General features: G+C 41.9%; 4 protein-coding genes and 1 long non-coding RNA gene across 14 annotated transcripts; 2 read left to right on the top strand and 3 right to left on the bottom strand.

Annotated features, from left to right (window-relative positions):
- Positions 1–5,072: 5,072 nt before the first annotated feature.
- NUDCD1 (NudC domain containing 1) lies at positions 5,073–39,938 on the bottom strand. 5 transcript variants are annotated; one of them, XM_061447862.1, is made up of 12 exons: positions 39,781–39,898; positions 37,634–37,725; positions 34,319–34,412; positions 30,749–30,903; positions 20,968–21,153; positions 18,602–18,785; positions 16,631–16,816; positions 13,928–14,141; positions 12,574–12,718; positions 10,244–10,369; positions 8,455–8,614; positions 5,073–5,374 (listed from the first exon to the last, which is right to left on the bottom strand). In XM_061447862.1, the coding sequence occupies exons 4-12, from the start codon at positions 30,839–30,841 to the stop codon at positions 5,082–5,084; spliced, it is 1,587 nt and encodes a 528-aa protein (XP_061303846.1). In that variant the 5' UTR covers positions 30,842–30,903; positions 34,319–34,412; positions 37,634–37,725; positions 39,781–39,898; the 3' UTR covers positions 5,073–5,081. The 5 variants fall into 5 exon arrangements, with proteins under 5 accessions (XP_061303846.1, XP_061303847.1, XP_061303845.1 ...); XM_061447863.1 differs by lacking the exon at positions 37,634–37,725 and having other exon boundaries at positions 39,781–39,914; XM_061447861.1 differs by lacking the exon at positions 37,634–37,725 and having other exon boundaries at positions 34,319–34,442; positions 39,781–39,894.
- Positions 39,939–40,323: 385 nt separating this feature from the next.
- Positions 40,324–47,233, top strand: ENY2 (ENY2 transcription and export complex 2 subunit). The gene is made up of 4 exons (XM_061447858.1): positions 40,324–40,528; positions 44,746–44,816; positions 46,697–46,771; positions 46,994–47,233. The coding sequence occupies exons 1-4, from the start codon at positions 40,461–40,463 to the stop codon at positions 47,068–47,070; spliced, it is 291 nt and encodes a 96-aa protein (XP_061303842.1). The 5' UTR covers positions 40,324–40,460; the 3' UTR covers positions 47,071–47,233.
- Positions 47,234–49,521: 2,288 nt separating this feature from the next.
- Positions 49,522–52,821, bottom strand: LOC133266308 (uncharacterized). The gene is made up of 3 exons (XR_009742319.1): positions 52,741–52,821; positions 50,645–50,732; positions 49,522–49,745 (listed from the first exon to the last, which is right to left on the bottom strand). It is a non-coding gene; the product is annotated as an uncharacterized LOC133266308 (long non-coding RNA).
- A 4,888-nt stretch (positions 52,822–57,709) lies between these two features.
- Positions 57,710–75,740, top strand: EBAG9 (estrogen receptor binding site associated antigen 9). Of its 3 annotated transcripts, none has more exons than XM_061447857.1 (8): positions 57,710–57,827; positions 63,341–63,516; positions 64,634–64,731; positions 67,927–68,051; positions 68,283–68,441; positions 70,418–70,525; positions 71,392–71,483; positions 75,209–75,740. In XM_061447857.1, the coding sequence occupies exons 4-8, from the start codon at positions 67,932–67,934 to the stop codon at positions 75,327–75,329; spliced, it is 600 nt and encodes a 199-aa protein (XP_061303841.1). In that variant the 5' UTR covers positions 57,710–57,827; positions 63,341–63,516; positions 64,634–64,731; positions 67,927–67,931; the 3' UTR covers positions 75,330–75,740. The 3 variants fall into 3 exon arrangements, with proteins under 3 accessions (XP_061303841.1, XP_061303838.1, XP_061303840.1); XM_061447854.1 differs by having other exon boundaries at positions 57,711–57,827; positions 67,973–68,051; XM_061447856.1 differs by lacking the exon at positions 63,341–63,516 and having other exon boundaries at positions 57,806–57,827; positions 67,973–68,051.
- Positions 75,741–82,309: 6,569 nt separating this feature from the next.
- Positions 82,310–130,241, bottom strand: SYBU (syntabulin). 4 transcript variants are annotated; one of them, XM_061447852.1, is made up of 7 exons: positions 130,082–130,241; positions 129,745–129,934; positions 116,341–116,538; positions 95,869–95,971; positions 85,340–85,543; positions 84,234–84,383; positions 82,310–83,579 (listed from the first exon to the last, which is right to left on the bottom strand). In XM_061447852.1, exons 1-7 carry the CDS (start codon positions 130,106–130,108, stop codon positions 82,475–82,477), a joined length of 1,977 nt encoding a protein of 658 aa, XP_061303836.1. In that variant the 5' UTR covers positions 130,109–130,241; the 3' UTR covers positions 82,310–82,474. The 4 variants fall into 4 exon arrangements, with proteins under 4 accessions (XP_061303836.1, XP_061303837.1, XP_061303834.1 ...); XM_061447853.1 differs by having other exon boundaries at positions 129,745–129,931; XM_061447850.1 differs by lacking the exon at positions 85,340–85,543.
- Between the last annotated feature and the right edge of the window lie 13,938 nt (positions 130,242–144,179).

The following is a 144,179-nucleotide window of genomic DNA, read 5'->3' as shown; positions in this document are numbered from 1 at the left end:
GACTCATGATCAGGTTAATGAGGTTAATGAAGAATCTATGCTTTGCTGTGTGTAAAAAATTACTCTCTGGAAATCACCCATCTTTCACAATACTTTAAGGCAGCATGAATGCATATAGGTGTGTGCATACGCAGGTGTAAATGAAAACACAAATGTGCACACACAACTCTTGCACATGCAGAATACAACCAATACATTAAGAAAAACTAGTGGATCATGTACATTCATCATAGCATAATAAAAGTGACTCTAAAATAATTTGATTTTTTTAAAGTTGAGTTTCTTGTATCGTTCTTGACAATTCCTTGCAAGTGCCAATTTAACACTGTAATGGTTTATAAAAGATATTTTGCCTAGATCAGTAAAGATTATGGCTAAATATTTTCCAGGTCTACATCTGAACATGTTAATTATATCTATCATCATATTTTAATCAATGCCCAGCTACCACATCATGATAAACAGCTTTGTTAAAAGAAAGTGATTTCTCAGAAGTAACTTAAACCTTTTTTAAAAGGGGAAGAAAAAAAAAGACTCCAGCAAATGCTTCTCCAAACAAAGTAACACTAAACCTTGAGTTTGAATTTATTGACCAAAAACCTTAGTTGATACTTGGTTCTTCTCCCTCAAATACTGCAGCTAATTGTTTTTTGACCTTATTGACCCTTATCCATACTAGAAATGCAAATGCATTGCATGGGGAGGAGGGAAAACAAATCTCACCAAATCTCCAGAGAGCTGTTATGAATGGCATATAGGACTGGTAGCACAAAACATGTTAACTTAAAATACAAATTGTTATTACATGCTACTGTGTGATTGACTGCAGGCTTCAAGTTCATCTAATCTGCATAACAAGAACAAAAACTATAAATTTACAGAAGGCAAGGAAATTCAGAAGTTATAGTGGTAATAACATCCATTACAGAAACAAAGCACAACAAACTGAAATATAAGCATCGACCTTATTTGTTACTTTCACAGGGTCTGCTCTTCCGTTAACGAGGAGCCACTTTTGACACAGGACATATGTACGGACCAAATCCTTCCTCTTTTCCTTCACTTGCCTGCAAAATGCACCCCTGGGTTGAGGGAGAAGGAAGCGCAAATCTCTCACCTTCTTCGATCTAGAAGGGTATGTCCACATCATTTGGATCTCGTACACGATGACGACACAGGATAAGAGGATGCAGTGTGCACTGCAACGCAGGAATACACCTGAATACTTAGCAACTCCCTGTTTACTACCTCTGTAAATTTTGATGTTGGCAGATCTGGGCCATGAAAAAGATTGCATGGGGGCTCTCAATGAAATGAACAGGGAGTGCAACAGTGCACCTTACAGTGCAGACTTCACCCTAACAGAAAGCTCCTCCATGTAACAACTATTATTTTAGAATCATAGATCAGTCAGGGTTTGAAAGGACCTTAAGATCATCTAGTTACAACCCCCCTGCAACGGGCAGGGACACCTCACACTAAACCATGTCACCCAAGGCTCTGTCCAACCTGGCCTTGAGCACCACTGGGGATGGAGCATTCACAACTTCCCTGGGCAACCCATTCCAGTGCCTCAACACCCTCACAGTCAAGAATTTCTTCCTTATATCCAATCTAAACTTCCCCTGTTTAAGTTTTAACCCGTTACCCATTGTCCTGTCACTACAGTCCCTAATGAAGAGTCCCTCCCCGGGCATCCCTATAGGACCCCTTCAGATACTGGAAGGCTGCTAGGAGGTCTCCACGCAGCCTTCTCTTCTCCAGGCTGAACAGCCCCAACTTCCTCAGCCTGTCTTCATATGGGAGGTGCTCCAGTCCCTTCATCATCCTCGTGGCCCTTCCTTGGACTTGTTCCAACAGTTCCATGTCCTTTTTATGTTGAGGACACCAGAACTGCACATAATACTCCCAGTGAGGTCTCACGAGAGTAGAGGGGCAGGATCACCTCCTTCAACCTGCTGGTCACGCTCCTTTTGATGCAGCCCAGGATATGGCTGGCTTTCTGGGCTGCAAGTGCACACTGAAGCCAGATCGTGTTCATTTTCTCATCAACCAGCACCCCCAAGTCTTTCTCTGCAGGGCTGCTCTGAATCTCTTCTCTGCCCAACCTGTAGCTGTGCCTGGGATTGCTACCACCCAGGTGTAGGACCTCGCACTTGTCATGGTTAAACTTCATGAGGTTGGCATCAGCCCACCTCACAAGTGTGTCAAGGTCCCTCTGGATGGCATTCCTTCCCTCCAGCATATCAACTGAACCACACAGCATGGTGTCATTGGCAAACTTGCTGAGGGCGCACCCAATCCCACTGTCCATGTCAGTGACAAAGATGTTGAACAGGACTGGTCCCAACACCGATCCCTGAGGGACACCACTCGTTACTGGTCTCCAGCTGGACACTGAGCCATTGACCACAACTCTTTGCGTGCTACCATCCAGCCAGTTCTTTATCCACTGAGTGGTCCATCCATCAAATTGATGTCTCTCCAATTTAGAGACAAGGATGTCGTGTGGGACAGTGTCGAATACTTTGCACAAATCCATTTTAAGGAATTCATTTTTATTTTTCAATTTTGTTTCAGTAGCATAGGAAGGATGCATATTTGAAATTAAGAGAAATCCTTTAAAATAATTAAAAAAAACCTTTATTAATAAAGCTAACATTTTTTCCATTTTTTTAAACTAGTAAAGAATACATGATACATTCCAAATACACAACCAAGGAAAACACTGAAAAAGGATATAAGAAATAAATAATGCAAATCTATAAAGGCCAAAAGTTTTCACAGAAATTCCGTAAATCAGACTGTGAATGGGACCTCTCAGGAAGTACTGGGTCTTAAAATGTAAGATTTCAAGAAATAAAAAACTGAAGTAAGGTTCTCAGAAAACCACCTCTTTTAAATAGCCACTTCCATACTTTGTATAAGCCTACATTAATATACTAAACAAATTAAGGCTTAAAATTAAGTGTACACAGAAATGGAAATGCTGATAGGAAATGCCTCCCTGTGGTTCGCAACCATTTAATTACGGTAACTTGCTGTGCAACATACATGCAAGGTTCCCCGAGGCAACAAATCTTTTAAATAATACAATAACCTTAACTCTCACAGAAAGCAAAATAGAAGAGAGACTATCCGACATTCCCTTTCCAACAACACCGTGATTGCAATAGATGACTTACATGGGATGAAGGGCTGAACTTCTTCCCCATGTTCAGTTGTTCTCAGGAGCAAACAATAACTCCCTTGAAACAGATACTCATTTAGTCATTCCATATCATAATTCCACCTCTGAAGAGGTAACAATTTTACTTGACTTTGTTTTCTCTTTTTGCAGGACACAGCAGAAGTTTCCAGATATCACCCACAGAAAGAAGATTTTGAGAAAGAACTGCTGAAATTCTTCATCTATACTGAAGCTGCCTGCAATAGACCTGAGGTGACAAAAATCCTCCTTTATTCCTGCATTCCCCAAATAACACATAGTGTTCTTAACTCTGTGTTCCCAATGATTAAATCTCAGGTTACTAAGTAATATTCATATAAATCTATAAGCACTTTATGTTGCAAAGTAATCATCTCTATAAAACTTTTTTTGATGGAGCTCTGCATGAACTCTACCACCTTGTTTGACATTACTGCCCAACAATGACAATGTAGATGCAAACCAGACACGGAACAGTAATACATTCACTGAGCCTTTTTAAAAAACGTTTTCAAGTCAGTTAAAAACAACAAAACCAAACAAACCAAAACAACAACCAAACACCAGAATGAGAAGGGAAGGTCTGCAAATCAAAGTCTGTTTTAACTTACGCAGGTAAGAGTAAGGAAAAACTTGTCAATATTGGATATACAATACTGCTACATGGAGGAGGAAAATCAAGTTCCTTGAAAAGCTCCTGCATTTGGAGGCATTTTTGCAAGCCAAAACTGCTTGTCTCCCTCTTCAATTCTCACTACATGATTTAATAATTTCACTGACACAAGTCTGGAGAATTTACAGGAGAGTCAAAACAATCACAACTAAGAAACTGCTAGTCCATAAAAAAGGAATGCTTATTTTCCTCGCAAGTAGATTCTTACAGAAGTCTGAAATAATACTGGAGGAGATGCACAGTTAGGCCACTTGTTACAACTGTGTCCGTCTCAGTAATCTGTGGCTGTCTCAGTACTTTGGTACCACAGATCACAACAGCTTTCCTGCCAGTACACAACATATGAGACATTCTTTGCTACGGGGTTGTAAGCTAAACATGAATAAAAGAATGCAAAACACCCCAGGGTGGAGCTGTCACAACTGACCCATTTTTGGTTTAACTGTATTGACAATGTCAATTTAAAATAAAACTAATACCACCCAATGGGTAATCACACTGACCCTTACTTTGCTTCAGGAAAAAGCTACTAAAAGCTATTCAGTGTCTCCTGAAATAGGAAGAAATTTCACTGCAAGCATTAAGTCCCAAGTCAATAACCTAGATCTGGATATGCAATGAAATGATTCCATTTGAATTAACTGCCTGTATAAGAAACATAATACTCCATTCATTCCATTCACATTTCACTTGATGCTACTGAATATTGAAATATTAAATAATTTTTTTTTTGCCAACAGCATTGGAATTTGGGATTTCTTTTCCTTACGATACACACTTCTTTGTACATTGTATGCCTGCAACTCAAGGCTTTATCCTTTTTATCTGACTTCTTTTTTCATAGGTAAACAGTGGCATTTAAAAACAGAAATGAATTCTCAAAACTCGCAAGTATGGGAAACAGTTGGAAAAAATAATGCATAAATCTATCCACCTATGCAGTAGCAGCTTCTGAAAACTGCTTTGAGAAAGCTGTTAGTGCAGAAGACATCTTCCCATAGATCTGAAAAAGCTTACTTCAGAGACAGCCAAGTTGAAAAACTTTCTATTTTACAGATAAATTTTAATGAAAAATTTTGATTCCCCTGTAAAATACCCCTTTTTAAGCTTCAGCAGATAGTTCTGAACTTCTCAGAGCATTTACCTTGCCAGCTCTTTAACAAATCGTTAACATAAACTGAAGCAGAATACACTGAATAATTATTTTCCAGAGTTCACCTTTATTAAAAACAAGGTTTTTGTTGTGAGAACAAATAATCTCTCACTTGTAGCTTGAAAGCCTAAGATAGGATCATTAGCTTCCAGGGTTGTTACTAGCTGCTTAGCAACCTGTCCAACTTGTCTTCCTTCCTTCCTGTTGTACAGAACTGTGGCCAGAGGAGTTGGCTGGCGATAGATGAAAACTCGTCGTAAGCACTCACAGAGAGCAGCGTAGGAATAATCTGGAGCACAAGCCATGAACTTCTTGTCTTGCTTTGATGCTTGGACGTAACCTGCATAGCCCAAAAAGAAGTAGAAAAGCTCAGTAATATATTAGTTTCACCAGCATTTTAACTGGCTAAGACAAAATCAAGCTTAGCTTAAAAAATAATCATGCAGTTAGAAACAAAAAAAGGAGAGAGAACTATGTTGTTATTTAATAAGCCAATAGGTTTTGGAGGTCTGCAGTGGCCAATTTAATACCAATACATCTTCCCAACAGGTGTTTCTAATGCATGTGTGTGTACAGCTAGATACTGCTCCCACATCTAGTTTCTCTCTGCCTCACAAGGTCTTCGATTTTCTCAGCAGAATCATAAATCATGGATACACAACGTGACCCAATATTACTAGCCTAAGCAGAATAACCCTCTTCTCTCCCCTCATCTCCCAGTTTATAATTACATTTACAGTTTAAGATTCCTGAGCCTACCTAATCTTGAACAGGCACTTGGAACTTCCTTCAACTTAGAACTGCGTGCTTTTCAACACAGTCACCTTTGTTAACGTTCACTAAGAAGAAAATCTTTCCTTGCCTCTGCCATTACAGAACTCAATTAGTAAACAGATGTATTTCAGACCAATTTCCTTTCACACTTTCATAAAGGGACTTGAGACACAGTCTTTGTAAAGCGGTCTACCTGATCACTTTAGATCAAGTAAGATATTCTTCCTGAAAGGTTATCTGCTTAACTTCCATTGAACAATGCATGGCAATGGTTATCACTGAAAGACAGCATCTCTGAGAACAGCACGCATGCCAAAGCTTACTTTTTTTTGGCTCTCCCTCTTCACTTACTATCAGAAGGTAAAGGTGAAAGTACTTGTACTGGAGCTGGCTGGGATGCGGCTAACTTTCTTCACAGCAGACCTCAAGATACTGTGTTTTGAATTTGTGACTAAAACCCAATTTTGATCCAACAGGATTTTTTGGCTGTTGCTGAGCAGTGCCTGCGCATTGTCACCATTGCTGTTTTTGAAGCTCTGCCTGCCCCCCAGTAGTCTGGGGATGCATAAGAAGTTGGGAGGGAACACAACCAGGACAGCTGACCCAAAGAGCTCAACCCAAGAGTTTCTTGCTTTTGCACTTCCTGCTCTCTCTTGTGTCCCACTGTGGGTAGAGAGGGGAATAGGAAGAGCAAGCAGCTCTGTGGTGCTTAGGTGTCCACCTGGGCTAACCCACAACAGGACCATCACACTTCAACATGCATTTCATGTCTTGAGGTTATTATGGTTGTTCTTTTGTTGTTGTTTGGTTTGGGGTTTTTTTGCTTGTTTTGTGGTTGGGTTGTTTGTTTTCTTTAATGTTAATCTGACTTCTAAATTTACAAATGCTTGCTACTGTCCTCAAAACACCATCTCTGTTCAAAGCCAGCTTGACAGTTTTCACCACAAAACAACTAGTAAATATATAGCTAGACTATCAATTGACATGATTGCTGTAGTGGGAAATATTAGGACAGCCAGAAAAACTTTCCAAGTGTAAGGTTCGTTAATTTAACTCATACATTTAAACACTGGCAATAACAGTAAGAGCAGGATTTAAGGTAGGATTGCAGGTAAAAGAAGCTTCTGAGCCAGGGGACTTGTATTTAAATGGAATTTGCCAGAAAAAAAAATGGTAAGCTCTCGATTTATGTTCATTAATAATACTTAAAATATTAATTTTTCACTCATCATCTTTGTATAGCTTGTTAAAGCTAATTCCAAAGGTTCAAGCAGAAGGAGGAGGAAAAAGGGCTACTACCATTGCTTTGGTCAATATAGTGATTATGGTAGGTTTTCAAAAACTAGCACTCACCTTCTAAGCTAGAAAATACTAATTTTTACTAATAGCTCTTTCAAACTACTTCTGAAATTGGCTGCAAAGAAACAAGCTGATGACCTACATCACCTCTGGCACTTAAAAGGTGAACTAGATTAGTACAGAAGTGTAAACTTCTATATAATACTGTAAAATGATAATACAATAAGGAGAAAAAGGTAGAGGGCAATGTTGTTTTTTGCCACCTTAGTTACAAAAAGCTCGAAGATACCATAATTTCCTTCCTGTCATTTTCAAAACAGTAGAAACACATTCTTAAAACAGTAAGATGGAGTCAGCCCAGAAACCTGAAACTAATAGTAGCTGGAAAAAAAAAAAAAAATCTTAATCCTTGTGATCGCTTTTTTCCCCCACCATAATGAAACCTGAAATGAGTAAACAAAGAACAAATTGTGAAATTACTCTGTCATTAGAGGATTTGTTAAGGTGCTTACAGTTTAATTTGATCTTAAGTTAAAATAAACAGTTAAAATCAATTATGTGTTATGGCAACCTCTGTGAGCTCTATAAAACAGCCAGTAACTTCCCTTTCATTTTGGACCCAGACTGAGTGTGGTGTGGTCAAACAAATGTATCTAGGGAAGGGAAGGAATAAATTGTCACACTCATTGCATTATTGAAGGGATAGGTATAGGGAACACTTAGAGAACATGAAGACTGTAAATGCCACAGCAGAAGTAAATTCTGGATCAGATTAATTTTCATGAAAACTGATTTATCTGTTTCTTACTCAATAGGTACAATACTGGTCTACATGGAGCATTCTATTTGATCAATTCCTACTTTTGCATCTGTATTTTGCAAAGTACTTTCTGCTTCTGACCTTTAGGATTCTGCCTCTAACAGTGGGTGAAAACAAATTCTTAGTCCTGAGTGCAAGAATACATCAGTAATTCTTCACAATCACATTTTCTGCTTTTCTGGCAGTCTGTAATTTCAGAAGATGCTAGGGGCTTCTTGAGCCACAGCTAGTACAGTTATACTCTTGACTGATCTTTCCTGTCACAATGACTTTTTTTTTTTTTTTTTACTTTGCAGTACCATGCTTGCATCCTGTATATGGTCTGAAAAGGCTTATTTTCCTCCCAAGGCATAAACATTTTATTTCTTATGTTCTAGTATTTTAAAATTAAGTTACTATGCTACTATCAACAGAATTATATTACCCTTCATTCAAATGTAAGTGAAATATCAACAGATGCCATACTAGGAGTACTGAGGCAGAAAAGTTTCAGATACAGGAGTGTGACACAGAGGTTTACTTCCTACCTAAAGCATTAAAAGTTGCAATGTGCTCCCACATGTTCTCTGGTTGGTCAGAGTGGGGCTGCCAGAGAAGAGCATCAACATCATGCCTCAGGCAGAAGCATGGCATTTCTTTAGGATCCGCAACAACTGAGAAAAGATACTGGTTGCTTCCAAGATTAATCTGAAACAAAACAAAGAAACACAAAACACTGACTAAAAGGATAAACAGCAGATTCTTTCCCACATACTGCCCAAGTAAGATGATCAGCAGCTTCATGTCTGCTACTTGACAAAATGTTTGAATACATTATGTGCATCCCACTGATCAACAGCTCAATACACTACAGGTAGCTAATATATTTCAAGCAGACACAATTAAGTTTCTTGGGATATTATTTAGGGAAACATTATGTCCACTACATAAACAAATGAGAATGTGTTCTGTGCAGAAATGGCTTCCTAGGATAGAGGATCTTGACTTCTACTGTTAGGAAAATATTCAAAGTAATCATGCCTGGTTTTCAGCAGTGCCACCAGGGAAAGAAATGCAGTAGTTTAAGCTAAGTTACTCAGAACTTTATTCAGACTGGTCTTGAAAACCTCAAGGATAGAGGCTGCACAATCTTACGAGACAACCCGATCCATCCTACAATTATAGTGTAAAAGCTTTTCCTTCTATCCAGTTTGAACCTCTTGTTCCTACTTCTGCTTGCTGCCTTTTGTCTTCTTACTCTGCATCACTGGACAGATAAAATCCATTTGAAGAGAGTTGCTTTAAAATGTCCTCCTACCAATTACAGATTTTATTTTATATGTTACCTATCACACTGTATCCACAAAACACACGACTTACTTAGCAGAGCATGCTAGCCTTTAAAATTAAACTTTATTTCTCAAGCAGCACAGATTCATGTGCAGGCATATATACACGTATATATACATACACACACACACAGGGAAATATACATATTTATCCATACTGCCAAAAGAAAAAAATACATATTTATAGTTTTTAAGGAAAAGAACAAACCAAGATCTGTAAGACACCAACGTCAGACTTCTTCCAGAGCTTTTCAGAGAAAACAGGAAATTCTGAGCCAATTCAAAATCTCATCCCTTAACTAACATATTTTCTGGACAAGACATTATCCTACACTTTGTGTGACACAAAGTAGTGATGAGCTGTAACACCAATGTTCATTACAAGCTTAGTAGAGACATCTTGAAAAAATCCCCCAACAACCTCAAGATGACAACTTAACCTGTGATGATTTCATAGCACTATTTCCTGATTTAGCCAATGGACCAGATGATCAAGTCATAACTTGCTTACAACCCAGATTAAGCCTCATATTGAAACATTTTTCCTACAATCTGTTATTTCCAGTGATTGACAAAGAAGTATTGCAAAATGATCTGTACTCTACCTCCGTAGTGAAAAGGGTCAACTTTCTATCAGGCTAGCTGCAAAGTTATTGAAAAAAATATAAGCTAAGTAATCTATAACTATTTTATGCCACTGAAAATGACCCCTTCCTTTTAATTATTCTGACATAACTTTGCTTTTTCGAATGGTTCACTTGTGAAAGTAAATATATTTTTAAACCAGAATAAAGACAGCCTTGTTTTTCCATTAAAATGACAGTGAAGAACACATTGCTTCATAATTTCTGTTGCTACTTTGATTTTACATTATGGAAGGAAACTGCGGTTTCAAGAGTTTCACAGGTTTTGTTCCAATAACAGAATTCAACTTGCTTATCATTAAAAAATGTTTTAAAGTATTTCTGTAATAATTTGCAGCACTTACTACATGAGTGATTTTCAAGGTATCACCATCAAATCTGCACAAGCTTGCACTATCTTCAAGAAAAGCATCACATTCTTCTAATTCTTGAGCATTACAAGGTGGGTTTTCCTTCTCAGGGTTTGGATTCTGAAACAAAAAGACAACAATACACACTGAAAATCCAAGCTACTGAATACATATATAAAAATATCCTTTCATAACAAAAAAGATCAACAGAACATGAAGAATTATTTGCATATACTTAAAGATCAAGCTACTACGTACTTAAACCAAATGAATGGAACAATTTTTGTTATGAAGGACAGCATGAGTAGTAGGTAATACAAAAATCAATTTCAGTTCAAGGAAAGTCATATATGCCACTAAAACATAGACAATGAATTCCCTTCTGTAAGTAGCAAAAGTATACAATCCTGAAAACCTACACAGGTTTATTAAGTTTACATCAGTGTAAGCTTCTTTCAGCTTGCCACTGGAAATGCTATTAAAAAAGTCATGTTGTAGGTACCTCTAAATACATACCTCTTTTTCACTTTGCTAATAATTATTTAAAATTAATACCTTTTTATGCATATTTTTAATGCACTCAAACCAAGAAAGAAGCACATGTATTTTTTCACATCCCACAAGTTGAAAAAAGGAAAACCCATGACTTTTACTACTAATTAAAGGGTAAGAACACAACTACATAGAGAAACAGCCTACTTCTGCTAATGACATATTGGATAATTTTCGAAACAACCACGTTTTCAAAACAACTAGGTTACCTTTGTGATCTATTTCAAGAACTAATTTCTTGATAACAGAAAGGGACCTTTATTTAACAGAAGGCAAAAATATACACTTCCTCATCAAGTATGAGTTCATGTTGCTTCTTGTCCAGGAAATAAGACCCCATCTAGACAACTAATATAAGCTGAAATCTGAAGCCTAACAGAATGTGTATGGGAAGATCAGAGATGGCACTGACTCAATTCATCTGACAGGGAGTTCTTGAGTTCCTATGCTCATTTCTTCCTCCACTTCAGCTGATTATTAACTTTTTATTTTAGTTCAGTTCACAAAGTGAGGGAGATCACCACAATTTTTTTTAATTGCTAAACAATTTAAATCCAAAGAAAACAAAGATGAAGATAATAAAGAAATGTCTTTAAATGGCAGAAACCAGAAAAAATTAAATGTCATATACAGCAGGCTAACACACAAGACTTAAAACAGGGAATCTGTCTCTTTGGAGGCTAGATTTCGGGGGTCAGCTCTCCTCTATCAACATTCTTGATGGCCCCTGGTTTCCTGTTTCACTGGGTAGCTTTTTAAAAAACCTTCCCAGGTAAATATCATTACCACAAGCAATTTGAGGTCCAAAAAGAATCTATGCTTTTATTATACGTGCGTAGCTAAAGTTGCAGAAAATATACAACATTTATGTAAATGAACCTATGACTATTTTTTTTTTACATGATCATTATTGCAAACAAGCTGAAAAGTTGTGACAAAAAAATAATTACCATCACTTTAAGCTCAGTATGAGTTACAAAGAAAACAAATGTGAAGTTCCCAGTTAAGTCTCTGGTCTAAAGACGTACTACAGTAGTATCTTACCCATAAATAGTGAGGGAGACAGAGAAATCAATTTAGAGCACTCAACAGAATTTATTTTAATAACACTTTTCAGCCTTATTAAAAAAAAGTAATAATCCAGAAGCAATATATCAAGGCCCACAGGGAGTCACACTTCACAAGTTTTAGATGAGATGCCATTTTCTATTTAAACCAAAAGTGAAAGTATCAAGCAAGCAGCAGTTAAAAATTACATTTTAATTTAAATCTCCCTGTATAACAATAATGCCAGAAAGTTCATGAATCATACTTCTGCCTTCATAAAGTTTTCCTTTCAAAAATGTCATCTGCCTTCACAGCCTGTAAGTCAACTACAGTATCCCTAGGAAGACAGTATAAAAGTGTTGCTAACCTATTGATAAACAAGAAACAGACATCCTTCAAAATCACTTAAATCAACCTTAAAAAAAGCTGCCACACTGTAAGTGATGGGAACAAAATTTATTTTCAATACTAAATCAATTCTCTCGTTTTGGTGCACAGACACTATCACGGAAGCTAAATTCAGTCCCCCATGAGCATACTGCTGTTCAAAGTATATTCACAACTCAAGTGCCATTACATTAACAACTTCAGTTAAAAATGAATGCAGTTAGGATTCTGAACAGTAACTGAACCAATAAGCTATGTTAATGAAGTGCAAATAACGATATCAAAAGACAACATGCAAATGTACAAGAATTACAAGTGTTTTATTTTCAACTCCTTACCATTACTTCAGAGGTAAGATGCATCAGGCTTTCAGATATTTCAGAGCATTGTGAAGAGTCCATAATGAATTCCCCTCTTGTGTCACCAACTATTAGCCCTGGCCACCGGGGTCCCTCATTTTTCTTAATTAGAGAAATTTCCAAACTAAAATGCAAATAGAAGACAAAGAGTACTAATGAAAACACTGCATCCAGTTCTCAGACTAATAATCAAAAAGCTCTAAATACAGATTTGAGCACTCCAAACTGAGTTAATAATGAAAATCATATAACAAAATCATTAGTATTCACTTTATAAAACAAACTATTCTAATGGAAAATATTCTAAAGGAAAACAGACCAAGGACACATGATTTCTAAAAGCCTAAGAATAAAGACACTGTATTCATGCAAGTGTCCCTAAGAGTTTTTGATGTAGATGTAGTTTTCCCTGAAGCAGTCTTATTAAAATATTTTAAATATTACAAGGAGATGTCCTGTAAAGAAATCTGTTCAAAGAGTGACAGTTTATTTGAAACCCAAGTACTACTTAACAGGGCTACTTAAGTATGAACCACCTTCATAAAACATCTAGGACAAAACCACTAGTATTTTACAGGCATCAAATACTACAATAATTTATTATCTACACTGCGTATCTAAAATCATGTCTCAGAAGATACAATTTATGTAACCTGCAAAACAAGCCAACAACAAACTTAGGAGAACCTGGTATGAATGTTAGGAATAACTAACTAAACAAACAGAAAACAAGAGACAGAGCCCAATGCATCAATACAGCAATTCCATTTAATTACTGCATCAGACCAACAGATGGATATAACAATAGAATGTTAGTTTTATTATATTCACTTCTAGATATACTCATAGGGCCTACAATGACAGTCTGTCACCTGACAGAAAAGGGAAACCTTCTAAGTTATTAATTACTACATTGCAGCAATAACTATTCAGTGAATGCTGAATCAAGTTTCTGAGGCAGTTGCACTGGTATTAGAAGCAGCATACTTCTACAGAAGATACCTGGAGGAAGTTTTATTCTTTTAATCAACAGATTTAAAGTGGTACTGCAGTACCAACATTAAGAATCAAATGCAATTTATTACATTGAAATGTGTATTTACTGTTTTCCATTAAAACAGAAGCCTGATATTCATGCATCGCTCACTTGACTAAGTAATAAAAAAAGAGAATTACTCAGCTGAGTTATTTTTCACTATGATACCTAATACTCAAGAACTGAAAAGTCATATTTTAGTATACAGTATTAGTATAAGCTATATACTAATATTAATCCCTCTAATTCTTTCGGACATTTGCTATCAATAGGAAGACTAAACCCCATATACAACACCTTTTGTTCTCTCTAATTATCCATGTGCAGCTTTCGTGGTCCACAGATGAATACAGTTTTCCTTCCATCAGGGGAGGCTGATCTTTCAGTATAACACATATGTTATCTGGGGAAAAGCGTACTTTTATGTCATCCTTACTGATGTCTTCAGGAATGTGCACTGTTATTGTAACATCATCTTCAGTCTGCTGCCAGTAATAGAGAGGGTCTGCAATTGGAAAGATGCAGAATAATACAAACTAGATTACAAATGCTGTCCTGGATTCCAGTGTGCAATACTAGAAGATACAAAATAGAAGTTTGTGAAGAGTGGAAATTAACTTTTACTCTGAACAACTGTCCTGGGTTCCGCTGTAGCAGTCATTTTTCTCCTTCTCAGTAGCTCGTGCAGTGCTGTGTTTTTGACTTTCAGCCTGGGAACAGCGCTGATAACACCGATTTTTTTAGCTGCTGCTCAGTAATGTTTATTCTGACCAAGGACCTTCTGAGTCTCATGCTCTGCCAGGGAGGAGGGGAAACCGGGAGGAAGCAGAGACAGGACACCTGACCCAAACTAACCAAAGAGGTATTCCATACCACAGCACATCATGCTCACTTTATAAACTGGGAGCAGTTACCCAGAAGGGTTAGATCACCGCTCAGGTTGGGCTGGGTATCGGTCGGTGAGTGGTGAGCAGTTGTATTCTCTTCCCTTGTCAGTTTGCTTATTATTATTATTATTGGTGGCAGCAGCAGTGGTTTGTGTTATACCTTAGTTACTGGACTGTTCTTATCTCTACCCATGGGAGTTACATTCTTTTGATTCTCCTCCCCGTCCCTCTGGGAGAGGGGGAAGGAAAGGGGGGGGAGTGAGAGAGCGGCTGCATGGCTGACTGAATTTAAACCATGACAACAACTTACATAAAATATATTCTTATTATAAAATGGAGAAACAGTTTTTAGCAATCGAATTAATTTCTGTCCCTTTTCAGGAGAGCATTTTATACTCATGTCTATACTCAAACATGCTGACATGCTATATAATAAGCTATAACTCTAATTTTATTGTAGCATTACAAAATTGATAATCAAAATGTACTCGAAATACATTGAAACATTAATGATTAATAATTTGAAGAGATACGAGGTGCAGGGGTACTGACAAGCTACCGCATACTCAGAAGTATATGCCATTCAAAAATGTGAACATTTTTTCTTACCTATTTTGCCAGAAGCTACACTGACTATTCAACAGAAATAACTTTAGAAAACCAAATGGTCTTCATCTGCCTCAGCTGATGAAATAAAGCTGCCTGCCCAAGAGGTAACAACTGACTTCTGCTCCTGAGCATAGAATCCGTCTGATGTAGCAGTTTAATTATCAAGATAGACAAGAAGAGGACTTTTAAGAGAAACATTTATACAATAGGAAAGCGATGACAGCATTAACTGGGTAATGCACAGTTGGTCACAGAAAACACAAGATGCATTCATTTTCTAAGAAGCAATCTTGTACATGTTACCTTCCTATTTAGAAGAAAATTAAAGTATGGATAGACCCTTTAGATGCTCTTAAGTTACCACAAGACAAGATTTCACTGATCAGCATCAGCAACTCTGACCTTGGAAGGATTCTTACACTGCTGCCCCTTACCACAAATTTCATGTTTGCAATGGATCAGCCACACTTCCTAGAAACAATTAGTATCTGAGATAAGACAACCTTCAAAATTCTAAACTTTGACACAGATTACATAAAATACTAAAAGTTTTGATTTATGAGACAACTGAATTGCACCTAAAAAGTAGCTCAGACTTCTCACCTCTCTTAAATAGGTATTAAAACTTTCCCCTGAACTAGGAGTTCAGGTTTCAGTACTTTCTGTACCATTAGATTTCTGTGCCACAAGAAATTTTCTACAGGTACTGCTGCAAGCAGTATTCCATATTACAGGTATCTGGGCTTTAGCAACACTGTATGTGCGCAGCACAGCTCATTTCACGCATGTGTAAGAGCCATACAGAGCTCTTTACTGTGTTTCTTTAATCACACCTACCACACAACTCAAGCCCTTAAAATCCTTAAAACACTGAACTAACTAATTCAGGTGACAACTGCAGAGACACTGCATTATGGTCCTCAGTGCACTGAAGAACTCCTTTGCCTCAAGATTTATACCTACAGACTATTCCTATTACATGTACAATGTCACAGTTGTCACACCGTGCAACATTTATACATTCCAGAAAATAGATCTTTTTATATTGTTTCCAAACAGATTTTTGCACCATGGACAAAGATTGTGCCAGTATCACTCACTTAGGATTGGCTCATTAACTAATAATGCCTCATATTCAGAAGCAAAATCAAATCTGAAATGACAGAGCTACATAAATATATATATTACAGAGCTCAGTGATAATTATGATAAACCAACTTTATTAATAAGGTTTTATTTCATTTTGCTTTGATCTTAAAGGAAAAAAAGCATGGATAATTTTTGTTGAAGTTTATTATTTTTTCCTGAACTGCTTTTTCACTGGAGAAATGAATCTTTTACAGGATTCTCATTCTTTAAAAAAGTTTGAGTTTTTCTTTTGTTTTGTTTCAGGTTTTCTGTTTGTTTGCTTAGCTTTTGGTTTTGTTGTTTTTTTTTTTAGGGGGGAAGGGAATCTAACCCAAGAGACAGAGCAGCCTATCACAATCTGCCAGGTAAGTCTTACCTTTCTTTTCCTTTGTTGCTTCTGCATCATCATTTTCTTCTGATTTGTTGTCTTCACCTTGCATAAATTTGAATGGTTTGTAGGAAACAATCATTAAACCATCCCCACTTGGCTCTATTGCTGCATAATGGGGGACTGATTTTCCTTGCAAAACTCTCCTTTTCAAGATTTCATATCTGTGATCACCTATAGAATAAATTAAAAAAATATCCTACTGGTAATATTTTTCTAGATGGCAAATTATTATACAAGAATCTCATTACACTGAAATATACCAACCAAACCTACCAATTAATTCACAGTACTGTAGTTTAAAAAGAAATTTCTCTTCTGTTTTCCAATGAGTTTGTTAAATATGTAGACCCTAAAATTAATCTAACTAATCTAAAAGAACAGAACATTGCCCCTTTTTCTTATGAGGTCTTTGTTAATCACAGCTAAAACCAGCAATTAACAAAACCACCCACAGCCTCTGCACAAACAAATTTTCCAAATACTCGTTTTGTTCCATTCTTCACTGTGAGGCCCTGACACAGGTTACCCAGAGAGGCTGTGGCTGCCTCATCCCTGGTAGTGTTCAAGGCCAGGCTGGACAAGGCCTTGAGCAACCTGCTCTGCTGGAAGGTGTCCCCACTTGTAGCAGGGTGTTGGAATTAGATGAGCTTTAAGGCCCCTTCCAACCCAAACCATTCGGTGATAATTTCTGAGCTGTTAGAACCGGAACAGCAGTGATACGCTAGTGATAACACTTTATTCATAATGGAAAACGCCCATGCCCATCTTTTTCAACTTTAGCAAAACACTGCCCTTTAAAAGGTCCCAGATATTAGCTACTGGCATCAAGGACCATGCCATTCCCTACTGTGCACCAAAGCTCATGAGTACTGATGACTCAAAACACCATGAAGAGGGCAGGTTCCAGCACAATGTTTGTTCTTTTTCCATTAGAATCCTACTACCCACAGAGTCCTCAGTAATTGATCAACTTCTGAATAATAACCAGATGGCACTAATGGATTTTTAGCAAAAAACAACTTCATTAAATTCTCACAAGTGATAAAATTATCCCTAGGAATTATTTAGTTTTTCATGTTTATGCTTCATCTCTTCATTAAAAAAAAAATATCACTGCACTTGTAAATACAATTTTACTTGAACTTGTAACTCACTAGGACAAGAACAGATTACGATGATAGAAATCATCTATGACACCAGCACTCAAAAGTATGTTCCTGTTTGACCTCAATGTTAAGCTTAAAAGAAACATGGAAGTCGTAGAATACAGATAATAATGGAAAAGCCAGATGCAACTTATGTCTTCTCAGCTGGTTATCTTGTTTACTAAGCAAGCAGGGTGGAGAGTAACAACCAAACTATAACATAATTCTGGTACTTAATGGTGCTAGGGCCCCCCTCCTTCTCCTAAGATGTTAGGGCACGGCAGGCGTATTAATTAAAGAGATTCAACCATCCAATTAGTTAGAGATCTATACAACCAGGAGACTCCAAGCAACAGAGTAACCTGCTTTAAAAGATTAACATATTACTTTGTCTTAGATATATGACGAAAGAGAACATGTCTTTGCTGTAGTGGGAAGTTAGCCACTCATTATACGAGCTGTTATTTGACCGAATTTAACTGTGTACTGAAACACGTCAAAATTGTTTGTGTCTCTTGCAGCACATGCTCACTTGTTAAAAGGCATCACAACCTCTCAACTTGACATTGTGTGACCAAACCTCTTGTGGAGCATTTTCAAACAACCTCCAACACTTCCAATTTTTTTTAAGTAAGTCTTTGTCACCTTTTGGGTAAGTTCACAGTAAATGATTTTTCCTGTAAAGAAGGTCAGAAGGAAGCTAAGCATTTAGCTTTTTGTTTTTTCTTAGACTTCTAAGACAAAAACTAAAAGCATGATTTATTATTTTTAAAAACATTAGTCGCCAGTAATATAAATGTAAAAGACTTACCCTCTTTGCTTATCTCTGCAATTGTAACCCATTCCAAGGTAATATGAAATCCACTTCCTTTTGTGTCCAATTCATCTTTTTCTACCCTAAGCAGCAGCACAGCTACTGAATGAGTATCAGATTTTACAAATGAAACACTGTGTGTGATAGTAAATGGATTTCCTAGTTCTTCATTAAACACAATCTAGAAGACAAAAGTGTAGTATAAAGTCAGTTAGTTAAAACTGGAAGTCTTGCTCTTTCTCAGAAAGCAGTGAAAGGCTCCAATGAACGTCAAACCAGTTAAACCTTGCTTCCCACAAACCACACTGGCAGAGAAATTATTACTGCTTATATTATAATATCATTAGATGGGCCATTAAACAAAGCATAAAGAAAACACCTACATTATGGCTGTTTACTACAATAAGTAGAGATACAACTGACAAACAGAACAGGATCCATAAACACAGCATATCAACCGGGGGAAACAGTCTCACATGAAAGATGTAGGCATGTCACCAAGGCCTTCACCCCTTCTCTAGGCACCCCAACATCCTGAAAATCTCTGTAGAACTTGACATGTGCAAACAAGAAGATAAAAAGGTCCAGTGCATTGGCTGCCAGTGTTTAACCATCAACCACTACTGAGGGGACAAGGGCTCTCTTTATTTAGCTACTATCTTTACAAATAGATTCAGTTTTCCTTCTCTATAAAGTTGAAAGGGAGTAAGAAACAAAAACCTATAATGAAATGAAGGAGTATAATATTCATGCACAGAAGAAGGTAGGGTTGTAAGTTTTTAATTTTTTATGTATACCATTTTAAAAAGTCCACCCAGTATTTGGATGGGACTAGGTGGGCAGAGTACAGAAATATGTCATATTGAAAGGTTAATAAACACCACTGTAAATATTAAAAAAATAATCACAGAAGAGGACTGCACATCTTGTAGTTTGAGAGATTCAGCAATTGGTATCTCCAGCTAGAAGTTTTAATTCTAGAAACGATGTATTTCAGCCTTTCTCAAAACCAGTACTTATTCATCAAAACCCCCAAGAACATAAAAATGAAATGAATCCAGGCAGCAAAGAAGAAGAAACAAAATATTGGCACATGAAACAAAAGAAAAAAATGACAAGGAATCAACCTAGTTGATTCTATGATTCTCTGAATTCAAACTGCAGTGGCTGAACAATTATAGGCTCAATCCAGCTGCTGTTACTGAAACCAGGTAAGGTCTGAGGATTTATGGGGTTGGGATGCTAACATCACTCTAAACCACTGGGTGCTATACGTACTCAAAAAGTTAATTTCAAGGCTGACAGAACCTCAGCATATGAATCTCATGTTTTTTTTAGCACTGGTAAGTCCAATGCCACTTATGTATGCACCAGCATTCTCATAGAACAGTATAAAAAACAGCTGGTATTTATTACCAACCATATACAGAACAGGATGACGAATTTTCTAGTTACTCAACTCTCAAAAGGTGTAGGAGAAGGAGCTAATCCATCATGCTGAAATCTTCCACTTCAGGACATATATCTGAGTTCCTGCCAGTATTAAAACCTCCTTGACTATTTCAGAAGCTGCCCTCTAACAGAGAAAATAGATGTGAAATGTGCCAGATTTATACCACATTCATCTTTCATGAATAAATAGGAACTAACCACAGACCAAGACAGTCACAGTAGCTCAGACAGAAATGTAACTTAAATTACATTTGCTGTGTTCAGGCAGAATAACCAATACCATTATCAGTGTAGGAAGATCACAAAATCACTTCAAGACCCTTTCAAATAATTAATTATGTAATGAATTTAATCATAAGAAATCAGATGCAATCTTAACAACTTGAAAAACAATTTTAAGTGAAAATATTCAGTACCAATAATCTTCCAGAGCTAAGTGCATAAACCAGAAATCTCCTAACTTAAAAATGAACATGGCTTTTAGCTTGGTTGATAATAATTTCAGCCTTTAAAAATATTGTATATTATTCCACAGGTCAGTTGAAATAGCAAACAATAAAAAATAGGGGGGGTAGAATCCTAAACAGGCATATAAACGGGTAAGGGAAAGAGGAAACAGCGTTTAGAAAAAGTTCCAACTAGACAAGCACTTAGCCACCTATGCAGAGACACTTTTAGTTAGATTTTTCATTCAGTCAAAACGTTCCCTTTCCAACACTTGCATTTTAGCTACTTTGTGCATAAAAAACTCATTCTGTCATTATTCACTGAACACAATCCTGTATCAGTGATAAAGTTATGATTTAAAGCTTAATTCTTCACATTACATACATACAATTCTCATTAGAAATGCAAGAGTAAGAATGATTTGGTAGATGTACAATTCTTAAATATGTTATTGCAAGACTTACCTCCCACTTTTCAGATGTACTGTTTCCACGCTTGCCTGATTTAATTAAATACAGTCTTCCTGTACCATCAGAAAGGGTAACCCATGTGGAAGATGAGAAGTGTATTGAGGCACAAAGGCGATTATCATAAGCTGTCAAATCTGTAGGCAGCCGGAAAACTTCTCTTGGTTTTTGTAGAGCAGTGTCCTGTAAGGGAACAGTCACCTGCTAAGATTTTATGAAGCATTTATCAATTTCAGTAACTGTTACAGTCAAATTAACAAATCTCAGTAACAACTCACCAGTTTCTTTGTGCAGTTGAGTATATTTGGAAAAACGGGGTAGCAAGCATCATTCCCATGTATGTGGGAAAAGTGGTGCGGTTTCATTATTGATTTCTATTTACTGAAAATACAAGTGTTCCATAGCTGATACTTCAGCATTCATTTTTTTTCTTTCCATTTTACAGCACTAGTTACTTAAAAAGGATTTTCACTACTTTTCCCCTAGCATTACATATAATCACCTACCTCAAATAATTCTAGTCCCAGTAAAAATGTGGAGACTTTAAAAGAAATAACAGCCACAGAACTGTATTCAAACTAGTTCATAAAAATTCACTTCTGAATTAAAAAGAATTTTAGCCTATTCTGTTATATATAATATCAGCAGAATATCAAGCTGATATATCATTTCTCAGCTTTCCTAGAGCAGCCATTTTATTAAGTCATTTTATTAACTGTGATTAGCTAACAAAGCTGTAATAACTCCTATCATATTTGCAAATAATTTTTCCATCACATTATGATTATCCTATGGAGTTAAATACAGTCAGCAGCCAGTCACAAGGGGTATTCTCCAGGGGGGCAGTACTGGGGACAGATCTGTTTAATATCTTTATTGATGATCTGGAAGAGGGGATCAAGTGCACTCTCATTAAGTTTGCAAACAACACCAAGTTGGGTGGAAGTGTTGATCTGCTGTAGGGCAGGAAGGCTCTGGAGATGGATCTGGTCAGGCTGGATCAATGGACTACGGCCAATGGTATGAGGTTCAACAATGCTCAGGGCCAGGTTCTGCACTGCGGTCACAACAATCCCATGCAATGCTACAGCCCTGGGGAAGAGTGGCTGCAAAGCTGTTTGGCACAAAAGGACCTGGGGGTGCTGACTGACAAAGCGAAACATGAGCCAGCTTGTGCCCAGGTGGCCAAGAAGGCCAACAGCATCCTGGCTTGTATCAGAAACAGCAGGGCCAGGGAAGCGATCACCCCCCTGTACTCAGCACTGGTGGGGCCACACCTGGAATACTGTGTTAAGTTTTGGGCCCCTCAATACAAGAGAGACATTGAGGTGCCAGAGCACATCCAAAGAAGGGCAATGAAGCTGGTGAAGGGTCTGGAGTAGAAGTCTAAAGCGGGAGCAACTGAGGGAACTGGGGTTGTTTAGCCTGGAGAAAAGGAGGTTCAGGGGAGACCTTCTCACTCTCTATGCGTAAGGAGATTGTAGCAAGGTGGGTGTCAGTCTTTTCACCCAAGTAACAAGCAATAGTACAAGAGGAAATGGCCTCAAGTTGCACTGGGGGAGTTTTAGATTAGATGTTAGGAAAAATTTCTTCACCAAAAAGGTTACTGAGCATTGGAACAGGCTGCCAAGGAAGTGGTGGAGTCATCATCCTTGGGGATATTTAAAAGACGTGTAGATGTGGTGCTTCGGGACATGGTTTAGTGGTGGACTTGGCAGTGCTGGGATAACAGCTGGACTCAACTTTAAAGGTCTTTTCCAACCTAAAAAATCCTGTGATTCTACTATGCATCAAGATAAATATATCATGCTCTATCAGTGGCACACTGCAATCTTATTTTTTAAGCTAAACTGCAAGCATGGATTGTTTTTGAGCATGAAGAGAGAGACTACAGCAAACATGACAAAAAATAATATATAACACTGATTTTCTTCTTTTCATAAAGGGAAAAAAGCCCCCAACAAAACATAAAGATAAATCCAGTATTTCCTGCAGTATAAACTTTACACAAATCAGGCTGATTGCATAATAGTGCAAAATTACTAATGTCATCTATATCACCAGTTCTCAGAAGTCCTGCTTTAGTTCTATGTTGCCTTCTTCATTGCCTGCTAATTCTAGCAGAAGAAACTGCTTTTGTGCTGTAAAATGGATTTCCAACTGTTGTCATTAAGTACAAAGGCATGTCTTCCAGGACATATTTTAGGGATTATACTTTATCTTCTGCCTTCACTCTCACATCCCTTCTTTGTCGCTTAAGGCTTTGTAACTCTCTGCTATTTGGCTTGCAGAATGCCAGCAATGCCACTGCCTGCAAAGGACTACAATTTACCTGCCTTTTGTGAGTTAAAGTAATCTCTGAATGTCCAAAAGGTTTGTTAGGAAAAAAACCCCGAACAAATATTTATGATTCATGAAGAACTCGGCACTGCAGTTTAAAAAATGGTCAGGACATGCTTTATCAGCAATTCAGCTTGATTTACCTATAAAGTAGATCAGGCTGCAGTATTAAGAGTACAAACAAAATATTCTTAAAGAAAAACACAAGATGCAGACTGCAGATTCAGCAACATCAGTCACATCTCTATAATCTTTCAAAAAGCTGAAATAGAACTTAATTGCTTGAAGTTTTTCAACTGAACTAAGCAGCTGCCAAATAAAATGGGCTCACAGTCTGTCACGAGAGGGGTCCGCCACAGATTCATTCCAAGCCCCATCCTGTTCAACATCCTCATAAATTACCTGGATGAAGAAATTGAAAGCACCCTCACCATATTTGCTGATGACAGCAAACTAGGTGATGGGGTGGACAGACATGTCTTGCACAGAGACACAGATAGCCCGGAAGAGTGGAGTAGCAAGAACATTGTGAAGATAGAGAAAGGCAAGGTGCTGCACCTAGTACAGAATAACTAAAGAGCCGAGAGCCAGCCAGGATCTGTGTGGCTGCAGAGCAGCCTTGCTAAAAGGGACTGGAGTGTACTGGTGGACAGCAAGCTGAACATGAGCAAGCAGTGCACTGGTGCAGCAACATGGGCAAAGTTGCTAAGCCACTGTCCAACATATTTGAAAGATCATGGCAGTCAGGTGAAGTTCCCAACAACTGGAAAAGGGAAATATAACCCCCATTTTAAAGAAGGGAAAAATGGATGACCCAGGAAATTACAAACGAGTCAGTCTCACCTCTGTGCCTGGGAAAATCTTGGAGCACATTCTCATGAAAGGCATGCTAAAGCATACGTAAAACAACAAGGTGCTTGGTGACAGCCAGCATGGCTTCACTAAGGGGAAATCCTGCCTGACCAATTTGGTGGCCTTCTATGATGGGGCTACAGAACTGATGGACAGGGGTAGAGCAGTTGATGTCATCTACCTGGATTTGTGCAAAGCGTTCAACACTGTCCCACACGACATCCTTGTCTCTAAATAGGAGAGACATCAATTTGATGGATGGACCACTCGGTGGATAAAGAACTGGCTGGATGGCCGCATGCAAAGAGTTGTGGTCAATGGCTCAATGTCCGGCTGGAGACCAGTAACGAATGGTGTCCCTCAGGGATCCACACTGGGACCGGTCTTGTTCAACATCTTTGTTGCCGACATGGACAGTGGGATTGAGTGCACCCTCAGTGAGTTTGCCGATGCCACAAGCTGTGTGGTTCAGTTGATATGCTGGAGGGAAGGAATGCCATCCAGAAGGACCCTGACACACTTGTGAGGTGGGCTGATGCCAACCTCATGAAGTTTAACCATGCCAAGTGCAAGATCCTACACTGGGTCAGAGCAATCCCAGGCACAGCTACAGGTTGGGCAGAGAACAGATTCAGAGCAGCCCTGCGGAGAAGGACTTGGGGGTGTTGGTTGATGAGAAAATGAACATGCGCCGGCAGTGTGCGCTCACAGCTCAGACAAGCCAACCATATCCTGGGCTGCACCAAAAGGAGCGTGACTAGCAGGTCGGAGGAGGTGATCCTGCCCCTCCACTCTGCTCTTGTGAGACCTCACTTGGAATACTGTGTGCAGTTCTGGTGTCCTCCACATAAAAAGGACAAGGAACTGTTGGAACAAGTCCAGAGAAGGGCCACGAGGATGATCAGGGGACTGGAGCACCTCCGTATGAAGACACGCTGAGAAAGTTGGGGCTGTTCAGCCTGGAAAAGAGAAGGCTGCGTGGAGACCTCATAGCAGCCTTCCAATATCTGAAGGGGGGCTATAATGATGCTGGGACTCTTCGCTAGGGACTGTAGTGACAGGACAATGGGTAATGGGTTAAAACTTAAACAGGGGAAGTTTAGATTAGATATAAGGAAGAAATTCTTTTCTGTTAGGGTGGTGAGGCACTGGAATGGGTTGCCCAGGGAGGTTGTGAATGCTCCATCCCTGGCAGCGCTCAAGGCCAGGTTGGACAAAACCTTGGGTGGCATGGTTTAGTGTGAGGTGTCCCTGCCCATGGCATGGGGGTTGTAACTAGATGATCTTAAGGTCCTTTCCAACCCTGACTATTCTATCATTCTAAATCGGGTCTGAAGCTGCATCTGCAGGGGCATTACTAGTAGAGACAGAGACATGATCATCCCACTCTGGTCAGTGCTTGTCAGGCCACACCTGGAGTACAGTGTCCAGTTCAGGTCCCCACAACTGAAAACGTACACAGAATGGAAAGGGTGCAAAGAAAGGCCATGAAGACAGTCAAAGGGCTGGAGAACCTGCCCTATGAGGCAAGACCAGAGGACTTAGGTATTGTCTCCCTGGAGGAGACTCAGGGGGTACCTCATGACAGTAGTCCAGTACTTAAACAGTGGCTACAAATAGGTCTGAGGCATTCCCTTCACAAGTCACAGAGAAGACAAGGGTTAATGGGTAAAAGTTGCACCAGGAGAGGTTTCAACTCAGCAGAATTTTTACAGTGAGAACCACCAATGACTGGAACAGCCTCTCCAAGTACATGGCAGAGTTCCCATCACTGGAGGCCTAAGGTACTAGATAATCTCATCCAGATTTCCCATGAAAGGTTGTAACCTATTCTCTTTTGTAGTCCCTTTGAACCTGGGCTGTTTAATGACACTAAAACGAATAGCGGATACTAACAACATAATTCAAACAAACAAAAAAATCCACTACCTTGCCCTTTATACTGATTCATAGACTTCAGAATCTGAGCTCAGGTCTCCAGAAACATCTTCCAGTAATAACAAACAAAACTAATTTCTGTTGTTTCTGTTCTGTATCTTAAAGAAACATGTCTCCTGATGTCATGGTCCTTTCCCCTCATCTTGCAGTTAATTTTATTTATATACACATATATAATAAATGAAACAAAATTAGCTTCAACAGGTTTCGGCAGATACTTTGCAGACTAGCATACCTCCATATATTTGGACAAATAAACAGTTATATCTGGAAAAAAAAGTGCCTGACTAGCCTTTACAGATCAACATTTCCCTTTTTAAATCTAATCTACCTTCTTAATAGACTATGTTGAGAACATAACTAATGGTCACAGAGCCAAACTGTTTTTAGCTTTATTTTACTGGGTTCATTTCCACTCACTTGATCTACAATTATTTTAAAGGCCCACAAACCAGAAAACTCTTGCTTAAAAATGAGGAAATTCTTTCCTTGTTACTAAAAATCAGCATTAGTGTCACTAAAATTGAAATATATTTAAGTTGAAATAGATCTCTAAAACAGAAAAACAGCATGTGAAGGAAAAATATTACAGGAACAGATTTGAAGGAAGATGTTTACAAACATGTAAAAAGAAGCACTAACAGAAGCATATTATTATACCGAAAACTGGGGTGGGGGAGACAAGAATTCATCTATTCTGTGCCACACAAAATGCACTTTCTTACTACAGTAAGGGTGGGCATGAGACTAAGAAATAGCAGTGAAAAAAATACCAGATTAAACCAGCAACTCATCACAGGCCCTGAAATTTCAGATGCAAATAATTACAGTACTTTCTAAGCATCTCCTGTCCTTCCATTTTCACTTGGTCAATGGACAGGTTGGGGGTGGGAAATCATCTCTACACATACCTACTTCCAGAAAAAGAAACTCGCTCATTCTGATTTATGAAATAAGGCAAAAATATACATATAAAACACCATCTTTAAAAGAGTTCTTTGCACTTCAGCACATATATGCTTTGCAAAAAGAGCACACTTGTGCTTGCAGAGCATGCCAGGACCTCATTTGTTGAGAATCCTGTATTTGAGCGGATTTCAAATCCTTCGTATTTTCCAGATGTTATTAAAATCATATGCATTTAAAACATGTTCAAGTGTAAGCAAGAGGAATTGGATTTGGCTAAGTACCATTTTAATAACCAAGAGCAAGAATGAGCAGATGACAAGCAGATAGCCTGCTTGCCGTTTGGGCCTACTTGAATTCATATTAGAGATTACTGTATACTCCAAAAAGGCACAAGGGCTGTTATGAAACCTGCAATGGAAAAGATGCAGATTTGATTTTTAATTACTGAAAACATTCAGGGTCACTCTGCAGATCTGGTTGAATCACTGTGCTCCTTGAACTATTCCACTAATTTATAACACATACAGGAAGGCAGAACGAAAGTACTGAACAAACACACCCCAACAAACCAAACAATCAAAAAATCCCCAACCCAACAACAAGCCCACAACACAAACAAACCAAACAAAAATCCCACAATTAAGGTTTCATCGAAAGGAAGTGTTCTCTACAATAACTGCTCCATTGTAACTAGCCATGACTTTGGTGCCTAGAGAAAGAAATAGTAACAAATTTCATGCATCTGATCATGGAAAGAAGCACCACCATCCCTCTTAACAATGATCTACAGGGCTATACTCTGTAGCATTAGAGAAGAACACACTTCTATCAGCTTTCAAGTGAATCTTAATAGTAAGCTTCAAATAGCTTTGTATGTAATTAAAAATCAAGCATCAACCATTTACTCTTCTAAAGCTCACATCAGATTTATCAGTACTAAACAGGAATGTCAAGACTCTTATCTCCTGAAATAAGTGAAAAATAATCTTCATTACACATTACAAAGTCACCCTCTCAATAAGCAAGAAAGAAAATGCTCTTTTCAAAATGTTTCTGATCACTAATTTCACTTCAGGCATTTATTAGAACAGTCTCTTACCTCAGTTTGACAACAAAAAGGATGAAGGATGGACTGTCTTGAACCAGGAACACAACCTGCCCTCAAAACCCTTCTGTATCAGATTTGCTCTTTGACTTGCTGTTTCTCTATGCACCACCTGGTTAACAACATTCAGTAGTAACCCCTTACTATATGAGGGGATGATGAGATACTACAGTCATGTATTACATTAGCAAGAACTGACTAAAAGAACTGTAGTCATTTTACCAGAAGTCAGGTTTCCTCACTGTAATTATGTTTAAGTGAGAGCAACACAGTTTCTTTAAGAAGAAACTAGATGCAGCTTCTTGTCAATCCAGTTCTCCAACTCCTTCCACTTCTCCAGGGAGGTTCTTCCTTTGTTTAACTATTTTTTACTCTCAAGTGACAAGGTATTACCTATTCTTTTTGCCTTCACAGAAAACATCTTCTGAAACACCTAAGTTGCAGGGATAAGTCATGATTTATGGACAACTAACACACTGCCATATCAGAATCAAAGTTGCAACCAAAACAGGAAGTAGAACTAGAAATAAGTATGTGTTAAAAAGCCTATGTCTTCTTTCACTTTGAATTTAGGATAAGCATGTTAAACTGTTATATCTTCTGTTTTAAAGACGAGTGACATTAACTTTAACTGTGGCCATTGCTAACTTGTAAGTTATTCTTGGCTGAAAACAGTATTATTATTTGCAATACACATTTGCCTAACATATGGCCAGGCACATTTGTAATGAGACACCTTGTTGATGTTTCTGAAAACACCCTCCTTTTTATGTACATGCAAACACATCTTGCAAAACAGGCTGCATTGTGCATTAGGGCACAGAACGGCAGCTATTTATTTCACAGTAGGGTGGAACTGAAACTCGTGACTAGATAAACCAGGTGCCATTTTCCTGAAGACTACAACAGCCCCACTAGTCCTAGGGAAGAATATTTATTATTTCAATTTACTGACATAAAAATGCAAATTACTGCCTGTTTTAAAATCCTTCATCTAGTAAAATCCTTTATCTGCTAAGAAAGAAATCTGCACGCCTTAGTGCCCTCCTAGTAATGGAATGAATTGGGGTGTCTGTGTTGGGGTGGCAGGGGCAAGCTGCAGAGGTGACCTCTGTGGGAACAGAACAGGGCTGCCCTGTGCTGCACATGGCTGCTTCCAACCCCAAGAGGACCACAGTGGGGCAGATATTCCCCCACAGCCCATGAAAAGCCCAAGCCCAGCTCCCGGTAGGAGCTTTGTGTGACTTTGTTTCCCATCATCCTACTCCAGGTTTTTTTTGGCAATAGATTAATTTAATTTCCCCAAGGTATAGTCTGTTTTGCCTGTGATGGCAATTGGTAAGTGATCTTCCTGCTTTTATCTCAATCCACAATTTTTCTGTTTTATCTTCTCATTGGCTTGTTGAAGAGGGACCACAGAGAATGTCTGGGTGCATGTCTGGTTGTGAGGCAGGGTTAACCAACCACAAAAAAAAAGCACAAAAAAAATGATGCTGTGACAAGCCACGCTTCACAGGAGGCTTTCCTTTACAAGCTTCTTTCTTTTAGACATTCCTACTGGGAAACCAGATAGCTCAAAAGATTTGGAAGAAATCCCAGAAGATTATTCTGTCTTGGCAAGAGTCTGCCAAAGGCTCCAACTGCTTCTACATTCCATGAAAAATAAAGGAACTGTTCTGCAGCTTCAGTTTTCCATCTAACATCCTTTGGAAACCTCTACTTCCTGAAAAGTCCAGAACTACCACTTCTGGATTTTCTCAGCTTGGCCTTGGACTAATAATATCCACCCCAAAACCCTTCACAGAGTAAGCCATGCTCTCTCAAACTATCACAGATCTCCCTGTGGTTTTTGTCCCGCAGGGTTACAAGTCAAATTTCTTGGTAGCATGAGAGTAGATATTTTCCTTTCCAGTCTTTTATTCCTTAATGACCAAATACTACAATTGCATGTACCAGAAACATGGTGCCTATCACCTCCAGAATGTGTCCTTTCACCTCCAGAATGAAGAATAGCTCTGTACCGCAAACTAGTGCCTCAGTGCATTAAAATGGCTCAAAAGAAACAAAGTTTTACTACTTAAGAACATGAGTACAAAAGCAGAGAACTGTCATGTTTTTCCAAACGTGGCTAGCTTGCTTGCACAATTTCAAGTTTGCTCAAGGCCACCAGCATCTTTTTGCCTCCAACAAGCAATGCCAAGAGTAAGCTATTAGCCCATAAGGGCCTGCATTTCTAATTCTAATCCATATAGCTTCTTTCTCTCCTTGTATCTACAATGTCAGGATTTTCACATTAGCAAACAAACATTAAGTAGCATAGGGGAGAAATGTCAGCAACTAGAAAAGAAGTGTCTACTCTTTCTTCTGCTTGTCACTATGTTTATCTTCCCCACATTGGAAGCAGATGACTGGAAGCACTACTGCAATACTAATGCAATACTATTAATGAAAGTATGTCAGAAACCTCACTTTAAATCCTTTCATCCTTCCTGGTGAACAGCACTTGTGTTAATCTACCTATGTTCCTGGCAGTAGCTTCCCCCAGTTTTTGCATTCAGCTCCTACCTGCTGTATTTTCTATCCTATCTCCCACCTTTTCAAATTCAGTAATTTTTTAATAAAGTTTATTCTTACCAGAGTCACTGACAGATTCATAATCCTTCCAAACTGATCAACATAGTAGACACTATCCTGGTACCAGGAATCAAGATGTAGATAATTATACATGCCAAAAGCACGCACGTGGTCAAGGGTATACTGATCATCACGAAGCTTCACTTCTGCTACAGCTGGTGGAGGTAAAAATAAAAAAAAAAATAATAAAAAAAAACTATTTAAACATTTATTTATCATGTAATAGTTGACAGTTCAAACATAACTTAAGAATGATTCTTCCATCCTTTGTCGATAGGTGTGGCTTATTTGACTAAAAATACATTATGCATATATAGTTTAAAATTTCACCATAAACTTGGAAAGCAGGTCAACCTCACTGAAGGCCAGTGCAGCCATTCACTGAGACCATGCAGTAACTATAACCATTAGTGGCCCATGGTGGTGGGCTCATCCTGCTCAGACACCAGATGCCCACCAAAGCCGCTCTGTCACTGCCTTCCTCAGCTGGACAAGGGGGAGAAAATGTAACAAAACCTTCATGCATCAAGAAAAGGACAGAGAGAGATCACTCAACGATTACCGTCATGGCCAAAACAGACTTGACTTGTGGAAATTAGTTTAATTTATTACCAGTCAAATCAGAGCATGATAAAGAGAAGTAAAACCAAATTTTACACTTTCCCAAACTCCTCCTTTCTGCCCAGGCTCAACTTCACTCCTGATTTACTCTACCTCCTGCCCCCACCTGTGGCACAGGGGGATAGGGAATGGGGGTTGTGATCAGTTCACCACATGTCATTTCTGCTGCTCCTTCTTTCCAGGAGAGAACTCCTCACACTCTTCACCTGCTCCAGCATGGAGTCTCTCCCACAAGAAACAGAATCATAAAACAGTTAGGGTGGGAAAGGACCTTAAGTTCTTCATTAACTTCTCCAAATGGAGTCCTTTCCACAAGCTGCAGCTCTTCATGAACTGCTCAAGCATGGGTCCCCTTCCATGGGTACAGTCCTTTAGACACGAACTGCTCCAGAGTGGGTCCCCCTTGTGGTCACAGCTCATGCCAGAAACCTGCTCCAGCACAGGCTCCTCTCTCCATGGGGCTGCAGGTCCTGCCAGGAGCCTGATCCAGTGAAGGTTTGGGACCTCCACGGGGTGCAGAGGCACAGCCTGCCTCACCATGATCTGCACTACGGGCTGCAGGGGAATCTCTGCTCTGGTGCCTGGGGCACCTCCTGCCCTCCTCCTCCACTGACCTTGCTGTCTGCAGAGCTGTTTCTCACACATATTCTCACTCCTCTCTCCAGCTGCAATTGCTCCTGTGCAGTAACATTTTCCCTTCTTAAATGTATTATCCCAGACACACTACCATCATCACTGATGGGCTCGGCCTTGGTCAGGGCTGGGTCTGTCTTGGAGCAGACTGGCACTGGATCTATTGGAGATGGGGGAAGCTTCTGGCAGCTTCTCAACAGAAGCCACCCCTGAAATAGCCAAAGTGCCACCAAAATTTCCAACTAAGCTTTTTCTGACTGAAAGAAGCTGAAACACTGGCTGTTCGCTATTACAGTACCTTCTTCAAGGCAAGAAGCTTGCTACCTGTGCTCATCCACTTGAGGAAGATTTTTCCAAACAGAAAACCTCTCCTCAGCTGCCAGTAATCAGAACTGGTCTTACCTAAGACAAGCCAAGTTTTTATTTAACCTATGCAGCTTTTTCTTCCTATTCCATACCTAGAGATCAGCTGCAGTTTCAACATCTAAAAATATAGAAAATCATCAAATTTTAGCCAAGACATCAGTAGGAGTCTAGTCCATCCTTCTGCAAGTAGTCTCAGACAGACTGGAACCCCGGTTCACTCTCCAGTACCGTCAACAACCCAGGATCCTTAGCTTCCTTGCAGGAAGTTTATCTTGAACTTCACACAGGTAAAATCCTTTAGACAGTTTTAAGTAAACTCTGTCAGTCCATGACGATTAGCCTCTAAAACCAGAGTATGGGGAAAGCACCTCAAGGTTAATCCTTCTCACAGCAACAGTTACTTTAATTCCTACTATTTTAGCTTCCACTTTCTTCTCTTTTCTGCTCAAAACCAGAGCAAAGCTATTTCCAGTATTTCACTTCCATCCATACTCGTATCAGGGGCCATTCACAACTCTATGTAGCAGTCCCCATCTTGGACCTCTTATGCTCTTTAGCATCTACTTAAAACCTACTGAAGAACCAGCAGTTTCCTCTGCTCTGCCAGAACACCAGTTACAGCAACAGCAGATCATTTTGCAGTGCAATCAGTGCCACTGCATAGCTGTCACAAAACCATCCATCAGACAGTCACTAGATGGCTCAGTGAAAACTGACCCCACCAGAGACATGGGCTGTTAACGTAAAAGTGACTACAGGAAACTGTGCAAGATTATACTGTCTGATTAATAAAAATACCCAGTCACACTATGCAAAATGAGAGTATAATTAGCAATTAGTCTTCTAATCACTGTTGATATTTGCAAGCCAACAGTATTAATTCCACTCAGCTCAAATCATTATTCACATTCACCACACAGGAGGGATTTCTATACACCTCCAATAAATAAATTACTGTTCCCTTGAAGAGCCAAGGCCCTTCAAAACAAGCTAGAATATCCACAAAGGAGACAGAAGAAAATGCATCTTTCATAGTGGGAAAGACTGCTACCCATTCCAATTCCTACTTTAAATAATTAGAATATTTTACAGTAAATTACACTAAAAGAAATTTACATTACAGTAAAAGAGATTAGAAGGATATGTTTGTTGTGAAAAATGTTTTTAAAGCTGTTTGTACAATCAAGCTTTATCACAGAGATATTTTTTCTAACATGACATGAGATGATGTGAATATTCTGCAAGCAATTAAAGACAAAATCAAATATAATCCAGGGTAATTGTTTCCAGTGAAACCAAGTACATGTCATCTACTTCCTGTATAGTTACATTAACTGTTCTTCTGAAATTAAACACACATGCGGAAGCATGTAAAGCTTTTTTAACACAGAAAACCTAAAACTGTCTTACTTCAGAAGGCTTTTCTTCTCCACTTCTCCCTCCTCACCCCCCTAGACATGCTGCTGTCAGAATTGCAACTGAAACACATAGTGAACATTCCAAATTAGATGGTTCCTGAAGCAAATGTACAACCTGTCAAGAAAATTATTGGAACAATACACTACTGGTTAGCTGACTGTAATGTGATGAGCTTTATAACCATGAATAAAGTTTTTGGCCTTGAGTTTTTCAGCCTGTAGTGCTGACACACCCTGAATAACAAGGGATCAGGAATACTGCACAATTGCAACATTGAATTAATTCTTCAGAAACAGGAGTCAGGAACTATACAATATATGGGCAATTTTAAACCAGGAACTCAAACAAATCTGTACTGTACTGTCATAAAACACTTTAAATAAGGTTATCAATTGCTTGCAAAATGTATCCTGTATATATAGCTCTCTGCCAAGGAGAAATAATTACAGTAACTATTCCATCCTCAATTAATTGAAATCCATTCTGTGATCAAGTGAAGTGTGTGCACAAATGCCATCTGCTATCACATACCATGTGCTCAAATAGTTTATAGGAGATTTTACACTAGGATGAAGTTCATTCCTTCCTTTCTACAGCCTTCCAGGTTCAAGTTTTCTTGATGGTCCTTGGAAAAATGAAGAGAAAATCAACAGAGCTGAGTGCAGAATAATAAAGCACAAAAGAGAGAAGAAACAGAGACTTTTAATAAAGCAAATTCAGGAAAAAGAGAAGTTAATCTAAATGGAAAAGAAGAAATACTTCAATCAGATCACCACCTTATTCAGTCACACAGTTTTGCCTGGTTTTGTTTGGTCAGGATTTTTTTGCCGATTTTTGCTTTTGTTAGGTTTATGGTAGGGTTTGTTGTATGGGTTGTTCTGTGCACTTTGTTTGGGGTGTTTTGGTGTGTTTTTTGGGGGGACGGTTTGTTTGTTTAAGAGTCTAGCACTGGGCTCTTCATTTTTTGGAGGCTCAATTAACAAGCAGCAATTAATGACAGCTACTCAACAGAATGATACATGGTCTCCTTCAACTTTGATAAATCTGCACTACTAAAACCCAGGAACATTGATTCATACTCTGTCATACCCAAAAAGAGACCAAATATACAGAATGTATAAATTATATCCCATCTTTCAATATTATTTCTCAATAACGCTGATAGGTGGGATATTTCAGACTAGTACAAAGAAAATGATGCCACTTTTCTAGAATTGTATTTATCTCCCGTTTCATGCTTGAAAAAGTAATTTGACTCAAAATAGTTCAAAGATAATTAAGCAAAGAGTTTCATGCCATGTCACCTTTACCTAAAAGAAAAAGCACTAAATGGAAAGGAACTCATAAGAATCAACAGGAGTGAGACATCTCTGACCTAAGTGGATTTTATTATAATTATTACTCTGCAGCGAAAAAAAAAAGCTCCTCTGAATAAAGAACACTATCAAGGGACTATAAATAAATAGAGAAGTCTTATATCTGCCATCAAACATGATTCAGCAGAACTGAAAAAAAAAAAAAAAAGGAAAACTAGTGAGGAACACCCCCTCCATCCCCCATTTTTAGATGTTTCACTGAATACATCAAAACACCTTTACAATACTGGAAAATATGTAAAATAATTATAACAACATACTATTTTGGTGCACTGAATGTTATATGCTTGTATGTCATAGTTTGACCTGCAATGCCACCCAGTGGCAGTAATTCAGTATTTCATATAAATTTATATCCTCGTGGAAGAGCTTAATTTATTTTCTAGTATAAGCATCCAAAGATCTTTTTAACCCTGTACTCTTTTTCCTTTAATATCAACAAATATCCTTTTATACATAACGGCAGCATCATCTCATTGCTGCTGTTCAGTAAAAGTACAAGGCTTGGTTATTCTACTGCAGTACCTTAACAGACTAAACACAAAATGTTCCTGTTTTAATAAACACCTAGCTTGCTGAAAACAAGCACAGGCTGACAGATACTCTGTAATGAAGTATTTTTCCCTAATCACATTACTTACACAAGCATTGGAAGTAAATATGATCTATCACACAAAAAAAAAATGGAACAAATAAATTGAACAAGATCCAAAAGCTTGCAAGACATTTGTGAAAGTATCAGTACAGCTGATAGTATAGTGAACTACAGCTATGGCTCACAGTTTCTTAGTATTTCTCATATATAGAAGACTTTTATTCTATAATTTTTTCAAATGGACATGGAAAACACAAATGGAAACTGCTATAAATGTTTGAAATATATCAGTATCTTTGGCTTCATAAAGACACAAATTATATTCATGTGGTATTAGTAAGACAACTACTTTTCACTCAAGCAGAGTGAATGGGCAACTGTGTTTCACAGAAGTAGAGACCTTTTGGTCCTAACAGGCTGCAAGCAGAGCAGGCATTCATTAATACCATTTTTTTTATTTTTAGAAGTGACAAAAACCCATAAATGCACATAATCGAAGGAATGTACTCTCTGCATGTTCTCCTGGCTTGCAACAGGAGCTCCACGTTTGAGTGAATGTTTACTATGCCTTTCAGCTGTTATGGTATGATCATAGAATAGTTTGGGTTAGAAGTGACTTTCAAAGGAGGTGCTCCATCCCTCTGATCATTTTTGTGGCCCTTCTCTGGACCCTCTCCAACAGGTCTGTGTCTTTCCTGTACTGAGGCTCCAGAGCTGAATGCAGTACTGCAGGTGAGGCATGGTGTATGTTTTTTGATATAACAGTTCTGCCAAATAGAAAAAATAGAGAGGAAAGGCATGAGGGAAACCCACAACTGAGTAACTTCTAAGCCTCTGATAAAAAAAGGAATCAAGTTACATCTGATCAGTGGAAGTCAAGAGTGAGGTTTTCATTCCTCTAAAAACTACATGCATCTTAGACATGGTTCTTGTTGGAGACAATCTGCCCCACAGCCACTGACTGCTCTGGGATCTGTTGAGTTCAGATCAGGGCAGAAGAGGTGACTGTAAACAAGACATTCTTTCTACCCTCTCAAAGATTCAGTGGTTTAAAAGAAAGGCCATACAAAGCTCAGTGCAAAGGAATCACTAGGAAATAAGTTATGAAAATAAATTGAGGAAAATAAAAATACACAAAACTTAGGATAAAGAGTTTGGAATTAAACATATAACAGTGTGGGACTCATTACTAGTTAAAACATGCTCTCAGGATGAGAGAGAGTAATGACTGTGAAAGTTTAGATTAATTAGGACAGAATAGGCAGGAGTAAAGAAGAAATAAAAGATGAACATGCAAATCCCAGTATTTAAAAGGGAACGTAAGATCCCAGAATTTCACCATTCATCCCTGTGACCTTATATTTAAGATATTCACTAGAAAATTCCCCTCTAGCACAGATCTAACAAAATAAATATATTAAATAAATGTTTTAAAATTCTTTCTGCTGCACGTCTGACCACAGCAAATTCCTGGCAACTGCAGTTTTACAGTTAAAGGCAAACTGGAACTGAATACTAACTTTTACACAATGGTCAGAAAATGAAGCTCACTGTAGCCCCCAGGAGCATGACAACCAACACAAATTGTCCTGCAGTACCATGTGTTGCCATCCATCTGCTCCAGTAGGACAAACCTGCATCAACTCCATGCGCCAATTTCTTTCAGCCATTTTAGCTTACAGCTAGCAGTGAAATTCATAAAAATGGTTAAATATAAAAACATAGATGAAATATCAAAGATTAATACCCTAATGCTTAATATGCAAGTTTGTATTAACACTGCATAAATACTTCAACTGAGTTAATTCAGTTCTACTTAAGAATAAGTACCTATTTCTATTTATTATCATATATTCAAAGCACTTTAAAGCTCACATGCTCATCTTACTGCCATGAAATTTGGGATGCCACACAGGCAGAACTCCAAATCTCAGGTCATTTGAGACAAGGATTCCTGAACTCAGTTCCTGGAAAACAAACAAAAAATTCAACAGCCTTTTTACACTAATCTTCCATATACTATCACTGCATTTTCCACACAGTTGTGAATAAAATCAGAAATCATGCTGACAGTTTTCCTAAACATGTGACATTTATTTCAGCTACTGTACTTTGCTCACTCTCACTCTGAGGAAATTGAAACTCTTCACTCAGTGACAAATATTAATTTAATGACACACAAACTACCAAGTTCTTCATTATGTTCCTCAGACTTCTAATCTGCTCACAATGTGCTGGAAAGCACAAGTCCTTGGCCTTCTAACACAGTATTAACTTATCTCTTGCAGTAATTTGAAAAAGCCATGGCCTACACACCACCCACTGTTTCTACAACTCAACCCATTATTCCTGCATAACATAAAACTCAAGTTGTGAAAGGATGCCCTCAGTTTCATGCATACATATTAGACAAGAAACACAAAGTTCAGGTACAGAACATCCCTGTATTGTGAAAAAACTGCCTTGGAGTAAGAAAAAAACAGCAAGGAGATAGCGCCAGCTGTACGGCCTAAGAACAGGCTGAAATATAGATAAAACATTGAGAAAACAGGTATCTGGGCCTCTGTGCTGTGGGAATTGGAGAATGGCACACATACCAATCTTCTGTCACACAGGTTACTGAAGCTATTACATAAAATATCTGAATAGACAAGAACTGGTTAGATACATTTCTCCGTTGGCGACTCCATCATTCAAGAAGTTCAATAAGAATCTGTAAACCGCACCTACTGAGAACAGCTGCACAACTGACTACCCAAGAACCACAGAGCTTATCTAACCACAGGCAGAGTACCAAATAAAGGGCAAACTAAGAGGCTGTACCTACACCACACTAACTGCTGTCATCTTAGACATAGCTGTAATACACTCCTAACACACATTCACTAACTCATATTTGGACTGTCTTTTGAAAGGGGACACCTAAATTAGTCTTACAGTAAAAAATGTCAAAGCATATAACAAAAATGTTACTCTTTTTGAATCTTCCAGTCCTATGACAGACGCACACAGTATCACCTCACGTTCATTCACTCCTGCAATATACAGTTCACATACAGCTTCACATTCTGCCACAATTCACCATGGCAAACACACCTTTCTGATCCACTACTAATACCATGTATTTAACACAAACCAAAGTAACAAGTAACAGCTAGCTCTGTAGACAGGCACATAAATCAGCAGACATACAGAGGTAGAGATCAGTCCACCCGAATTGTATATTACTGTCTCAGAAAAGTAATTCATCCACCAACAAAGCCCATACCTTTATTTAGGTCTTTTTGTAGGTGGATGAGAGATTTCAGGGGGCATGGCTAAGGTCGTAAGCACATTTCCAACATCACTTTGTGCTAACATTCTTCTCAGCAAATTAGCCCATTAATGGCCCAGTACCTCAAATGTTACTCATAACAGCAGAAAAAGCAGAGCACGAAATAAACAACCCTTAGATCCTCATCTGAACGGCTGGCAGAGCAAGAAAGTAAAAACGGTAACTGCTGAGGTCTGTAAGAGATACTGATTTTATACATACTTCTATAAATCACCTGCAATCCATCACCCTCACATGTACCCTGCCATTATGAACACTACTGCCTATGTACAAGGCAAAGCCAGATTTATCACACAGATTTCCTTACTCATTTAGAAACTCAGTTCAAACTCACAGGGGCAGGCCATTGTAATGCAGTCGTGTGACAACAGCCTGAGACCTTGGTCCACCACGGAGCTGGGTGAACACGGGGGGACGACACCAAAGACAACGGTGCAGCCAATTCTAACGAGAGAAACCAAGAGGAAACGCCAGGTATGCCAACCACCGGCTGTTCCGACCCAGAACAGGCGCGTAGGCCGCCCGGCGCAGAACGCCGGGCTGCCCCCATCTTAGGGCACGCCTGCAACGAGGGCCGCTGGGCCTCTCAGCGGAGCACTGCAGGAGGACCCCCCAGGCCACAGGGCGAAGGGGAGGCCGGCGGTCTCACCCGCCCATCCGCGCCGTGCCGCACCGCCCCACTCCTCACCCGCGTCGAGCTCCAGCTGGTAGCAGGCCAGCGGCTCTAGGGACAGCTTGTAACCCTCGAACTTGGGGTCCAGGAGCAGGCGCTTGGCCTGCAGAGAGCAGTGAGCCGCCATGCCGCGACACCAAGAACAGCTCGGCGAACACGCGGGAGCCGCCGCGCAGCACCACTGGGCCGGGACCGGGGGGCATGCCGGGAGCTGTAGTCCTCAGCCGCACTTCCTGTCGGCTCCCGAGAGCGAGGTGCTCCACCTCCTGCCGCCGGGGCCTGGCTGTGCCGAGCTGCGGAGGGGTGAGCCGGTGGCGACGGATTGTGGCCTGCTGGGGCCTTGCCCCGTGCTCGCAGTTCCGACTCGGCCGCGGGGGGAGCCCGGGCGGGCGAGAGAGGCGCGGACTGGGGGAAGGGAGAGGGGTGAGGAAGGACGGGATGCGGGGAGGCCGCGCCCGCTTCAGCGGCTCGGTTAGCTACCGGCGCCCCAGAGCTGGGCGGCCTGGCCCGGCGGGTGCTGTTCTGGTGCTGATTCCGGGGCTCCCTCGGTCGTTAGCAGTGGGGATGGGTCGTTAGCAGCGGTCGCGGTGCTGCCTCTAACTGTGAGTGACTTTCCTTTTGTTGTGTTAGTGACACGGATGGTGGTCAGCCCCTCTTCTGCTCCCAGTCGTTTGTGAAAAACCGGGACTTCCAACATGAACAAAGATGCCCAGATGAGAGCAACCATTAACCAAAAGCTAATAGAAACAGGAGAGCGAGAACGGTAAGCAGGCTTCTGTTTCCTTGCCACCATGAAGCTAAAAATACCATCGAACATAAGACACTCCTAGAAGTAAAGATTAAGTAAACTTAACGCTAAATCCTGCAAATACCTGCATGTGAAAGCCATATGTATTATGTAAAGCTGTATTAAAAATCTTTTATTTTTGTCTTTTGAGCAGTTTTCTGTTAGTTTTTCACTTGAAAAGGGGAGATAGGAAAATAAAGGAGGGGGTGGTTGGCTTATGAACTCTTAAACTTATTCTTAAACTCGTACTCTTAGTTTTTTCTTACTCTGGCACTTTTTCAGAGTATCACAGTATGCTAGAGATTGGAAGGGACCTCAAAAGATCATCTAGTCCAATCCCCCTGCCGGAGCAGGAACACCTAGATAATGTTACACAGGAATGTGTCCAGGCAAGTTTTGAATGTCTCCAGGGAAGGAGACTCCACAACCTCCCTGGGCAGCCTGTTCCAGTGTTCCGTCACCCTCACTGAGAAGAAGTTTCTTCTCAAGTTTAAGTGGAACCTCTTGTGTTCTAGTTTGTAGCCATTACCCCTTGTCCTATCATTGTTTGCCACTGAATAGAGCCTGGCTCGTGACACTCCCCCTTTATATATTTATAGACACTAATAAGGTCACCCCTCAGTCTCCTCTAAACTATAGAGACCCAGCTCCCTCAGTCTTTCCGCATAAGGGAGATGCTCCACTCCCTTAATCATCTTTGTTGCCCTGCGCTGGACTCTCTCCAGCAGGTCCCTGTCCTTCTTGAACTGAGGGGCCCAGAACTGGACACAATATTCCAGATGCGGTCTTACCAGGACAGAGGAGAGGGGAAAGAGGACCTCTCTCGACCTACTAACCACCCCCTTTCTAATACACCCCAGGATGCCCTTGGCCTTCTTGGCCACAAGGGCACAGTGTTGGCTCATGGTCATCCTGTCGTCCACTAGGACCCCCAGGTCCCTCTCCCCTACACTGCTCTCTAACAGGCCGTTCCCCAACCTATACTGGAACTTGTGGTTGTTCCTGCCCAGATGCAGGAGTCTACACTTTCCCTTGTTATATTTCATCAAGTTATTCCCTGCCCAACTCTCCAGCCTGTCCAGGTCTCGCTGGATGGCAGCACAGCCTTCTGGCATGTCAGCCTCTCTTCCCAGCTTAGTGTCATCAGCAAACTTGCTGATAGTACACTCAATTCCCTCATCTAAATCATTGATGAATATATTAAATAATACCGGTCCCAGTACTGACCCTTGAGGCACTCCACTAGTTACAAGCCTCCAACTAGACTCAGCCCCATAGACTACAACTCTCTGGCTTCTCTCCTTCAGCCAGTTCACAGTCCACCTCACTACCTGATCATCCAGTCCACACTTCCTCAATTTAGCTGTGAGGATGCTGTGGGAGACTGTGTCAAATGCTTTGCTGAAGTCAAGGTAGACCACATCCACCGCTCTGCCATCATCCATCCACCGTGTTATTTCCTCATAAAAGGCTAAGAGATTGGTCAAGCATGATTTCCCCTTGGTGAAGCCATGTTGACTGTCCCTCATAACCCTCTTATCCTTGATATGCCTTAAGATGGCACCAAGGATAAGGTGTTCCATCACTTTCCCAGGGATGGAGGTGAGGCTGACCGGTCTACAGTTACCCAGGTCCTCCTCCTTGCCCTTTTTGAAGACTGGAGTGACATTTGCTTTCCTCCAGTCCTCAGGCACCTCTCCCGTTTCCCAAGACTTGGTAAAGATGATGGAGAGTGGTCTAGCAATGACTTCCGCCAGTTCCCTCAGCACCCGCGGGTGCATCCCATCTGGACCCATGGATTTATGGATGTCCAGACTGCTCAACTGGTCTCTAACCCATTCCTCATCGACTAAGGCAAACCGCTCCGTCGACCTGACTTCATCTAACGTCTCAGGGGTAGAGGGCTCTTCAGGACTGCCTGCAGCAGAGTAGACAGAGACAAAGAAGGCATTCAGTAACTCTGTCATCTCTGTATCTTCTGTCACCAGGGCACCCATCCCGTTCATCAGTGGGCCTACATTGCCTCTGATGTTAGTTTTATCTGCCATGTATTGGAAAAGCTCTTTTTGCTGTCCTTGACCCTTCTTGCCAGGTTTAATTCTAAGGAGGCCTTAGTCATCCTAGCTGCCTTCCTACATCCTCTAGCAGCAGCCTTATATTCCTCCCAAGTGGCCAGCCCCTCCTTCCATGACCTGTAAACTCTCCTCTTCCACTTGAGCATACCCAGCAATTCCCTATTTAGCCACGCAGGTCTCCTGGCCCTCTTCCTTGACTTCCTACGTGTCGGGATGCTCTGATCTTGAGCTCAGAAAAAGCAATCCTTGAATGCCAACCAACTATCTTGGCCCCTTTACCTTCAAACAGCCTTGCCTTCAAACAGCTTTTTTGTTTTAAAGCTCTTGGTTCTTATAAAAATCACCATTAAATGCACTTGTTGCAGTCAAATCTTGTTATTTCCTGATAATGAGACAAAGCTTCCCTGTTTGATTTTCTCCTGTGTACTTGTCTCTTGTTAGGGAAATAAATATGCAACAGAACACATAAAACAGAACTTGTGCAAGTCATTCTAGGGATCCCAATAAAGGTAGACAAGTGAATTATGCAGTGTGGTGTGGCAGCTAGGTTTTGGCCTTTTCTGTCTCTTAAGTCTGTTTTATTTGCATTATAGTTACATATCATTAGCAAACTTATAAATAGTTTGGGTTGGAAGGGACCTTCAAAGCTCATCCAGTCCAGCCCTCTGCAATGAGCAGGGACATCTTTAAATAATCAGGTTGTCCAGAATCACATCCAGCCTGGCCTTGAATGTCTCTGTGGATGGCACATCCACCACCTCTCTGGGAAACCTGTGCCAGTATTTTAACACCTTCCTTGTAAAAACTTCTGTCACACATCTAGCCTGAATCTCCCTCTTTTAATTTAAAACCACCTCTCATCCTATCACAATGTCTCCTGTTAAAATGTCTCTCCCCAGCTTTCCTATAGGCCCCTTTAAAGAACTGAAAGGCCACAATAGGGTCTCCCTGAAGCTTCTCCAGGATGAACAACCCCAAATCTCTCGGCCTTTCCTCATAGGAGAGGTGCTCTGTCCCTCTGATCATTTCTGTGGACTTTCTCTGGACCCTCTCCAACAGGTTCATGTCTTTCCTGTGCTAAGAACTACAGAGCTGCACACAGTACTCTCTGTGGTGTCTCAGCAGAGTAGAAGGGGGAGAATCATCTCCCTTGACCCGCTGGCCATGCATCCTCATCATCATTTCACTATACTCATAACACCATGCACCAAAAGCTCCATTTCCTTTATTTCTCAAGGCCTGTATGAGAAGGAGTCTTCTCCCTAGGTCATCGCATAGCCCTGTGCCCAGTGTAACCTTTCACAGACATGGTGTCTACACTGTGCTCCTTTCCTGGTTGTGACCATCCCATTGGAGATTGCACAGAGCTTCAGCAGAGCAAACAATTTCTTGAAATGGTATTGGGAACTATTTTAGTCTAACAGTGAGAAGAGTTTTGTCAGGACATCAAAAGCTGTATTATAAGCAAGTTTTATCAGAGCCTTTCTATGATCAGTACTAATTTTCACTTTCGTAGCTAGCTTTCAGTATTCTTTATTGATATATGGAGTAGATGTATCATTGCAGCAGATTGTTGTAAGTCTTGTCCATTTTAACGCCTGAATCCTTTTTGCTTATGCTTGTAATTGCTAACCACATTAGGAAGATACACGGTCCCTTTGTCTTCACCCAACATGAGCTAAAGCGTAACTGGGAAGAGAAACCTGCTGTTGAAAACAGATGTATGGAATTCTTCTTTTAGAAGGGAAGAGGGAAGGTTTCCTTTGAAGGCCTGTTTTTAGGTGAAATATTTTAACTTTTAAAGTTAGCATACGTATGCTAACAGAGTAGACCTGAGCAGTTCAAGTGACTCAAGGGCTTCTGCCTCTTTTCTGTGGCTGCAGCATCAATGCTGCCTGAAAGAAATACTGTGAAATTAGCTTCTGAGCAGCCAACTCCTCTCAGTCCAACATGGTAAACTGAAATTAATATTCAGGTTAGGGTTCACATGCTGTTCAGCTGTTTCCGCTGGGAGTTCTGTTGTGGGCAGGAATTGTAGACTTAATTGTCATCCTGAAACATAGTTAAGCTGTCAGCAATGTTTGCTGTTCCTAACAGGTTTGTATATTGTCTTAACAGCCTTAAAGAGTTGCTTAGAGCCAAATTAATCGAATGCGGCTGGAAGGATCAGCTGAAGGCACATTGCAAAGGTAACAGGGGTCAAATAACTAATATCCTTTGTAATCAACTGAGGTTCTGGCCAAGTAAAAGTCCCAGATGAAGGCTTTGCTGTGTAACACTCAATTTAAATAAGACATGGGCAAGAGGAAGGTATCCCTGGCAATTGGTTTTGCATGCAAGAAAGCAGCTTGCCATCTTGGACACTTCTTTTCTGATCTGAACCTTCTTAAGTGCAGGAGGAAAATTCTTGGAATTGATTCCCTACATATTCATGATGATACAGCTTTTTGTTTTGAGAAAGATGACTTCCTTACCACTGGAGAATAAAAAACAAGATAGAAGAAGATGGAGCAAATACAGTGATATGCAACTTAACAGCTTGAAAGAACTCTGTTTGCACATGGGAGACGAAGTACATTTGTACTCTTTCAAACTACAGTTCTTGAAAGTAAGATCATCTACTTAGATGAGAGAAAAGAAGCTGATGAACCTCTAGATACCTGAATCTTTAGTTCTGAGTTAAGTTTTGAGCATTGCTACAATTTACTGGCTTGTAAATTATATGAGATTTACAAATAGTATTTCAGCAACCAGGAATACTACCACATGATGAAATTTCCTTAAAGCAAATAACAAATCCCTGGAGTTTTTGCTTTAGTTCTGATTTGGTCTATTGTGCCCAGCTACTGAATATTCCATCACAAGGCTTTTCTTTTTATAGGGCTGAGTGTGTTAAATTGTTTTCATAGGTGGATTTGCAGAAAAGGCTGAAATGATCCATGCTGGCAGTTGTCTGCCTGATACCACTGCCAGAAGTATTTCAGTAGTACAGGTAGTGGAAGGGATGTTTATCTGCCTTCTCAACTTCATATACTCTGCTATAGGAAAGCTATGTAAAATGTTTGGTTTATATTGGTACTTTGAACTATAACTGCAAGCAGAAGTTTGTTTGTCCGTGTTAAGGGCCTAACAGCCTCCAAAGGAAAGGACAGAGAGGAATTGGGAAGGGGTGGGAGGGGGGGTCTGTTGTTGTTATTGTTGGGCTGGGGGTTTTGGGGTGGTTTTTGGTAGTTCATTCTAGAGCTTCTTGACATTGTGGGTTAAAGCCAATGTTGAGCAATCCAGGATTATCTTCAACAGGAAATTCAACCAAGAAAAACAGTTAACTAATAGTTCATGTGATGTCAGTTCAGAAAATGGATTTAGTGTCTTGAACAATCAGTCCTATGGATACAGTTAAAAACATTCACATTTCCACAAAAAAAAAATCAGGTTTATGCTGCTGATTGGAAGTTTCTTCTCAGCATTGACTTTGCATCTTTAGGTCTTCACGGTACTATAAGTAGGCAGTTGTTTAAATGCTGGTATGCGTTAATCATACAGCATATCTTAATCTGTCTTTTGCTGTAGATGCATATCTTCTTTCAGAGATGCTTTTTTACTTTGTTGAAATATAGAGGTGTTATTTAAACCAATTAGGAGGAGTAGTGAGCATTTACTGTCTCTGTGTTCTCTCTTGCTGTATGTTACAAAGTCTTTTTCCAACTGCATCTCTTTCTCCCTATCATGTAAATAACGTGTTTGAAGAGATAAGTGCTACAACACTCAAGCAATACAGACACCTGGTAATGCTCAGATAAGCTTAAACTGTGTTGTGTTGGATTCTAAAACATGAGCTGATCAAGATGCATCAGTAATTCCAAGTTCGAATTGTTAAACCCATGGTATGAATGAGAGGCTAAATCCACTGTGCAATGCAGTAGGCACTGAGTTACATTTAGGTCACATGCTACTTTATATCCTCTGATGACCTACGTTTGCAGGTTTTGTCTCTTAATCTTTGGCATAGGTTTTGTCTTCTAATTAATGTGCTAAAAGACTTAAAAATATCATTCTTGGTCTTCCCCAGATGTTATTAAAGAAAAAGGATTAGAGCATGTTACTGTTGACGATTTGGTGGCAGAAATCACTCCCAAAGGCAGAGGTAAGAAAATGTAAACATGGATGTGTTAGGACATATAAATATGCCATTCTAAATGGGAAAAATATAGATGTGCTATGTAAGAATCAAGTAGCTTCAGTTACTTTCAGGTATTAACAGAATTGCAAGAACAAAAAAAAAAATAGCTGTTGTGAAAGGTCGGTATTAGCGTATTTTCCATGTTGTCCTGCTTTTTTACTTCTTGCTTTCTTATTTGTGTTTCAGCCTTGGTACCAGACAGTGTAAAGAAAGAACTCTTGCAAAGAATAAGAACCTTCCTTGCCCAGCATGCCAGTCTTTAACTTTGGCATTCACCTAGGATAGTGTTTCTGTATTATGTCAGTCATGTAAGGATTGGAATGCAGTTTACATACTTAAGGATGATGAGCTGAAGTTCCTTTGCACTGCATTGATTTCTTAAACTTGGTGTTATTTTAATAAAAAAAATTGTGGATTTGTGGTTCTAAGGCTCTTCTCTGTGTCAGTGCACAGTGATACGGCATCACCTGTTCCTGGTTTTAATAAGCCATAATGTTATATGGTTGTGCAGAATTAATCAAATTTTCAAAAAAAAGAAGTGAGGTCAATAAGCGTATGAGGTAGAAATACAGAAGGGAGAAAGAAGTCTGTGGAAAATGGGATATGACATACTACTGAGCGTATCCTTTCTAATTTTCCCTGAGTAAGTAGCTGGACGGCATGAAGAAGTTAAGACTACATGAAAAAGTTGGTGACATTCCTCCCAGTACTTCTTTGCTTTAGAGTGAGTGGTTTGAAGTCCACGATTTGTGTTGTAAGTAAGTATTCACACAGTAATTCATAAGAGGTTGAATTTTTCAAAGACAATTGTATCTCTTCACATTTACTTCAATTAGAGAGTCACTATTCTGATCCACAACTACTGTTTTCTAGCTTTGCCTGTGTTATTGGTAATTAAAAATTATGTTGATCTTTAGGGCCTTTTGAAATTTAATACAATCATTTGCCAACATTAAGTCTCTTTAAATTCTTTTATCGGTATCTGCAACATTAGCCAGCTCTATAAATGGCTGCAAAAATAAAGCTGATGAATAGAGAGAATTGGGAAAGGGGCTTTGAAGTGAGAACATTCAATTTTTGCCAGCTTCAATTTGAGGCCTTTGACAGATGATGAAGTGGAGGAGAAGCATGAGCAAAAACTGAGCAATTAGACACTGTCGTTACTTGGCCACTGTGAAAAGTTAATTGACTCAGTGTAAATCTCTATGCTCCTAATTACAAGAATACTCTCAAAACTGTCACTTAGAGTGGGGCTCAGGAAGTCATGCCTGCTCCCATGGATTTGTGGATTTCATTCCTCAGTCGTTGCTGCAAGCACTTCCCAAGGATCCTTCTGGGGGAACCAGTACCTCATGCATGGGGTGTACAATGCCTGTGCCTCCTGGTTCCTTGGCTGTGGATGAGAAAAATAATGTGCTCTGGTTCATAGCAAAGTGCTGGGTGCTCACTGGAAGGCAGGCTGTGAATGGGCTGAGCTCCCCCCTGCACAGGGATGGGACAGAACAGCAGTGCAGGGCTGTTGGTGCCAGGCTGCGAGTGTTCAGTTATTGTGTCTGCTCAGTCTGAGCTGGGCAACAGATGTGAGAGAAGAGTCCAGCAACAGCCGAAGGTGGTTATTGTTCCTCTGGCACTAGACAAAAGTTAGTCCAAACTGGGCAATACTGACTGTCAGTGAGTGGGACAAGACATAATCAGTCATGAACACCTTTTGTCTACACAAGACCAAGTTCCTGCTGAGACTGGAGCATGGAAGGAGCCAGAACTGGGATCTGTTGCAGGACAGATGCCCCTTCTGAGAACCTGTGCTGTGCTGTTTTAAAACTATCTTCCTGCCAGGTTGAGTGCATTTGCTGTATGTCATTGTCTTTGCTAAATAAAGGTGGATGTCAGAAAGAAGAAAATTCTTTCTTCCACTTAAAAATTCATTGTACTTTTAAAATGCTTATTTGCATTAATCCCAACCAGCAACTGAGCCCCGCACAGCCACTCACTCGCTCCCCTCGGTGAGATGTGGGAGAGAACCAGAAAGTTGAAAGTGAGAAACTCATGGGTTAATATAAAGGCAGTTTAACAGGTAAAGCACAAGCCCTACAATGCAAGCAAAGCAAAGCAAGGAATTCACTCACCGCTTCCCATGGGCAGGTAGGTGTTCAGCCATCTCCAGCAAAGCAGGGCTTCATCACGTGTAACAGTTACTTGGAAAGCCATCATTCTGAACTTCCCCCTGCCTCCTTCCCCCAGCTTTTCCTGCTGAGGATGACGCCATACAGTGTGGGATATCCCCTGGGTCAGCTGTCCCAGCTGTGTCCTCTCCCAGCTCTGTGTGCACCCACAGCCTACTTACTGGTGGGGTGAGGAGCAGAAAAGGCCTTGACTCTGTTAAGCACTGCTCAGCAGTAACTAAAGCATCTCTGCATTATCAACACTGTTCTCAGCACAAATCTAAAACATACTAGCTTCTGTGGAAAAAAACCAACCATACCCCAGTCAACATCAGCACAGTATGTTAATTCAAAGTTTGACTTCTGCAACTTCATTTGCAATGGGTGTGTTTTGTTTGAATTGCATATATGTATATTTATTCTTAGCTCTTCATTCTATAATCAATTTACCCAATGCTAGTAACTGATGGAATACAGAATGTTTCTTCACACAATGTAGCAGAATATACGCTAGCTGAGCATATGTTTAATATTTGGCAAGGCTGCAAAATATCTTCTGTATCCTTACTCTTTTAGTCTTAGTGGTCTTTAATGATGTTCTTGGACATCTTGTACATGACTAAAAGTCTTTGCTTGTTGAAAGGCTGCAGTGTCATGGGCATACAGTAACTTGCTCCAGAGCTTCCACTTGATTTCTTTCATTGTGTTGGGAGAGGTATTCAGACACAGAAATGCAGAAGGCTTGTTGTCTGATTAGTAAACATTTGAGATTCCATCTAGAACATGACAGATGAAGTGCAGTTGCTGTAAGTGAAGTGTAGTTCTCCCCTGTGGGCAGCTCATGCTTGTCGCAGAATAAAGACCAAATGCTGTATGAATTTGCAGAAAGTTGTGGTGACCAATATGAAGTTAAAGGTTTGACAAATAGGTCTTTCACATGCTTACAAAAATAAGTTGTGAAGTTATGCCCAGACTGGCTTAAAATGCAAAAGCATAAAGAGACCCCGAAGGAACAGCAGAGTGACTACGTTCCAGACACACAGCAGTGGCTCCTCTCCGAGGGTAACACAGGCTGCCCACTGATGTGAACATCCCAACACCACATGTTCCCACAGTTAACCACACCAATGCAACCCCCACTCAGAAGCTAGGCAAAAAGAATGTTTGACAACATGCAGATCCAAATTACACTGGCGTGGACTGGTAAGAGGCATCTTGATGGATCTTCTAAGACTAAAGTGAGATTTGGGGTGATATCAGAAATGGGAGATGGTTTCTAGAGGAATAAGTAAGTCCCCTTAGTGGCCTCATATTTTTGTTTTAACTGCAGATTTTATTCTCAGATGGACAGGGTAGCATTGTTTTGCAAACTGTTCTCTGAACAACTTCAGTTTCTACACATTTGGCTGAGTATTGAAAACAGTCATTAACATTCAGGATTCAGCCAGCACATTATTGTCCTGTTGAGGTTCTTTTCACACACTGAAATATATGATTATCTGTGCTGTTAAAGGTTCCGGAGCTACAGCATGTACAGACACAGATAGATGCATTAACTACTTCTTCAAACTTTCTGCATTTTCAGTGTCATGAAATACACCCATTCCTTACGAAAGCAGACAGCACCCAGAACTAGATAGCCAAGAAGAGACAGTTTAGGACTGATATGAATTACCTCAGCTGTGGGCAACTACTTCTTTTAGATGGTAGCCCTACATACACACTCTAGCAGCTGATTCAGCTTTTTCTTTTTGTAAACAAGCCTGTAAAAAATAGAATCTGTTTGTAAATTGATATTAAAATAATGGGTCAGTTAACAGCTGGGGTAAATTGGTATAGCTCTGGATGTGCACTAATCCAAACTGTATGTGACAGTGAATTGAATAGTCCTACTGCTGTCAATGAAAGACCAACAAAAAGAAGTTAGCTTAGCCTCCCCCTTTAGTCAGGCAGTGAGGTGTCTGAAATACACAATGAACTGGAACTGCTTAGATTCTAGTTTGTTTGATAACTATTTCCCCAGGAATACTTCTCCACGTTGACACAGTCCAGTCAAAAAACATTATAGTAACATCATCAAGAAATTCTGCTGGGATGTCAAACTTACACTCACATTTTAGATAGTTTTTCAATTGTTTGGGGGGGGGGCTGTGGGGAGTGGCTGGTGTTTTGTTTGTTTGGTTGTTGTTTGGGTTGGGATTTTTTTCCTATTCTATTTTTCCCCATTCTTCTTCATCCTTGTTTACTGCCACAGTATTTCAGAACAGGCCTTTATCACTTGGAGAACAAGTGTCTGAAGTCTGTTGTAATCCAGCAATAGTCTGTCAGTGATATTAAAAAGTTACTAATGGCTCTCAGAGCTTCTGTCTGGAAGGTCCGTTGGGGTGACAGCTCTGCACTACCTAGCCCATGTCCTCATCTTTTAGTTCACATAATGGAATATGTTTGATTTTACTTGATCATGTGTCATGGTTTAAATAAAGTCAGCCATAAATTACACAGTCGCTCTCTCACTCCCCTCCCCCCCCCTTCTTTCCCCCCACTCCTGGCGGGATGGGGAGGAGAATCAAAAAAAATGTAATACCCACAGGTTGAGATAAGAACAGTTTAGTTACTAAGGTATAACACAAATCACTGCTGCTACCACCAATAATAATAATAATGAAAAAGGAAATAACAAGGGAAGAGAATACAATACCACCTGCCGACCGATAATACCCAGCCCGATCAAGCACCAACAGATACGTAGTTCTGCCCCACGGTGAAATAGCCCTTCCGGGTAACTCCCAGTTACATCCTGGCATGACATGCTGTGCTATGGAATACCTCTTTGGCTAGTTTGGGTCAGGTGTCCTGTCTCTGCTTCCTCCCGGCTTCCCCTCTTCTCTGGCAGAGCGTGAGCCTCACAAAGTCCTTTGTCAGACTAAACATTTGAGCAGTAACTGAAAACATCGGTGTTATCAGCGCTGTCCCCAGGCCAAAAGTCAAAAACACAGCGCTGCACAAGCTACTAAGAAAGAGAAAAAATGACTGCTACTGCTAAACCCAGGACATTGTGGCACCTTGATAGTTTGGCTTTAACTTACTTAGTGATTGAGCTTTTATGGGAGCAATGGAAAATATCCAATGCTTTTACCTGCTGGCTTTCTTTAAATTTCTAAATATTTGCAATTGAAATCAGAATTGTATTCTACTTGGCCTGTTTTTCTCAAGCTATTAATTTTTAAAAGAAACAGCTGTGGCTGCAGAGCCAAATTTGTAATGGCTGGAGCCCAAAATGAGGAAAAATGAATTCCTCATAAAAAATGTATACTTAACCACTTTAGTGTAATGAATTAGTTAATTAGCATTCTGCTTGGAATGAGAAAAAGCCTAATCCCACTTTAGTGTATTTCCCATTTATGATGATGCTTTCCACCTGAACAGTATTATTCTTAAATGCTTACCTTAAAACTAGTGAAGTAGTTAGAAGTAGAGCATAAAAAATACCCCCTCAGAAATCCATGCTGATTTCTGTTAGTTGAAGTTGCTAGGAAAGCAGTTATCCATTCTTTCAGTCATTGATCCTGAGCTAACATATTGAGTTGCTGCTGCTAAAATCTGCATCTGGCAGCCTGCAGGTGAACACTGACAAGGGCAGAGCAACTTGGCCTCTCCTGTTGGCTGGCTCCCAACAACAGCCTGGGTACAAAGTCAGCACTGCATTGAGTTTTTACATCTGGTGCAGAGGGCAAAAGCAATATTTAATTTCCTGGAAGCAATGACACTTACTAAAAGGAAAGTTGATAGAAGATATGGGTTGTGATGCGTCAGAACCTCCTCAGGGAGAAAACAGGAAACATAGGGCACTTTAACAGAGAAAGGCACAGAATCATAGAATGATTGGGGTTGGAAAGCACCTTAAAGCTCATCCAGTTCCAACCCCCTGCCATGTGCAGGGACATCTTCCTCAAGACCAGGTTGCTCAAAGCTCCATCCAACCTGGCACTGAAAAAAAAGCTGCAAGAGGAAAAGGGACATAAAGAGCAGACAAAAATAGAAGTCAGACAAATTCAAATTTAAAACAAGATGACACTTGTAAAAGCACAGCTGCTTAATCACTGGAACAAGCTATGAAGAAATACGGTGGATCCTTCAACACTTTCCTGAGTACAAGATGCCTTTCTGGAAGAGCTGCATTATTTGCCTATGAGTGTTCCCTAGAGCTGGCAGCAGCAGCTCAGTTTCTTCCAGCTGAGAAAGGTAAAACCATGATAAATACTCCACGTTTATACTTCTGCTCGCTTGTGAAAGAAAGAGAGGCATCCCCCAGAATGTAAGGTCCAGAGCAGCTTGCTGATTTGTAAAAGTCCTCTGCTAACTCCTGTTCCAGAAAAGCTCAGCAGCATCTCAAATGCTATTTTCTAACACTTTCCAAGGTGAACCTTCTAGTGAACTTGCCATAGAGAGAAATGCTGCTTCAAGCAGTAGCTGTTAGCCCCAGTACAGGTATAACTGGCTGGAATGCAGTTCCTTAGAATCGATGACAGTAGTCACAGCAGCAGTTAAGAATGACAAAAATCTTTTCTTTGTAACTTGCACTGAAAAACGTGCCTGTCTAGCTAATCTGTTAACTTTTCCATGTGCATTTCACTGAGATAAGTTTCTGCCCAAATCACAGATCTGTTTGGTAATACTTGAGTAGTTCAGATTAAATTTCAAAATACCCATTGATATATTTTTTGCAAGGAGAAGTGTTTCATCAAATAGTCAATGGGGAGAAGAGGACTGTTCTTCCTCTGCTGAGTGAAGATTGGAAAGACTATTATCTGTGCTTGGTTTCTGCCTACTGACTGCTGCAATGATAAAGATGACTTAAAATGTTTCCTTGCTACCATGACGTAAAGAGGAAAACTGGATAACAAATTTATTTCACTTCCTCATTTCCCTTCTTTGACTGCTGTCTCTTCTAAACTGTATATATGAGATTATGCAGTTATATTCAAAACCAGCTGCTGAATTTTCCCCCCACTAAAACTGGGATCTAGATGTCCTGATCCAAATTTTACTGAGACAGTGAAGTTAGTCTGAAGCTGGGATTGATTTTAGTCAGATTTTGGGAGCTCAACACTTCCAACAGCAACTTGGGTTTGGCACATAGGTGCTCAGACAAGAACTTGAGTTTTGAAGTTTTTGAGTTATAATATAGGTCTTTGTTGCTGCATTGATTTGCTTTAAAATGGAGAAAAGGAGTCATGATTAATTTTTTTTTCTATTATTTTCCCAACTTTGGAATAATTCTTTTAGAAAATTCTTCTAGAAATGAGATTATTAGAATTGGCGAAGAGCATGGAAAAAAGAAATGAAATACACATTTTACCAATAGATAGAAGTTCTTCTAACAAATGATGAAGCATGAAGACACATGATTTCATGATTCTCATCCCTCCTCCAACGAACTCCAGATAGAAAATCCTTTGCTTTCCTAAATGCATTTCCAAACAAAACTTCATGACTATCTATTTCCATGCTATGCACTCTCTCTCCTATTTCCCTAAATGCAAACCATACACATGCACATGCAAGCATATCCATGTAGATAACTATTTTTGTAAAGCAACATGCTAAATACTCAAGTATTTTGAACTCAAAAATTCTAACACTATGCCTAGGATCTGTCTTCTAATAACTTGAACTTAGAGCTTCCAAAAGGATTACTTGGGATGTGTGGGACGTGCACCTTTTCACAATTTCAAATATATTTTTTTACGTATTATATGCTTACTAAAAGTCAGTTTTTTTATTTTTTCTACAAAGGTCTCTCACCAGGATCACCAGTCTGGAAATTACCTCTACAAGGCATTGCAAGCCTTAACATGCATGAGGGAAGGAATTTAAGGTACTCTGGCAGAGGCAGTGGAGAGTAGAGCTTCAGCATGGAAACCTTTTAGAGAGAAAAGAGGCTGTCATGACTACTTGCCTACTTACTTGGGAAAGGGGCAGATTTTCATACATGCTAGGATACACATTTGCCTAAACTTAGGCAAACTCTTGGACAATACTTAGACTTTACCAAAAACAGGTGCTCAGTAATGCTACCAAAGAATGGAAAATATGTCTCTCATCTAGGATTTCAAGACAGTTAACGATGAAATTTCAAAAAGCAGAATATGAATTTGTAGCAGCGGCACAGAAATCTACTTGCAAATTTTATAGTAAAAGCCTGCAATTTTTCTGTGGTTGAAACTGTGAAAACTCTTAACTTTGGCCAGAATCAAACACTTGTCCAGGGTAAAAATCTCTTCTGCAAATGTAAAACTCCAGTTACTGCACAATTAACAGGACTGTAACTCAGGGAAGACACCCTTATATAAAAAAGTTATTTGTAGCTTTAACAAATGACTGAACAGTGAGAGAGCACACAAGCAAATGAAGCACAGATATTGGAGGAATTCATAGAATCATAGAATAGTTAGGGCTGGAAAGGACCTTAAGATCATCAAGTTCCAAGCCCCTTGCCATGGGCAGGGACACCTCACACTCAACCTCACACTAAACCTCACCCAAGGCCTCGTTCAGCCTGGTCTTGAACACTGCCAGGGATGGAGCATTCACAACCTCCCTGGGCAACCTGTTCCAGTGCCTCACCACCCTAACAAGAAAGAATTTCTTCCTTATATCCAATCTTTCATATTGAAAGGGAAACTGTATCCTTTTTATGTTTGGAAATAGACATACTAAATAGAAACACAGATGGCATCTATCCAGTGGCTGTGGAACCATGGAGTGATGGAAACTGCTTTGCATGTAAAGAACTGACACTAGCGAACTTGCAAATTGTCAGGTGATATCACATGTATGTTTAATCCTTAGTATCTGTAAAAGAAAAGCATTAGTTAAAAAAAAATGTAATTCCCTAACAAATTTTATTAGTTTACTGTAGCAGTACTACATGTGCTGTGGCAACGAAATATCTAGGATTTAAGACCATCTCTTTGGCATAAATCAGGTTAAAAACTTAAGAGCTAAGAGTTGATGGCATTTTTTAACCGGGAAGTATTTATCCCTGCAAACATTTATTTTGAAATAATGTTTATATTATTCCCAAATTTGAAGTTGCATAATTATGTTTTCTATGAAAACAGCTATTCTCCACGTGTGGTCTGTCAATTTTCAGATTTTTTTCCCATTAACACATCAGACACACACAGGTCTGCTGTGCAGTCAGGGCGATAGGGTGGGCGAGCCACTCTAGCAGTTTTTGTATTAAGTGTGGGTGTTTATATACATATTTTAAAGCATTTCGTTCTCACTGTGGCATATTCCCCATTGAGTATATAGACTGTAATGCCAAAGCGAGTGTGTTCTTAAAGGAAATGTCTCTGGCTATCTTCACAATCTGATCTCTCCCACTGTGCCATGCTTTTTTGAGTGAATGCAGATGAAGATTATTTTCCAGTTTCTGCTTTAGACAGAACGCTGTCCTGAAAGGTTTAACTCTTTATTACACAAATGGTTTTGAAATAATGCTTAAAATTAAAACCAGCATTACATATATTGAGTTTCTCTTACTGAATGCAGGTTTTGCAGGCACAAGTACATCAGTCCCCACCTGAGCAACACTGCACGATTGTTGCCCTTCAGCTCAGCCACTGCTGTGCCCTGACTGCTATGGACCCTATTGATCCTGGACTCCCTAGCTTGTCCTCAGACCTGCCTTATCACCAGAAAACCACCTGTTGGTTTGGACCCTGAGCTGACGCCAGCCTGCCTTGCTGAGGTCCTGGTTGGAGAGGCCCCTGCCCTGCCACCAGCCATGTCATGCTTGGTTCCTTGTCCCTCTGGCCCCTGCTTCTGGATGAAGAGCTGTGGAATGCACTTACAGTTCCTGCTGGGACGAAAGAAGAAGGAAACGAATCCTGTTCCGTCCTCCCAACAAGAACCATCCTCCTAGCACCCACCTCCTCACTGCCTGAGCCAACAGTACAGGAGACAGTAGTTAGGAGGTTAGCTACACAGCAGGAAGTCTGTAAGTGAAGGCACCTAAGGAGAGCAGAACTGAGCAGAGAAAGAACTGGGCGGTATGATTTGAAGCGGGGCTGAATCAGAGCTGCCTTGCAAGTTGACTAGGCCTCCCAGTGAGCAGGGATTGCACTGTCAAGTGCAACACGGCTGGAGGCACACACAGAGCTCTGGAAAAATCACGTTACTGAACATCTCCCTCCTCTTTTCTGCACATCATCAGGGAATGAATAAACTGTGCCCGGCGGCCAGCCAGTTCACACACACACAAGTCCTTCTTGGGGCGTCTGGATGAACAAAGGAGACACTGGCAAGGCCCCAGGACCCACCGCCAGCTGAGGCTACACCCTCAGCTACTGCAGACTCTATTACTTTTTAGCAGTTTTCAAATGCACAGCTCAGCATCTAGCACCCTGATTTATTAAAGACCAATGCTTTTTATCGCAGCTCCCCAAGCTGACAAGACCCCTCTCGAACTCCCGCGGGGCGAGGCAGCAGCCGTGCCGCGCGCAGCAGAACGGGCTGGGGCAGGGGGCGCGAACTGCCAGCGGTCTGTCCCTCTGTAGAAGTCTCGCCAGCTCCTCAGCAGCAGCCCGCTCCGTCACTGTCGGCACAACTGCCTCTCTGCGGAAGCCATGGCGGCGGGAGGGAGCAGGAGCGCGGGTCAGTGGCGCGCTGGGAAGGGGCGCGGCCGGAAGAGGCGGGCTCATCGCCCGGGTGACCGGAGGCCGACATGGCGGTGAGGGAGGCGGCGGCACGCACCGAGCTTTGAATGAGGGGCGTCCGGCTAGGGCGCAGGCTGCGGGAGCGGCGCCCCGCGCTCCCCGCCCCCCGAAGCGCCTTTCCGCGACAGGCAGGTGAGTGGCGGCCCGCGTCCTTCTCCTGCAGGTGCACCGTTTCCGCCTCGCTTCGCCTTTCCGCGGCGCGGCTAGGTAGGGGGCCCGGTCTCGGTCTTTTCCCGCCTTAGGGCAGGCCGTCGCTGTTCTTCCCCAGAAGCGCTCCACCCCGTTCCCCTGCGTGCTCGGGACGCCGCGTGGCCGCCGGCGCACCTGCGCCCCGTGGGCCTCGCCCGCCGGCAGGCCTGCCCGGGAGCACGGGGCCCGCGGTCACCCGGTGTCTGCTCGGTGCAGAGCATGGCGGGCCGGGGGCACCTCACGGGCTGGGCAGAGCGACTAAGGAGTAGATCGGCAGCGTTTGGGGACTGAGGGGCTTGGCACCCGCTGGGGAAAGGGGACGGGAGCGCGTCCTGTCGAGCTGACGGGTTTCAGCATTTCTGGTGTTTCTCGGGGCTCTGGGGGACCATGCTTCTTGGGGTTACCTAGTGTGAGATTTTCCTTTGTTTCTGCTGACTGATAGATGGCATGAAAGTTAACGTGAAAGTTGCTTAGTACAGTTTTAAAGACTTTAAGGATCTCTAACAGGTCACAGGAAACTTAGGTGCTGCCGTCTGGCCTCGGTGCTGCCTGTAATTGAACACTTGAGCCCGGGCTGTTCTGTAGAATGATGGGACACTATTTAATGGTCATGAATTCTCAATGTGTCTGAGTTGCACCTATAATGTAAACAGCATAGCTTGCTGCTTTGCAGTCCTGGAAGTGCTGACATGCTTTGTAGAGATTTCTTTAAGCCCTTTTGCGCAGCATGTCTTGTAGTGTATCTTGACTGTAAATAGCAGGTGTTTGTCGAGACAGCTGATGTTGCAACATGATTTTATGGTGCTGACAATGAGGGTGTGTTACTTTTTCATCTCTGGCTTTCCATGTAGCTACAGATAACTAAAGTCTGGGATGACTAATAATGACTGGAACAGAACTGGGGTCTCTTGAACTGTAATTTTGTGCCTGAGAACTTCTCAGTGTTGTGATTTAGTGCATTATGTCAAAGACTTTTTGTGAATGTGAACAAAGCTGAAGTGAGTATCATGGGTTTGCATGACTTCAATCCCTGTGTTCTGTATGCTGGTTTTCAGAAGGCAGTGGTTTATATAGATAAGGATTGTCAAAGAATGTCTGATAAATCAGTGGACAGACTTTTTATTTTAGCAAACATTGCCTTGTAAAATAGAAGTTAGAATTTCTAATTCAGAACAGAGAGCTTCACGAGTTCACGTGAACAAGATTGGAACTATGTTCAGTTTCTTGCAGAGGAAGGGGTGAGATAAGGTGGTATTACTATAGCAGTTTTGTGGGTTTAAGAGTAGCATGCTTTAGAAGAAGTTGAAACTCCCTATTTTGTGTGATGGAGTGTTGGGTGTCCAGGAATAACTTGGTAATCACCAGCATGCACCAGTTTTTACTGCCTTTAATTAAAGAAGCACACATTCCATCTTGAATTTTGATATCTTCTGCAGCTCCTGATAGTCTTGAAATCTCTTGCTGTGTTTGAGCACCTTGGATCACTTAGTTCACAGGTAGAGTAGTCTTTTCCCAGCTACCTGGAGCATTAGTGTTGGAACTACAGTATATATTATGGACATCCACCAACCACCGACTTGTAGGTAGACAGGAGGTGCCTCCTAGTCGTTCCTTTGGATTCTGCTCCATTGTCTCATGCCATAGTAGCATGGCTTCAGGGTTCAGTTATGTTGCCATTTAACCTCTCTGTTTATCAACTAGGTGTTGGGGACATTGACAAGTTCTTTCCTTCTGCCTTTGTGTTCTAAATATTATGTATATATATAAAGTGATAAACAAGCAAACAAAACCCAAACACAGAAATCAGTCACGAAGAAGGGAATGGAACCTTCTCATCAGGCTACAAGACTCATGGTTACTCACTTTGAAATGCAGTAGGTGCTGATCGTGTCTTTCAGTACCTGACTGAATGCTGTTCCTGAATCATTATGTTGACCTTTTTAAAATACAGAAGGCCTTCGTACATGCTGTCATGTACATGATTTGGAGGAGGATTTGTGTGCTTAAAAATAAATAGGTTTTTTAGCTCTGTCTAGTAACCTTCTTAGAATTCAGTCTCCCTGTAAACCTAGTTGGGCATCTGCAGATAGATGTGGCCACTCCACTTTTGTAAAATTTCATACAAAATAAACTTCTAAGAAATCCTGTCCTTAGCAGTGAAACTTTGGACTAGCCTTATGGTACTTGCTAGTGAAGACACACTGGTTCAGCTGTGCTTTTGTGGAGTTTTGGTGCTGACATATGTAAGCACTTAAGGTTATGTTAGTCTTTTGTACTAGGAAGGGAACTTCTCATTTTGCTTTAGAAGGGTGAGGCTTTTTCTGTGGCTGCTTATGTAAATATGTAGCTGGCAGGTAACCTTTCAGTTTCAGATGTTATTTTTAGTCTCAGTTTAGACACCATCCTTTGGCTATTTAGCTAGCTGTGTTTAATGTAAGTTAAAGTCACTGTTACCAAGGTGTCTTCATGTATTCATTGCAGAGTCACAGATGAGCTGATGTTAAAGAATGTAACCAATTCAGAAAGAACTGGTAATTTAAGCAGAAATTTTGAAGATGGTGACCCCTAAAGAAAAACTACTCAGTAACAATCAGTCCTCATTGTAGAGGAACAGAGGAGAGAAGGATAGGTGTGCAGTGAGTGTTTTAGCATCTTTTTCACTGACAGTAGGAGCTGAGCTCTCTAAGACGGAACAAGCCTATAAAGTGATTTTAGTGCCACAAAGTGACTTTATTTTAGAATTGGCTTGGTCTTATGAAATAGTGTTTAAGGGGCACATTTAGGTATGTGCAGTTAGGTATGAAAGAGGGAGTGCTTTCCCACATGACAACATGTTCATTGTACAGTGGTGGCCAGTAAGAGTCCTGCTTATTGAACCACAGTTAACTGGCTCAGATGGACTGTGTATGCCATGGATGATTTGAGGGTTTGTATTAGTGAAATCAGAGTTCTGATGAGGCCACTACTGCAAGCTGAAAGCAATTGAAAAATGCTTCAGTTCAGTAAACTTCTGATCTTTCCCTCTCTTCACTATATTTCTTTTATAGATCTATAAAATGTTTTCAGGGGTGAGTTGCCTCATTCTTCTGGTCTGGGTCTAATGTGTTTCACATCTTGCTCCTGCTGTGCTTTAATCCTTTCTGTGCTCATTTTTCGTGTAAGCAACTGCTGTGATTTTTTTTTTTTTACTAATAAAAGCAGTATGAGCTACACTAGTCAAACTCCAGTTAAATTTAGTGTCTGTTACAAAACTGTTGCATTGACTGATAGAATCAGATTAATTAGGGTACATGTCCTGATTTATTTGCTTTCTGTTGTAATGGAACTTAAAAGTTCAGTTGACAGGAAGTCTGATAAATCTAATACATTAGAAGCAATCTCAATAATGGGAGAAGGAAAGTTCCATCTCATTTTACAAATGGGAAGATGAGGCATGAGGCATGTTATGCACAACAGCGTATCAGGCTGACAGACAATATTAATGGATTTCCTGAATTCTAGTCTAGTGTTTCACCTTTGCCATCTGTTTAGAAATGTTATAGGACTGTATATGTCTCTGTGCCATCCTGTATCATAGTTCACTGCTGATGTAATTTTAGTTCCTTTTGGGATTCATTATCAGGGAAAGGCTTAAGAAAAGAAAGAAGGATGTGGCCCTACTATTAAGCATTATGCTGTCCGATATTATTTCCCATTCATGAGATAAGGAGCACATGGCTGTGCTTCTTGACAGTGTTTGAGAAAGGTGGACAAGAAAAGAAAGAACACTTTGTTTCACTTAAAGTTTACATAGTTGTTTACCATTACACAAGTTTAGTGTAATGGTATCAGGGGAATTAAGTTTGCAGTAAACTCAAGGAATACTAAGGTTCCATGTGTACATATTTATTCATGTCAGTGCTTCAGAATATAAAATTATTTACCTTTGAGAAAATAAATTTAAAAACAAAACAAAACAAAAAAAACCCAAAACACACACCCAAACATAACCCCAAAGCTCCCCCCCCCCCAAACCTTTAGCTAACCTTTAACTTTTCTTTTTGGGTAGTGCTGTCCTTAGAGTAACACTGCAAATGCTTCAAGTGCTACTTCAGACACTGGGGAAGATGGTTGACTTGTCATAATATTGAGCCAATAATTTATTCACAATCCTGTTTTAAACAACTTTTAGCATATTGCAAAAATTAGTGTATATATACTGCTTCATGTCTTAATTAGCAGTATAAAAACTGGTTACACTGAGGAAAGTACTCTTTAAAGGCAGATGATTGCTAGTACTACTATGGCTAGCTGACTACTATTGTTGCTGAAACTCTGGTTGTGCATCATACATACTATCTGTAGTGTCCAGAGCTTAATTGGGAAAACTTCAGTGAAGAGGCAGGCCAGACAGTACGTACTGTCTTGAAGGGCCTAGCGCTGCCAGAGTTGAAGTGAAATGCAGCTCTAACACAAATACATGATGTGATTGTGTGTCTCATCTCAGAAACTTTTGTGTGACACATAGAAAGTGGAAGGGGACAAGTTACCTGATAGCTGTTAAACCCTGGCAAACAGTCATACAGGTGATACTGGAGTAGTCACTCATGTATAGGAATGATGTGGGACAAAAGGATTAAGTTCTAGTGGCTAACTTTTGTCAGCAGTGAACTTCACAAACTTGCAAGACAGACTTCTTGTGGATTCTGTTGGGGCTTTTTGGTTGTTGTTTATATTGAGCCGATAGAGTATACAATTTGGTATATAAAAAATGGGGATGAATTGAAAAAGTGAGGTTTTATATATATAAAACTGATTTATAATATATGTAACTGATACATGAGTATTATTTTTGTTTTAGTTTTGCACTTAAGTAGTAAACTTCCCAGTCCTCTCAATTCCAAACTCTTGACTAATCCATTCTTCTGTCACCTAGATACTGTCAAAATTGCTTATTCCAGAAGGTAAGAAGTGCTTGAGCACAATATGGAATGCAAGTCTTACCTTTAAAACTAAAACCTAAATATGTTGTACGGTGTCTGCTGTTCTTGCTTCTTTGTGGGAAGTTTTGACTGTTTCCTGTTAGATCAAGAGCCCATTTAATGCCCACTCTTGTATAAGGTTTTCTAAATTTAAGTCTTCCATGAAAGGAGACTAAGACAATACTAGTGTTGAAGTAAAGGTGAAGTGTGTCCTATGAGGCCTTTCTCTTGCGATAGAGCTTGGTAGTGTGGTCTGTAATTTGGCGTTTACTCATTGACTTAAGCCTTCCCTTTTCCAGTAAAAGAGCCTGTTTATTTAATAATGATTTCTCAGCAGAAATTTCAGATCTGGTCTGTATGTGAAGCAGTATTTCCAGGACTATATTTATATAGTGTTTAATACTAGTTACATTATCTTAACAAATGAGCACCGATAAAAAATAAGCTCCATGAAGCTCACAAATCCCATTATGTACTTTTTAATAAAATCCTCAGGGCAGTATTGGAGCAGCCTACCTAATGATCCACCTTCCTGACTCTTCCTAACTTAAAGCCTGGAATATAGAAAGTGATTTAAATGCCATAACATATTTGAAATCAAGCTGTCCTTCCATGGAGTACTCATGGCCTGAGGAAAATGTCACAGGGCTGCCTTCTCTTCTCACCAGGAGGTATGTTAAACTTGCAACAGAAAATGTTAACACATGTAGACGTATATAATGAAAAGCTATTTGTGAAGCCTAACCTCTTATTCTTTATTCTGAAATGTTCACCTCTAGAAGAGAAAAGGATCCTTGAATTACAACAGATTATTCTGTTTCAGTCTGTACCTGTGTAAGGGGATCTGTTGGAATAGTGTGAAATACTGAGTATGAATTCTCTAGATTATCAATTTGACACTGAAACAACCCTAAATGGCTTCAGCCAAAGATGACTGTTTTCTTGTCCGGGTTTGCCAGCATGATCCAGTCTGGAACAGGAATACTGACAGATCCAGGGGTTAACTGCTGCGATAGTGCACCCAGGTTGAACAGGGTCTTTCTTTGCTGATGATTTTTCAGTGATGCTGGTTCTAAAATAAACAACGTTTGTTCTCATCATACATTTCCATCAAAATGGAAGCTAAACAGCCAATTTTGGGTTTTGATTTAGTGACTAAATTTATAATTTATATGTGCAAGACTTGCTCATGCAAATGTGAGCTTCTTTCTGATGATTATTCTGTTATTCTTGCATCAGGAAAAAATTCTTTACTGTGAGAGTGACAGAGCACTGGAACGGGTTGCCCAGGGGGGTTGTGGAGTCTCCTACATCGGGGATATTCAAGGCCTGCCTGGACAAGTTCCTGTGTGATGTACTCTAGGTTACCCTGCTCTTCCAGGGGGGTTGGACTAGATGATCTTTTGAGGTCCCTTCCAACCCTTGGAATTCTGTGATTGTGTGATTCCTAGTGTTCAGTGCTATTGTTAGTGCATAAGCCAGCAGCTGTACAGTCACTGCGTTTGATTGCCCACACTTCCCTTTTTAAAATACCTCTAACTGTGACTTTACTTATGATAATGTGCGGTTTCTTTAAAGTCTGTATATATATTCAGTACTTGCATTATTCACATCACTGAAATGTCCTGATAGTAGGTAGGTAGTTTCTGTGCTCCAGGTACCTCCTCTCTCTTCTCGCATTAATATAGTTTCATAGAATGCTCCTTGCTTCTCAGCAACTAAGAAGTTGACTTTAAGAACCATGTAAATATGTATAATCCTCTATATCTAACTTCTTTTCTTTTGCAGGGAGGGTTTTTCACCATGGCCATAACACAGTTTCGACTCTTTAAAATCTGTACTTGCCTGGCAGCAGTGCTTTCTTTCATTAAAAAGTTAATATGCAGGTAAACAAGTGTGATTTAATTTGGTTACATTGTCTTTTTTAATTACAGGTTCTTGCACTTCTTTCCTTCTCCCAGCACCCACCTTGCACTTTTCCCAGTTCTGATTTTACTAATTGCAAAACAAGACAGATAAAAACTAAGTCAACATTCATGCTTTAAACTTCATATTTCTTCAGAATTCAGAAGTTTACGTCGTGCACTTGTGAGTGTACTTTGTGGTATGATAGCTCTAATGAGTGTTTTCTAAACAACTATGACAGGTTTTAAAAATGCCTTTTAAAAATATCCCATGTCAAAGCAAAATTGTTCTTTGCATTTTTTATAAATACTTGACAAGTGATACTTTGTTTTTTAAGAGACTTGATTAATGGCAGCACCCATCAAGTCATCAGTCAGTAAGCTTTCATTATAAATGTGTGATTCTAGTCCTGCTTTGTCAAGAAACAGTTGCCTGAGACTTCAGATTCTTCTGCCTGTTGAAGTTTCCTTCAAAAGTTTGGAGGAGAGTGATTAAAGTTCATGAAAACTTTTTTCTTTGTTTTTTAATGAACAGAACTTATTTTTTGTTTACTCTTGTAAGTCATATATAGTGTTCTTTCAAGTTGTAGACCCATGAACGTAGTGGGGAAGTACCTAGAAGCATTCAAAATCTTTCAAGAGTTATGGTTGTATATTAGTAGAGTTAAATAGAACAGGAGCAGATTACCTGAGGTACCTCTCAGCTCTGCTGTCATGGGAAGTACTGCTGCTTCTTGCCACTCTTGCAGAATGTTGCTTTACATAAACAAATAGCCGTTTAGAGAAATGCATTGTTTTGTGTATGATGGCTAGTACTTTGCCAGTGAGGTTACATCATATACAGAATATCTGGTAGACACAAATTAAATGTCTATTTCCTGTTCACCTTACTTATCCCGACAATAAGAGCAGCTCTCAACTGGTTGGTAAATTCACTACAGATATAGTGAAGCTTTACAAAGATATATTTTAATGCTGCATACAAATGTATAGATGCCAGCCTTAGTTCTGTGATTTCAATTCCAAATTAAATTAAGAATACTTCTTGTATAAGTTCTAAAAGAAATCAAAACACCGAGCTGATGATAGCTTCTGTGTTATATAGACCCTTCATCTCTCTAAGCATTAAGATAGCTTTTATAAGCAGATAATTATTTAGTAGGTGTAATGACAGTATTTTCCTCAGTTTTTCCACTTCTGAATGAAACAAATCCTTGAAATTAACAGCCAAGGAACTGTTTGAGAGTAAAAATAACTTTTCTTCTGTGAATAGCAGTTAGTTGAGAGAATGAAAATTTAAAATATTTCACATAAGCAAGTCAGTGGATGAAATTAGTTCAGTCTTTTAACTACAGATGTTTTTCCTGTTTAATGTTAGCTGCAAAGCATAGCTTGGACATTTTTTTCCTGTAATGCTCCCCTGCATATGAGTGTGCCCGATAACCAGCAAACATGATTTAATTAAACATGCATTTTGATTCAGTAGTTATGAACTTCTGCTTATTTAGATTATTTAGTTTACATTAGGCTTTCTTTTAAACAAGTGCCTGTAGAGATCATGCATCTTTCTGGTCGTGTAAAGCCTACATGTGGTACTAGTCATCTCTTTAGTTAAAACTTTTAATAAAAGCCTGCCAGAATCCAGTGTTTCCAGGAAATAAAAGGTATAGAAAGAAATGAAACTTTATTCTGTTTAAAATCTCTAGATAGCTTCTCCAGCTGGGAAATCTGGATACTGATAATTAGTAAAGAGAACCAAAACGCAAGAGCAGCATCTTATTCCTGTTGTAGAAAAAGAAGTGGAGATACATAGCCTTCCTCAGTGCTGCCCTGTGTAGCATGTTCTTTCCCATGTTTCCCATGTATGACAGAAGCTGTTGTCAGTGTAATCATTTTGTCTAGATGAACGTTTGCCGTAAACCACTTGCTGGAGTCTTCTACATCTTATAAATAAGGAAATACATAGGGAAATAATTGCAGAAGGGATGGCTTAGCATAGTATTAAAGATGCATATGTTGTACAGGTCTGCAGGATGTTTTCAAGCTTGGGTTTCCTTTAGAGACATCAACTAAATCTAGTCAGCCAGAACCAGAAGTCTCTAATTTGTCTGAAGAAACAGCATTTTCACTTTACCCCTAGACTTGCTTTTTACTTTAAAGGAACAGTTTTTAAGGGGGCTAGAGTTACGTGTATAAAACTTGAATATTTGATGATAGCGCCTGATCTTAAGGAAGAATCTGTTGGGCTTAAAATAAGAAAATATAATCACTCACCGACATGGGGCAGAGGTGGTATTCCAAGCAATTTGGCAATTCTGAGTTAATGGTAGGATGTTCTATAATAGTAAAAATACTGGATGTGAACTCAAAATTATAATTTCCCAGTTTTATTCTCATCAGTAGTAATAAGTTTTCTAAGCTATATAAAGTCAGTTACATGACTGCCTTGCTATAGGAAATTGCATAACTTGGGGTAAAAAATGAGTGTGACCTTGAATTTTATTCTCTTGTGTTGTAAGGTTTTAAAATATAGTGAATGTCAGCTAAGAATATTTTAATTATTATTGATCTTTGAATGGTGTCAGTAAGTAAACATCTAGGTGCTTTATTTGCATTAGTGTTCAGTGAAAATTATTTGATGCAGCTGCTGAAATGCTTTAATTAAAACTGTTGTTTAAATAGAAGCATGTATTGAACAGAAGCTGTTGACTCACATATCTCTTCATACCTCTGTTTAGACTTTGAAGGGAAGTGCTTTAGAGGGGCTTTCACATCAAGCAGCATGGAAAGTGGTTTGTTAAACACAGCATCTAAGAGAAGTAGAAATACTTCTCAGTTTACAATAGAAATGGTTATCATTAAACAGATGTAGGTCAATAGTGCTTTCTTTATAAGCACTGACAATCTAAAAATGGGAACTGTCTATATGCAAGTAATGGAGTTCATTTGTCTGTTTTCATAGTTTAAAATTGCTTCTTCTCCATTTCCGCTGCAGTTCAAAAAGTAAAGTGGAAATTCTTGTAAACATCACTTTCAATTCATGATGAAATTCTTTTGCTTAGCAAACTTTTACTGGCAGTAGTTAATACGAAAGTAGCTTAAGGACTGAATGTTTTAGCCATGACTGTTTTCAGTAGTGCTGTTCTCAGACTTACTTTTTGTTCTTTTTAAACTTAGTGCTCATGTTTTCAGAGCTTGGAGGAATCCTACGTTTTTCTTTCAGGTCTGGAAGAGGGCGAAAGTTAAGTGGAGACCAAATAACTTTACCAACCACAGTGGATTATTCATCTGTTTCTAAACAGGTAATTGCTTAAATGATAGGTCACTTTATAAATAATCCCTTAACACAGTGTTTATACCAGTCCTAGAATGTGATCAGTATATATATCATATTATTATTATATGCTATTATATATATGCTATTATTAGATTATTATTATATATGCTATATTATCTGAAGAATATGTCTTGGCAAGATAAAGACAAGTTTTTACTTGCAGATAATATTAACGTACCATATACTTCCTCTTCAGCCTGAAGTAGAAGACTGGTCATCATGGGATGAAGATGCACCTACCAGTGTGAAGATTGAAGGTGGTAACGGTAATGTGGCTGCTCAGCAGAATCCTTTGGAACAAATGGAACCTGATTATTTCAAAGATATGACACCAACTATAAGAAAAACTCAAAAAGTAAGTATTGCACTTTCAACTGTGCTTACTGAGGGGTTACCTTCCTTTAAATGAGGCTATAAATAAATTGGAAACATAGACAAGGTGCTGCTGGCAAAATTAAGCTGTCCTGTTGAATGATGATGATGATATTGATAGATGCTGATATGTAGTCTAACATGTCTAATTAAAAATATTGACTCTGAGATCTTGGTGAATGTGATGCTAGTTCACATTTACACCTTTAGTGTTATAGAAAACTTACGATTTCATAGTCTGAGGGCTCTGGGAAATATAATGTGAGAACTCTCAAGTCAAGTTCTGAGAATGGAACTACTGCACTAAGATACTTGTGCTTATTCCCTTCCGTTATTTGAACAGAGACATTCCATGTCCTACTGAACTGAAGTTTGGGGTAGCAGCACTGCTGTTTCAGGAGACAATTCACCAAGTTATATTGGGGAGGCTGGAATTAGGAAGCTGCTATTTCAGAATAGCTTGCTCTTCCGATATCCATTTTTATTGTGGAGACGACAGAGGGGCATATCCACAAGAGCATGGACACTGTAAATAAATGCTGAATAAGCTTCTGGTAATTGCAAGATTTATTTGTATGTAGAAGTCTTCCAGCTGGGTACTTACAGCACTTTGAGTCAATTAGAAAACCTTTTTCACAACAAAGGCATTCAAATACTGAAACAGATTACCAGAAAGGTTGTGCAGGCTCCATCTCTGAAAGTTTTTAAAATCCAGGTGGATTAGTCTTGAGTACCTTCAGCAGCCTCTGAACTGACAGTGCATTGAGGTGGAAGTTGTATTTCAGACCTCCCGAGGCCCTTTTCAACCTGAGTCTTCCTGTGTTCCTATGACCTGGAGATGATACCAGGGTCAATTTTCTGTGCATTCAGGATCTGCTGCATTCTGCGGAACAAATTCTGCTAAGGATTTTGATTTCTCAAAATCTGGGGCCAGAGGTACCTCTGCAGAGATGGATTTCTCCTCAAGAAGAGTTCACGCTGCTTGAATACTATATACTGGGTTTAGTTTAAATGTACCTTTAGAGGTGACTGCAGGCACTATAAAAAACATTCCTGCTAGCTTCACCTTGTTGCCACCCTCAAATAGGAATTTATGTTTGTTTGCATCAAATCTGAGCTCAAGGTAAACCCCAGGATCAGAGGTGGAATCTACTGGTGTTACCACTCCTATCCAATGTATGAAAATGGAACCTCAGTCAAATAACAGCGTCTCTCATTGCTAAATAAGATGGTTTAGTCTGTTTCCTTTCTTGCATTAGTATTAGCATTTGTACAGTCAGAGGATCTGGGAATCTGCCTCTTTTGGAATTGGCAGAGGCATAAAGTAGGCTGAATGAAGTAAGTAAGTTCGTATCTTGAGTTCCAGACACATAAGGGATATGTGATTTTAGCCACTGTCTTGAATTTGCTAATAAGCCTTTTTGGGGACGCATTAGTGCATGTTTTTGAGCCAAATCAATACAGAGCTTTACCAGTTAATGTGATAGTGAATTACGTTGCAGGTATTGAAACTTCTGCACAGGTAGGCTACTGAAGTAGATAAGAGAACTCCATGTTCCAAAGCAGTATAGCTGTGCTGACAGCACTGTCCTCAAGAGTGGTGTTACACAGTGACCTTTCATGGAAACAGGGTTTATCCAAGGAATATGTCATGTAATTAGTAGCTTATATGAGTACTGGGAGATGTGTCTATTAGATCTGTAATCACAGATTGAGTCACATTAAGTCATGTGACTTAAGTAAAAGCTGGTGGGGGAAGGAGGGAGTATTTGTGTCCTTTGCATTTAGCTTCTCTCACCAGTTCCTCTGGCTTTACAGCTCCCAAATCCTGAACAAGTTTGAAGCCCTGTGTGGTGTTGTAGGTCTTTATCCTCACAAGCACAGTTAGATGATCACCAAGGAACCTGTGCAGTGGTTTTACTCACCACTGTTTTTTTTTTCTTTTTTCAATATTTTCAGATAGTTATTAAAAAACGAGAGCCTTTAAATTTTGGGATACCAGAGGGAAACACGGGATTCTCTAGCAGATTAGCAGCTACACAAGATATTCCTTTTATTCATCAGTCTGTAAGTATTGATATTATACTTGACAGTTAAATGACTGTTGTGTAGGAGAATGAATAGTCTGCGTAAGGTCTGCATTGTGGGAAGCAAGAGGAATAGTTGTGGAATAACGTAAATTGTTTTAAAATTGAGTATTTGGTTCAAAGCAATGAAGTAATTAATCTAATTTTAACTAATGTATTCTACCGAGAAACTTAACAGATCAGTAGTAATGAAAAGGTAAGAAGCTTCCAAACACTTGTATAATCTTCTAAAGCAACGGGCTATACATCTGGGGTTTTCTTGATTTTACACAGTAAGTTCCTAACAGAAAGGTAGAAAGCTTTTCTGTTTGTTTCTTTTTCTTCTTGAAAGCCTCTGGGTTACCTTGGACCCATTTTTAACTTCCTTCAGGGAAATCCCTTCGTTTCTGTAGGGATTGTATTCTAACAGTCTCCTGATTTTTTTTGTCCTTCAGCCTTTTTAAAAATAGACTGGTTACCCAACAGCCTGGCTATTTAGAGGGAGATGCTCTCCCTTCCTTCCCCTCTGCCTTCTTTAATGGTGCTTCTGCTTTGTTTAATGTAGTGCACAGAAGGGTCTTGTCAGCAGTACAGAAGCTTAAAACTTTAGACAGCCTATAATGCATATAATTCAGGAAAGGAATTCTAGTGAAGAAAAGCAGCACTTAAGCAGCAGTGGACACACCAACACATGAATACACGTGTTGGTTTGTCCATGCAGCTTCCAAAAATCTACTTTCTAGTCATTTCAGCTGCTCAGCTTATTAGGTGAGAAGTATCATCATATCTCAAATATTTCTGGAAGTCTGAGGCATCGAAGGTAAAAATAAGTGTTTTATCTAATTTTTTTCACGTTTTTTGTTTCAGCCTGAACTGGGAGACTTGGATACTTGGCAAGAAAATACTAATGCCTGGGAAGAAGAGGAAGATGCTGCCTGGCAGGCGGAAGAAGTTCTTAGGTAACTCAAAATAATGTAACACCATGTAAACTTTTCACATAGAATCATAGAATAGTTAGGGTTGGAAAGGACCTTAAGATCATCTAGTTCCAACCCCCCTACCATGGGCAGGGATGCCTCATCTCTGTCCAACCTGGCCTTGAACACTGCCAGGGATGGAGCATTTACCACTTCTTTGGGCAACCTGTTCCAGTGCCTCACCACCCTCACAATGAACTAAGCTAACTCCCATACCAAATAAAAGTGGGAATTTTATCCTTTTAATAAAAACTATCACACAAAGAACTTCATCCTGTACAGTTCACAAAGCATCATAACAACATATTTACGTTTTCAGGTTTGCTTTCTTGGTTCTCTGTCAGCGGTGTCATAATCAGATGTGAAAGAATCAAATGGAGGTTGGTTTGTTGTAACCTTTCTGAGAAGGGCTAAGAACTGTTAATCAGTTAATACAATTGATTTTTATGCATCTGAGCTCTACATAACTGATACTGGGCAGAATGCATTTTAGATCTAATTAATTTTGTAGATGAGATAGTAGGGGAAATTGCAAAAAAAGCATTCTGGTCAACTAGTTACTGTAACAGTTGGGAAAGTTTACTTTTCTCAACCAGTAGAATAAGGGGAGGACACCAGCGCCCTTTTGATGCATTAATGATAGACAATAAATTCAAGCAATTCTGATAGTGTCAGTCTTCCTGTGCAGCAGCTTCACGTGTGAGAATATGGTTGTAAGGCAAATATTTTTGTGAACTTAATCAGATAGCTGTAGGTGTACACTCTGGTCAACAGCTTGGGTTTGATTTCTTTTTTGAACTTCAGTGCTAAAGCTCTTCCACCTCTTGTCTTTCACTAATGGATCACAGGAGTATGAGCTTTGTGATGTGAATGATGTGGCTTGGGGCTGGTTTTGTTCTAAAGATAATACCTTTTCCCATAAAGAATACCAGTAGACTCAGTAAGAGCTTTAATCTCTGAAGTACAATCTGTTGAGACTTACTTTATGGTGCATCAGACAAAGAAAATGAAAGAGTGAAAAATGCTGTTTGTTTTGATTTTTTTAATTTTTTTTTTTATCTTTAACTGAGAAATGAACCAACTACTTTTGCTGACTGCAGAAGCTGTGTTGTACTTTACTTAACCCTTGCCACATTCAATTACAGACATTTTCAGGACTCTGAAAAGAAGTATTCAAACTTTCCAAAGCAGGGACTTGTCTTACATAGAGTAGAAAGTAGTTTTCTCACAAACTCCAGTTTTTCAAGTGTCATCCTGTTTGGTTGAAGCTGTCTAACTTCCAGCCTGCCATCTTTACTATTGAGAGGTTTCAGCTCAAGTGCTTAACTTTCATAGAATTCTTGTGGGGCCCCACTAAAAATATCACACTTTGCTAGTTTTAGAAGAGATGTGTATGTATCTGAATACTTCAAATTCATGGAACAAACATGATGAGAACTGTAACTGTCTGTACTATGTAGTGCTTGGCCGGCTATGAATGGCTGCCTCGGCAAAACTGATCCTTGTGTAAGCTGTATCCCAGCTGTGTGAAGTAAAATTTTGTTTTGTTCATGACACACCAAATTACAATGTTTTTTTGTCGTTGAGGAAAGTGCTGGCTGATTTGTAGCAAGATTGATAGGAGATACCTTCAGGACTTACAGTTTCTCTTGCAGTAGACATCTGTGGTGTAATAACATCTGACATTTAACATAACACTTAAGTATAGTACTTGACAGGACTGGCTCTGCTTCCAACAGACTGTAGAAAGGAAGTGATCTGGAGTTTCTTCTTAATACTAGAAGACTGCATCTTGGTCTTGTAATCTGCTTTTGGGGCATTCTCCTCACTTCCCAGCATGTTCTGGGCTGGGATACACTGAAATTTTTCAGTCAGTGTTGAATCAGTGTAGAAGATGATAAACTGGATTTTCATTTAATTGAAACTAGCTAGAACTTGGTTTCTTCTGCAAATTGTAGATGGCTTTCTGTACCTTTAGACTTTCTAATACCAGTGAAGTTGGTTTTTCCCATTGGGAACAGTTAAGCTAAGTGCTGGTGCATTTTTAGTTGTGTTGAAGTAAAAGACCAAATGGAAGGCATGAATACTTTCCTGGTTTAAACAACTTGTATTATTCCATCCAAAGCCCGCTGAAGTCCTTGCTTTGGAACTCAGAAAAAGTGAGTCAGATATGGCTGCAGTTTGTCTTGTGCTTTTCTTCCACTAAGAAAGGAAGCTTGGAATAGAGGTCAATGTTTTGAATGTTGACTGAGTAAAAGAGCTGTGGAAAGGATATCACTTTTCAGCAAGCTGCTTGTTTGTTTTTTTTATGACTTTAGTTCCTCCGTTTGAGGTGATGTGAAGGTCCCTCTCATTTGGGTGTAACTTAAATCCAGTAAAACTACTCAGCCAGTAGAGGGCATGGAAACCACTCCTCTGTTAAGAGGGGTTCAGCAGTACGCAGTTTTTAGCAGGGAGAAGAAACATGACCTGGTATGACTTTCCTTACTTCAGAATGGCAAATGAATAGCATTGCTTAGCACCTCATGTAGCTTTTGGAATTCTTTAACATGCTGGCTGGTGTACATACAGCTTTTCCCCTTGTGCATCATTAAGTGGATTTGCACAGGTAATTTAGATACATTGAAAGTTAACACTTAACTGCCCTGTGAGTTACATTTCTGTATTCTTTTTTAATAAGAAAGTCTTTATCCTTACTGAATCTGTGTTAAATTTCATCTTTTCAAGTTAATGAAGCTTCATGTTTGTTTTTACAGTCCTCTTGCAGGCCACTTAGTAAAATTTAAATATCTGATAAACTGAATCCAAAATGTAACTTCCTTATTCCATTCTAATACTACTTACGCAGTACAGGAGAGAGAGCTACAATGTGCCACTCAGGGTATGGATCCGGTTGTTGAACCTGTGCCACTCAGTTATGTGTTGTAGCTGTAGCGGGGAACAAAATGAGTGGAACTTTGTGTTGGTTTTGCCCTTTGCTCTAGTCAGCTCTATATTTGTGGAAATTGGAAACTTTCTTCTGTAGACAAATTCTTTGAGCTAGCTAATAGTGATGTCCAAGGCTTTATCGCAGTGATGAGCAATAATGCCAAAAGGATGCACAGCTAAAGACTCTTACTTCATTTTCTTAAAGACTGTTGTCTATGCTTGTACTGAACACAAGAGTACAACACAGATCCTGAGCATGTGAAAGGGAGTGTTAGAGGTTATCATCTCATCTGATCTTGAGGGAAAGTTTGTAGTACTTGCATTACCAAGAAGATAACTACTGATGCTTGTGTTGAGGGAAAGGGGGACATAAGTTGGTGTTCTAGACAAGTCAAACTGTTTTGGTCTGAATTTGAAGAAACAGGTAATCTTAATAGTCCAAGCATTAGATAGCTGTTTATTCTTTTTCTAAATAGCTTTAGGCCATACACTCTCACTGAGTCTGTTACTCTCAATCCTTGAGAATTAAGTGGCTTTTAGATTGTAAAATAATTGCACAATTATTACTGCCCAAGACTAGACTAATCTGGAGAAAAAATAGGACTTCAGCACAATAGAAGAATAACTGTTCTGAGCCTAACTACAGTAAACTGCAGCTCTGTTTGATTAGTTATAACAACCTATTCATTCATGTAATGACATCAATTAATGATTAAGGTATGACCATGCTAAAAATTGGTTTCCTGTTATTTAGCAATCCATGTTTTCTTTAATTACAGACAACAGAAGATAGCAGAAAGGGAAAAAAGAGCAGCAGAGCAGCAGCGGAAGAAAATGGAGAAAGAGGCCCAGAGGCTAATGAAAAAGGAACAAACCAAAATTGGTGTAAAACTGTCCTAACAGAAACCAGGCATCAATGGCAGTGCCAGTGAAGAAGAGAATTTCAGCTCTGCAACATACATACTGGTATTGATTTTAAGTATTTCTAGGACTTCAACATGCTGCTTGGTTTCAGTGCATTCTTCAGGTCATTTTGGAATCCAGGATTCTCCCAAAATACCTTGAACTACTAGTTGGTTCTCTTAAAGGAGAAAAAGCCCACAGAAAATCATGCCTTGATGGAATCATGATTCCTGCAGTTGTTCTATTCCAGCGCTGTTCTTTGCAGCAGAAATGATTGAGCAAGGATGTTGATTGAAAGACACTCTTAATGAACAGCTGAAGCCTACAGAAAAGAATGTAAATATTCAGTGGTGGGAAATCTACTGTATTATCTGTGCTTACCTGAAACGTGTAATTAAACAGTTTTAACCCTTTTCTTGCTGCCTGGTAAAGAATGTCTGCTTTTGCCTTTTTATAAAGGTATTTATAAATACTTCAGCATTTTCTATGGGTGATCATATTTTGACATGTGCAGAAGAAAAGTGCTTGTTATAGATGACGTGTGACTCTAAATGTACTCCTGGTAGCTTATGCTATGGTAGAGCACAAGTCAAAGCTGAACACTGAAGTGGCTCTATTGTCACTTTGTCACTTGCAGCTTCTTGTGCTGCCTTGCCCATTTACACATGACAATGCAGTGGCATCACCACACAACAGCCGTGCATTCTGTTCCTTTCTTATGCAGGTGGATGTGAACACGGGGGAGCCATTTCATCACTTGCATATAGTGGTAAATTTGTATTTACAGCAGAAATTCTTCCTACAGTTAAGAAAAAAAACCCTCACACCTTATACTTTTTTGCATAGGTAGTATAATTGAACAAAAATTGTGTCCTGTTAATAAAGCTAGTGTTAAAATTCTCAGTTCACAGCACTTCTCACATTCCATTTTTGTATATTTACTGTATGTATTTCCACTGGAATTCCTCTGGTAAAGTGTGTGGGGTAGATACACAGAAAACAGCCATGCTTTAGAGAAGAAGGGAAGTTTCACATCTGCTGGAAGGGAAGGCGTACAGTTGGAGGGGAGTCAGTGTGGCTCTCAGACGTAGCTCACAGGTATGGTGAATGCCTTCTCCATCTTCTGTTGTGTGGATGCTGTTATCCCTGCATTTGGGGGTTGTATGGATTTCTTACCTGGGACAGATGAGTGAAAACAGCAAGTACTGTGTCTGAGCCTTGTTCCCTGTGCATGCAGGGAAAGTGTAAAGGAATGCAAAAGGGCAGGGGGCTGTCAGACTAGATCATGCCTGCCTGGAAGAATAGAATTCTTAACTAAGTTTTAGTAGGTTCTGACACAAGTTTTGCTTGCAAGATAAGTAATGGAGAAGATGACAGTAAGAGTGACCTTCAGTGGGCTTGTTGAAAATGGTTAGCATGCTTGCCATGTACTTAAAATCTTGATTTAAGCAGTGATTTGACGGCAGTTTTCAGATATGAAATAAGTCCTTGAGGAATGTTATATTTTAAAATACATTATAGAGGGCAACAATATGGACTTTTTAATGCATTTTTTCTGTACAAGTGTTGTGGCTGGAATAGGATGGATAGCTGCAGCCGGGGCTGACTGAACAGTGGCAGGACAAGTGAGTTTGCTCCTCATGCACACGTCTAAAGCATCTGAGGGTGAATAGGGGATAAGGAGAGAGTCTGTCAATAAGCTTTAATAACCATGTCTGTCATTTTAGTCACATTGATGAAGCGAGGAGGTACAAGTGACAGCTCCCTTTTGCTGACGGAGGGCAGGGAAACTGCCCTCCGTCAAATAGTGGGCAAATGGTATCTGTTGCCTGTTTAAGGTCAAACCTGCTGGAAGCTACATCTCATAGTTTACAAATCAGTTTAGTGCTTCCTATTGCTATTTTACAGTGTAAAATAGATGCAAATAAATACTGTTTATTAAAAATAAAACATGGGCTGGTTAATAAAAACTTAGACCCAAAGCCCTTGAATTCATCATGAAAGTATGTTTGTTTTTTGAGCCTTCAGGCGTTCAAAAAGCCGTTGGGTGCTGCCACCCTCTTGCTAGTCAGCACTTCTGCAGCTGTATACTGCTTTGCTGTGTTTCTCTCTGTGTCTGCTGTGCTTCAGCACAGCTGCTCGAGACATCAGTTCATGGACCATGTGCTGACATGATGCCAGTAAGGATATGGTGCTGTTGTAGATGCATGCTAAACCCATGCAGTGGTGGTACACTTCACTTTACCCGTGTTGTGTCTTCTTTCCTCTTTCATAGGCTCCTCCTTTTCTCTCTCACACTCAGCCTGTTGGCCATGCCTTTTATTTCTTCACTGAAAGCTAAGACTTGATTGCCTTCACTGTTATTTCTGTCTATGGAGAATTGACCTGCCAGGAGGACTGAATATCATCCTTTCCTTGGCTTTGCTATGGTTGGTCATGTTTGCAATATCCTGTCTTCATTTGTCTGAAGGGTTTTGGAGCAAAATTCTCACTTGTTCTTCTCATGTAGGACGTAGATAATACAATGTTTTCATTTTGGCGAGTTCCTAGAGGGTGGGATTTAGGAGAGAGTTGCTTTAGGGAGAATTTCAGGGCAGGAGGTGGGCAGTACCTAAACCTTTGTGTTTTCATCATCTGATGGGCATGTTGGGTACCCCTTCAGCTGAATAGTAAAGAAAGGAGTTCTTGTTCCTGGGCTAGAAAGCAAAATGCATATTGGTGTTATCAGCAGGTGGTACTTCAGCATCCACATCCTCTGTGGATCAGGGAATAAAAGTCACCTGCTGCTGAGCAGTTAAATGCCTTATGGGAGCAGAGCAGACCAGAAGACTTTTAAGGGCAGAAGCAACTTTGATGTTATTCTGGTGTTAGCACCTTATGTCTTCAACAACACGTTTCAAAACTACTGCTAAATGCAGCCTGCCAGAATAATGGGCTGAAATCAGCCTGGAGAAGAGAAGGCTCCAGGAAGATCTTAGAGCAGCCTTCCAGTGCTACAGGAAATCTGGAGGGGACTTTTTACAAGCACATGTGATAGGGCAAGGGGGGATGGCTTTAACCTGACAAAGGGGAGATTGAGATTAGATACTGGGAAAGAGTTCTTCCCTATGAGGATGCTGAGGCGCTGGCACAGGTTGCCCAGAGAAGCCGTGGCTGCCCCATCCCTGCCAGTGCTCAAGGCCAGGTTGGACACAGGGGCTTGGAGCAACCTGGTCTAGTGGAAGGTATCCCTGCCTGTGACAGGGGCTTGAAACTGGATGAGCTTTAAGGTCCCTTCGAACCCAAACCAATCTGTGATTCTATAAAATGAGTTTGTCCTACTGTAATTTTAAACCCATGTGTGGGTTTGTGCTTTGTTGCCTCTTGCTGCAGTAAAGAAATCCAAAACTGTAATCAAGTTGGTAACATCTTATGGTACAAAATACTGTTCTCTTGGCCTTGAGCAGACATGCTCTGAAGCAGAAGCACAGCATTTTCTGACATGTCTTCTAGTGCCAAGAGAGGACACCTATAAATGATGAAATTGCACCTGTAACATATGAATTAACCCCCCACACTGGCTTTGGTGTCCATGTAATGACAAAGCTTCTGAAAGCGACCTCTAAGCAATGCATACTGCAGCAGTTTCACAGGGCACACCAGGCCTGCGGGAGCCCAGGAGAGCACTGGAGAGCAAGTTACTGGCAAAGAAAGCAGGATGCTCCCATAGCATCTTTGTGAGCTCCATGGGACTGTGTCACATTGAACTGTCTGTTAATTTTCTTCCTTGAAATAATGCTTAAAGAGCCATCTTTGTTGCAAATACAAGTAATACAGAACTGAGGTAACACAAGGATGTGAAAGGACCCTGAGTTGCCTTTGCAAGCACCAGTGTGCATCACCCTCTTGAGTGTTGCAAATGCTCCCCACATGCTGGCCAATTCCTCCTCCTCCCTCTGGCTTACTAACAGTTCCCTTACTCCCAAAGCTGATGAACAATGCTGGCATTGTCAGGCTTCACCAGGCCTCCTCTGTCCTGAGCTGCACAGGGAAATTCTTGCGTTGCTTTGCTTTGCAAAGGGAAAAACAGGAGGCCGGTGAGGTTTAAATGGCCAGAGGTGTTTCTGGAAGCTGCGGTGGAGCCAGACAAGCCCCACCGTTCATCTCTTGGGTGATGTTGCCCTCCTCTGATCTATGCACAGATCTCATGGTTTGGACATGGTTTGATGGTCACAGCTGCATCTCAGTGTGCCCAGACTGTTGGCCGAGTTCAGCTGGGCCTCCTGGACCTCTGTCAGGCTCCAGGAAACTGATACTCTTCTGAGAGCACAAAAATGGGAAGTTGCAAGGTTCCAGAGGGCTGCACTGGGTTTCAGAACAGGTCCTGTGTGTCTGTGATGCAGTGTGTGTGCAGCAGAGCAGGCACCTGTGGCCACAGACCCACTGCTGCCTTTTCCTCTGGCTGAGTACTTGTGCTTGGAGCTGTACTTTAGTGTCCTCAGTCTAACTCTGTGCTCTGTGTCCTTTAACCACATTGCTGAACAAGGAAAGTTGCCAGTACTTTATCTCTATACTGACTCATGGATGGTGGCAAATGCCCTGTGGGGGTGGTTGCAGCAATGGAAGCAGAGCAACTGGCAACGCAGAGGTAAACCCATCTGGGCTGCTGCACTGTGGAAAGATATTGCTGCCCGGGTGCAGAACCTGGTGGTGAAGGTACGTCATGTAGATGCCCATGTACCCAAGAGTCGGGCCACTGAGGAACACCAGAACAACCACCAAGTGGATAAAGCGGCTAAGATTGAAGTGGCTCAGATGGACTTAGATTGGCAACGTAAGCGTGAATTATTTTTGGCCTGGTGGGCCCATGACACTTCAGGCCATCAGGACAGAGATGCAACATATAGATGGGCCCGTGATCAAGGGGTGGACTTAACAATGGACACTATTGCCCAGGTTATTCACAACTGTGAAACATGTGCTGCAATTGAGCATTCATTGTTTTGGATTAATAGTCACTTGTCACAATGCTGATCTATTGGCTCTCAAAGTTGTTGCTCTTGATCTCACAACCAACCTTATGCCCTATCACTGTGCCTCCTCCTGCTCGGCCTGTGCTAGAGATCTCAGCTGAAATGGGGTGTTTTTTATAGGTTTTCCACAATAAAACACTCACACATTTGACATTTCCAACATGCTTTACTGAACTTGTGATAATAAAGGTAACTTACACAAAAACAAATAAATAAACAATAAGTTAAAACACAATATTTATCCTTAGTATTTTAAAGGGCTTGGAAGACTGTTCCATTACACTCAGACTTAAACAAAAATTAAGATTCAAAGTGTATCTATCGATGTCCAGCTGGACACAAGTAACGAGTGGTGTCCCTCAGGGGTCGGTGTTGGGACCGGTCTTGTTCAACATCTTCATCGCTGACATGAACAGTGGGAATGAGTGCGCCCTCAGCAAGTCTGCCGATGACACCAAGCTGTGTGGTTCGGTTGACACGCTGGAGGGAAGGAATGCCATCCAGAGGGACCTTGACATGCTTGTGAGGTGGGCTGATGCCAACCTCATGAAGTTTAACCATGCCAAGTGCAAGGTCCTACACCTGGGTGGGAGCAATCCCAGGCATAGCTACAGGTTGAGCAAAGAGATTCAGAGCAGCCCTGCGGAGAAGGACTTGGGGGTGTTGGTTGATGAGAAAATGAACAAGAGCCGGCTTCAGTGTGCACTTGCAGGCCAGAAAGCCAACTGTATCCTGGGCTGTATCAAAAGGAGTGTGACCAGCAGGTCGAAGGAGGCGATCCTGCCCCTCTACTCTGCTCTCGTGAGTCCTCACTTGGAGTATTGTGTGCAGTTCTGGTGTCCTCAACATAAAAAGGACATGGAATTGTTGGAACAAGTCCAGAGGAGGGCCACGAGGATGATCAGGGGACTGGAGCACCTCCTGTATGAAGGTAGGCTGAGCAAGCTGGGGCTGTTCAGCCTGGAGAAGAGAAGACTGCATGGAGACCTCTTAGAAACCTTCCAGTATCTAAAGGGGGCCTATAGGGATGCCAGGGAGGGACTCTTCATTAGGGACTGTAGTGACAGGACAAGGGGTAATGGGTTCAAACTTAAACAAGGGAAGATTAGATTGGATGCAAGGAAGAAATTCTTTCCTGTGAGGGTGTTGAGGCACTGGAATGGGTTGCCCAGGGAAGCTGTGAATGTTCCATCCCTGGCGGTGCTCAAGGCCATGTTGGACAGAGCCTTGGGTGACATGGTTTAGTGTGAGGTGTCCCAGCCAATGGCAGGAGGGTTGTAACTAGATGATCTTAAGTTCCTTTCCAACCCTAACTATTCTATGATTCTATGATTCTAAACTTATCCTTATAACAAGTTTCAAGACTCCCAACAACGTACATTTTTGGTTACAGTCCGAGTATATGCACAAGACCAGTGAAATGCTCAAGCAATTGCACCATTGAGAAGAGCACTACACAAGACAGGGACAAAGGATGTGCTGGGTGGAAGCTGCCTGCGAAATACTTGTGTTAACCCCTAAACTGAATTGACACTCTGGACAACAAATGGAAAGCGCTAGCATGCTTTCTGGAGCACATGGATGATACCCTTGTCGGGCTTGAGTCTCTATGTAACTTACTTAACACCGTAGTTTCACAACCATTACAGGTGTGTGCTGCCGTAAGAAATACTGTTCCTTTCTCTGTGTGTGTTTTGTGCTGCCCTTGAGCCAGTGAATCTGCTCAGTGAACCAGTGAGGGAAGTGACCGAGCTCAAGGCTAGCTCAGCAGATAAACACAGACATGAGCTATAGGTCTCCTCGATTTCCCTTGTCATGTTTACTGTGCAGATGCACTGGCACCAGCAAGACACCAGCACAGGGGAAGAACACAGTGCCTGGGAGCAAGAGGACCGTCTCTGTAGGCAGCAGTGCTGTTCAAAACACCAGTTAAAAGATATCTTGTAGAAGTACAGGATTCAGCTATTTTATTTTTTTGAACAAGGAACATGTTTCTGAAACAATTTATAGTGCAAATCAAATAGTGAAAAGCAAAATTATGAACTCTTAAAGAATCTACGATACTTTAAGGACCTATCTTATCCCTATTCCCCTCTGTCTCAGGTAACCACACCAGCGACAGAGCGGACATTAAATTTTGGTACGGAAGGGTGTACGACGTAAAGAGCACAGGGCCACCAGGCAGCAGCCACGAAGCAATGTGCCAATATTGTAAATGGGTTCTGTGCCTCCTCTGTGGGTACTGAAAGCCCACATGACAGTTGGTATAACAGGGACTGCTAGAGCCAGAACATCTGTGAGGGGACTGCTGCTCCAGTAGCTCCTCTTGGTGTCTATCTGAGAGGAGGCATGGGCATACCTAAAGGTGTCATCATCAGGAGGGTCTATGAAATCAAGTTCTTTCATGAAACGGTTCTCATTAACTCCTCGCTGCACCAATCGGCATGGAGACTCCATGGGAGACAAAAGGATGACAGAGTTTGGATCACTCGGAGTTAAGTCCACTGCAATAGCAGAATCGGTGAAGCTTCCAAGAGAAAACTCATCCAGCTCCTTCAGTGATGAAGGTGGGCTTAGAGGATAGGTATCTTGAGCACTGAAGATGCTTTGGAAGAACTGCTCCACATCCAGGCTATATGGCACCACGTCAGTCTGGATGGCCTTTTCCACCATCATGTTGATGCTTTTCTCCTCCTCCTGGGGGGAAGCTAGTTTTTCATCCAGAGCATTTTCAAGCATCTCTTTATTCACAGCAGGATTGGAGGGAACTGGATCACTCGGTACGGAGGTTCTGGTGGTTAAACTCTCTTCACATGAATCGGTCTCATTAGCTGTGTCCTCATTAAGAAGCAGTCCACTATCTGCCACCTCCTCCAGAGCTTGCTCCCCAGTGATGAGGCTGTCTGGTATCACGGCTAACGGCTTCCCTTCCAAGTCACACGTGTACTCCAGGTGCTGCTCATCCTGCACAAAGCTGTGCTGAGCCACTTCCATGCTCTGCAGCAAAGATTCCAGTTTCTTGTTTTGAATGTTTATGTCTAGGAAATATTTTTGCATTTTTTTATCTTTCTCAGCCATGCTGTTTTTCATGGTTTCAATAACAACCTTAAGTTGTTTAATTTCACTTTTTGCTTCCTTTAAGGCCAGCTCTGCCTCCACACGATTACACTCTTCTTCAATCCAGTCTTCCCTCATCCTTCCCAGCTGAGCTTTGAGCTCTTCTATTTCTTTTTCCCTGTAGCAGAATAAAAGTGTTGTGACACTACTGCTGACTGGCCAGTTAACGAATCAACATGAGGCTCCCCCATGCTGGAATTGTTGTGCTGCAGAGATGCTCCAACAAGGAAGCAAACTCCTCCGTGCCCCATTTGCTGCCATCCCTGAGAGAGCTGGCAGAGATGCAGCCAGCTGCCAGCCAGAGTCACCAACCTCACCACGCAGCCAGTAACCACAAGTGGGCACACTGGTTTGTGTTAAGAGCTTTTCTTTCATTAGGGGAGCAGGGGGACATTTGTAGTCATATTTCACTGAGAGAGGCAGAACAAGAGACTAAGATCCCATGCTGGCAGGGAAAAACTGCCTTATGTATAAAGGCCTCTCAATGCTAAATCAGACTGGTAAAATATAGTCCTTTAAAAAATATTTTATAGTGAAAGTTCAAAAAAGGGGAAAGAGACAGCTATATTCATATTAAACTGCATGGCATGTATTCCCTGAGAACACTATGAGACCTGAAATACCTGAAAACAACCTCAACAGACTCATAAGATTTCAAATTTGTTAATGCAAACTTTATGTGGTCAAGAAATGAGTAAAAGTGTTTGGGATTCCCACTCCTAAATGTTCCTGAATAAATCTTTCTTGCTCTGATTTCTGAAGCAAAATTTACCTTTCTTTGAGTTTGCTCTCAGATTCCTTCAGCTTGGTTTTCAAATGCCGTACTGTGACTTCTTTCTGCTGCAGAGGTGTCAAATACTGCTCTGGACTTTGTGGCTTAATGTTGTGATTGTCACAAGAATTATTGTACCTTCCTGATCGCCTGCAAAGAAAACACAAACCATCACATAACATTCCTACAGTTCTTCTATCCCAGCCAAAAAAAAAAAAGCATTCCATTGACTGATACAACATTTGACTACTTTGGGGCTCCTCAGTGTCCACATGAGTGACTCCCTCTGGCACATCAGAGTTCTTGAGGGAACAGCTGATTTGTGGCTATGTGCAAAATCTGCTGTTTATTGTACATGGTTTCAGTGCCATGACATCAAATGAGACATTTAAGGCCAAACCACCCACCAAAATGGATGGTGTGCCCAGGGGCAGGCAGCCGGGACTGGCAAGGGTCCCCAGCTGTGGACATGGGCAGGCAAGGCTGCTGAGTTCATCTCCACATGGGAGTTATGAAGCCCAGCACGCTGAAACCTCGATTCATCCTATTTAGCCTTAGGTGTGCATCTGACATGCTTGGCTGTTGAATTGCCTGAGAGAGGGAGAGGGAGGGAAACAGCAGCAGTGCGGTGGCAATTTATTCTCTGCACTATGTGCTGCATTCTCTGGCAAACATCTGTTTTCCTTCCTGTACAGGAAACTGCACTCCTCAGGAGGGTGCCCAGGGCTCGGCAGGGTGAATTTTCACTCAAATGCGTAATATTTTCTATACTACCCCATCCAGTTGTCTCCAAAGTGAAAGGACCCTTCAAGAAAAGAACCATGAGAACTGAAGGCATGAAACCCCATGAAGCAGCCTGCCTTGGAGGGAAAACAAACTCCAAAGGGCTTTGACTAAAAGTAACCTTGAGTTTTACAGTGCTGAAACAATAAAGCTTTTACAAAGGATGGAGCACCCTGTTCACTGTCAAGCCACCAGCATGAGAAGTCACACCTATGCTGAGGAGCAAGGTGACCTGCTCTGCAACTGGTACAGCTGATCCCACGTTACAGTGCAGAGAAGATAAGTCATGCGCTGAACACCGGGATGCTGAAATAAACACTTGCCTCATAACTGGGCTGCTGTCGCTTCCTTTGTATGAGCCTGAGTTGCTGCTGCTGACTGAAGAAGCCCTGTAACTCTGATGGATATTAGGAGGACTCAGCTGGTTTTTGCATAGTGTTGGCAAAGGGTCCTTTTCACGGGAAGCAAGTGGGCTGGCTCCAGGCTTGTAGGATAAGGATCCATTATTCCGACCATAAGGGCCACGACTGGAGGGGAACCAAATAGTCAGAGGATTATCGTGGTTTAACCCCAGCCAGAAACCAAGTTTCACAAAGCCACCCGCTGCCCCCGCCCCTAGAGGGATGGGGAGGAGAACCAGACAAAAATGTAAAACCCATGGGTTGAGACAGGAACAGTCTAATAACTGAAATAAAATGAAGTAAAATAGAATAATAATGATAACACCAATTGTAATGAAAAGGGAGATAAAAAGAGACAGCTGAATAAAAACCAATAAACACAAGTGCTGGTCAATACAGTTGCTCAGTACCTGCTGACCGATACCCAGCCAGACCTGAGCAGCGATCAGTCCCTTCCAGGTGACTCCCCCTGGTTTACAAAATGGGCATGACGTGCTGTGGTACGGAATGCCCCTTTGGCTAGTGGGTCAGGTGTCCTGGCTCTGCTTCCTTACAGATTCTTGTGCCCCTCCTCAATGGCAGAACATGAGAGACTGAAAAGTCCTTGTTCAGAGTAAGTGCTGCTGAGCAACAACTGAAATATTGGTGTGTTATCAGCATTGTTCTCAGACTGAAGCCAAAACGCAGCATTGTACCAGCTACAAGGGAGAGAATTAACTCTATCCCAGCAAAAATGAGGACAAATATATTGGAGTATCCTCACCACACAGCCCTTATTTTGCACACAAAGTTGTCTAACCACTAAACCAGACAGATAACTGTGATTGGCCGAGAAGAAAGTCCTGAAGCCATCAGCCACTCCGTGTCCTTTCAGTAACTGCAAGGCCCTCAATCTGAACCACATGATCTAGGGAAACCTCAGCCACCTTAGAATCATAGAATAGTTAGGGTTGGAAAGGACCTCAAGATCATCAGGTTCCAACCCCCCTGCCATGGGCAGGGACACCTCACACTAAACCATGTCACCCAAGGCCTCGTCCAACCTGGTCTTGAACACTGCCAGGGATGGAGCATTCACAACTTCCCTGGGCAACCTACTCCAGTGCCTCGCCACCCTAACAGAAAAGAATTTCCTCCTTATATCCAATCTAAACTTCCCCTGTTTAAGTTTTAACCTGTTACCCCTTGTCCTATCACTACAGTCCCTAATGAAGAGTCCCTCCCCAGCATCCCTATAGGCCCCCTTCAGATACTGGAAGGCTGCTAGGAGGTCTTCACGCAGCCTTCTCTTCTCCAGACTGAACAGCCCCAACTTCCTCAGCCTGTCTCCATATGGGAGGTGCTCCAGTCCCCTGATCATCCTCGTGGCCCTCCTCTGGACTTGTTCCAACAGTTCCATGTCCTTTTGATGTTGAGGACACTGAGAGAACTGCACACAATACTCCAAGTGAGGACTCATGAGAGCAGAGTAGAGGGGCAGGATCACCTCCTTCAACCTGCTGGTGATGCTCCTTTTGATACAGCCCAGGATATGGTTGGCTTTCTGGGCTGTGAGTGTGTTGCAGAATGGCTCCAAGAGCAAGGCCATGGATCCTTAGAGGCCTTGTGCAAGCAAAGCAAAGTGTAGGCCTCACATGTAACCAGAAACCGGATGTGGGAGGAGAATGTAAAGGAAGCTGTGTAGAACTAACCAATACTGTTGTGACTAGTAGGCGTAGCTAGCACCACAAGGATATAAGCAATGTGCGACACGAATAAAGTAGAAGCTTGCTTATCACCCATATTGGGTTGGCGTGTCTTGCTTCTCCTCACCGTCGGCAAATGGCGCCCGAACAGGGACCCAGATAACAGGGACCCGGATAACAGGGACCCGGAACGGCGAGTGTGAGCCGCACCGGTGGCAGTGGCCAGGGTGTGCGGGCAGTGCTACTGTGGTGGTGTGTCTGACCCGGGTGCTTGGACTGACAAAAAGGAGTCCGCCGCTGGGGTGAGCCAGATACAGCTGCATCGGGAGGACGATCCATTATCGGACGATCCGGAGACCGAGGTTACAGGACGATCCAGAAGAGGACGATCCGGAAAAAGGAACAGGCCAGCCAAAGAAAATGGACCAAGAGGTAGCCCCTGATTTATTACAGCGCTTTTTAGAAAAGCAGGGAATTAAGCCTGAGACTTTAAAGCAGCTAGCGGGTCTAGTAGCTGTAGGGAAGGCTAAGGGATTTTTTGTAGATCCTAATACAGTTTTTGAGGAGAGTGAGTGGCGAAAGTTTGGTGATGAATTACTTGACTCAATGCTTGATGATGAAAAAACGGCAAGGAAACTCGGTAAGCCTTGGAGAGAAGTAATAAATTGTATAAAAAATATAAGGCGGAAAAGAAAATTGCCACTGTAACAACAGAGAAACTAGGAACAGACGTCCCTGGTCGGTTGAAGCCGGGGGAAGATTACAACTCGTTTCCCCCAACTCGTGGGGCGCTCCCTGTGCTTGGAGCACAGGTTTTTTTCCCCCACCTTCCTTCCCCCCCCTCCTTCTTCATCAGAAGGTGCAGCGGAGGAGGTGCAACTCCCTGCTCCCCCACCACCCCAGCTGAGTTTTGAAAAGCAGAGGAATTCCGAAAGTAGGGACTTTGAAAAGGACAGAGAAAGTATACTAGAAGGGATAGGCACGATGAATGTCGAGGAAGCTGAAAGGAAGAGGGTGGTGCCTTGGTGCCGGATTGATTGGGGTGCCATTTTGAAGCACACAGTAGAAAATAGAGATTATGCCCTAGCGGGAGATTTGGAGGACCTGCGAGCCTTTCCAGTCTGGTATGAACCAGATGGACTGGGAGGAGCACAGGGAACCCATTATGCCCTAGATTGGAAATTTTTAACTCAGTTACGGAGTACGGCGAACGAGTCGGGATTGCACGGTGAGCCCACTAAACAGATGTTAGGCTATATATGGAGCGGTATGGTTTTATGCCCTGAAGACATTAAGGGAATAATTAGGATGATCATCACACAAACGCAGCAGTTATTGTGGCAGGCACATTGGCAGCAGGTCTGTGATAGATCATCTAATCTGCCCAGAGGTCAGCATGACCCACTGTTTGGTGTCACAACATAACAACTGATGGGAACTGGGTGATTTGCTACTATAGACATTCAAGTGCAAATGGGGCCAGACGTTTGCCTGGAATCCATGCATACTGCCAGGGAAGCCATTCAGAGGGTGCACACGGCACCCCCTACCCCCTCGTACATGTCCATTAAACAAGGGGAAGATGAACTATTTCCTGATTTTGTGGATAGACTAACTATAGCCATCAGCACAGTGGATACTATAGAATATATGAGGGGTCTGCTGTTGCGCCAGTGTGTCATGGAAAATAGCAATGCCTACACAAAAGGTATCTTAGTTACCCTACCCGCAGATGCCACCATAGAACTTATGTTAGAACACATGAGCAGGGTGCCCGCAGGAGCTCAGGCACTACTTGTAGAAACTGTCAAAGCGATGGGAAAAGAGATAGCTCAGGCACAGAAGGAGGCAGCTCAGGCACAGGTACAGGCTTTTGCAGCGCTGGGTCCTCTCCGGTCCAACAATACAGTGCCGGCCCAACTAAGACGTGAATGGAAGACGCTTCGTTGTTTCCGATGTGGCGGAAGACATTTCAAGCGAAACTGCAGAAAGACTGTGTGGCGCTCTAATTGTCAGCGAGACAACCACAGCACAGAAGTCGGCAGCTGTCCGGGAAACGGACAGAGGAGCGGGAATGGCCGCCGCGCAGATAACAATTTCGGGCCCCGTTCAGGCCGCCGCCCAGTGGCCAGCGCCAACCGCGACATCACCAGCCGGGAGCTGCTGCCCGCAGCCGGCCTACGGCCCACCACAAGAGGGAGCCTCGGCTTGCACCTGGTAACCGCAATAGATGTGACCCTCATTGATCAATGGCCGTGTTAAGATCCCCACCGGTGTACAGGGACCACTAATAATCAATGGACAGGCCCATGAAGCGTTGCTGCTTGGGCGATCCTCCAGTGGACTGAAGGGTCTGTTTATTTTACCTGGACTGATTGATGCAGACTTTACTGGAGAAATTTGCATTGTAACTCAAATGTCATTTCCTCTGATTCATATCCCTGAGGGGAGTAAAATTGCCCAGCTTGTCCCCTTGCCACAATTAACTGCTGCAATGCAAGATATTGGCCCACTGGCCAAACATGGGTCTCAAGGATTTGGCTCCACGGGAGGCCTTATTATGCTAACTGTCCCAATGACCACCAGACCAGTAGTTGACTCCACATGGTCTCGAGGGAATCAGCGCCTAAACCTACCAGCATTACTGGACACTGGAGCCGACATCACCATAATAAACACTGACAAGTGGCCACAGTGGTGGCCGTGCCACCCTACCTTTGGTGGGGTTGAAGGTGTTGGCGGTACTGCTTTGTGCAACGCAGCTCTGACTTAATACAGGCGGCTGTCGATGGTCAGGTTGCCTCCATCTATGCAACCATCATGCCATTGCCGAGTGGGGTCAATGCCCTCATTGGCCGAGATGTGCTAGACCAGCTGGGACTTGTGCTGACTAACCAACATTTTTAGGAGTGGTCGCTGCACAATGGACTTTCCCGATCCAGCTCACATGGACTACTAACACCCCAGTGTGGGTCGAGCAGTGGCTGCTGAAAAAGGAAAGTCTAGAGCAAGCGCAAATTTTAGTGCAGGAACAACTACAGCAGGGACATCTACGACCTTCTATGAGTCCTTGGAATACGCCGATTTTTGTCATAAAAAAGAAATCAGGAAAATATAGATTGCTACAGGATTTGAGAGCTGTCAGTGCACAGATACAAGCAATGGGTGCCTTGCAGCCAGGATTGCCCAACCCTGCTATGCTCCCTGAGGGTTGGCACCTGCTGATTATTGATCTCAAAGACTGCTTTTTCACAATTAAGCTGCATCCAGTAGACACTGCACGATTTGCCTTTACCTTGCCAATGCCAAATAAAGCAGCACCTTTTTGCCACTTTGAATGGACTGCATTGCCACAGGGCATGAAAAATAGCCCTGCCCTGTGTCAACTGTTTGTGGCCAATGCGCTCCATCCCCTTCACCGAATATGGCCAGGAACATTAATTTACCACTATATGGATGATATTTTATTCGCCCCAAATCAACCCTTCACTACGGACCAAGAGACACTACTGGAGCAGCAACTGAGCAGGCAAGGACTCGTTATCACGGCTGAAAAAAATCAGCGCGGCCCTGCTTGGAAATATTTAGGCTGGCATATTACGGAGGGCCAAGTATGGCCACAAAAACTGCAACTTCACATTCAAATATCAACCTTGCATGACGCGCAGTGCTTACTTGGAGATATCCAATGGCTACATCCCGTTGTGGGCATTTCAAACGATCACATTGACACCTTGAGACCCGTTTTGCAAGGTACTGACCCAGCACGGATGATGCGACCCACGTCGGAACAGCGGCTGACCATTCAGCGCATTAGCACACAAATCGTACAGCGATGGGTTGACCGTCGGGACCCAGACCTTCCCATAGATCTTGAAATACTACAAGGCCCTAAGCAACTTTTGGGTGCACTGACACAGTGCAAAAAGAAAAAGGGGGAGGAGATGAAGATATTGGAATGGCTTTTTACCGCTATCCGACCCAAAACTACTATTCAACAGAAAATTGAAAATTTAGCAGAGTTGGTTCAAAAGGGTCGTATGAGGGTGTTACAACTAACGGCCCAGGAACCTGGAACCATCTACTTGCCAATAAAACGGTGGGATCTTGAGTGGTATCTCCAGCATTCACAGGCGTTACAAGCCAGCCTGCTGTCTCAGGCTGTGGAGCTCAAGGTAGAACAGCTGCAATCCACCACCCTGCACTGGATCAGCCAGCAAGAATGGATCAAGATACCAAAAAGGAGTGAGCGTCAGCTGGCCAATGCAGTAACGGTTCTTACAGATGCTGGAAAGAAGTGTCGGCGTGCCGCGGCAACCTGGATGCAGGATGAGAAATGGCACCAGCAGATATTGGCCGTGGAAGCAGAGGACTCACTGCAAACTTTAGAACTGGCAGTGGTCGTTTGGACCTTTCTGAATTGGCATCACACAGAACTAAATGTAATCTCTGATTCTATGTATGTCACAGGTGTAGTTCAGCACATTGAGGACACTCGACTCAGACAGTGTCAAAACCGGCGGTTGTTTGACCTGCTGCGTCAGCTGCAGGCAGCCATTCACCAGCAGGAATGTGCTTATGCCATCATCTATATAAGGAGTCATAAATGGTCACAGGGGTTGGGGGAAGGCAATGATAGAGCAGATAAATTAGTTTCCATTGCTGCACCTCTGAGCAACTTCGTAAAGGCCAGGGAGGCCCACAGCACTTTTCACCAGAATGCCAAGGGACTATTCCGCCAATTTAAGATTACAATGGAAGAAGCGAGAGGCATTGTTAGGGCCTGCCCCAGCTGTAGCCATCCTGGGCCAGGACTGGGGATTGGGGTGAACCCTCAGGGCTTGGGCCGTTGTGAATTGTGGCAGATGGATATCACACACGTGCAGCAGTTTGGGCGCCTAAAGTATGTGCATGTCACAATTGACACATATAGCAGAATCCTATGGGCTACAGCCCAGTCAGGAGAAAAGGGCTCCCATGTAGTACGGCATCTAACTAGCTGCTTTGCCGCCATGCGAGTACCTCAGCAAATAAAAATGGACAATGGGCCTGCCTATGTAGGTGAGAGAATGCACCAATTTTGTCAACAATGGGGAGTCAAACATGTGACTGGCATTCCCCATTCACCAACGGGACAGGCAATAGTTGAGCGGGCGAATTAGACATTGAAACGGTACCTTGAAAAGTTCAGTGACATCCATGATGTGAAAGAAAGACTGTCCAAGGCATTGTTTGTTTTAAATTACTTGTGTGGTTTTGCAGATCAGGACTCTCCCCCTGCTCAAGTGCATGGCCGAGTCGCGGCATCAGAGTCTAAGGCACCCATGATGGTCATGTACCGTGATCCCTGCATGGGCCTGTGGCAGGGCCCGGCAGAAGTGAAGTATATGGGGCGAGGTTATATGTGTGTGCTTACATCCACAGGTACAAAATGAGTCCCCGTGAAGTGGACTAAAACAGTGTCTTTCTCTTCCCCTGCTGCTCCTGATAGTAATGAAGACTCCAGAAACGGCCAGTTATCTGCCTCCGCAGCCCAAGACCAACGTATGGGTGGCAATGGCTAATCTTATGGGACAGGATACCATTTGCCTCACCTTATCTTCCCCTGGCAACCCGTTTTCAACCTGTTTAGTTGGTATTCCTATAGATGACTGGCCCTGCCCATTCACCATACCTTTACGTAGTGCTACCGACCTCAACAGCACAACAGATAATTGGGACGCTTGGGTACCCTATTTGCCTATTGCCCCAAACGAGCCTCAAGAGAGAGTTATTAGGGGCCGTGCGAATGGATACCTGTGTGACATTTAGTTGGACAAGAGCCCAAGCCAAGGTAAATGGTACCGCGACAAATGTAAATTCTAGCCTTTTAGTTCACAGGAATGCCAGTGTGTGGTGCAAGTATGCTTCCCACAACACTTCCCGATCTACCAATCATCCCCTGAAGTTGCCCAGTGGAGTGTTTTTGATCTGTGGTGATCGAGCCTGGCGTGTTATTCCCTCCAAAATAAAAGGGGGACCTTGTTCCATTGGAAGGCTGTCACTGTTGACCCCCAACACCTCAATGATTCTTGATATGTCTTGACAGCACCATTTAAGGCGCTTAAAAGGCTTTGTACATAGCTTTACTGCTAACTGTAGATCTGATGTAAAGTTTTGGTTGCCTGACACTATTATAGCAGCTTCTTTTCTCGCACCAGGTGTGGCTTCGGCCAGGGCCTTGGCTCAGTTAAACTAGCTGGGTTGCTGGCTTGCTAAGCAGACAAATGCTACATCGAAGGCAATTTCTGATTTGTTGTTTGATGTTGACTCTGTGAGACATGCAACACTGCAGAACAGAGCCGCTATAGACTTTTTGTTGTTGGCACAGGGACATGGATGTGAAGAGTTTGATGGAATGTGTTGTATGAATCTTTCTGATCATTCTAATTCGATACACGCACAGCTGAAAACCCTGGCTCAGCTTACCCAGCAATTGCAAGTGAGCAATGACCTAGGGATAACTAAATGGTTGTCCTCATGGGGCATTACAGGTTGGCTTAAAACACTGCTATTTGAAGGATTGCGCTTACGTATCATTGTTATTTTAATCATTGTAGTTGTTAGACTTGCTTATAGTTGTTTAATGAAACAAGTGAACAGAATGACCCACAATGTTTTGCTCGCACAAAAGAAAAAAGGGGGAATTGCTGCTGAATGGCTCCAAGAGCAAGGCCATGGATCCTTAGAGGCCTTGTGCTAGCAAAGCAAAGTGTAGGCCTCACAAGTAACCGGAAACCGGATGTGGGAGGAGAATGTAAAGGAAGCCGCATAGAGCTAACCAATACTATTGTGACTAGTAGGCGTAGCTAACACCATGAGGATATAAGCGATGTGCGACATGAATAAAGTAGAAGCTTGCTTATCACCCATATTGGGTTGGCGTGTCTTGCTTCTCCTCGCCGTCGGCACGAGTGCACAATGCTGGCTCATGTTCATTTTCTCATCGACCAGCACCCCCAAGTCCTTCTCCGCAGGGCTGCTCTGAATCTCTTCTTTGCCCAACCTGTAGCTGTGCCTGGGATTGCTCCCACCCAGGTGTAGGACCTTGCACTTGGCATGGTTAAACTTCATAAGGTTGGCATCAGCCCACCTCACAAGTGTGTCAAGGTCCCTCTGGATGGCATTCCTTCCCTCCAGCGTATCAACCGAACCACACAGCTTGGTGTCATCGGCAAACTTGCTGAGGGCGCACTCAATCCCACTGTCCATGTCAGCGACGAAGATGTTGAACAAGACTGGTCCCAACACCGATCCCTGAGGGACACCACTCGTTACTGGTCTCCAGCTGGACATTGAGCCATTGACCGCAACTCTTTGTGTGGGACTTACTAGAGCAGGCAGCCTCTCTGCCACATCCCTGATCAGTGCCCCTGGTAGGCAACACACCTCCCTTGAGACCGGCTCAGGCCGACAAACAAGTGCTTCTGCCCCTTTCAGTGTAGAGTCCCCTACTACTACGCCCCGCTGCTTTTTCCTGGCAGCACCAGTAGAGATCTTCTTTACCAGTGCATCAGCCGGCTGTTTCTGGCGCGAGTGCGTTTCATTAGCCCCCTACAGGACAGCAAAGCGGTACTGCGTGGGGGACAACAGATTTAGGAGGAAGCCCTTTGCTTTTGATTGTCCTTTTCCTCCTTTTTTTTTTTTTTTTTTTGTGACTAATTCCCAGCTTCCCGGGTTAACGGCCTCCTTCTTTCCTTCATGAGCTAGAGGGGAGGCTTGAAGCACCTGCACAGTTTGGGCCAGGAGCAAGCATTCCTGCTTCCTCTCAGCTTCCCTGACATCTTGCAGTCTATTAACAGCATCCTGCAGCTCAGCCCCTGCTGCAGGAGGACCTCCTCCAGGGAGAACCGAGTGCAGCCCTGCCCATTGTGCACCTTTCCCTCACAAGACCAGTGCAGGCACTCTCTACACCCCAAGCTCTGCACTGCAGCCGCCCCTTTCATCAGCTCTGTCTGGTGCCTGCCAGCTCTGCCATGGAGGGCAGGAAACCAGCCCTGTCAACCTGAACTCTTTCCACTTACTCCAAAACCTGTATCCAACAGGGATCGTGTGAGCAGAGCGTACTGTGCACACCACAGTCCCACATTCACAAGCTGTCTGGATTTGCACTCCACACATGAGGGGAAGAAACCCCACTGAAATCTTTATGAAAGATTCGGTCAGACAGATGAGCATGATATTTTTTAAAGCTTGCATTTAGTTTGAGTTATGTAAAGGTTAGGCCAGGGTGTTTAAGAAAAAAGCATCAAAGGCAATATTGTCTGCTTATTTCCTACAGAAGAAAGATCATGATCTGGAAAGGTAGAAGTCGAGCTGACAATTTATTACAAAGAGGAAATAAAGTAATAAAACCAAAAGGTTAACTGGCTAGAAGTACTGCTGTTAACTGATACACACCCAGTTGTTTCCGTCTCCACTCCAGCCAATGCCTTTTCTGCCTTACCTGATTATCTCTCCATACCTGTCATGAATAAACAACATACATAAATACCATTTGGCTGATCTGACATGCTGGCAATTTGTGTGCTCCAAATACAGCATCATTTTTTCTTTCTCATATCACAGTTCTCATGAGTGTGGGTGCTGCCCAAGAACACAGTGTTACCCAAATTGTTTTAAATCTCACAACGCAGGCATTGTATGCATTAACTGCATGACATTACACAGCAGTCTATCTTTGCACAGGCAGTACTTGCAATGTTCAGGAAAAATCACTTTACTTACTTGCGAGAGAAAGAAGATTTCTTGCTTCCAGCAGCAGACAGATGGACTTCAGGCGCTGAAATACTGCCCGTGCTGCCTGAAGAGCTAAAATCAGCTTCACTGCCTGGAAAGGAAAGGGGAAGAGTGAAAACATGATGGAAATTACAACACAAACACTGTTTTCAAAGCAACAGTGAAGCACAAGCATCCTTCCTTTGTCCGTCCCAGGTGAATTTCAGAAGTCACATGGATTTTCAAACATCCCTGAGGACAACTGCTGGATTTGTTCCAGATTTTCATTATTTCCTCAGAACTGTCACTTCCACAAGAGCTGAAAAAACTTTTGGACACGTGCCCTTCATGCTACAGAAGCCATTTTAGGACTTAGGTTAGGAACATTTGTTGTGACAACCTGTTTGCTTTCTCACAGCCATCAACAATTGAATGAGGCCACTCACGTTCCTCCTTTGGGAGCACAGTCATTAGGAGCACACAATTATAACTGGAGATTTCTCTTGCTTTAAATCATATGCAAATACTACTTGTTGGGAGGAAAGCTGCTTCTGTTCTGTTTCTGAGATGATGTACACACACATTTATAGATGTATATATGCATAGAGACTAATAGGGTATGTGTATATATATACGCACACCTGTGCAGGTATTCATGTGTCACAGAAGCATAGTAATGTAGTACCAACAGGCTTGAAATAATCCAGTAATCATGTGTGGCTCTCAAGTGCTTCCTGGGTGCTAAATCATCTATCTGATTACTGACTTTCTATGGATCACGGATGGTGACTTTATTTGAGAGGATGGAAATAGCTCTCCAATCTCCTTCACACAGCCGGTCAGAGGGAGCATCACTGACCTGGGGATTTCTGGGTGCTGTCCCATGCGCATACACCCCTGGCCAGCGCTGCGGTTTTACCACAAATCCCAGTTCTGCTCTTTTTTTTTCCACGAGGGGGAGATACAGCTGCAGATACCATCATCCCGTCCAAGACAGATAAACCTCCAAGTGCACCATCTTCACAGCCGTAAAGAGGATGAGACATCCTTACTATCTGGTAACTCTTAGCAACTGGTCATAGGGTCAGATGTGTTTGGATTTAACACAGCATTTTCCCAGTCTCACCAGGTCTGAGACCAGCCCCATTTCCCTGTGCCTCTGGCTCAGCCCAGCCCAGAATATTCCTTAGTCCAATTTCAAAGTGCACAAATGCAAAGCTTAGCTCTTCAAAAGGGAAGGCCATCACAGGGACCTGGCTTTATCATCTCTAACATGCTCTGTACCCAGGCAAACACCCCTGATAATCAGACACAAGGCACAGAGCTGTAACCAGATCAAAACCACGCACAAGTCTGCAAGGGGAGGGAGGGAAAGTAGCAAAGCCACTTTGTGTTGCAGAGTATTTATATCATGTCTACAGATATAGATGTCAGTGACCCTCTCCTTAGGGAAGCAAAATGACCGTGGGACATAGTGTCCAAAACTGCAACAGAATTTTCCTGATAAACAGAACATTCCCATCTACAAGACTGAAACACACTCTGAATTCTGTCTCAGTACCACACTACTCCCAAATCTACTTTTCCAAGCAAGAGCCAAACAGGTAAACCCATTACAGAGATGTCATACCTCTGTGTTCACACCTCTCAACATTCCTGCCCCTGCAAGATGCCAGAAGCTTTCCACAGCCAGGTCCTGCCTGCAGCACAGAGAGCAGGAGTGCTCGCTGAGGCTTATCTCTGGGTAAACAGACCACACTGTAATCAGCCCTGGCTACCAGAAGCATTGCAAGGAAGTGAGGCTTAGCAGTCGCCTCTCGCTGACCTGCTTGCATCACAGAGCATCGCTGGGGCAAGCTGCAGAGCTGGCACTGCTGTCTGGGTCAGCAGAGCCTGGAAACAGCCACCTCCATCACTGAGCTTCCTGAGCGTGAGCTGCATTCGAGACAGGAACCGTGCCTGCCGAGCACCAGCTCACCTTTCTGGCTGCGGTTCCCATAACAGCTACACACAAACTTCACACTGAGCACAGGAGATTACTTACATTTAAAATTAGGTGTGAGGCTATTTATAGGCTCTTCGAGAACAAATTCTACATCAAAGGGGTCACTGCTAGCAATGGTTCCAAGTGTGTTAGTGATGTTCAAGCCAGCTTTGCATGTGGCAGAGCTCAACAGCAGTGTTACCAGGAGACTTTTAAAATGCTTCCTCCCATTTGGTAGACATTTCTAAGTAAAGGAACGTGGCATGTATCCATAAAATATCACATGATGAAACACATCCTCCTGGGTAACTGTGACTTCTGTCTTAACAAAGAGGTGGAACTCCTTGCCTAGCAGCAGTGCAGGCAGGAGCCTCTCATCTCTCCTAATGCCATTCTCTGGGCTGATGGCACCCCAAGGGCACCTGTTGACTGTTTTGGTTGCTGTGACAATGTGATTGCAAAAGCTCACATGTAAGCCCAGCAGAGCCTGTGCTGGGCTTTTATGTTAACCATATTCCGTGTTAACCATGAAGGAGGTTGACATTTCTCAAAGCCAGTAGTTTGTCCTAACTGGCCAAAATACTTGTTCAGCTCTGATCTCAGACTTCCCTGCTAACGGGACTGTCTTACCCACCCTTTCCTGCCCATGATGATACGTGTTAAGCCACTGTATTCAGCGGTATCTCATTTGAAATTCATTCATTCATATTCTTCCATGCTCCAGGCACTCAGTGTCACAGCACCAACCGCCTGCCAGGGTGATCTGACCTAGGCGTATGCTCTGATGGAGATGCTTGTGCCGCATGTAGCAGCCTTGGGAAGCTGGTTGACCTGGCCTCCCCCCATCTCACAGCGGGCTCAGTACAGCAGCGTGCCCTCACCCTTGGAGTGGAGCTGTGCACTGCTCTGTGCAATGGGAGGCACAAGTCGAGAACAGCCAACAAAGTACTGCAACATTTTCCAGAACTGCTCCTTGCCTGGAATGGGTATCTGAGAAGCAGGAGTGAAATCATGGAGCATCTGGTGCTGTCTCTGCACTTTGCTTCTTGATGGACAACTACTCCAAGCTAAGAGCTTGCTGCAGACAGCATCACGCTTTGTGCTGCCTTTTATTCTGCTTGCTGCCCTGACAGCACTGTGACAGACAGACAGTTGCAGCTGACACAGAGGGGAGGAGAAGGGAGCTGTGCCACCCCATGACAAGGGCTGCAGGCAGCATGGGTGGGCACAAGCCAGGCAGAAGCAGGGAGGGCAGTGAGGCTCTGGCAGATGTGTGCTCACCTGAGCCCAGGGTCAGGGAGCACAGCTCAGAGTGCTAATGCTGTCCTGCTGCAACATGGGAGTCAGATGGGGAGCCTCCTCCTGCTGATGACTCAAGATTACCCATCCTGCATGTGATACCACTGAATTTCAAGATGGGATTGAGGGAGGGAGAAGGAGCTGCCTGTGCAAGGACAGCTGGCACTGATGTGTGTTTACTGCACTTGGGCAGTACAGCCATCACACCTACATTCTGGGTGCAGAGAAGCCCCACCTTTAACTCCGCTGCCTGCACGGCTTCAGTAACAGTGCAAGGGTAATGACACAGTGTGGTGACCAGACCACACGTTGCATTCACAGCTGTTACAGGTAGAAAAAAAGTCAGTGTATTAGGCCTACCAGGGCAATATGCAAGCACAGAAATACCACACCACGGACATATACCTATGTATGTATGTATAGAGAGGCAGTAAATACATTGCTTACACAGAGTCACACAATAACCCCCCCCCCACATGCCTGGAGAGTATGGCATCCCAGTTCGCTATTCGTAGCTATTACAGACAAGGCATTCTGGCCTCAACACTAAAATTTAGCATTTAATCTTCTATAAGAAGAAAGCTCCAACTTTCCTGTGTGGATTTTATTATCCATTTGCTATCTAAATAGCAAGACTAAAGTATGGAGAGAAAAAAAATAGTTCAAGTAATACCTGTGACAGTAACATTGACAACTGAGCAGCATAACTGATTCCCAAAACTCAGGTGCATACAAGCTTATCAATGTTTAGCCTTTCTGTGTAAGTCTTTCTTATTTGTAACTTCACCACTGTTTCATAGCTGCCAAAGCTTATAAACCACAGAGCTTACTTACCTTCTGACTCCATAACATGACCTCTTTCTATATATCAGTTTTGATGCTAAGTTTTGCATATTGTCATCCAGTGAAATAGAGCTGTAAATAAAACACTGCTGACGGATACTTGTTCTCAAATGTAAAGCACTTATGTTTGCTGAGCTTCCTCACCTTGAAAAGTATACTGTTCCACAGCAAAACCCACTCTATGCATACATGTTCACCTCTTGGAAGTAGAAACTAGAGGAGTAAGGGGTACACTTTCTCTGTAGATAGCTTAATTTAGAGACCCCATGGGAAAAGACAGGGCCTAACTGTGTAAAAAAATCTACCGAAGCCATTAGAAGCAGTTGGAAAAGTAGAAAGAATTCAGTTGCAATACCCACTATTAAAGGGCCTATATTTTAAAGAGATTTGGTTTCATTTCTTTTGAAACCTTTAACTCACAGCTGCATCTCTTGTTCCAATCTTTAACAGTATAAGCAGTATATTTCCAGGAAACACTAACGTGACTTCTTTTCTACTTAATATGAGGTTGCTCCCACAAGGTTGTTTTTGTACAGGACAAGCAATTTAGGAAAGAAAACCACACTGCTCACATGCACTGAAAAAATTAAGAAAAAGAAGCCACAAAGGGATGATGAAGTCTCTCTTTAGCATTTCAGGCCTTTCTTCAGGTAACACCCTTAAAAATTATCCATTTCAAGGGTAAAGTCTCCTAGTGGAAAATGTACTCAATTCACAGCATCAAGCTATAGCTGACAGCGGGGTTTGGTTCCAGTCTCTGTCCTTTGATTTACTTTACTTATTTGATTTACTATCACTTATCTTGCACTTACTATTCTATTCACACCAAACAGTAACTGGGTAAAAGAAGACATAATCCTGGAACCAAGGAAAAGGACAGAGAGATCTCCCCCATGTGGACAGCTCTAATATTTGGGTGAAACAAGCTGCTCCCACTTCCTCTGCCCATGGTTCAGCCTCTCCTGAAGCTGAGGTCTAGAGTCTGTGGTGGAAGCTGGGGATGCCCAGTAGGTTGCAGTGGCTCAGGAACTCTGATGAGAAGTGTGAATTTGAAGTCCTTTGGTCCAAGGAGGGCACTGAACTGATCTTTTCCTCAAGCTCTAACTGCTCAGCTGGGACCCAGAACACAGAGGTAGCAGTAGCACTGCCCTGTTTCAAAGTAATGAAATGAGTGGGCTGCCTGCCCTCACAGAGTTGGTCTAGCTCCAGCATGAAGGTTCAGAGTGAATCTAAGGCATGCATGTGGGCACACTCAGGACTACAAGTAGGTGACCAATTCTGTCTCTCTCTCTGACAGGCACTCTCTCTGACTGCTCCTGTGTACTGGTGGAGGTGTGCTCCTGCCTGTCATGCTCTGCTGTGAATCTTGGATTTTAGTACCTGACCATCCCCTTTGATTTTTACACAGCTTAGTCACTGAGATCAGATTTGTGAGTTGTGCTCCCAGAATGATGGGGAGGAGCTGGGCACAGCAGTGCCTGGCATGGTCAATTCTAAGGGTACCAACAGGCATCCCTCCCCTATCCTACTGCACTGGCTGCTGAAGCCATCACTCCCTACTCTTCAGTGGACATCTACCCGACTACTTGCCAGTGCTCCCGCATCAGACAGGTCTGTTAACCACATTTCACCCTGGAGAAGAGAGGGCTGCGTGGAGACCTCATAGCAGCCTTCCAGTATCTGAAGGGGGCCTGTAAGGATACTGGGGAGGGACTCTTCATTAGGGACTGTAGCGATAGGACAAGGGGTAATGGGTTAAAACTTAAACAGGAGAAGTTTAGATTGGATATAAGGAGGAAGTTCTTCACTGTAAGGGTGGTGAGGCACTGGAATGGGTTGCCCAAGGAATGCTCCATCCCCAGTGGTGCTCAAGGCCAGGTTGGACGAGGCCTTGGGTGACATGGTTTAGTGTGAGGTGTCCCTGCCCATGGCAGGGGGGTTAGAACTACATAATCTTAAGGTCCTTTCCAACCCTAACTATTCTATGATTCTATGATTCAGGAATAACTGGTAACCTGGGCAGCTGGAAAAGCTGCAGTTCGAGGGGATGTGAAGCAAAACTTGCAGTGTGACCCTTCATAAATTGTTCAAACCTGCTGGGTGAGGAGACCTCCAGCTCAAAACCAGACAGAAGAGTTGGGGAAAAATGGCAACACAGATCCAGCTTCCCCACATTTGGACCTAAATTTGATTTTACAAATGATCTCCTCAATTCAGAGTGCTGGCTTTGTGATCTAACCTCATTATTTGTCTTGATTTTTGCTTGCTTACTCTTCTTAGTTTGGAAGAAGAGTTGTTATCAAATAAATTTATCTCGTTAAGCAGTTTTCTAAGCTCATCTAAATATTGTAGCTTTGGTAGTAATGTGAACTCCATTAAAGTAAATTATAAGCACTGCAGATCTCAAAATGAATACCGAATGTGATTTGTGTATGCTGCAAAACCACAATCAATCCAACTCTTCTCTAAAAACACAATCACTACAAACTAATTACCGCTATTGGCTGAGAGCCATCATGTATATTCTGCATATCACTGTGATCTGGGCTTGTGTTTTTCTTAATTTTTTTAATTCATGGATTTTTAGCACAGCCACAAGCAGCTGTTGGAACAACCAGCACTGCAAGTTGTTGTTTTTTTTTTTTTTGCTTTAAGTATTTTAAGAAGATTCTTCATACAGATATCAGCTTGAACTAATTATTTTTTTGTGCTTCTGCACACAGTTTGGGTTGTTCTAACACCTTAGAAATGGCTCTCATGAATTTCCTTTTCTCAGGCTGAAATGACCTTTGTCAGGGGGAACATATGTTCATGGAGCAGAAGGGGGCGGTCTGAGGAACTTACCTTCTTGTTCAAACAAAAAGGCTCTTTGGAGCAGAGGTGGAAGGATGCTGTTTTGCTACACCAACCTCAAGGAGGTTCATATAATACACTGAGAGCTGTATAACATGATACTCAATTTGCATTTGACAGTAAATGCAAGTGTAAGTCCACCTATGGACAAGTATCTTTCATAATCAAGCATGTAGTGTCACCTCATTTTTAAACGTACCTGGCAGTGCTATTTGGTCTGTTTGAAGGGAAATGGATAGGCTGGTCAGAAGTATTTTTAGGAGCTGCAAAATGTCATCTTTGGCAAGGATGACTTAGTAGTACACAAAAAAGAGAGTAAACTCCATCAGAGACTGGGAAAACATCCCAGCCCTCCTGTCACGTTGGTGGCAGAAGTTTAACAAAGGGCTTTCAGAAGCCTCTCCAATGCATCTAAATCCGGTTCCCATACACATGGAACACAAGTAACTGGGGCACCACAAGTAACTGTGCAGGCAAGCGTTCACACCATATATGCAAATGCATGAAATCACATGCTAAACCTGATCTAGCTGAAAGCTTGTGCACAGTCACCCTTAATCTAAGACATATGGTTTTCATTATAATGCGCATAAAATTTTAATTCAGCTTGAAATGTTTTCAGCAGGCAAAAGAAAAACACTGGAAGAAGAAACATATCTAGGAGGTAACTAACTAAGCTAACTGGCAGACCCTGCATAAGAAGCAAAATTTGTCATAAGCTAAGAAAACATTCACTGTATCACACACCTTGAAATGATTACAAAATGCAGTAAGAGTTTAAGTGTCATTTCAGGTTGCAATTGCTGTCATTTGCTCCTTCTTTTTCTCAATAGCACTCTTCTCATTAAGAAGCACAAATGACAGATGAGAAGCCTGTGCTTTTTCAGTTTATTAATCCTTGCAGGTTTGTGGTCACACTGTATGCTGCCAGCTCCAGCAAACAGTCACAGCCTGCCTGGATTTGGAAAGTCAACAGCTTCCTATTAGTTACAGAATTTCAGAAGGGAGGAAGAGAGACCTGTAATAAAGTGCCTCAGTGTGGAAGCAAGACAAGGCTTGTAATACTGATAAAACATGAAACAAACCTGGCAGAATTTTCATTTCCTTATGTAATGGTATATATAAAATACACTATTGTAAAGCAGGTTTACTCTTTTGCTATGTCACATTAAAGGGAGTACATTTTAAGCTCCTTAGGGAAGTAATGTCACCCTGGAGGCTGGATTTATGAAAAGATGCAAGGTCCCCCACATTCAGGGCAGGATGGGGCAGGGATTTTGGAAGTGGCCGTCTCCCCATCTGCCACCTCACTTGGGAAGTACCTCCCATCAGTCTCAATCAGCAAAGCTTCTCATCTGTATGACACTTTTGTTTCTGGGCATGCCTAGGAGCAGGTCAGCTTTAAAAGTGTTGAACAGTGCAGTGCTTGGCTGCTGTCTAAAGACCAGGGTTAGTGTTTCACACCAAGCTAAATACACTAGGATCTATGCAAAAGCAGCCCAAGGAAAGCTCTCTTCTGCTGTCTGCTTTACTGGGAAAAGAAAGAATTCACAGGGCCAGACTTAGCTTTGAACAGGGAAGAGGCTGCACAAGATTTCCCTATCACACCACCAGGAACATACACCACATCCAGCAGTAAGAAATGGGTGAAGAGATGAGGTTCCCATACTCTCAGCTTATCATGCCCCTCTCCAGTTCCTCTGTAAATCCACCTAGCCTGGGATGCCTGTCTTCATTACCTCCTGCTGCATTTCCCACAGCTGCCACCTCCATCATGAGACTCTACCCAACCCCAGCGCTCAACACATCTGAGAAAACTAAGCTCTACAATCTGAAGTTTTGGGACAAGTTGGGCAACCTCTATCTAGTTGCTCTTCCAGATGCTAGTGTTTATTTTATGATTTTTAATTGTGTTTTCTTTATTGGAACAGTGGACTGGATGTGTATTTCTCCTATGCTCTTTCTAAGCTCAGAATTGTAAATTCAAGTGGGAACCAAAACAAAGTGAAGGCATCTCAAACACAGCTTCATCACGATTTCAATATCTAGATACATAAAAGCAAGTAACATACCACTGCTTAAATGGGCCAAATGTTCAAAATGCCACCACTACCTGCAAAGGCCTGCTTAGTTGTTTATGCTTGAGCTTTCACTTCTGAGCCCAGGAACCACCAACATACCTGATGTCTTTATAGCACTGTGAAACGAGATGAGTGAGATTTGCATGACTAAAATACATTCCCTTAGCTTTCTATGCTTAAATATAAATACAGATATATAGGACAAGGAATATACAGACATATCTGCTCAATACTGATCAAAAAGTATTTAAAGTACTCACTCCGAGGGTAACAAAAACTATTAGGTAGCAATTTGGTCACCAAAAAAAACAAGTTCAGAGAATACTGAAGCTATTTATGATTAAAGTCAAACAGAAAATTGCCTGCTTTCTGTTTGCAATAATGCTGTAATTTTGAAAACTGACAATTTTTTTTTCTTCTTTCAAAAAGGGGGTAAACCCACTAAAAAAACCTCTCCACACATTCTAAATATTTTAGATTCAATATTGTCTTTGCTCAGTCTGGAAGAAAGGTTTCCTTTAATGTTTTGGTTTGGCAGCAAACCCCCAAATCAGTTATTTGCATAGCTCCACTTTGAACATTGTAAGATGTCAGGCAAAAAAGAAATAAGGGATGTAAAGGAAAATAGAAAACGGAAATAATCTATCAATTCTTGAGTAAACATTGCTCAGAAAACAGTTTAAATCCCAAGATTCTTATTAAAAAGACATTAATAACCCAGAGGAATTCCCAAAAAGGTCAACAATAATGATAACAGGATTACAGGGCACTGTTTATGAAGGGAGATTAAGGGAATGCAATTTGTGTATTCTAAGATAAAAATGAATACTGGCAGCACTGTTTATCATGGGGAGGAGGAATACAGCTGGAAAACTGTAAAGAAAATCACGTAACAGCAACACAGGATTCATGTTATTTTATGAAAAATTACTTGAAATAAAAACTGATGGTTGGTGGGAGTTGTGCATAGTAAAATGTAGCTGGAGTAGGTTCAGAATACTTTAACTAGGGAATCAGAAAACTATTTTAAACATTGGCATAAATAATCAGAATGTAATTTAAAAGCAGAGCACACACACACACAAAATCTCCTAAGGGAAGATTCATAATGGCCTCTTTCGTCTGCGCAGTATTCTTTCTGTGGAGGTGAAGTGAGCTGAAACCCACAGAAAACAGCCAGAAGGAGCAGAAAAATTGCCGCAGTAAAACACAAATTGCAAAGCATGTTCTAGGTTGACCTCACACACATTTTAAAACAAATATTTAAGTGTGCAGTGTGTATAGCGCCACTTTCTCTTTTTTGGCTCTCATTCCACTCTGAATTAACAGAGGACAGAAAAAAACCTAGTTAAATCACAGAACCATAGAATGTTTGGGTTGGAAGATGCCTTAAAGTTCCAACCACCCTGTCATGGCAGGGATACCTTCCACTAGCTCAGGTTGCTCAAAGCCCCATCCAAACTGGCCTTGAACTCTGCCAGGGATGGGGCATACAACTTTGTTTTTAACTAAAGATCACAGCTATTTCCATCTTCCATACCTACCTCAACTCTGACTTCTAAACCCCAGTTCCCTCCTTACACCAGGTGCTCAGCCATCTTTTCCAGATGCAGGAGCACATCCCCACAATCCCCAGCAGATCTTCCTCTCTATCCAGAGGCATTTTGAGTTAAAAGATGAATTGTCTGGCACAGGTCTCCCCCTGCCCCGCAGCCCGGGCACTCCCTGCCAAAGTCGCATATCTGTACCCCCTACTCACTCTGATTTGCAGTTAGAGCCGTGGCTCTGTCACAAATGAGTGCAACTCTACGCTTGAGGTTGCAGGCATGTTGCTGTTATCAAGCATGAAACTCACTTTTTTGGATGACTTTCCCACTTTCTGCACATCTGGAGTGGTATTGGGACAATTAACAGGCCAGAGAGAGAGAGAAAAAGGAGCTATGGTGTGCCTCCTTGGAACTCTGCTTCAACCCCCAGTAAAACAGTTACTAAACTAACCAAAGTGGAACAGCTTCCTTGGGAGCAGACTCTCTGCATCCCCTCAGCCTGCCCAGACCTGGATTAGCGCACTCTTCTCCTTTATGCTCAAGTCCATCCTCCAAAAGAGGCACAAACAGATCTAAATATAAATTTATTTTCCCTTTACTGAACTAAGAAACAGGGTTCTCCTTTTATTGTATATTTTTATTAATTTCCTAAGGAAATAAGTACCTAACTGCACAAGATTTGTGCCCAAGGCCTTGAATTGCAGGTAGCCTGTGCCACCAGCCCACACCTGGACAGGTCATTATCCAGGACAGGTAGGACTTGGGCTTTTGCCTTTTATTTGCCAGTTCCTCCTTGCAACTTCCTGGCTCCAGTTTTGGATGCTCCGTTTTTCCTGTGATATCTGGGTCCTTGCTGCAGCCTGAAATCTTTCGAACAAAAAGTGGTATGCATCTCAAGAGGCCACAGCCAACCTACTAATTGCTTACAGCTCTCCTAAGCAACACCTAAAATAATCTTTAGAAGGGGATGTGTTACAAATTTAGTGACACAAAATTAAAAGACTGTATTTTGAGGTCACTTTAACAGGAACTTGTAGATTTGGTTTTGATAATATATGAAACACTCCAAAGCTGAAATATTCTGTGTAGCTATTTTGCTTATTCTTGTTCAAAAGAAATATTTGGTGATTCAAACATGTTCTCCACATCAATTTAAGCATATTTGTTTCAATTCAAAGTTTAAATCTAAAATACATATAAATTCAAGCTAAAAAAAACCCAGTGCTATGCTAATCGTATTTACCAAACTTTCACATGGTGGAGGGTGCAGAGGCAGGAAGGTGGGTCTGGACCCCATGAGGGCTGCGTGACCATGTCTGACCACAGCTTGGACCAGGGCAGCAATGGAGACCCTGGGCAGCCATTCTCAGTCTCTCTCAGAGCAGCAGACTGCCTTTGAGTAGAAAGAAGGAACTCGTTGAGGCGGAGAGCCCTCCCTTTTAGCTGAGTGACTGCACATTTTGTATCGTTGGCCATGAACTTTAAGAATCAGCATTGTAGTGACGAATCCACTCGACATCCCGAAGCTGTCACAGATGATGTTGGTCGAGCTTTGACTGACCTTGAACAATAACTTTCATTTAGCCTCAATTTATTGCTTCTGTGGCATTTAAATTGGTGCATTCAGCAGGACGTCCATATAGGGCTTGTTACGGAGGCACGAAGGAGCACGTTTTGGCATCCAGGAGCGTTTTTGAGCAGCGGACCGGGAGGCTTCTTGGGCTGGGTGGTGGAGCCCAGGAGCGAGGGGAGCTGGTCACTGCGGAAGTGAAGGGCCTGTCCGAGCTACGGAGGGGGGGCAAACGGCTGCTTTCATCTAAGCAGTGTAAGAGAAGGCTACAGAGAGCACCGATGGCCGCTCTGGGAGACCCCAACCACCTCAGACCGCTCCTCAGAGGGTCACAGAACGCCCTGAAAGTGTTGGTTCAGTCTCTTGTGGGAAGAATCCCGGCGATCATGGAGCACAGCCGGCAGTATACTCATCACCCCCGCGCGCGTTTTGGTCCGGGCGGAGACGTGACACGATATAGCCACCCCCAGGCGAGCGATGGGCTGTGCTGATCCGGAGGGCGGGGCGGGCGAGCGCAGGACAGTCCGGCCGGTGTGTCACAGACCGCGGCCTGGGCGTCCCGCTGGGGTCTGGAGCAGACCCGAACCTTTGGGGCTTGGGCCACCCGCTGCTGCCGAAGTGGCTCTAAGTCCTCACAAGGAAAACACATGAGGGTTTGGCATACTGGCAGGCAGGTAATGGTCTGCCCAATGGCGGAGTGTGGAGTCCAGGATGCAGAGAGGCAGAACCCCTCTAAGTGAGGCTCCTGCAAGACTGCCCCTGCCCTGCCACAGAACAACCTGTTGTCTCAATACCTACTGCCAAATAGGTCACGTCTTGAAGTGATTAAAGAGCTAGAGAAGACGCATATTGTAAGTTGTGTGCACTCCCCTCAGAACTCCCCAGTCCGTAAGGCCGATGGCCAGTGGTGTTTAACAACTGATCACAGGAAATGGAATACTAATACTGCACCACTGACTGCTGCTGTCCTGAGCATAACCACTGTAGTGACAGCAATGCAGGCTTGCTGCCCACCCCTGGATGGCCACTCTAGATGTTAAGGATATGTTTTTTTATGGTTACCCTAAGGGAAGAAGACACACCTCCATTGCTTTCACTTGGAAGAGAACACAGTACACCTTTAACTGACTCCCCCAGCAGTATAAACAATCCCCCAATATTGCCCACAGTGCTTTAGCCAAGCCAATAGAATAGTTGAGTGAACTAATGGCCTGATTAAAAGACATGCAGGTGTTTCATACCACATTTGGGATGTATGACTGCCACAAGCAGTCTTCATTGTCAGTAACTGCCATGGAAATTACAGGAACCCAAAACTTTAAGTGTTTTGTCCTCCTGGGACACTGACGGGTGACACCCTCATACCTGATGATCAGAGGAGTCAATTCCCATTGGGAACCGATGTGGGACAGCTAATGGTGAAATTGCCCTGTGTTGGCATTGTGCCCATGACCCTGGCAAACCCCAGAGGCCTAAATATGCCTGGCGAGCCCTGGACAGGAGTGGGAAGACTCACTGAATTACTGCCTAATCTCTGGCTTTAACCTAAAACCCAGTCTCAAAGGTCAGAGGCCTAGTTTTGTTTCCTTACAGAGGAGTTCATGAAGATGTGGATCAACCTGATGTGAAGGAGTACTGGCCTGCAACAACCACCAGGACCTGGTCATCAGATATGTCAAAGCCAGCTTGGTGTGGTACGCAAGGTGTAATTTCACCTTTCTACACCCTTTCTCACAGTAACACGGGGTGGAATTGGACATTTTCAAGGAGAGTCTGTGCCAACAAGTGGTGGGATTGCACCGCAGGAAGCCAGTGGGAGGTGTGGCAGGAAGCCTCAACACTAAAGAAAGGGTGTATGTGGAATTCTGAAACTGTTGATAGATGACTGTTGTCTTCACATTCCAAAGTTTATATTATGTGTCATTAAGTGTGCAATGATAAGATCAGTAACATAATTGAGAACTAATGATCCACAGCCAGCATTAAGACTTACTGAGGCTGTGCTTTCTTTTAACTTTGCAGGCAAGAGGCCTCAATTTATTGGTTCTGTGACACCAGGTTAAATGTTCTTTGACATACCCTTGTTCTTAATTACCCATCCCCCAGAAAAGGTGCAGTCTTGGAATGTGGGTTACAAAGTAGGCTAAATAAGGGAGAGCAGAAAGACAGACACATTGCACTGAGGTCACCAGTCTTCTCATCACTCTCACCTTTGTGTGATTTCTGCTTTTAAACTGACACACACTCATTTATTTTAGGGATCAGTCAAGTCAGATTGCTATCTCTAAATGCAGGTTTTCTGTTGTCTGTTTGTCTTTCTTCAAAACAACCCAACAGTGTGACTTTGTGTTAGTATACCAAGTACACCAGCAGCATTGTAAAATGTATTTCAGTGTAAGACGTAGAAGTACTAACGGGTAGTTACACAGAGCAATGAACCTTTGCATATCATAGGATCTATTCAAATTAGTACATTTTGTAACTTGTTTTTTGTACTCTGTACCGTTGTTCCTGAGCAATGGGGTCAACAGTTCTATTATTTTTCCCCGCTGCTTGCAGAAACTTGGTGCAAAGTGTGAACATAAGCCATGCAAATACAAGATACAATCTTCTTGGATAAATCTACCAGTAAAACATGTCTTTCCAATATTTTCCAGACTTCCCAAGATAAAACAAGTCCAATCATTGCATCTTTCTGCATTCAGAAAGGTGAAGTTCTTAAGAGTGAAGTATACTTCCAGAATTACCTCTAAGACAATCCTCTCTCAGTATTTGCACATAGATTCATCTGCTTTTCAAGTGAAACACATACATTTCAGAGTCAGACACTATTATTTCCACAGTGTCATACTGAAGAAAGGGAGTGAGCTGGCAGAAGAGCTATAAAATCATAAAGCCAGATGTCAGTAATACAACCTAAATCAGAGCTTTCATTTAAAATAACCAAAGTGGCTGCCTTTAGCATACAGGCACATATGGAAGGAGGGTAGCGATATGGATAAACTTGCCTGATAATTTTACACTAATGGATCAAGTAGCCACTACTCTTGTTTGCACAGGGTGACCCCAAGAATAAGTTCCTGGATATTTCGTATCCTGCAAATCTAACCCTTACACAGTGGACAGCACAAAAAAGCAGGAAGAGCATTATGTTTTAACAGCTAGACATAATTTGCAGCTAATGCTTGTATTTCTTCTCTGATCAGTTTGGCTTATTTAGTTCTAACTGTAATATTCCCAGTTACCCAGGGTCATTTCCCCTGCCTCATTTTTTTTCATTATCATCAGCTTCAACACTGATTAAAAATGTTACCAGCACCTATTGAGTACTCATAAGCAATTTAAGGCCAATTACAGTCTGCCCCACCTGTCTCTCCTAAAACTCCTGATAATCTTAAAACTTTCAAACATTAATCTGTGCAGACTTGGACATCCTACCCTGAGGGTCACTTGCTTGTGACTTAACAAATTCACCAGGAAGAAGTAGAAAAGATCATGTTGGCCACATATTCTGAGTACAATGTTACTTACTATGGCTTAAAGTTAGATGACATTTTAACTTGAATAGTGATTGTTAAAAGTTACTTTTTTTTATACTTCCATTTTGATAACCTTATTGTAAGTGAAATGTCAGTACATGGACATGAAAGATAGGGCAGAAAAAGCACAAATTGTACCTTGCAGCTACTTAACTACAGATCTGGGTGATGCACTATTTAAAGTAAAAAAAAAAATCCAACAATATAAAATCACAGAACTGCTGGGGGTGGAAGGGAACTCTTGAGACCACCTGGCTTGACTCCCAGCTTGAGCAAGTCTAGCTGATGCAGGCTGCCCAGGACCATGCCCAGCTGAGTTCTGAATGTCTCCACAACTTCTCCAGACAACCTGTGCCAGTGTCTGCTCCTATCTGGAATGGTTATTCCTGAACTGAGCTGTGAATGACAGCCAGCCAGTCTTGACAAGGCTTAGGGAGTTGACCCTAACTATGGCTCACCTAGGTCTCCTTTAATGCAGTGGTGCTTATATCTCTACTCTGCAGCCTTCTGAGGGTGCAAAAGGGACAAGTCTGGGACAGTCTTAATGTTTTACCTTAAGTCTTAACAATTTCATGTGGAACTTCAGCAGCTCCACAGGCTCTAAGAGACAGTTTGACAGCAACCTCAACTGTTCCATGTATGCCCATGACACCAAAAGCAAGAAAGTAAAGATCAGAACTTTTGCCAGAAATGCTGAACATAGTCAGCTGATCAGGTACCCTTCTCAAATGATGCTCACAGACATTTAAATACATCTCTGTGTTATTTTAAACATGCAAGCCTTTTAAAAGTTACTGACGCAACTCTTGCCCAAGATTCCCTTCTTTATCCACATGTCTTTGGAAGTTTATCAGTACTTTTTAGCTTGCAGATCCAGATTTTGAATTCTAGTACTAAGCATTCTAAAGGAAGTCTAAAAAACAGTGAGATGACAAAGACTGTCAAAGAAAGCAGTTCCCACTATTCTCAACAAGATGTGGACATGAGCTGCAGGCACATCATGCCCAATATATAAACAGGGGAGAGTCACCCAGGAGGCCCAGATTGCTGCTCAGGTTGGGCTGAGGATCAGTTGGTGGGTGGTGAGTGGCTGTATTCTCTTTCCTTGTTATTTCCCTTATCATTTTTGTTATTGGTGGTAGCAGTAGTGGTTTGTGTTATACCTTAGTTACTGGACTGTTCTTATCTCAGCCCGTGGGAGTTACATTCTTTCGATTCTCCTCCCATCCTTCTGGTAGTGGGGGGAGGAAGGAGGAGAAGTGAGCGAGGGACTGCATGGTTCTGAGTTACCGGCTGGGCTTAAACCACAACAGTTCTTTGGGGCATGAAGAAGTTGAGATAACGACAGATTTGACCAAAGTGTGTCTAATCGTATTTGTGATAAGCATTCATTGTTTCTGATTAATAGTCACTTGGCACAGTGCTGCTATATTTGCTCTCAGAGTTGTTGCACTTGGTCTCAGAGTTTCAGCATGTCATACCTTACTCGCAGCGAACATTTGCTGTTCTAGTGTTGAGCAGCTGCAGGTCCTGGGCTAAGGTTCTCGTTTCACTGTATTTCATGGTAATGACTTGTAATACCATAGAATCATTGATCATGAAACTGGTCTGGCATGCGTTCTCAGCGTTTTCATCACCTCTATACTTTGGGAGGCATTTAACAGGCATTTTTAGCAATTACAGATTTTTTTTTTCCTCCTCGGAGGGTCAAACTATGAAGGAGACATTCCCTCACACCCTCTGCTCCCCTATGAGGCTATTTACAGCAGCATTTGAGAATTCTAACAGTTTTGGATGGCCTCTGGTTACCCTTGAGACCTGCCTGCTGCTTTTGCTGGGGATCAGCATGTTGCCGCAAATACTGCGCGTGTTTTACCCACAGCCATACCACCTTGAGAACGCCCAATTTTGTCTCATCTTGTCAGTTAAGCAGGGTCATGCTTGGGTCTTCTCTAGGGTTAAACAAAGATCTAAGAGGACCACCAAGAGATTTTTCCTGAGGCTGAACAGTCATGAATGGCAGGGTGTGTGGGACAGTATGGGCAAGTATCTAGGCCAGTGGGCCCCTCAAGTTCATGCAGTAGCCCATGGATCAGTCCAGACCAGGCCAGATGTGAAAAATGTGCTTCACACCACAGCCGGGGAGAATGATCCTACCTGGAGCCTCTGGCAGAAAGCTCCAGGGGAGACTCGAGCTCAGCCCCTCAGCTTTTGGAGTTGTGGTACAGAGGATCTGAGGCCAGCTATACTCTAGCTGAAAAAGGGATATTGGCAGCCTATGAAGCAGTTCGAGCTGCTTCAGAAGTGATTGGCACTGAAGCACAGCTCCTCCTAGCACCCCGGTTGCCTGTGCTGGGCTGGATGTTCAAAGGCAGGGTCTCCTCTACACATCATGCAACTGATGCTACATGGAGTAAGTGGGCTGCACTAATTACACAATGAGCTCGAATAGGAAATCCCAGTCATCCAGGAATTCTAGAAGTCATTATGGACTGGCCAGAGGGCAAAGAATGGAATGTCACCAGAGGAGGAGGTGATGCTTGCTGAAGAGGCCCCACCATATAATAAACTGTCAGAAAATGAAAAGCAATATGCCTTGTTTACTGATGGGTCCTGCTGTATTGTGGGAAAGCATTGGAGATGGAAGGCAACTGTATGGAGTCCCTGAAGACAAGTTGCAGAAACTGCTGCAGGAGAGGGTGAATCGAGTCAGTTTGCCGAGGTGAAAGCCATTCAGCTGGCCTTGGACATTGCTGAACGAGAAAAGGGGGGCCAGTACTTTATCTCTATACTGACTCATGGATGGTGGCAAATGCCCTGTGGGGGTGGTTGCAGCAATGGAAGCAGAGCAACTGGCAGTGCAGAGGTAAACCCATCTGGGCTGCTGCACTGTGGAAAGACATCACTGCCCAGGTGCAGAACCTGGTGGTGAAGGTACGCCATGTAGATGCTCATGTACCCAAGCATGAAAGAAGCAGGGGAGTGAGCAAGTGGCTGCATGGTTCTGAGTAACTGTGGGCTTAAACTACAACAGTTAGAGAAAACAAAAGCTGTGTTGTATTACATATTTTGAAGTATAGAAAAGAAAGATGAAGTGATGTTGCATAAGTAGCAGAAAAGTACTGGAACTTGCAAACAGCCTAAAAATGTCCTAGGGTTCATTCCCAGTGCTATCCCACTTTGACATTTCCTGAATTATCTAAATATTTGTGTGAGTGTTACTTCTGAGATTCAGATTGCTCCAGGAAAACAGTCCTGGAAAGAGATAAATTTATTTCAGCAAAATGGCAGGTGTTTTGAAGGTTGATTGATGTACTTGCCTGCAAAAATGTAGCGCAGGACACGGTCTGTAAAAGACGGTGGTGGTAGGCTGCTTTTCTGTCTCTCATATATCATATCATATACTCCTGCTATGTAGTCATTATCAGAAGATGTTTCGGATAAATATGAAGTAGAGATTGTCTCCATAAATCAGTAAGGGCTTTTGGTATAAAGATACTATGCACCACCCCTTTTGTGCCAGAGTTTGAAGTATCCAGTTATATGGAGAACTAGGTTTTATATACAGGGGCATGTTGCTGCTACTCTCCTCCCATGTCCCACTTCCCTTCTACTGCTCCCCTGTGTCTTTTGCTACATGACGCTGCCCCCTCTTTTCACAAGGGCTAGATATTCCTGACTGAGTCACCTGAAATTCATGTGCAAGTAGGTCATGGGGAAGACACTGGATCCACCTGAAGCCAAGAGATGGCAATGGGAGTTATATTAATCCCTCTGGCCAACAGTGAGGAAAATGAACCCCAGCTGTCCCCGGCATGCTTCCCATTTCAGGAATGTCCCTCACATGTCTCAGTGCTTACACTATGATGCAGTTTTTGACAACTTTCCACTAAAAAAGTTATGAGATACTTAGCACAAGGAACTTAGAAGTACTCTGTGAATCAGACGTGGTTCCTGCTCTGAGAGTTTTTATGGATCTCAAAGAGCAATAGGCTTGAAATCAAGAAGCAGTTTTTCCAACCTTAGAGATCAATTGATGTAGAGGTACCAACAGTTACTGGATGGCCCACTTAGAAGAATACCTAAATACCTAAACTAAGTCCACTCAAAGACTTGAAATAATACTGTCAACTAAAATGAAGACAACTTCTGACTATTACTGCAAAAGGCTAATATCTTGATATATGTAGGTCAATTTAAGTGTAATAATTAAACCAAATAATTTATTGAAATGTGCATAACTTTTCCATGTGTATAGGACTCCTCAGTAGAAAAAAAAACTTTCAAAATCCATAATCCACATTTTGCTAAGCTATGTCCATATTCACTTAGTCTTGCCTTGGTCTGACATGTTGTATTCCCAGAGCTATCACAGCCTGGCAGCATAAACTTTAGGCAGGATCCAACAAGAAATCTAACAACATCAGAAGACTGTAATTCTTTGCTTTGATGGTAAGAGTCATTTATCTTTGGCCAGTGAAATATGTGTGCAATTACCATGAAACAGGATAAAATCCGTTTCAGTTACGTGGCATCACCATGGAGCCTCATAAAAGAAAGTGAAGACTTCAATTAATTATATTTTCATGAAAAAGTGAATACCAACACTGTTTCCAAACCTTGCAGGTGGTTCCATAGAAAGAACCCAACTATTTTTTTATTTACTATCAGCATTAGTGGTATCAGAGGCAGCACAACACCTGCAGATGTACTAGTAAATTAGAAAGTGTCATTAAAGAAATGAAAGGAGCTATATTGTACTCACCAGGCTTTACAAGGCTTGTCTTTGTCTCCTTCTTAGATCGATTCAGCTGTGGGTTCCCTTCGCTCATTGTCCCTGGACTGAATTTTTTCCTGCAGAAGTCTCCATCACTACCAGTGCAAAAACTGATAGGACTGTTCCCAGCATCAGAAGGAGTCTTCACCGGAGATACTGACTGGCTACTGGGACAGCCAGTGTCATCTGAAGGGAAAAGGGAAAACATCAACATTTCTAACTAGTAAGTGTGTAAATGTTAGCAGAAAATGAAACAAAGTGTTTGCACTACAACTGTTTGCAGCCATTTACCTGATATGTACAACCTTGTTTCTGAAACCTGGTGAGGAGCTATTTGCCTCTCCCATTTTGTGAAGAAGTCTTGAATACCTTATGGCAGAAAGTCTGACAAAATACAAAATCAGGGGCTACATAATAAAAACTCAGATCTAAGATAAATTCTGTTGATGTAGCTAGGTTAGGGAGTATTCTGAAATGAGAAAATGCATATAAGACACGAGAATGGCTTGTGTAGTGTACACTGGATGAAGAGCTAAGATGGCCCATGGAGGCCATGGACTCTCCTTCAAAATCTGTTCCTGTGTGAGCAAGAGAACAACCTAGAGTCCATATGCACAAAGTCAGGATTTTAATTTAACTGGAATTAATAAATATTTCTCAAAATTGTTTTTCCTCTTAAAGCTATCGTGATCACAGAGCTCTTCCTTCTTGACAAGTGCTGTGAGGCACTTGTCACACCTTCTGAAGAGGGTGTGTTATACACCAACTGCTTTTGTTTAAGACCAAATTCCTCTGAGGGCATACCAGTGGTCTGTGGTATCAGCAGCCACCTCAAGAACAGACCCATGTTCCTGACCTCCAGGAATACAAACCCTCCGGCTCTTAGCAATAAAATGCAAAGTAGGAAGTCTGAGTCCAGATGAAATCCACATATCAAACACCCCCTTCATCTAATCACATCTGTAATCACAGCTCCCCTAAAAGTCATGGTGGTTTTAGAAATACACGACAAAAACAGGCTACTCTGACACAAGGAAGCCTTGAATATTTACTCCCCTGGAGAAATATAACTGTTTGTTCTTTCCCAGTACAAAATGAAAGCTGCCATCTTAATTATGCAACTGCACCCTGCTGTCAGTGCAGTCTCTTTACCTAACATGAAACTCAAAGAAGTACCAGCAACTGAGCCAAAAGATTTGCATGACCATATTGCACTTATCACTTCCACCCTGTTCATAATTCAGGTCAAGCCTGATCTTGCAATGAGCTCTGCATGGGCAGATTGCTCAAAAAGTCAGTATATGACTGCACATTTATGAGACAAAAGGGATAGCCTATAACTACCTGACTCCTTCCCTGCCCACCTCTCCTCTTCAGGGAAAAGCAGCTGTTCCCTCAGTACAGTAAAACAACCTCATCCTTTCATGGAAACCAGTTTTCCTGGCCAGCTATTTGCTCCAATGTTCTGCTTCTTACTTCTCCGCATTCTGCCTCCAATACTGAGCAAGGTACCTGTAGGTGTTGACCACTCAATTCATGTTTTATGCCTTAGCATGTATCGTCAGCCAGCAGTCTGAGGTGTTGCTGGCCAGGCCTCTGCAAAATGCCAGCCATGCTGTGGGGCAGCCCTGCCTACTGCCAGGATTATCTCCCAAGGCACAAAGGGCAGTAATGCTGCAAAGCACCTAATACAACTTCATTGTATTTCGTTCCTTCACATCAGCTCAATTAAACCTACAAGCATCTCCTTTTGCCATCTTGCTGCTGCCTTCAGAATTGGTCCCTAGGAAAATGAAAGAGAAGATAGCTAATAAGGTTTTCAGCTCATCCCCACATTCTTCCTGACTAAAGCAGGATTGCTGTCTGCATTTTAGTTTACTTTTTATCCTTTCCATTCCCATCAACATCACTGTATAAATGAATACAAAGAAAAGAGCAGGCAGCAGTTTCCTCCCAGATCAGCACCCATTTCCTTTTTTCAAGGGTTCAGAGTCTCTGTTGCAGGCTGAATGAATGCCACCTCCAGGGCAATGGATCAGCATGCTGAGTGAGCTTCTGAACTGCGTTTAAGCAGCTCCTTTAGCTTTGTCCAACTCATCTGCTCTTCAGAAGCACACAAACATTTTAATTATAAATATATTCTGAAAAGTGAAGCTTCATGCAGTTTATTTTTAATTGTGACCATTCCATTCAGTTCTTTCTCTATGTGGCATTATTTTCAAAACTTTGCATTTAAAAAAAAAAACCAAACTGTTTACTTCATCTCTCCACCAGTAAAACCACTGCAATACCTTCACAGGTTCTGCAGCCCTCATAGACGTGTTTTATATGGGAGGCTTTATATAAAAATAACACTCAAAGCTAGATATGCTACCTGGAAGAGCATCAGGAGCTGATAAAACCTTTAAATAACAGAAGAACTAAACTTCAGTGTTAAGAATTAGGGCAGTAAAAAACTCAGATACTTAAAGCTGACTGATATAAGGAAATGAGGTAGCTAAAGAAAGCATACAAAATAGCATTAAAATGCAAGTGTTTTAATTACCATACTGCCACCATTACCTCTGATATCACACTGTTGACACTATGATCACATACGTTATGTCTATGCATTCTCATTTTACCTTTAAGGACATCAGCTTTCATTGCAATAGGGAATTTATTAAAGGAAGAAATGAGCCTGGCACAAAGAAGCATAGCTCTTCTCTACTTATACCCCCTGTGATCTTTAAATACACCAATAAGCAGGTGAGCATTCCCTCTCCAAATTAAGTAAATTAGTGATTTTATTGTATTCCCTCTCCTCTGATAGTTTGTTATATTTTCTGTGTAATGTGTAACTTCTACTCCTTCGACCTAGTATTAGACAGAAACATAAACAAAATTAGAACTGTCCAAATCTAGGCCAAGGTGCAGAGAGACAGTTTTCTGTGTCAAGAGTGTTTACTACCACAGGAACAGCTGCATATAAATGCTGGTGCTCCCCACCAAAGGCAAGCAAAGCTCAGCTATAGTCTGGGGGATCCACCTCCCATCTGACCTGCAACCCACCATTCTGGCACAAAAAAAAGTCCTGAGGTGGTATCCAGCAGCTCAGTGAGAGCCAAATTGCCAAATTACCTTCATTCTTTTCTGCTACCAAAGCCTTAACAGGCTATTTAATGGTATTTAACACTGTAGGTGAACTCCCTACAGGAGAGCAACAAACTTCCTTATGGACCCTAACCACACACCAAACTGACACTCCCTCTGCCCTGCAGACAGCCTGACCATACATTCTGCTCACTGCGGCAGTGAACACCTTTGCTACTCATCCGCAAGCGGAAGGGTGCAGTGTGGTTTCAGTATTACTCACAGACCTGCAGGCTCCTCCAAAACCCTACTGACAACTCTGATGGAAGGAGGTGAGGACCTCCACCTGCCCAGAAATGGGCAGAGATATTAGATCTATCTCCAAAGGAGGAAGGTAATAGGAGCAGATAAGCCCACAATGGTATTCACTTTCTGCTTATATGAATATAGAAAGACAGGATAGCAATGTAGTTTTCAGCAAGGTCAGTTATGGATTCAGTCCTACTACTTGGCAAGACTTTTGCCTCAGTAAGGATTTCAGGTCTAGACTCCTCAGGAATACAAAGAAACCTGATTTACCTTCTCAGGCACATGAGCATCAGGAAGACAGAAGAGAGAAAGCTGGCAAATACTGCTGTGAAAGTATTTCAAAGCACAAGATCACTTCTGATATTGCCTATATTATTTAGTTGCACAAGAGGGAAAAAAAAATTATAAGACGAATTGTTTACTTAGCAATATTCATAGTGTCTTTTTTCACAGTGGCCTTCTCAGAGTGCTCTGGGAGTACTTTCCCTTTGAACATCAGCTGGATTTCATCACTGAAACTCCATGTCCAACCCTTTTCCCAGATCAGTCATGTCTGCCAAGTTTCAAAGTCAAGTGTCTTCTCTAACAAACAGTCAGGGAGGTTGCTCAGAGTACTCTGCATGCACTAACTTTTAAATAGTAAAGTCAAAGTGTAAACAGCAGCATTAAAGATAATAATACTCTAACAACTGACAAAAATGGTGTTCTAGACTTTGAGGCCGTACATTGTGACATGATTTTCTCTGGTTTTCTGGGCACTTTAGGAGTTAGAAATTTCACTGGAATACGCTTTAGAACCTTCTTTGGAAAAACGCTGCCTTTTCCTAAAGGTTTCAAGGGATACTGAATAAATAACCACCTTATGTAATACACCAAATAATTAATGATGCTCTCTCTGAAAAGACACTGACTTATTTCTACTTTCATTCCTAGCTGCCAGATCTAGTTATGCACTTTTATGAGTCTGAACTGTTCATCCCCTATTTATTTTCGCTTCACTGTCCCACTTTCATCTCCTCTTAAGGTTCCCTTGACCAATGTTCAGGCTGTACATATTTTGAATTTCCACTAAGAAATGTGGATTCTAGAATTAAACATGGACCTCTAATGAAGGCCCATGAATGAGTAAATACTTAGTGTACCAGGGCAAAAATAGTCTTCTGACTTCTACCTGACTCTCACTCAATTCATCCCAGGAATGATGTGGGATGGGTGACCATGGCTTGGCAAGCATGGCACACTGTGAGCTGGCTGTTGGTGGTGAGGGTACCACTAAGGGTATTTCAGAATTTTTTTAGGTTAATCTCCCAATCTGTTTGTCTGCTCCACATTTTTTGACACCCTATATGCTTTGCTTTTCTTTTGTCTTTTACCACAGGGGTGTTTTATGCATTAATGAGAGTTCCTGACAGACACCAAAGGGAATGTATTACCTAGCTTCCACCTGTAAAGTTCATTCTGTATTAACTGGAGAGAATGAGGCTCCTCTGGAGGAGGAGAGTCTAATTCAGGCTTACTCATCCCACTACTCTGAGTCACTGTCTGGAGGATCTCGTCTCTCTTCATTGACTAGTGCAACCACTCTTCTGACTGGCAGCTGAACCAGTGTTGGTGTAAAGGCTCACCATCCAGTCAGAAAAGAGTGCTAAGAGGACACTCAGAGCATCATTCTGGAACACCTGGACAACACAGTAAAAGCAGCAGAATAAAACACAGTAGTATAAAATGAGTAGTACATACAGAAAGACAGAGGTGGAACATATTCAGATCAACACCATGAGGCTCTCAACAGGTAGGAGTCTAACACCTATCTCATCACTATATGGTATGGTTCTCTAGAGGCACCCTCGCTTGCCCACATCATTTTGCCACCTACAAATAACTAAAAGATTAGTCATTTGCTACTAACAATCTGTCAGCTGCAAACCTGCAAAGTCACGCAGGCTGTTGACAAAAAATAGTTAACAACTTCACTAAAAGCAGAGCCCTAAACTGCTACTGGTTTTGGTCCATCTGATCAATTCTAAACTCATTTTACAGCTATTTTGAAGAACTGTTGGGGTTAGTGTTTAATAAAATTCATCAGAATATCATGTGGTTGTGAGGCACGTGTCTTACCAAAAGTCAAGCACACTAAAGCAGAGTAGAAAAGCCACCAAAACTATAGCCCTGACAGGAAAAATAGAGGAGGCCTACTTACATGAAATTCTGCTAAGCAAATTAATTCCACATTTAATCTCCGTGTCTCTGCAGACAGAACTTAAATTAAGCATGCTCCATTTTGCCTGAGAAAGAAGGCAGGCTAGCAGCTCCATTGCTCCTTGAAGTTACCTTGAGAAGCTGTGCCAACTCTTGTCCTTGAAGATTTTCCAGACTCGGATAGACAAAGCCATGGCTGACGTGATGTAGTACTGGAGAGAGTCCTTCTGCACAAAGGTGGCTGGATGAAATGATCTCCAGAGGTACTGTACAACCTACACGCATAGGATCATTCTTTTCCTTGACATTTTTTAGATACTCCACAGCTGGGAACCAGTCTGGTTTTCCCTGTTCAAGCTGGAACTATTGATTTTAATGTTCTAGTTATAAAATTTAACCCAGTAGTGACATAAGTATTTCCCACAGACCTGCAGGCTCCTCCAAAACCCCGCTGACAACTCTGATGGGAGGAGATGAAGACCTCTTCACCTGCCCAGAAATGGGCTGAAATAAGGGATCTATCTCCAAAGTGGGCAGTGGGGTAACAGGAGCAGGTAAAATTAAACATCTTCAACTCCTTTTGATTGTTGCTGTGTTTCCTGTCATTAATATACAGGTAACTTTTACACCTCTTTCTCACCAGCCACTTTGACCTTGCTTCCATCAAACCCATAGGCTGAACACTAATGGTCACTACTGAAAATTTAGTATGGAAACTGCTCACTGATCACTCAAAGCATGCCACAAATGGTGACATGCTCAAATTATGTATAAGAGGGGAGAGGAAGGTGAGAGAAGATAGGCTGACCTGCTCCTACAGCTTGGGCAAGTAGTTAATCACAGAATCATAGAATGGTTTAAGTTGGAAAGGACTTTAAGATAATCTAGTTCTAACCCCATGGACAGGAACACGTTCCAGTAGACCAGGTTGCTCCAACCCCTGTCCAGCCTGACCTTGAATGCTGTGACGGATGGAGCATTCACCACTTCCTTGGGAAAATTTCTTATTCCTTGTTCCTTATTTCCCATAAACATGTCCTTAAAGGTATCCGCTCTTGACATCTTGACTATACAAAAGATAAGTTACACTGAAGCAACAAATTTTAATGGACTTTGGCAGTAAATCTAATCTTCCTTCTATTTGAACATTTCACTAACAGGCAGAACTGATGTGAGTTCTGGGAAAGCTTCTGAAAAAGATGACTGTATTGTGGCTTACTGGCCTTGTCATTACATTTATAGCACCACTAATGGTAGAAGTATTACGGAACAAAAGCATAAAGGCTTACTAGTAAAAACATCAATAAAACCAGTACTGTTAGTAGGAGAGAGCTGTGGTCACCAATAACACAGCTCCTTGTGTTTTGATATCACATCACATCACAGGTAACATTTGGACAAGTGTTTTAAGATGATAGAGGACTGAAAATCTATTTGAAAATTATAACGAAAAGTTTTAACTAAAGCTGAGGACAGGAAAGGGTCTGAAAAAGAGACAGAGTCTTGGATGTTTGATAGGGTTTTTTAAGCACTTTAGTAGACCTCACTAACCTTTTCTGAGGACAGTAGCTGGAAGTGGAACCACTGCTGCTGCCTCTGGTGGGAAAGCCTTGACTACATCCAGTCTAAGAAAGATTACGCATTTAATATTAACTCTATGTGAAATACATGTGTATATACAGGTGGATTTCTACGTGTGTGTTTTTATATGTTTAATTTCATTATGCATTAAAGGAAGAAATTATACATTATCTAATTTTAAAGGTAGCATTTTTGGAAATAAAAATCTTCAGTAGACCACATAGAAATTTGTACCTGTTCTTCAAATGGTACAACATACTACAGCCCCTTGCTCTCACACAGCTCTGCCTCCATGGCTGACAGCATAACTGTGACCTTCACAGCTTCAACATCACCTCACAATGTTGTACTGTTTATCTTCTAATGGAAGGAAACCACATATATTCTAGCCATTGCTGTTGTACTCCTATTTTTCTGTTTTTGTTAACTTCCCCCAGGCCCAGACTGGCACTCAGCATTACCACACACAGAACCCACCCACTGTATCTGGTGATGTGTACACATCAAAATACTGTTCCAGAATTTCAAGGACATATCTTAACCCTATAAGTGTAGGGTTAAAACATGTCATGTAGGATTTCTTTTAAAACATCAAGATTCTCTTTTAGTAAAAAATAAACCAAAGACTTGTAATTGAAGTTTCAGTCTTGCTACAAGTTGTGATGTTCTTCAATATGCATGAGAATAGAAAACTGTATGAAAAGCACTTTATAACAAAAGCATTAGATTACACGTTGGTGGCAAAGAAAATACACATTGCAGTTTAGAATTCAGGCCGTAGCACACAGCAAGCTGCGACAAGCAGGGTGGTAGAAAGGGTGAGGTACTGAGTGTTTTCAGGACAACATCCAAAATGTGCCAGAGAGAACAGGAACTCTTCTACTGGCTCAGGAGGCTCAGGTCAGGCTTTAAAGGTTCACAGTGCTGACAGATAAATAAAAAGGTGACAACAAGGATTCAAAAGGTCAAATATTTTGGCTTCCAGATGTTTTTATGTGGCACAGAAACAAAAAGACTGTTACTTAGTAAGAGGGAATAAATAGTGAAGTTGAAAAGGAAGCAGGGAAAGGCCAAAAGCTTAGGAACCAGCAGGCTTCACTCTTTAGTACCTAGGCACTTTGCTCATTTCCATGTTTGGAACAGATCTTGAGCCACAGAAAAAGAACTAGTGGTTAACAGTATGAAGCAATAATAAATTATTGCACTTAAGCCAGCTCAGCAGGAAATTCTCCAGGGAAGCAGCAGTGAGAAAAGGAAGCATGTTACAGTGTGGCCCCTATGCAAAGGCCATCCGTGCATATTTGCAAGCAGATTTTGTTTCAACGCTGTTGTAAATTAGTATCACAGTGATCCTGAGCTGCATTAAAGAGAGTGCTGCAAGTAAATGCTCTGGAGAACACCTCCGCTTCGTACCTTTCAAATAATGGCAAAAATACCCTGTAAAAGCACAACATAAAGGACTGCAGGGAAGAGAAGCTAACTTTCCGTATCGCATACTTGAGCACTTTTAAGCCTATCTCTGATTCAGTAACTAAGACTGAAAAAGAGCAACGAATAAAAGAAAGGAACTATTTAAATGAAATATTTTTTTCTTATAACAAGCAACAAGAATGGGAGAGCCCATGGTTTCTGTATAATAATACATACATTATACATACCTATAAATACACACAAGTAAGAAGAGTATTTTCAGTAATTTATATCAACTCTTTGGCCTCATTCTGTTGACTTGATAAAATACTGAACATTTGTTTTCCTCTCTGTTTTTCTGTTCAAAAATACATGTTTAAGTACACGCACTTTAATAATGTAGCCTCCAAGGCTAGATGGTTACAGTGCAACCTGCTTCAATGCTTTAACAAAGAAATTATTTACCACAGTTCCAGAATATACAGCTTTTTGTCCATTAACACCCATTCAACCGTTCTCTTCTTCTCTGTGACTACCAATATGAGTCGTGCATTCACATGGACTTCAGTAAACCTGCCAAAAGCTTACATGCTTTTTTTGACATAGGTGGTGTGAACTCAGCCCCAGCATCCATCACCAGCTGGGTCAACTGGCAAATAATCTCTTGAGTTCAAGCGGACCGTGCACAGAAGCAGGGAATGGTAATGCAGAGTTTCTTGCCTGCACCCCAGGGCTTACAGTGCAGCCTCAGTACAGGAGCATAGTTACTGTGCCACACAGAAGAACAAGATTTTCAAAAAGTTATTGTACCAGAAAAGAACAAGATACGGAATAAGCAGTGAACCCAGATCTCGAAATTTGAAAGGAAAAGCAAAATGGAACCTTCAACTCCTATTTTGGAAAACTGCTGTACTAAGTCACAATCATCCACGTGCGCAGACACTACTGGTTTTCAATAGCCTGTAGTACTATGCAGTCCAGTTAAAGAGGTGGTTTGCAGGTAAGCCGAAGAGAAACCATTTGCTGTGGGTATAAAACAGGTTCCTCTGCTCACAAAGTCTTTTGCTGAACTGATTATTAAATGCAAAGCTGCTTCCTGCAAAGCTGCATCTCAGTTAACAAAGCAGTGCTGCATTACCTACAGAAATTCTGGCAGCTGGCTTCTTAAGAAAAGCTGGAGGAAACCTTGGGCTTCGTTATGAAGGTAGCTTGTAACAAGTCTTCTTCATAAGGAGAAATTTAAAAGCTGAGCTATTCAGCAGCAGAAACTAGGAAAAAAGCAGATCCCAAACTAACTTCCTTTTACAATGAAAAGCTAAACAGAAGTTTCTGAGCTTGGCATGTCCAGACTGCCTCTGATACAATGCACAGCTGGCTTGGTATCCAAAGGATGTGTACATAGAAATCAAGGATAATGCCCTGCCCTAAGCATCTTATTTCTTATGAGTCAAATACTGCAGCTGGACTTACCAAAGGCAGCCCAGCAGCCGCTCTGCCACAGGCCCACAAGTGGATGGTTTGTTCTTGATGCTTAAATTGTGCTCTCCACCCAACTGAGAAGGTAAGTAAGTGCACAGAGCCACTTGGAGCCAAGTGCAACTAATGAGGAAAACACGCGTGACACGGACAAGTGCTTGGTAGGAGCCGTGCCAGAAGCTGCTGAGAGCGTTTGTTCATGGTTTGACATCACACAAGCTCTGTGGCTGACATCCAAGCCAAAGGAGGGCAACGGCTGCGGGTAGAGAAGTGCTCCCATATCAAATGACAAACAGGACCCCAGGTGCACTAGGATTTTATGGAAGGATTGCGAACAGTGAATACTGATACAAAGGCTCAGCTTGCCTATACAACATCCAGAGAGCATCCGTGTTCACTTGGCAGAAAAAAAGGATATTCAAAACATGTTTCGTCAAGAATATCAGGTAAGATTAACAGCCTCATCATGTTTCATACAGACTTACAAAGCAAAACTAACACAGTCAGTTGCAAATAACTGACTGACAGGGTCAAGTGAGCCTCTGACCCAGTCACCCAAGACAAAGGGAGCTGATCACATGAATTACTTCAGCCAGAGCTAACTTCTTCAAAAGAAACTAAGAACTAAACCCAAGTGTCTCTTGTCTGTTGCCAAGTGGTATTTTTTTGCACTGCCGCAGTTCCCAAAGGCTCCCTCCACCTAAACCAACATTAATGATACCTAGAAGGCCCTGCTGCTCTCACTTAGAGAAAAACAAGAACTCCAAGCCTTCACTTATGTGTTGTGACCAATGTAAGCACACAGGGAAAATAGACAACCTCATAAGCCCTAGGGAATCAAGCAGGAAATACATTTTTAAATGGAGAAGGGGAAAAAGAAATCTACCGATCATAACCACTTAGTGTCAATGATAAGGGAAGAAAGGCAGAGAGCAGCTTGCTAAGGAAGAGGAAAGGAATTATTCTAGGTGTCAAGTCATAGAGTCTTATAAAGAACCTTTTGAAGTTTAATGCTCCAAAGAACTTATACAAAAGGGATTTATCTAAATGCTCATGAGCTTTTTCATACTGCCATCAGACTGTCATTCACATTATCCATCTGCTCCCCTCTTCCAAATGTATTACTTGGTAATTTTAAATATACTTTCTGCACATGCCACTTCTCCATTAAGATGAAGCACCAGGAGAGGCAGGTGAGAGGCTGCTTCACTCCCCTCCCCACGCAGCTCTTTGCCATCCCCTCCCCAGAAACAGGAATGAGCAGCCACCTGCTGCTGCTGGGAATTTCAATCTATCTGAATTATACATATTATGACGAAGAAGGATTTTATAAGGAAGATAGGGAAGAGACACTAGAGACAGAGGAGATAAGTCAATTACTTTTGTCATCATACCTACACTACAGTGAAAAATGCATCAAACCGATCGATCAACAAGACCCCATGTACTAGGATGAAGCACAGGGCCTTGGCTGATCCTTGGCTGTGAAAGGTTTGAAGGCTCAGCAGTCAAATGGGGTAGTATGGGTGCTGCAGGCAGCAGAGCACTCAGCATGGGAAAGAAAAGCAAACTGTATCAATGCAGTATTCATGGAAGAATAGAAGATGAATACAGGAAATATAAACAGGAGCATTTGCAACAGCACTGCACTCCTGAAACCTCTGTGAAAGGTGCCTTAAAACTGTCCAGCCATGAGATCAGCCACACCCAGAGCAAATACAAAGCTCTGCAGGGCCTCCAGACAACACACATAGTGCAGTGGGACAGCAAGGGTATCCCTGGGCAGCTCTGTGCTGAAGAGATCTGAAGAACACAATACAGACCCAAAAGATATGAAAAAGAATGTCAGTAACCAGGATGAAAAGCTTGTCAACACACAGGGGAAGAAAGTCAGGATAAGAAGCAGCCATTTGGTAGACATCATAAAAATAATGCATTTCTAGAAAGCGTCAAAAGATTTTACTTCTTTGTAACAGCAAACCCATGCAAGGTAAGGTGGAGAAATTCCAAAGACATGGGAAAAAGACTTCACTGGTCCTACAGTACTGTGTTGTTTGCTTAACATTTTGCATTGTTCATTAAACAATAACCAAATAGATCATTCCAGTGAGCCTGAATTACAAAGTCTGCCCAAGCTAGACTCTAACATGAATCGTGTGTTTCTCATCTAGGAAAACTGACTGTTCTTGTACATAGTGTTAAATACACTGCTTTTCATTAAAGGAATTGAAACCAATAATCTGATCCCCTGTAGTGGAGACAAAGATAAATATGAATGTTTATGGCTGTTCTCAGGAAAGCCTTTGGTACCTGAAATACCTTATGAATAAGCAAAAAGGAAGTTTAGGAACTTGCTCTGATATTAACTATTACAAAAATACTTCAGATTTTTGATTCAGATTTTTAGTTAGACTGAGAATATTAGGCTCTCCAAAAAAAACCAACCCTATTAAAACAAAATGTTTAGTCTCCAAAATATGTTTAAAGTTACCACACACATACCGAACCCAAGGTGCTCATGCTGTGACCTTCCATGCTGTTATCCACATGCATAATGTCCTGCATGGTGAACAGTTAAAAGACTGCTCACCGCTAGTAGGAATCTGAGTCATTCACTGCTAGTCGAGGCATTTGAATTGTGCTGAACTCTACACAGGACAAATATGTAACATAAAATATCTGGTTTCAAGCTGTCCCTGAGGTAAAGGGTTATACTTATGTTGAAAAGCAAATGACACTTTTGTGGTCTACAATTGGAAAATAGTAATTTACTTCAGACATTGCCCTTTCTGTAGAGAAGACATGCCCAGCTCTAGTGACAGGCTTGCCAGGAGAAGCCTCGCTGCTCAAATAAACAAAACTCAATTCACTTTGACAGTGAAAACTTCACCTACATATTTAGTTCCGATTCATGCACAATCATTATCACAAAACAAAAAGGAATTGCAGTAGTTGACCTATATCTGATACCTGTAGTAGCAACTCCCCTGTTTTACACACTGACTCAGGGGCTTTTCAGATGCCTCAACCCCATGCTGCAGTTTTTAAGGCAAATCTTTCTCTTTAAAGCAACTATTTTGCCTCAGTAAAACTGCCAACTTTTTAGCAGTGGATAGCGGAACTCAAAATGGAAACATCTGGTGTCGCTTATGGGCATGCATTAAAAGAACAGATACTGGAAAAATCAATGGTTGCCCTTCTTCATCGGCAAAGCAGGATGCTCATCAGGGCTCAGTACGAGCCTGACACACAGATGCTGCATCCAGGGGTGACAGCAAATCTCGGGGCCAGGGTGCTGGGTGAGCACTGAGGCCGGGAGAGTAGGGGAGGATCCCTCTGCGGTACCTGAGCAGAAGCTGTTGCTGCTGACGGTCCTGCGGGAACCCCCGGAGGAACTGGGCGGGTTGAATTCCCGGCTTTCCTCTTCCGAAAAGGGCGACTCGGAAGCGGGGGATGTCTTCTGCTGCGGGCGGAGGACCAGGCGGGGGATGCGGCTGCGGGACACCTCCTTCTCCAGCTGAGTCTTCTGCTCCTGCTTGGGAAGGGACACTCTGGGATGCACCCTCCTCCTTCCACCATCCAGGCAGGCTCCGGACGAGCGGGGGGGCCGGGGTTTGCCTGCCCCTGCCGCTCGTCCGTCCCCGCATCCGCCCGGTCCCCGCAGCCATCCCCGTCTCCTCACCTTGCTGCTCTCCCGCAGAGGCCCCATCGCTCCTCAGTCACGTCGCACCCGGGAAAGGGCACCTGGCATGGGCGAGAAGGGATGCGCTCAGCCGGGGCCGCTGCCGCTGCGTCGCTGGCGGCTGGTGGAGGCCGGCTCGGCCCCACCGCTCCCCGCCCCGACACGTGGTGCTGCCGCTGCCTCCCGCCCCGAGATGCGGGAGCGGGGCCGCGGGTATCCCAGTGGGCAGCAGCATCGCTTCGGAGCCTCCCAGAGCGGGCAGAACCGAGGGGGGACTCTGCCCTGGGTGCAGGAGGGCGTGGGGAGCATGGATATGTTATAGGAAGTGCCGTGATGGAGGTTTCAGGGTGAGGCATGAAGCAGACACATAACGGGGTAGATGTTACCGGTACAAATATGATGGATGCATAGCTGTGTAAGTAGCAAAATGTGTCAGATGTTCTCTCAACACCACCTTTTGATGGAAAATGTAGCGATGTAAAACTGTACTTGCTCCTCGGTGCATGGCATAGTGTATTTTATTGTTGTAGCATCTCTTTTACCTCTCACTGTGATAATTGTTGTTGACCCTCCTATTGATTAATGCACATGTGTTAACCTTCTTCATCTGCTCCCCAGAGTGGCTCTACTTAAAAGGCATGCATTTATTATCAAGGCTGCGATCTGAGCTGTGTGCACATCACGCAATGGGTGAAAAGGACTTCTTTTCCACAAAAACGATGAAGAAATTCTCAGTGTGAAGCTCATTTGGGGTTCCACATAAATGTCTGCTTGTAGGACTTAATGAGCTTGCAGAAACTGTACTTTCAGCAGTAATATTTTTGGGCAAAGGTTTCCTTTGCATGTATGCTTCCTACAAAGGGCCCCAATTCCTGTGGGGAACTTCTGCTTGCTATTAGAGAGTAAATATTAAATACTGTCTCGCAAATAATTAAGAGCAAATGTGTCCTTTATGTGCAGTACAGAGAACATACCATCAGTAATAGGAAAGGTGATGCATTCATCTGGTCCTCGAAGAAGAAAGAGGACACTGGTGAGTACCGACACACTGATTGTTGCATATACAAAGAGATATAATTACTAATTTATTAAGTTGGCATCAGGACTAGGTCCATTACTTATGTAGAGCTCCAAGCTATGCTCTGCCAAAAAGATGATACCATCCTCCCTGGTGGTGTCAAGACATCTATAATTCAGAGAAGTGAGGTAGTTACAGCTGAAAAAAAATAGCATAGAATCCCTGAATTAAAGATTCTCTGTGCTCATAAGACACCCTCTAAGCACTGGAATACACCTTCCTGAGGCACAGAAGAGCAGGAAGAATCCTAGGTCCTGCCCCAAGACTGTTTCCATGGAAAACTGCAAGTCACCTACTTTAATTATGGGAATTTGCTCTTCCTCTCTGCAGGAACTGGACCCTGGAGCCCATGGGCCAATCCTGCGAGCCACACGTGTGAGGTGGACATTTCCCACATATGTTTGCTGTCATACTTGTAGAATGAGTAAGGAGAAGCTGTGCAGTAGCACTGCCATTGCCATAGTAACTCCTCTCCGGAGCGGATGGTGATGATTCAGTTGCTGGAGCCTGCTTTATCTTTTTTCCATTTCAAGCTCAAATTTTTGCCTTGTTCAGAGACAAGACATGAAAACGGAAGGCTTCAGGTTGTCTCAGGATTCATAATGGGATGTGATTCCCTTTGATCTCCTCTTTGCATAGAGATTTATAGCCTTGTCATAAATCATGAAACAATCATTAACTTTCAGGCAAACATTTCCCCCCCCTACAATCCATGTATATCAAATAAATATTGAGGAATTAAGTCAATTCTCAGCTTATTAAAATATTTTTACTGTGCACTGGTTAATCATCAGTATAGGGAGAAACACATACTTGACATGATCCCATGATACCACTCCTAATACTCCTCCTGATGCCTTTTACAAACCAACACTATTGCTGCATTACCTATAAAGCTAATTTTCATAACCAGTATGTAACTCTGACCATACCTGTGTTTGCTGTGGAAAGGAAAAATGTACATTGATAAGGGCCTCAGAAAACCTACAGAACACAGTATCTTCCTAGGCTTTTCTTTCTCTGCTCCCTCCTCGCAAATAACAGCTCTTCAGGAAGCCACAGCAGGATGCAGATTCAGCTCAAGCACTGGACTCTGGGAACTGCCAGGGAAATCTGGGCTCTGGGCCAGGCCCTTGGGTTAGACCTTTTGCTTTCCTGAACAGGGAGCAAGGTAAATGAAGCAGTTCTTATTCCAGGCTTTGCTACTCTGATCTTCACTCAGATGGAGCGCTTTTCCAGAAGTAGTTGCAAGGAGAGGGTATGGGGTGAATTACAGCTGGTCATTGAGCACATTTTGCTGTTGTCTCTGCTCCTGTTTTGCTGCTGCTTCTGAACCATCTCAGTGTGAGGGAGAATGGGGCTCTCAATCACAGAGTGTTGCTAGCCAGCAGTTAGCAGTGTCCTTTAGCAGAGACACAAGGAACTCAACGCATTTTTGCTTCCTACTGCAACTGACCTACCAAAGGAAAAGCTTCACCTGATGTTTTTGCAAAGCTTTCTGTGGAATTTGTTTTCATACGTTCATTTGCTCCATCTGATGGTGCATTGTTTCTAGACACCTGCTAATGCTGTTTTCCACTTTGCTTTCTTGCAGTCCAATATTTTTGCTCATGAGCTGTCAGAATAACAAGAGTGGAAAAGTCCAGTAAAGGTCTCAGCACTGCAGTTAAGTACCCAAATACCTCTGGTCAGAATTGGAACTTCAGAAGAACAAGCAAAAGCAATACTGTACCCAGGAGAATGGATTAGAGCTCAGTAGTACATACTAGGGTACCTTTGCACCCTTCAGCACAAGAGGTTTATTCATGCTGCCTGGAGAGACCAAGTTTCAGTTGAGACCTTCTCCGTGGTACAGCCTTGTATAAGGCCTTTCTGATTCCATGAATTTTCCATCTTTTCTGTGATGTAGTTCCACTTCAGCAGGAAGGCTTCCTTTCCTTTCTCACTTTACTTTAGACCAGCCCCTTACAGTGGATGAACACAGCACTTCTAGGAAGTCAGAGGCTGCAGTCTCCCCAGGTGGCAAAAGCAGTGCAACTTCTACTTTTTTTCCTTTTTTCCTTGGTGTAATAACTAAAAGGCTGAACAATGATTCCTGCCTGATGTGTATTCCTACTAAACAGCCACCTCGTGCGCCTCGCCTGTCTTTATACTGTGATCATCTGGTAGTGTTGTGTATACTTGCAAAACTTGGCTTTATGGGGCAGTGGGGTGCTTCTGCACTCAGTTTATCACCTGGTCCAAAACCAGGCTGGCTTGTTGCACAGACCAGGACACTTTCATGTTTTTGTAACAGTGAAAGCACTTGTGGACATTTGGGATGAAAACCCAAGAGGCGTTTTGTAACCTTATGTTCAGTAGGGTTGGGCATCTTTCTTTCAAAGGTATTTTGGTTTGGAGAGTTTTGGTGCCTACATCTGTCTAAGTTCAATTTCAGATGGCTAAATTTTTCCTTTTAGGTTTGGAACTGGGCTTTCACAGATTAAAAAACTGCAGACAATGCCTTATACTGCTTCAGGGCTGTAGGCCAAGTTTGGGTTTTGAATTGTGTCCCCCTCTGAGGTCACAGGAATGCTGAAAGGGGCAGAGTGCAGAGCTGGGCCCTGTAATCCTGATGCTGTGTGATCTCATTAATGCAGGCACATAGCTGATAATGCTTCTGTCTGTGACCTAGAGAGCATCTGTACTTTGTCAGCTGAGGCCTATGATGCTTTGACCTTTTCTTCCTACCCAAAACATGAGAATGATGTTGAAATCAGGTTTTCAGAGTTTGGAGATGAGGAAATGTTGGGAAGATTGTGAAAGCCTGTCAAGCTGGGGAAAATGAAGGAAATACTGCAGATTGTCAATATTAACACAAATTGACTTGGAGATCTTTAAACATCTGCTTTGTAACCAAGTGGTTAATATGTAGGTGAGCAAGCACAGTGAAAAGTGTTGCCAAGTATACATTCATTTGCAATTGTGTGTATCAGTATGTTAGTAGGGATAGGACAGGTAGAAACAGTGGAAAAAATAAACATGGAGAATTAGAAGATTACAAGTCTACATTTAAAATGTCAGATTCAAAAGACTTTTGCATAAAGATTATAGATGAAAAATCAGCATAAGAGAAAATAAAAAGATGAAACAAATAGATATTCATTGAATATTACATGCTTATGATTTTATACTTAAGAATGTTACTTGTGTATTTCTTATTTTTCATTGGTGGTGGAAAATTAATATTTTTCTGCTTTAGAAACCAGGTGTGCGGGAGAATTAAAATCCAAGTGCAAAGGCAGACCTGCACATGGGTCAAGTCCCCAATATCAGTGCAGGCTGGGGGATGAATGGATTGAGGGAAGCCCTGCAAAGGACTTGAGAATATTGGTGGATTAAAAACTGGACCAGAGCCGGCATTGTGCACTTGTGGTCCAGAAAGCCAACCATAAGCTGGGCTGCATCAAAAGGAATGTGGCCAGCAGGTCATGGGAGTTGATTTTGCCCCTCTACTCTGCTCTTGTGAGACCCCACCTGCAGTGCTGCATTCAGCTCTGATGCCCTCAACACAAGAGGGAAGTGGAGCTGTTGGAACGAGTCCAGAGGAGTCCAGGAAGATGCTCAGGGCAGCTCAGCTCTGGAGACAGGCTGAGAGAGCTGGGGCTGTTCAGCCTGGAGAAGAGAAGGCTCTGAGGAGCTTCCAGTGCCTAAACGGGGCTACAAGAAATCTGGAGAGGGGCTTTTTACAAGGGCAGGTAATAACAGGATGAGGGGGAATGGCTTTAAACTGACAGAGGGGAGATTGAGATCTTATGCAGATCTCATTACCCCTGTGAACAGACTACCTACAGAAACTGTGGCTGCCCCATCCTTGGCAGAGTTCAAGGCCAGGTTGGACAGGGCTTGGAGCAACCTGATGTAGTGGAAGGTGTCCCTGCCCATGGCAGGGGATTGGGACTGGATGAACTTTAATGTCCCTTCCAACTATTCTATGATTCAATGATCTTTGATTCAATTATTCTGACTGGCCTTGGTTCAAATGAGTTCTAATTCTCCAAACAGAATAACACCCTCTAGTTTGCTTGTCAAATGTGTTGATCCTGTTTTTCTATTCGGATGGGTTGTATAACATATCAGCAGATCTCACTGAAACATTTCACAAATGCTAAAAAGAACAACAGCTGGAGCTAAGCATTTTCATAACAATAGTTTACATAGAGATCTTCAGAGAATTAACTGGAAAATTTTCTTACCATATTTATGAAATACTGGAAAATAAGAGAAAGATGAGAAGACTATGAATATCATTATTACATATATAAAAGGGCAAAAGGGAAGCATTGCTTTGTGTTGGTCTTGGGCAAAAAAGGAGAATAAATAATTTGAGATTCTGGCAACACAAATTGGAGGTTAAAAATAAAACTAATAGCTATCAGGCTGTCTTTATAGGAAGAATATCCCATGAGAAAGACTCATTAGGTAAAGTGAACAGTAACATTAAAAATATACAGCTAAATTCAAAGAAGAACATCTGGGACAAATAATAAAGCTCTGCCAACAGGATGGGAAACTGTTTTGGAAAGCAGTTATGAGAAAAAATACTTCAGACCCATAGTAGTGAACGTCTCAATGTGAGTTCTTGGACCACGACTGTGGTTAAGAGAACTGATGCTGAAGAAGTGGAAAGTTTAGCTGAAACAGGGGAGTGATCTTGCCTATATACACAGTGTAAGATGTCTGCTGGAACACTGTGTTCAGTTCTAGTGGAGGAGAGTTCAAGGGAGATGTTATTTTCATCAAAGCATTTATTTAATCTGACTTCTGATAAGAATTGTGTGATCTGTTTATATGGGACAGATCCCTGTCAGTACTACTCAGTGAAATGCAAGTCAGAAAGCAACCTGAAGCACTGCACACCCTCAGATGTTTGTGTAGCAGCCTATGTATTTAGAAAAGACTTGCCTGACTTCAGGCATCTGAAGTTACTGCATGGAATTATGAGATATATAGAAGCAGAGTAATGGCAAGCAGGCACATCCATGCCTGTGCCTCTGCGGGAGATGGAGATGTGAGGAAGAACCTGTGCCTGGATTTATGCTTTCCTTACCGAGGGGTCTCAGAGCTCTGCCAAAACCCATGACCCAGCTCTACATCCAAACAATTTGCGAAATATAGGAAATGTGGGTTTAAGTGCAGCTTGGATCTGCTTTTAAAGCACAGTGTAAATGCATAAAAAAAATCTACCTAAGCAATTATTCAACTGCCTGACCATCACAGGCACTCCCATCAAAGGCTAGTGTTTTGTAAATGAGCAGTCTGAGTGGCACAGATATACCCTGTGAGTTTTAGACTATAGCTGTGCCTGAGCTCCAGTAGAACAAAATCTGGTATTCCTATATAGATCCAATTTATCAAATTCATAATGATTGTATATAACAGGACACATATTTTGGTAATCTCTGAGAAGATTGTCCAAAGAGGTGGTAAATGCTCCATCCCTGGCAGTGTTCAAGGCCAGGCTGGACAGAGCCTTAGGGGACATGGCCTAGTGGAAGGTGTTCCTGCCCATGGCAAAGGAGTTGGAACTAGATGATCTTAAGGTCCTTTCCAAACCTAACTATTCTATGATTCTATGATTCTAACTTGATCCAGTTTAAGAGTTTAGGAGCAGCCTTGTTATGAGTCCTGGAATTCAACCATCTGAGTTGAGTAACTGTAGCTTACTGTACCATGTGGCTTTTTTTACATAATGTAAACTCTATGTGCAGTAGGGCTTGGGAAGTGTCTGTGGTGAGGTTCTGAGAAAGTTGATGGCATGCAGCTATTTCTCCTAGCTGAGGCCTGGTGTAGTCTGTAACTCTGATTGTTTTGGGGTTTAGTGTGACATTGCCAAAACATGAATACTCAAGGAAGACAGATTATTCAGAGATGGGCTTGTACCTAATGACTCCTACCTAGTTTCGAAAGATTCTTTCCTTTGGAGCAAGTGTTCTCCACTTTTATTTTGGCTCACTGGCCATCAGCCAGCCACCATTTAAATTGGAGGATACAGATATGGTGGATTTGACAGAGACTTGATTTTTCATATTAAACGAAAATGAGTAAGAAAGTAGCAGAGGTATTAAGTGGTTAATTATTTCTGAATGCTGCATCTCCTGGGTTTTCAAGAAAATAATCTTTTTTTTTCGCCTTATTTTCCTCAGTACCTTATGCGTGTTTGCATGGTATATAGCGCTTGCAGCACAGAGCAGAGAAAAAAAGCATTTTATTGGGAATCTGGACTGAACTGCCACTCAGAGAGGGATAGCTGACATTTTTAGCTTTTTCTGGAGACAAATGTCTGTTGATGAATACGGCACTTGTGAAGGGAGTTTTATGACTCCAAAATGGATGTCTGAGAAGTGTCTTCCCATTTATCTTGCATACCTAGTTGGGTACCTCCGTTCTGAGGAGTAGAAGATTTATTTCTGAGGTACTTTTATTCTGTTCTTACCCTGCAGGTAGAGAGGAGTCTGATTTCAAATGCTCTTCAGTGTGGGAAAGAAAAATGATGCAGTGACACCTGTATATCAGAAGGTTTCCCAGGAACTGAAGCACACTTTTGCAGGGGCCTTTAGGTGAGCTTCAAATTGGTTGATGACATTTAATACGGTTAAGAGGATAAGCCCTCACTGACCTGGAATCTAACACGGTTCTTGTGAGCATTCCCTTTGAATCAAAGTAATGCCTTGTTAATTCACACATGCTTCTGGCAAAATGTAATGATTGGAGCAAGGGCAAATTTAACCAACTTATGGGAACACTTGCACAGGAGCAAAAGGCAGAATAAGAGTCTGTCATGGTGCAGAAGAAGATGATGTCTAGAATGTCTGTACAGGCTCTGTTGTATGAGCCTGAGACCACAGTGTGTGATGCAGCCAAGTGAGATTTGATATAGGAGGTGATGATCCCTGGAGGCAGCCACAAGGTAATGGGGAAAGGTTATCTAGGGTGCAGATGTGATCCAAGGCACTGCTGGCCAAAATAATATGGTTTCCCATGCTCACTATATGAAGCATGAATCCATCTGAACTGTCACTGAAATAAGAAAACCAGCATAAACGGTATACAATTGCCAATGTCAGTAGCTATTCAACTCAAGGGGAGAGCACAAACTGTGTTAGCAGAGCATTATAATTTGAATTCAGGATAACTGAATCCAATTTTAACTGCATTTCACAAGTAACAGCAATGAAGAATGGTCAACACAGAGGGTTTTTACCTTGTGTCCTTTTAAAGGACAAAAATATGAACAATACTTCCCTCCCAAAAGTAGACTTCAAAAGAATCTTAAAAAGTCTTTTATTGTAATCAACTTATTAAGTACTGTATCAGTCCTTCTGGGCTTGCTTTAATAATAAATTTGGGATATGCATAGATTTATTCAGTACTGAGGTTCTGTGTTGAGTAAGTAGAAATTTGTATATGGGTATTCATGTATAAATCAGTTCATGAAAACATGAGTAGCACCAAAGTGGAGTAGTTTTTATTTATTCAGGAGATGATAAAGTGTTTATATTTTGGTCTTGTCTTTCCAAGACTGGTCTTTCTTCTGTCAGCTTCACAGTATTAATATATATATACACCAAGGATCACATCATAGTTACTCTCATCCTCCCATCCTTTCTTCTTTCTGCTTTATTAATGTTCTTGGCTAGACATGTACGCAGCAGTGCCCTCACATAGGCTTTCCCTGGGAACATTCAGAGCCTGAACTATAAGAAGGAACAAGGCATTTTGGTCTGGTTTTGTTTCAGTATCTATTGCAATGTGGCCTTGAACAAGGCCTTAAAATGCTGCTCCATATAAACAATGGATGATAATAGGAGTAAATTATAAAGCTTAATGCCTTCAACATCAGAAGGACTGTCAGGTTGCCAGCTGACCTATAAAATCTTCAAGTAATCAACAGATTGTGTAGTCCTTGATGACTTTTAAATCACTGGTATAAGGATTTTGGACGAGTGTGTACTTGGTTCACGTGTGTGGTTCCTGACAGGTACATATCTGCTTGATAACTTCCCCCATATCACAGTACACAATATGCTAGAGATTGGAAGGGACCTCAAAAGATCATCTAGTCCAATCCCCCTGCCGGAGCAGGAACACCTAGATAAGGTTACACAGGAATGTGTCCAGGTGGGTTTTGAATGTCTCCAGGGAAGGAGACTCCACAACCTCCCTGGGCAGCCTGTTCCAGTGTTCCGTCACCCTCACTGAGAAGAAGTTTCTTCTCAAGTTTAAGTGGAACCTCTTGTGTTCCAGTTTGTACCCATTACCCCTTGTCCTATCATTGTTTGCCACTGAGTAGAGCCTGGCTCCATCCTCGTGACACTCCCCCTTTATATATTTATAGACACTTATAAGGTCACCCCTCAGTCTCCTCTTCTCCAAACTATAGAGACCTAGCTCCCTCAGTCTTTCCTCATAAGGGAGATGCTCCACTCCCTTAAACGTCTTTGTTGCCCTGCGCTGGACTCTCTCCAGCAGCTCCCTGTCCTTCTTGAACTGAGGGGCCCAGAACTGGACACAATATTCCAGATGGGGTCTCACCAGGGCAGAGTAGAGGGGAAGGAGGACCTCTCTCGACCTACTAACCACCCCCCTTCTAATACACCCCAGGATGCAATTGGTCTTCTTAGCCACAAGGGCACAGTGTTGGCTCATGGTCATCCTGTCGTCCACTAGGATCCCCAGGGCCCTCTCCCCTACACTGCTCTCTAACAGGTCGTTCCCCAACCTATACTGGAACCTGGGGCTGTTCCTGCCCAGATGCAGGACTCTACACTTTCCCTTGTTATATTTCATCAAGTTATTCCCTGCCCAACTCTCCAGCCTGTCCAGGTCTCGCTGGATGGCAGCACAGCCTTCTGGCGTGTCAGCCACTCCTCCCAGCTTAGCGTCATCAGCAAACTTGCTGATAGTACAGTCAATTCCCTCATCTAAATCATTGATGAATATATTAAATAATACCGGTCCCAGTACTGACCCATGAGGCAATCCACTAGTTACAGGCCTCCAAGTAGACTCTGCCTCATAGACTACAACTCTCTGGCTTCTCTCCTTCAGCCAGTTCGCAGTCCACCTCACTACCTGATCATCCAGTCCACACTTCCTCAATTTAGCTGTGAGGATGCTGTGGGAGACTGTGTCAAATGCTTTGCTGAGGTCAAGGTAGACCACATCCACCGCTCTGCCATCATCCATCCACCGTGTTATTTCCTCATAAAAGGCTAAGAGATTGGTCAAGCATGGTTTCCCCTTGGCGAAGCCATGTTGACTGCCCCTCATAACCCTCTTATCCTTGATATGCCTTAAGATGGCACCAAGGATAAGGTGTTCCATCACTTTCCCAGGGATGGAGGTGAGGCTGACCGGTCTATAGTTACCCGGGTCCTCCTTCTTGCCCTTTTTGAAGACTGGAGTGACATTTGCTTTCCTCCAGTCCTCAGGCACCTCTCCCGTTTCCCAAGACTTGGTAAAGATGATGGAGAGTGGTCTAGCAATGACTTCTGCCAGTTCCCTCAGCACCCACGGGTGCATCCCATCTGGACCCCTGGATTTATGGATGTCCAGACTGCTCAACTGGTCTCTAACCCATTCCTCATCGACTAAGGCAAACTGCTCCGTTGACCTGACTTCATCTAAGGTCTCAGGGGTACAGGGCTCTTCAGGACTGCCCGCAGCAGAGTAGACAGAGACAAAGAAGGCATTCAGTAACTCTGTCATCTCTGTATCTTCTGTCACCATTCATCAGTGGGCCTACATTGCCTCTGGTGTTAGTTTTATCTGCCATGAATTATTTATGTTGTTACCATCCTCTCATTCCCTCTCAATAAGATAATTGAGCTATCTGGGGCAATTAAAGGCCAAATGACACTTTTTTTATCTAGGCATCTACTTTCAGACAATGGTAGTGTCATATTTTTTCACAACTGTCACTAAATAACAGTGATACTGGTTTGATATAAAGGCTTGTGAAGTTGAGAACACTGAATATGCAAATGGCAGAAGTGCTCCACTTCCACAGAAGATGTGTGTTTGTAGGACTGGTGGATAAACTTGCTTAGAAATGTCAAGAGAAAATGAGATTTTAAATCTTCATTTTACATCTGAATGTAAAGAAAATTGCTTACTTTTTTTTTTTGCATAAAATTTTATTTATATCCTAAATTTGTAATTTATTTAATTTTTCTCAGACAAGATAAACAAGAAAACAATTTCTACTGATACTGAATTTTCGACCACGCCAAATATGCTGTTGATTTATAGTCTGGTTATTTAGCTGTAAGAAGTGTGTCCAGTTTGAGCCATGGACTTACATTATGGGTAACAAAGACTACATAGACTCATAGAATCATAGAATAGTTAGGGTTGGAAAGGACCTTAAGATCATCAATTTCCAACCCCCCTGTGATGAGCAGGGACACCTCACGCTAAACCATGCCGCCCAAGGCTCTGTCCAACCTGGCCTTGAACACTGCCAGGAATGGAGTATTCACAGCTTCCTTGGGCAGCTCGTTCCAGTGCCTCACCTTACCTTTTTGTCCAGACTCAGCTGTGTTTCACAGACATTGCTTGCTCTCTGGACAAGGCCCTTCGGCTGTAGAATGGCACGATGCACAACTCCTGCTGAGATATGTGCTGGCTCATGCTGTGTTGTTCCAAGCTTGCTGGAGGCTCTCAGCCAGCAGTCCTCAGCTGCACATGTCTGACACCCAGTCACCTGGCTCAATTTAACCACTAATTGCACCAAGTGCCTCCTAGAATGCAGGGGAGCAGGGGCACAGCAGGGCAGAGTCCCCTGGCATTTCCTCCCAGCCACCTCATAGTAAGCTAGCAGTGGGAACTGCAAAAAAGAAAGCTGCATTGTAAGACTGTAACCCACAGGCAGGGCAAGGATCAGTGTAAGTCAGGGGATGGAGAGGAAACCTGTCAGAACTGATTCCATGTCCCATTCCCTGCAGGAGGTGCCCTGGGTCCAGTGCCACCTCGCACAGGTGGATGTCAGCATCCCCTGCTGCAGCACAGAACAGGTGCTGGCCAAGGTTCAGTTCAGGAAAGACTATAAGATTGGATCAAATATTTCTGAAATATGATTTAATCCCATAGTCCTTCTGTATCTGTAACTAACAGCATGGTTGAATGGTTGCATCCTGCCCTGCAGTTCCTACCTGAAGTAAATGCTAAGTTTTGAAAATCATTTACTGAGGAATTCTTCTAGATACTAAGAGTAACTTAAACAAATACAAGTATTGTGCAACCACTGGTGACAGGAATTTCAGAAGATTCAAAATCCTGATCAGTAAAAACATCTGTTATTAAAAAATAGCTTTTTACACATTTGCTCTCCTGATTTCCTTTATATGTTGATTATTAATTGAAACGTCAGAAGAGCAGTGGACCTTTTAACTGATGTGGGAGGTAACCAATGCAGATTCAACCTCTTAGGTTCAAAATTGTTAATTTCCTTTGTAAAAGTACATTTTAGTATAATAAATGGTAGAGTCCCTTTCTTGTTCCATATACCTCTTATTTTTTTGTATTTTATTGTATATATATAGTATAGATATTTTGTAAGTATGAGATACTACCATTACTGTTTACTGTGGGCTTGAACTGAGTTTATATTTCAAGAGCACCCACTCAACCCATCTGAAGCATTGGTATTAAATCTTCATGGAATGCATGTTTCACCCACATCAATACGTGATCCCAGAAATGCATGATCCTGATGCAAGGATTTCCATTCAGTTCATCAGCAGCTCTGCACTGACCAGTCTGCAGGGTCTGGACTCAATATGGCATTAAAATTATATCACTGCTGGAAGATAACCGAAAGATAAAGTCTGTGTAAACAATACTCAAGTAATATCCAGTGTTCATTTTAATGGCATCAGTAGAGTTAAAAGAAACCTACTTGTAGCCTAAGCTCCAGAGAGAGCTTGTGACAGAATGAAAGATAACCTGCTGAAACCTACTGTAAGCAAATACCACAAGCTGTGCCAAACAATTATATTAGTTTCACTGTAAACATAACATGAATAGAAAGAAAGGACTTGCATATTCTGTCACCATTGTTTTTAAATGGTACCTCCATGAAGAAGGCAGGCAATCATCTGGCTAAAAAGTCATTAAACCATAATCTGTACAAGTATCCAATGCAGACAGAAGTTTTAAGGATTTGGTTTATCTTATAAGGAAAAATGGATCTGAATATCACATTTGCTTCCTAATATTGTTTAGGAATATTTATAAACTCTGTTGTTATTTCAGAATTTCATTTTCATGACATTTTAAACACTGGTTGGTTACTCTGATCCTGTATGCATGCAGGCTCTTTTTCTACTTTTGATTTAGAAACTCTATGGTGTAATGCATCTGCTATTTGCAACGAAACAGTAAAAAGAGGATTAGTGTTTAGTTCATGCCTAGTATATCGTAATATTTGTAACTCTATAAATGGATTTCTGTGGACACCACTGAAGTGGTGAGGTTATACACACTTAAAACATCAGGTGAGGGATCCATGTGTCAAAACCTACTATTTCTGAGGTGGTCTTGCCAAAAGCTACTAAGTTTTGTATGCTTGTCTAAGAAAAAATAGGCTGTCAGCTAGTCTGAGATGACATTCTCCTGGCTCAGGGCCCTGGATGCAATTTCTGATCAGATCCAGTGCTTTTTCAAACACTCTGTGTCCCTAACCTGACCTCAACCTCCAGAGAAACTCCCTTCTTCACCACAGCAGATGAAACTTGGCTTGAGTGGAGAATACAGAGCTTGAGCACGAGGGGGATTTATCTTTAGAGTTTGTCAGAACACACTGCCAACAGGTTTGATTTCAGAGCTGAGTTCAACTTTTTCTTTAAGGAACCATTTGTTTTTACCAGCTGGGAATCTTCACAAATACTCAGTTTGAGCAATGCTTCATCAGGAGCACAAATATCTCTAGGGTTTTATATAGAGATGTATTTCAAAGGTTTGCAAATTGGTTTATGT

The sequence above is a fragment of the Pezoporus flaviventris genome, unplaced genomic scaffold (genome assembly GCF_033815535.1).
Source record: "Pezoporus flaviventris isolate CSIRO_AGI_PZ_B2104156 unplaced genomic scaffold, CSIRO_AGI_Pfla_v1 ptg000007l, whole genome shotgun sequence".
Lineage (NCBI taxonomy): Eukaryota > Metazoa > Chordata > Aves > Psittaciformes > Psittacidae > Pezoporus > Pezoporus flaviventris.
Note: the sequence above shows the minus strand (reverse complement) of the source record. Positions and strands in the feature narration are given on the sequence as shown.

Coding starts and splice junctions, on each gene's coding strand:
- NUDCD1 (XM_061447859.1), bottom strand. CDS start 39,892: ATGGCGGCTCACTGCTCTCTGCAGGCCAAGCGCCTGCTCCTGGACCCC. Junction 21,154..30,748: donor TGAATCTGTCAGTGACTCTG/GTAAGAATAAAC, acceptor GTTCCCTTACAG/GACACTGCTCTACAAAAACC. Junction 10,370..12,573: donor ATCTTACCTCTGAAGTAATG/GTAAGGAGTTGA, acceptor TTTTTGTTTCAG/AATCCAAACCCTGAGAAGGA.
- ENY2 (XM_061447858.1), top strand. CDS start 40,461: ATGAACAAAGATGCCCAGATGAGAGCAACCATTAACCAAAAGCTAATA. Junction 44,817..46,696: donor GCTGAAGGCACATTGCAAAG/GTAACAGGGGTC, acceptor GGTCTTCCCCAG/ATGTTATTAAAGAAAAAGGA. Junction 46,772..46,993: donor AATCACTCCCAAAGGCAGAG/GTAAGAAAATGT, acceptor TTTGTGTTTCAG/CCTTGGTACCAGACAGTGTA.
- EBAG9 (XM_061447854.1), top strand. CDS start 64,649: ATGGCCATAACACAGTTTCGACTCTTTAAAATCTGTACTTGCCTGGCA. Junction 68,052..68,282: donor ATTCATCTGTTTCTAAACAG/GTAATTGCTTAA, acceptor CTTCCTCTTCAG/CCTGAAGTAGAAGACTGGTC. Junction 68,442..70,417: donor CTATAAGAAAAACTCAAAAA/GTAAGTATTGCA, acceptor CAATATTTTCAG/ATAGTTATTAAAAAACGAGA.
- SYBU (XM_061447852.1), bottom strand. CDS start 130,108: ATGGGGCCTCTGCGGGAGAGCAGCAAG. Junction 85,544..95,868: donor AAATCTTCTTTCTCTCGCAA/GTAAGTAAAGTG, acceptor GTTCCCCTCCAG/TCGTGGCCCTTATGGTCGGA. Junction 83,580..84,233: donor GAGAGCAAACTCAAAGAAAG/GTAAATTTTGCT, acceptor ATTCTGCTACAG/GGAAAAAGAAATAGAAGAGC.